Source organism: Mobula hypostoma, chromosome 9, assembly GCF_963921235.1.
Source record: "Mobula hypostoma chromosome 9, sMobHyp1.1, whole genome shotgun sequence".
In the NCBI taxonomy this organism is placed as follows: domain Eukaryota; kingdom Metazoa; phylum Chordata; class Chondrichthyes; order Myliobatiformes; family Myliobatidae; genus Mobula; species Mobula hypostoma.
Genome location: NC_086105.1, coordinates 41,381,793 through 41,525,971, shown reverse-complemented (window position 1 = coordinate 41,525,971; position 144,179 = coordinate 41,381,793). Strand labels below are relative to the sequence as shown.

Here is a 144,179-nt window from a genome sequence, read left to right as displayed (position 1 = left end):
TATGGCTGAGGGTAAACCTAATTTAAGTGCATAAAGTGTTGTGAATATTTTATAGGATGAGTATACTTCCTAGAACAATGTTGAGCTAGGTTATTTTCCTCACTGGGCCAGAAACTCTTCTCCCTCATTTCCTTTCATTCGTGCTATCTCTGCTATCCATTTGGATAATTACGATTCTCATTTTCCTAACTCCTTCATTTATGCACATAGCTGAAATTTATCTACAAATTATGCTGTTCCCACTAGGTGGCAGTAACAGTATAGCTGCATTAGAGTAATCTCATTTTCCCTATAACAATAGATTTGAGGATTTGCAGGGACTGCTGGTAATATCTCTCCAGTGTCTTGAGGTGTCCATTGTGGATAGTCCAATCAGATACATTATGTTCTTGATTGTTTTAGGTCATGTGATGTCCTCATTTATTCTATAAATCTCTCTCCTTTGTTTCTAATCCTATCCTTATTTATTTTTCTAACCAGGTCTTGTTTAATATACTTGTTTTATTTAAAATTCCTAAACCTGGGATTCAATATCTTTCTCTGCAACTGGATGCTTGACTTCTTGACCAACAGTCCACAATTAGTAAGGTTAGGCAGAGAAACCTCCACCATGATTATTCTCCGTACTGGCGCCTCATAAGTTTGCATCCTCAGTCCCCTTCTCTATTCCCTCTACACTCACAACTGTGTGGCCAGATTCTGTCCTAACTCCATCAACAAGTATTCAGATGCCAACGCTGTTGTGGGCTGTATCTCAAAGAACAAGTCAGAGTACAGGAAGGAGATAGAGAGCCAAGTGTGACATGGACTTGTGACAAAAACTTTTCCCTCAAGTTAGCAAAACAAAAGAGACGATTGTTGACTTCAGGAAGAGGAGGGAGCATTGCACATGCTTCTGTTTGCATCAGTGGTGCTGTGCTCAAGAGAGTTGAGAGCTTTATTAAGTTCTAGGAGTGAATATCTTGATCCTTTATTACCCTTCTCACTCGTGTCTCCAACCAACCTATTGAACCACCTCGCTGCAAGTTGTTCGCTCCAAATCTTGTCAGCCTTAAGATCCACCTCCACCTCATGTGATCTGTTCCCACCTTCCTATCTCACAGTAACATTGTTCCCAAACTGTCTACAACTCCTCACCAGTTACTCTTCCTCTTGGAAGAGACCAACACCACGACTTCAAAATCCTTTTTCTCTCTTGATCATACTAATGTCCTCTATTTGCACTTTCTTTGCTCCTTTCCATTGGGCCTGCATCCCTCAGTAAACAAATATCTCACCTTGCTCAGCTCTGAGTTATTCCTCCAATTTAAGGTGCCAAACTATGTAGTGCATTTTGAGCCATCCCAGTTTATCCAAATGAATATTTTTATGTCACTTTCATATTTATATTGCTAAACAACAAATTTAGTGACATATGTCAGTGATAGTAAACCTAATTCTGATTCTGATGGTAACTTAAGGTTGTCATAGTCAAGGGAGTGGGCAATAGTGGGGATAAACTCCCATGACTCATTGAATGCTCCCAATGGCATGCGTCTCAAATAGCCCTCTGATAATGAAGTCTTGCTACTGACCTTCACATGTGGGTTGGCTAAGCCCAGCAGAACTGTTTCTACTGACGGGAGAAGGGGCAAAGCTGGGTTATTGGCACCTTAAAACTAATCACTTCAGGCAGATGGGGCTCATCAGCCAGTTCATTTAGGAGAAGGAAAACTCTGATCTCAAAGCTCCGATGTCCTTGCGGCTATACCCACTCATGGAGAAGGCTTCAGGAGCAAGCCCAGAGGAAAAGTCCAGAGCTGGAGTCCTTAAGGCAGCCCTACAATGAGTTCCACACTGACTGGAAACTCCTGCAGCACTGGTGGACCAAATTGTATCAGCCTCTGCCATTTCTTTGGATTCATCAGCTGCGTGGAGAGGGGGAGCCTGCAGTGTCAGCAACAGCTTGCTGGCTATCGTTCTGCAATGGCTTGCAAATTAAACCTAGACAGCTAGGACAAACATCCATTGTTGACCCCAACCAACAGAGGGCCTCTTTTTTTAAAAAAAGAATCTGATTCTGGTAGAATGATAATGTCGTGTGAATAACGTCACCGGAGAGGAGTACTGGTAACTATGAAGCAGTCTCTTTATTCAACAAAATGAGATACAGCAGGCTTCATATTGAGACCCCTTTTGGAGGAAAGAGGCCTGTTCGAACCAACACTACACGACATATTATCAAAGGATAATTCAGGCTAAAGTTCAAAGGACAATTCTGAAATTACAATGCTTCCTTTGGTCTACACCACCACACTCCCCCCCCCCCCCCCACGTACAACTAACAAATTTAATCAGCATTGTCTTGTCTTCTAATTAACTGTGTTCTCAGTCTTAGGAACCCATTGTTCAGAGCTGCATTTCAGATTTAATCCACAGTTCATATTAGTATCTGCAGACTGGCAGCTAGTTGGTTGCAGAAGTTATTTGCTATATGTGCTAACCCCAAAAACGCTCGAACAGTCCCTCCTCCTGGTGCTCCTGGGCAAAAATAAGTGTGTACCAGGAAAGGCCAACCTTAAGGAGGATCTACTCAAAAAGGACAGCAAAAATGCCCTGCCTTAGAATTCCTCCCAGTTACTCTGTGCATCTACACTTATCATCCTTAAAACCTACCTACAAGACACTAAGCAGAGATGCTGTTCCAGAAATTTGAACGGCAGTCTTTGAAAATGCAGCTTTGTTCATATGCCTGTTGCTTGCTTTCCTGCTGGCCCATTGCAGTTTAATCACATTCCTTATCTGTACCCCTTCATTCAGTGCAATGTTGCCATTTATTTAAAGAATATAAAAGCAAGGAGATAATGCTGAGGCTTTATAAGACACTAGTTAGTTGCACTTGAAGTATTGTCAACAGTTTTGGGCCCTATTTCTCAGAAAGGATACATTGACATTGAAGAGAATCCGGAGGAGGTTCACGAGGATGATTCTGAGAATGAAGGGGTTAACGTATGAGCAGCATTTCACAGCTTTGGGCTTGTACTCACTGCAATTTAGAAGAATCCGGGGGTGGCGGGGGAGTCTCATTGAAACCTACTGAATGTTGAAAGGACTAGATAAGGTGGATGTGGAGAGGATGTTCTCTATGGTGGAGGTATCCAGAACTAGAGAGCGCAGCCGCAAGACTGAGAGGTGACCTTTTAGAACAGAGGTAAGGATGATTTTTATCTTAGCCAGAGAGTAGTGAATGTGTGGAATGCTCTGCTACAAGCCAGGTCTGTGGGTTTATTTAAAATGGAAGCTAATAGTTTCCTGATCAGTCAGGGCATCAATAGATATGGAGAGAGGGCAGATATATCGGGTTGAGTAGGATCCAGGAATAGCCATGATGCAATAGCAGAGCAGACTCAATGGGCTGAATGGCCTAATTCTACTTCTATGTCTTATGGTCTATTCTCTGACAGCTAAAGCTCTCTCTTTCCAGGGGCACCAGAAAGGTAAATGTATCAGGCTCACAGGCCCTCTCATTGATGCACAGGAGTGATCTCTATTTGAATGACTGCAAGAACCTCTCCCCGGTGGCAACTGCTTCCAAACTGTCCAGTCGATGGCTGGCCCAGCCGATTGAGATGGCCCAGCTCATTTGTATTCACTCTCATTCAGGCTGGGGGGTGACCACCTTCAGATGCCACATGTAATTTCTTCTCTTTCTCTGCCATGCTGTCAAAGTTATGGAACCTGATGTCTCTACTGTAACTTGGATCCTTCCTTTTTATTTTCCTCAAGATCCTTTCTTATCCTATGCTATACAATTAATCACCTACCTTCGTTACAGAGTAGTATTACCATGTTATTCACAGTTCTGTGCCACGCGCTCTGTTTCCTCTGCCTTCTCATTTGCTGACAGTCTGCTTCCATCAACTGTGGTCAGGTCTGGGGCCAGCTGACGTTCATCTCTTATGTTCTCTGTAATTGCATGGTTACTGGTACACTTCATCTCCTGCTGTTTGTGGGGAAACAAGAAAGTGAGTTGTACAGTTTAATCATAGAGTCCAGTGTTTCCACTGCTTGCCTCGCTGAGTCTGCACATAGACACAAGTGTAATTTGTTAAAAGAACCATCTGTGGTCCTAGCCATCTGGAGCAAACCTTGCCTTTTCGGGCGGCATTGGCTTGTAATATATGGATCTATTTATTTTAGCGCAATAATTCTACGTCCCGTTGCCACACATTTTAATTCCATGTCCCATTCCATTCTGATATGTCTATCCACGGCCTCCTCTACTATAAAGATGAAGCCACACTCAGGTCCATCTGGGTAGCCTCCAACCAGATGGCATGAACATTGACTTCTCAAACTTCTGCTAATGCCCCACCTCCCCCTCATACCCCATCCGTTATTTATTTATATACACACATTCTTTTTCTCTCTCCTTTTTCTCCCTCTGTCACTCTCACTATACCCCTTGCCCATCCTCTGGGCTTTTCCCCTTTCCCCCTTTTCTTTCTCCCTAGGCCTCCTGTCCCATGATCTTCTCATATCCCTTTTGCCAATCACCTGTCCAGCTCTTGGCTCCATCCCTCCCCCTCCTGTCTTCTCCTATCATTTTGGATCTCCCCCTCCCCTTCCCACTTTCAAATCTCTTACTAGCTCTTCTTTCAGTTAGTCCTGACGAAGGGTCTCAGCCCAAAACGTCTACTGTACCTCTTCCTAGAGATGCTGCCAGGCCTGCTGCGTTCACCAGCAACTTCTATGTGTGTTGCTTGAAATTCCCCTTAGCACTACTTTTTGGACAGATAACTTATCCATGCACATTGATCTGTGGTTCTCTCCAGTTAAACTCACCTTCACATGCATGCCTTTTATTTAATTGATATGTAGGTTACAATTGCACTGACAGTTAGAAGACAACAGAATTTGGAGCAAGGGAGACAGCGAAAGGAAAGAATGAATCAGTATGGAGAAGGCCATCACGGACGCTAACAAAGGGATGCGTGAGCAACTGCATAGTACTCAATGAAAGATGCACAACTAGCAAACCTTAAGTAAAAATAACATGATAATGCCCTTAGTCAGGAAAGTTGATGAATTTGATAGTTCTCATGAGGACTGGGAACTGTATATCAAAAGGATTGAACTATATCATAATCCAAACGGTGTGGATGAGGAAAAGGAAGTCTCCACACTTCTTAGCTTAATGGATGCTAAAACGTACAGGCTCTTGTGCAACCTAGTTAACTCCTGAAAAGCCAGCAAACAAGACGTTTGCCGAAACTGTTGCAATTTCACAAAATCACTTGAACCTTAAACTGCTAGTAATAGCTGAGAGATTTATATTTCACAAAAGGAACCAGTCAAAGGATGAAAGCATTTCTGAATGCATTGCAGAACTGTACAAACTTTCCCAATACTATGACTTTGGAGATGGATTTCTGATGCATTAAGGGACAGGCTTGTAAATGGCATGCATAGGCAAAGCACTCAAAAGAGGCTGCTGCCAGAAAGAGACCTAACCTTAGAATGGGCATTGACCATTGCAATGTCATTAGAGACTGCTGCAAAGGATAAAGCAAAACTACAGAAAAAATGTTTAGAATGTGAAAAACACAAAATATACATGAATAGCGCGAAAAGCTAAAAATGTTACTGATGTGGCAAATCCTCCCATGATGCAAATGATTGTTGTTTTAAAGAACAAGTTTTCAGAAAGTGTTATAGACAGGGTCACACAGACAGTGGATGTAAATCAGGCGAAAATCACAAAGAAATAGAGAAATCACACAGTGAAAAATTTCAAATACAAAACTAAAATGCATAAAGTGACAATGTGGAACTGAGTCAGACAATAGAGTCTGACGAAGGTGAGCTGTCATACCTAGGGGAGCATTACTAAAGCAGATTGTGAAATCATATGGATCACAACAGACGTGCCTGGTGTAAAACTGAAAATGGAACTGGATGCAGGATCAGCTTTGCCTGTAATTTCTGAGGCTGACTACAACAGACTGTTTTCTAAGCTACCATTAGAAAAGACCTCAGTGATGCTAAAGACCTACACAGGTGAAAAGATGTCTCCAAAAGGCAACTGAAAGTAAATGTGACGTATGGAGGCAAACACAGTAGAGCTTTATCGGTTGAAAAGTGGAGGGCCAGCACTTTTTGGACACAAATGGTTGAGAAAAATCCAACTAGACTGGCACTCAGTCAAAGCTCTCAATGTGTCATCAACAGGCAACTGCAGCCCAAATGGTAGAACTAACCAGAGACTGTCACAGCTGCAAATGCGAATGAGATGGTGTTTGAGAAGGGTATTAGTAAACTCAAAGGCATGAAAGCAAAAATTGAACTGGATGAAGCAGCAATAACAAGATTCCATAAAGTGTGTCCAGTGCCTTATGCACTACATCCTAAAGTGGAGGCTGAACTTCAGAACTTGGAGGCATCTGGCATTCTGTCCCAGGTTGAAAGGAATGACTGGGCCATGACCATTGTCCTGGTGATCAAGAAAGGAAAGGCTGGAGCTGTTTGCATATGTGGGGACTTCAAAGAGAGCATTAATCTTGTGCTGCGTATCGTGTTGTGTCCCCTGCCATGAGTAGAAGACGTGCTTGGCAGGCAGGGAGAAGTTTTCAAAGATTGACTTGTCATAAGCCTATCTGCAAATGGCAATTGAAGAGTCAAGCAGGAAGTTCCTCACAATTAACACTCACAAGGGACTGTTCCAGTATAACTTTCTTGTCTTTGGCATCGCAGCATCCCCAGCAATTTGGTAAAGAGCAATGGACCAAGAGCTCCAAGATATCCCCAGAATACAATGTTACCTTGATGACATCATTGCAACTGGCAAGAATGATGGAAAGCACCTTCAGAACCTTGGTAATGTGCTTACTAGACTGAATGAATATGGCCAGTGCCATATTCATAGAGAGAGAAATATGTTTTTCAAGAATGAAATCTTATATTGTGGACATGTCATTGACGAGCAGGGCTTACATATGTCACAAGAGGAGACTGAAGCAGTGCTACAGGAACCCAAATTGGAAAATGTGTCACAACTCAGGTCATACTTGGGCCTTGTAGATGACTACCATTGGTTTCTCCCAGACATTGCTATTGTGCTACATCCATTGAACACACTGTTACAGACAGGGGCAAGTGGGAATAATCAGAAAGATGTGAAAGAGCATGCAAGAAAACAAAAAGACTAATAAAATCAGATGAACTGCTCACCAATTATGACCCATTTCTGCCTATCAGACTGGTGTGCAGGACATCCCCTGATGCCATTGCTGATGTTTGTCACAGACTATGAAAGATGGATCTGAACACCCGATTGTGTTTGCTTCAAGATCACTGACAAGTGCATATCGCAACTATGCACAGATCTACCAAGAAGCCTTAGTCTAGTATGGTGAGTAAAGAAGTTCTACCCCTACCTCTACGGACAAAAGTTTACTCAAGTGACAGACCGCCAGCCCTTTCACTCCTAGGAAGTGAATCCCAGTGATGCCTGCTGCCCAGTTGCAATGTTGGGCACTTTTCGAAGAACCCTCCCTTATGACATACAGTTCAAGGGTACCAAGCAACACAGCAATGCTAACAGTTTGTCACATCTTCCACTGTTGACAACTGAGAAAGAAAAGTCTTCATTCTGTGACCCAGCAGAGGTGTTCCACACAGCATTGGTGGACCACTTGCTGATGAATTCTGAAATGCAAAGAGAAAGAAGGAATGATCCAACATTGTCAAAAGTCTATGACATCACCATGCGTGGATGGCCAGCTCATAGTAATCCTATGTTTCCAGAATTCTCAGTGAGACAAAACCAACTGTTTGTATGTCAAATAACCCTGATGTATGGATCTTGTGTTGTGGTTCCCTCTAAACTGCACATCAGAGTGTTAGAAAATCTGCATGAAGGACATCTGGGTACAGTCAAGATGAGGAGTCTTGCCTGGAGCTCTGTGTGGTGGCCGGGAATAGATAGACAGATTGAAGACTTGACCGAAAGCTGTTTGGGATGCCACGAAGTTCAAAATGCACCACCATGGGCATCATTACACCTGGGGGAGTGGTTGTCTTCACCATAAGGCCATATTGACTTTGCTGGGCCATTCATGGACTCCAGGTTTCTGATTGCTGTGGATCCTCAATCAGAGTGGCAATGGCAGTGGCAAGTGGAGTCACACCAACGAAGTCAACCACATCAGAAAAGACTGTTTCCACCCTGAGGACTATCTTCTCCAGAAATGGCTTACCAGACAAATTGTGAGTGACAACGGACCACAATACACTTCAGAAGAATTCAGACTATTCATGAAGAAAAAAGGTATCAAACATTTCAAGTCAGCTCCTCACCACCCAGCAACAAATGGGTTAACTGAAAGGATTGTCCAAACCTTCAAAAAGTCCATTAAAGCTGTAGACAATGAGGACATTTCCCTGCAGCACAAGGTGGATAACTTCATTTTTGTGTATTGGAACTCTGTTCATGCGACAACAAATCAAACACTCACAATGCTGTTTGTGAGTAGAACCTGAGATCTTGCATAGACCTCCTGAAATCAGACCTATGGAGGGAAGTGTAGAATAAATAGTTCAACCAATTGCCAAGTGAAGCAGCAAAGAGGTTTGAGGTTGGACTGGAAGTCCTAGCGCACGATTACCAAGAGGACAACTGGACAGTAGGATAGCTACAAGTACACAGTGGATGTTAGAGATCATACATAGAGATGTGATATGGACCAGATACTGGATGCTCAGCCGAAGAACACACCTGACTCGACTGTATCCAACAAGACAGACACATTACAGCCGCTGGACCTACTTCTCAGTGATGATCATGCCACTATCATGTCACTAATAGCAATGCGACACCTAAAACAGAGAAAGTTGTCTTTGCCAAGACACCTGTAAAACCTGACGTCACTCCACCTGACGACACTATCCTGAAAGAGACAGAGCACCACCAAAATGACAGAATCTTTAGTATAGTGAAGTTAGTTATGGTCTGGGAAAGGCTTCACTGCTAATGTAATGATTTTTCTGTAGAAGCAGTGTTTGGGTTATGGTTCGAGATAACAGATGCTTTGGAATGTGAGTTGGATCTTTTGTTCTGCGTGAGGTGGAGAGAGGAGGCTGGAGAGAACAGGTTGGAGGATACGACCCAGTGGGGAGATCATGATTCGATGGAGCCGGACGGTGAGATTGACTGAGGATGACTGAATTAAGCTCCAACTGGTGCATATTTGACCGTTTAATTATAATGGGCCCTTTTTGTTTAATCGTTGTGTGAAGCACACTGTCTGTTGTTTCTCGGCTCTGAGTTGTAACAGTGCTGCAAATTGCACAGCATCCACACAAATCAGGGTTTGGTGTAGGAGAGCCATCTCGATCTCACCGGTTTGCTGGGACCAGACTGTGTCTTCCCTAGACATATGCAGCCAAGGAAACCATCAGATTTCGTGTACATATACAGTCTTGTATTGTCTTAATCTAAAGGTGGAGGGTAATATATGGATCTATTTCTTTTAGCGCAATGACTCCCCTTAGTACTACTATTTGGACTGATAATTTATCCATGCACATTCATCTGTGGTTCTCTCTCTTTGCAAAGTGAATACACCAGTCAACCTCATGGCCACAAGTGTGTGTTTTGTTTAATTGGTATGTAGTTGTACAGACACAACACAGCTGTGGGAGGACTATCTCCTTTCCCTCCAGCTCTCTCTGATCAGCAATGTGCTGCTGTTGTTTTGCTCGGTCCTTCAGTACTGTACCCTGGTTACAGTGGCCCATCGCCTCTCCATATAATCTTACTAAATTTGGCAGTTGTTTCTTTCCATACATTTGCAATTTCTGTTGCTTCTTGTTCTTCTGCAGCCCTCCTCACACTCATTCCCTTTCTACTCCTCACTATCCCCTTTCTGGTGAACCTTTACTGTAATCACCTCAGGCTGCTGCGTTATTTTGAACAGCTCCTGACTGTGCTTGGCCCCCTCCCCTTGGATGTGATTCCCGCACATCACCCTGTTTCCCCTCCCTGCTTGGGGCTGCTGTCTCTCTGTGGACCACGTTAGCTGCTTTGTCGGTCACACATGTTCACTGTCCCTGCATGTCCATGTTACTTCTCCTTCTCCTGAGTTGATGATTGCACCTGCTTTCTCAGTGTCTATCCCCAGGCTAGTGCCTTCATTGTTTGGGCGCACCCAAAAATCTACAGGAAGCTGCACTTCCTCAATCTCAAGTACCTGGGGCTGAATTCTTTCCACTCTCATTGTTTCGCCTCTGGCAATGGTAATGTAAATCAACTCTTCAGTCATGGGCAAGAGTAGATCAGTTAACGATACTGACGTGATTCCATGTCCACTAATATTTTGCATTGCTGGCCCCTTAAAAAAAACCTCTTGTGTACATCCATGGATGGCTACCACTGGCAGCAGAGGCTGCCGTTCGTTGTTCGTCTGAATTCACCAGCTCTATAATCTGGTCAACAGCCAAATCGGAAAGAAAGTGTGCTGCTGTGGATTCTGCCTGCTTTGGTGAGTGATTTTCATGCTTCACTCTGTTCTTAGGACACTGCCTCCAACCATAGTTGTAACAAATCCTCTCCTTTACCCTCCCACATCTATTCCAGCAGATCCTTGCTACGTGCTCTGACCACTGGCACACAAAACAAGTTCTCAATGCCATCACAGCGGCTATATTCACTACAGCCACTTTATGACTTTCCCTCTCCCTCCTCTGGTCTCTCTAGACCATGACACTATTGTGGAGTAGGTCGATCCCACCACAATCCCCAAATCTAAAACTTCCTGGTGGGCTGAGCTGAGGTCTTCCTTCCACGCTTTCAGGAAGACTGGGTCATCCCTCCTTGGATTATCCAACCCTGAATATACTTGAAATTTACATTCTGCATTTTCCATGGTTGGCTTTTCAGCTCTCTAATCACTGCCCTATTATCGTTCCCCAGTTACTCTCACCTCACCCCATTCAGTGCCTTACTTCTGTTTTAAAGAAGTGGTATCTCTCTTCATTGCTGGCATTCCTTGTAGTTTCCCATGTACCATCCTGCACTCCCTGCGCCACATTGTCACACATATCTCTTAGGCACTTTGCTTTTACCTAACACATGTACAGTATATCGTTAGGGTGCATCTGGTGAATTTCAACCATTTCTTTGAGCTTGCACTAGAATTATACATTCCTGCAGGCAACATTAAGTGAGGGCGGCTCTGACAAAATGCTCTACCTCTCCCCAGGGGTGAAGGGCTTATGGATGGTTGTAATCGAGATCAAGGGGTGGCTCAGGTCATCAGGGCTGCCAACCTGACATTACTTAACCTCAAAAGGTGCCATCCTAACAGATATATCTGGGTAAAACCTCTCCGGAAATATCTCCATATGAATTCCCACACTACACAAAACACACAGAGCCTATAAAGAATATTCATCCCCTCCCCCCCTTGGAAGTTTTCATGTTTTATTGTTTTACGATATTGAATCACAGTGGATTTAATTCTGTTTTTTTGACACTGATCAACAGAAAAGGACTCTTTCATGTCAAAGCAAAAACAGATCTCTACGAAGTGATCTAAGTTAATTACAAATATAAAACACAAAAATTGACTGGACAGCTATTCCACCCCCCCCACCCCCCGCCCCGCAACTAAATTCAGTATTTAGTAGATGCACCTTTGACAGCAATTACAGCCTTGAGTCTGTGTGGATAGGTCTCTATCAGCTTTGCACATCTGGACACTGCAATTTTTCCCCATTCTTCTTTAGAAGACTGCTCGGGTTCTATTAGATTGCACGGGGATCACGAGTGAACAGCCCTTTTCAAGTCCAGCTACAAATTCTCAGTTGGATTGAGGTCTGGACCCTGATTTGGCCACTCCAGGACATTAACTTTGTTCTTAAGCCATTCCTGTGTAGCTTTGGCTTTATACTTGGGGTCATTGTCTTACCTGAAAACAAATCTTCTCCCAAGTGGCAGTTCTCTTGCAGACTGCATCAGGTTTTCCTCCAGGATTTCCCTGTATTTTTCTGCATTCATATTACCTTCTACCTTCACTAGCCTTCCAGGGCCTGCTGCAGTGAAGCATCTGCACAGAATGATATAGCTACCACCATGCCTCATGGTAGGAATAGTGTATTTTTGATGATGTGAGGTGTTTGACTTTTGCCAAACATAACATACAGTCCGATGGCCAAAAAGCTCAATTTTGATTTCATCAAAACAAAAACCCTTCTTCCAGCTGACTTCAGAGTCTCCCACATGCCTTCTGACAAACTCCAGCTGAGATTTCATGTGAGTTTTTTCCAACAATAACTTTCTCTTTGCCACTCTCCCATAAAGCTGTGACTGATGAAGCACCTGGGCAACAGTTGTTGTATGTGCAGTCTCTCCCATCTCAGTCACTGAAGCTTGTAACTCCTCCGGAGTTGTCATAGGTCTCTTGGTGTCCTCCCTCACTAGTCCCCTTCCTGCACAGTCACTCAGTTTTTGAGGACAGCCTGCTGTAGGTAGGTTTACAACTGTGTCATATTCTTTCCATTTATTGATGATTGACTTAACTGTACTCCAAAGGATATTCACTGACTCGGAAATTTTCTTGTATCCATCTCCTGACTTGTGTTTCTCAATAACCTTTTCACAGAGTTGCTTGGAGTGTTGTTTTGTCTTCATGGTATAGTTTTTGCCAGAATACTAACTCACCGGCAGTTGGACCTTCCAGACACAGGTGTATTTTTACTATAATCAATTGAAACACCTTGACCTCACACAGGTAATCTCCATCTGACTAATTATGTGTCTTCTAAAACCAAGTGACTACACCAGAGATGATTTGGTCTGTCATATTAATGGGGGTGAATACGTGCAATCAATTATTTTGTGTTTTATATTTGTAACTAATTGAGATCACTTTGTAGAAATACGTTTTCAGTGACATGAAAGAGTCTTTTTCTGTTGATGAATGTCAAAAAAGCCAAATTAAATCCGTATGATTCAATGTTGTGAAACAATAAAACATGAAAATTTCCAAGGGGGTTGAATACCTTTTTATAGGCACTGTAAATGATGGATACAAGTTAAACGTTACCCACTTAAAACTGCAGAGCATGTATTCCACTATCTGTCATGTGTCTAAGCTCATGATCTCTGCTTTATTCCTTTGCATCTGTTACACCAAGGTGCACACACTCACAGCGCTTATTCTAAAATACAGTTCCCAGAATGAGTATACATGCCCCTACTGGAGTCCTGAATCATCAATGACCACTCTTCGCAACTGGTGGCCCCATCACACCAAATTAATATAAAGTTTAGTCTCTCATGTAATGCCCTGGGAAAGGTTTCACTGTTAATGTAATGGCTTCTCTGTAGCTGCAGTGTTTGACAACAGGAGCTTTGGAATGTGCACTGTCCAATGAGGGGAGTGTTTTTCTTTCTTGTGTGTGTGCCCAAGAGTGAGGGATTCGTGGGCTCTTGTTCGGCAGAAGATTGAGAGAGAAGATGCCAGAATGGAGAGGTCGTAGACTGCAGGACGGAGTGGACATGGAATGAGGCCGTGAGTCGACGACACCCAGGGGAAATCAATGGAGAAGGAATGGACAGGAAAACCATGAGCTCCAATATGCACATTAGACTGTTTCATTAGATTGGGCCCTTTTCTTTACTAACCCTCTAGTCAAATTAAGAATCATAAAGCTAAATTGTTTAATTGCATATGGTGTACTGTTTGTTATTTCATGGTACTGATTTGTAACAAGGGAAAACATCATGCAGCATCCACACAAATGACATTTCACAGGTTTGGCGGGGCCGGAGACTGTCTTCCCCTAGACTAACGCCACCAGCCGAACCTGAGGCAATTGTGGTGGTTTCGTTCCGGGATTGATTTCGTTGGATACTATGTGACTGCCCGGAGCATTGAACCAGTGGGTTGTGTGTTTTAAGTCTGTGCTGGTATGGATGCTGCCGGGGTGGAGTGGTGGTGTTCATCCATGGGGTTACCGGTAACTAATTCGTGCGTGTTGATTGGGATAGGTATTCGTACTCAGGATGAAATGTTAATTCGCCTGTTAAGTACTGTTAAAGTTGTCGGCAAAGTTATGATTGCGGGATGGAGGTTTGATAAAATGGCGGGCACAGACCTCTTTTTACTGCAGACTAGCGCTGACGTTAAATGGCAGTGGAACTGTCTGGTACTATTGGTGTCCCAGGTGAGGTGAGGCCGTGGACTGTCCATACACTCAGGGAGGAGGAGAGTGTAGTGGAGCAGGCCGAATCACAAATCAAGTTTCCCGTAGCTGGGGGCGGAGACTTCAAAGACAGGGTTCTATCGTTTCTAAGGAGTGGTCGGATTTGGAATGTGTAATTAGTCCCCGTCCCCCAGGGAAGAGTGAGAATTTTGAGTTAGTATCCGCCCTTACCTCTGTGGTGAATAAATGGAAAAATGCCCAGGTCCAAATTCCCAGCTATGGTAGGCTCCACCTATTCTCAGGAACGACGCCCACCCCTAAAGGGGAAGAGGAGCATGAGACTTGGGAGGAGCAGTTGTTAGATGAGTGGCAGTGCTCTGATGACATAAAGCGACAGAGATTGGTTGACAGTTTGAGGGGGCGGGCTGCTGACATTGTGCGAGCCGTAAAGTTCCGGTACCCTCTAACCAAGGCTGTCCATTACATGGGAGCACTGGAAAATGCATTTGGCATGACAAGAAGCCCAATGGAGCTTACGGCAGGGTTTCAGATCATGCGTCAGGAGAAGGGGTCGAAGCTTTCTGCCTACATATTTCAGCAAGAGAGGCAGCTAAATTGCTTGCAGCGCAGAGGGGCCATTCAGGCGGCTGAGGTGGATCAGTTAAGAATGGACCAGATAGCAAAGGGCGCCCAGTCCCAGGACCTGATCGTTTGGGGTCTCCAAATGGCTCGTAAGACACACACCCCTCCCTCATTTGTTGAGCTAATCAGAGAAGTACGAGAGGAGGAGAATGCATTAGAGGCGCAAGAGGCCTCTGTCGCAGGGTACAGTCCTTGGTAGTGGTCCCCTGCGGTGAAGTGACCACAGATAGCCTGCACTGGGGAGTGGTAGAGGAGATTGTGGCAGAGTTGAGAACTGAGATATCCCAGTTGTTATCAGTGGGTGTGACTCCCCCCCCCATATGATAGAGCTGACAGGGAGGCAGGTCCTCTACGGGGACAGACTATGCAGAGGGCTGCTAGCAGCTGGTGTCACGCGAGAAGGGGAGCAGCCGGTATTGTCTGTTATAAATGTGGTGAGGAGGGACAGTTCAGGCGGGAGTGTGAACAATGGGAAACCGATCGGAGAGTGAGCCCCTGGGTACCTAAGCAGAAAGAGCCATTGGGAAAACTTAAAACCCAGTGAGAGGATGGCCTGGCGTATCAGGAGGGAACACATTCCCAGCAATATATCGAGGAACACCCTAAAGCAAAGAACCATATTCCTGAAGGCTTGGTGGGGCCAAGCTCCAGTGTATTGCTACAGATAGAGGGTATTTATGCTAGAGCCATACTTGACACAGGGTCGCAGGTCACTTTACTGTACCGTTCATTTTACAATCAGTATTAGACGCATTTACCATTGACGCCATTCAGTGCACTAGAGATCTGGTGTCTTAGCGTGGGTGATTATCCATATGATGGTTATTTGTCAGTGAAGCTGGAGTTTTTAGAGACAGATGTGGGAGTGGCTGAGGTCCTTGATACATTAGCACTGGTTTGTCTGGACCCCGTTGAGAAGGGCAGTGTTTCAGTTCTTGTGGGGGTCAACACTCCTATTGTGAGAAGGCTCATGGGGTCCTGCAAGGAGCAGGCTGGGGAGAGCTTCCTGAGAACATGATCCCTTCACCTGGTGTTTTGAGTTGCTTTTGAGGAAGTGCATAGCTGCTTTGGGTTGGATAACAATTTTAGATGAGGGATTGTGTGGTTCACCCTGTTCAAGCCAGTTGTGTTATGGCCTGGGGAAGTAGCGAGAGTAATGGGAAACCCCAAATTTCCTGGAATGCCCTAGGGGAGGCCATCTTGGTGGATGTTCCAGAAGACCATGAAGAGGAGTCGGGAATGCCTGTTGGGGTACTGGTGAGGCCCGAACTGCAGAAGTCCTCAGTTGTACAGGTGAACAGGATGGCAGTGATTGTCAGAAACACCATGAAGAGGGAGCTCACCTTCAAGTGAGGGATGCCCCTGGCACATCTTTTCCTGGTGATAATGTCTGGTGTCCCTGTTAGACAAGCCGGGGAGAAACTATTGAAAAAAAGGGGGAAAGTTGACTGCTGAGTCACTCCCCGGTACCTATGGGTTGGAAGAGGTGGTTGGTAGAGAAGATATGGAAGCTGGAAGGTGTCCTTTCCACTGACGAGTTTGATGTGGGCTGTTCCAAGAGCAGTCGTCACACTATCCGGATGACCAAGGACACCCCGTTCAGAGAGAGGTCGCAGCGACTGGCCCCTGCAGAGGTGGAAGATGTTCAGCAGTATTTGTATAAGTTGAAGTATTTGGGATCATCATGAAGTCCCGAAGCCCCTATCCATCCTGAATAGTAGTGTCAAGAAAGAAGAATGGGAAGGTATACATGTGTGTGGACTATAGTACTCTGAACAGGCGCACCGTCCCTGACCAGTATACGGTCCCAAGGATCGAAGACGCGCTGGCGTGCCTGAGTGGTGCAAAGTGGTTCAGTGTGCTGGACTTGAGGAGTGGGTATTACCAGATCCCCATGAGTGAGGCTGACAAAGAGGAGACGACATTTATATGTTCACTGGGATTCTTCAAGTTCGAAAGGATGCCCCAGGGCATCCTGGGAGCCCCTGCAACCTTCCAGCGGGTCATGGAGAAGACGGTGGTGGATATGAACTTGCTTGAGGTATTGGTGTATCTGGATGACCTCATAGTGTTTGGAACCACCTTGGAAGAACATGAAGCGAGGCTGCTGAAGGCGCTGGGCCGCCTGAAAGCTGAAGGGTTAAAACTTTCCATCGATAAGTGCCAGTTCTGCAAGACGTCTGTTAGCTACGTTGGGCACATAGTCTCACGGGATGGTGAAACTACAGGTCCGTCTAAGATAGAGGCAGTGACCACCTGGCCAAGATCCCAGACTGTGAGTGCTTTGCGCACATTCCTCGGGTTTTATGGTTACTATTAGAGGTTTGTGAAGGGCTACGCAAAAGTGAATCACCTGTTGGATCAGCTTCTGTGTGGTTACCCTCACTTGGGGAAGAAAGGGAAGAGGACAAAAGGAGAGGATGGTAAAGAGTACCTTAGCCCTTCGGAGCCTTTTGGACCGCGGTGGGATGCAAAATGTGAGGAGGTCTTTCAGTTGCTGAAGGAGATGCTGACGCAGGCACCTGTGCTGGCTTTTGCAGACTCCCAATTGCCATATGTACTGCATACGGCTGCCAGCAGATAGCGCTTAGGGGGTGTCATGTATCAGGATCAGGGCACCAGGTTCAGACCTGTTGTGATTGTCAGCTGGAGTCTGTCACCCTCTAAGAAAAAGCTATCCTACGCACTTTGGAGTTTCTGGCGTTGAAATGGGCTGTGGTGGATAAGATGAGTGAATACCTCTATGGTGCCAAGTTTGTGGTGAGGACGGACAACAATCCCCTAACTTGAATCCTGACCTTGGCGAAATTGGATGCTACAGGCCATCGGTGGTTGGTGGCATTGTCTGCCTATGATTTCATCCTGAAGTACCGGCTGGGAAGCAGGAACATTGATGCTGATGCTTTGTCCCTATGTGCGCATGAGGGGCTGGACAGGGATGAGGAGTAGGAGAGTGCGTCTGCCCTGGGGGTGAAAGCCATATGTCAGTTTGCCATCATGGTGAAGGCAGATGGAAGGCAAGGGCAGGATCGAGCAGTAGATCAATTGGGAGCTTCTGATGATGCCGTTCCACAGGTTTACTGTAACCTGACTGCTCTGAAGACAAACCAGTTACCGGAATTGAGTCCTGGGGAAGTGACAGCTACTCAGCGAGATGACCTGGGCATTGGTACCATTTGGTCAGCGGTCGAAAAGGAGGACATGGCTCAGGCAGAGAAGATGACACGTTGCGGTGCCTCCATTACTGAAGGAATGGCCCAGGTTGGAGTTGAGGAACCGGATCCCATACCGGGCCACGACACCTCTGGACTGGCCTTGGCGTTCTCAGCTAGTTTTGCCCAAGAAGTATCAGACGATTGTGTTGAAGTCACTTCATGATGATTCTGAACATTTGGCGGTTGAAAAGACCTACGGATTGCTCAGAGACCGGTTCTACGAGCCCCGAATGAAACTGGAGATTGAAGAGTACTGCAAGTTGTGCATTCGATGTATACATAGGAAGACGCTGTCCCACTTGCAGAGTGCGGGGCCCCTGGACCTGGTGTGTATGGATTTCCTGTCAATAGAGCCAGATGCCAGCAACATGGCAAATGTCTCAGTCATCATAGATCGCTACACCAGATATACGCAGACTTTCCCTACAAAGGACCAGAGGGTGTCCACGGTGGCCAAAGTGTTATGGGAGAAGCATTTCATTGATTATGGCCTCCCCAGTCGGATACATAGTGATCAGGTATGGGATTTTGAGAGTAGGCTCATCCATGAGTTACTGAACACACTTGGAGTTGAGAAGTCAAGGATTACTCCTTCTCATCCACAGGGTGACTCCCCGGCCCAAGAGATTTAATTGGACCTTGCTAGACATGCTTGGGACCTTGGAGATTAGCAAGAAGAGCAGGTGGAGTCAACATATTGGATATCTGGTCCACTGTTACAAGTGTACCCGAAATGAAGCTACCGGGTACTTGCCATATTATCTGATGTTTGGGCACGAGGCGAGGTTGCCCATTGACCTTTACTTTGGGACTGACGAGGGTGACCTACCACTGAAGATTTATCTGAAGTATGTGTCTGATATGAGAAGGGAGCTGAAAAAGGCATATGAATTGGCTGGGGTCGCGGCTGCCAAGCAGGATCAAGGAAATAAGAAACAGTATGATCAAAAGGTGAGGTTCTCCCAACCCCTGCTGGGAGACCGAGTCCTCATAAGGAACTTGAGGCTACCAGGGAAGCCTAAGTTGGCCGACCGCTGGGCAGCTACACCCTATGTAGTGGCGAGTCAGATGCCAAATGTACCAGTTTTCTGGGTGAAAAAAGAGGATGGAAATGGGCCTGTCAAGATTCTCCATTGGAACTACCTTCTGCCTCTGGGACAAGAGGTGCAGGTTGACACAGAGCCCGATCTGGAGCCTACACCTAGTAAGAGTATTCTGTGGTGACGTGGGGTGACTGCAGGACGAACAGCAGGTGAGATTAGGCTGGGCCCTGCCTCTGAGTGGCATACTGATTCAGAGGATGAAGACATGGAGATGTGCTATATGCTGCCTTTTGCTAACTCCCCACTGATTGAGGAAGAGACTCACAACCCTTCTCATGCTGAGTCAGGTAAAATCGGCGGGGGGGGGGCTATCTGGGGACAGCATGGGTTGCAGTGGGACACTGTAAGGGATGAAGCGGGACTCAGCCAAGGGACAGGGGTCCGAGTTGCAGGTGGGCATGAGTGGTAGGCCGGGGGGGGGGGCCTTGCCAGGTAGGCCAGAAGTATCCCCAGTAGTCTTGGAACATGAAGAGGTAGATGAGGGGGAATGGAGGTCTCAGAGAATTAGGAGACCACCGGATAGGCTAGCCTAGGTGGCACCAGGGAAACAGAGTGTGGCCCCTACCATTGTGAGGAGCTATGTCACTGCCTTTTACACCCGGGTTGGACTTTGTGCTTTGCAGGAAGATTTAGCGAATTATCTCAAAATCATGAAGACAGGACTAAATTTGCTGTGGGGAGAATGTAACGCCCTGGGAAAGGTTTCACCGCTAATATAATGATTTCTCTGTAGCTGCAGTGTTTAGGTTACAACTAGAGATAACAGGAATTTTGGAATGTGCGCTGTCCAATGAGGGGAGTGTTTTTCTTTCTTGTGTGTGTGCCCAAGAGCAAGGGATTCATGGGCTTTTGTTCGGCAGAAGATGGAGAGAGAAGATGCCAGAACGGAGAGGTCGTAGACTTCAGGACGGAGTGGACTTGGAATGGGGCCATGAGTCAACGACACCCGGATGGGGGGGGGAGGGGGAGTCGATGAAGAATGAACAGATGGGAAACCATGAGCTCCAATATGCACATTAGACTATTTCATTAAAATGGGCCCTTTTCTTTTTGTTTTTCTTTACTAATGCTCTAGTCAAATTAAGAATTATAAAGCTAAATTGTTTAATTGCATATGGTGTGCTGTTTGTAATTTCATGGCACTGATTTGTAATGGGGAAACATCACGCAGCATCCACACAAACGAGATTTCACAAATTTGGTGGGGCCAGAGACTGTCTTTCCCTAGACTAACGCTGCCGGTCAAACACACACGCGCACACGCGCGTGCGCACACATACACACACCTTTTGTATTTAACAGTTCAACTCTCCTCAGTGTTCATGATACCTAGCGATCCCGTAGCCACTGACCCAAGCAGGTTCAAGTGTAAGTGCTCATTTTAAAAATAGTCACTCAATTAGACTACTGAGATCACACAATGGGTCGCAAAGGTGTCCTGGACGAGCCCCCAAAAATGTTGTTACTGGAGAGAAGTAATGGTAGATATGAAAGTCTCTTTCAGAGGAAAGAGGCCCTTTCGAACCCACACTACAAGACATTTTATGTGCTGAAGATCAAAGGACAATTCAAGCTAAAGGTCAAAGGATAATTCCGTATTTACACAGCTCCCTTTGGACTACACAACACCCTCATGCTTCCCTCTTTGCACCCACACGGCAGACACCCAAATAATGTATTTAATCAGCTTTGACTGCTGTTCTGATTAACTGTGGTTCATGGTCTTAGGAACTCCTTGTTCAGAGCTGCATTTTAGATTTAATCCACAGTTCATGTTCCCATCTAAAGACTGGAGGCTGAATTTATTTGCTATATATTCTAACCACAAAAAACACTCGAACAGGTAGTTTGAGTGTTTCCTTGGCACTTGTACCAGGAAATCCTGATACCGAACTTGGATCAAGATTAAACCCAAAATAAAACCAAAAATAATGAAAACACTCAGAAAGTCAGTCATCTTATATTTTAAAAAAAATATTTAAACCTTCAGGTCAATGATCTACTATCAAAATTTGAGAGCAATTTAAAACTAACATGTCTGAAGTTGCAGACAAGAAGAGGTCAAGAGAATACAGAGAATGTCTGTGATGACGGGGAGACCTAGGTCAAAAATTAATTTCAATAATCTGGTAAAGTCGCGGCACATTCAGATGCAGCGGCCTCTTGAGGACCAATAAAAGTTGTTCTCGTCTTTTTTAAACATCTTTTTTACAATCACAGGAAAATGCTGGACCGTAAGGACTTGTGGTACTGCAGGTCTACCCCATCAACAAGTTACTTCCTGGCATAGGTGCTGAACTTGGTGCAGACCATCTGGCTGCCTGCTACTGGAAGGCATCGGAGTTGGTGTGTAAAGGTGGTGTGCAGCCCAACTGTGAGTGATTGCCTTGGATGCTTGTCTTGTGATCGTATTTAATGTAAAGTGCTGCATGTCCATTTCCTTTAAAAAGTGGCGAGACAAATGTAGGGGGAGCTGCGTGGCCTGAAGCCATGGGCTTGCCTGTTGCAGCAGTCCAGGAGAGGAGACGCCAGAGATGTTGCAGCGTGTAGCCCCCCTGGCCAGCCTCAGGGTCGCTCGGCTCACTGTTGTCTAGGGAAACAGCCCTTGGCCCCGCCAAACTGGGTAATCAGTCTGTGTGGATGCTGTGTGATGTACCCCACCCCGCCCAAATAACAGACAATACACCAGATATGATTAAATGATTTACAGTTTATAGATATTACTGGAACTATATAATTAATAGAGAATAAAATATAAAAGGAAAATAAAAGGCGCCACACTTAACAAAGTTCAATCTCTTCGTGCACAAACAGTTGGAGCTCAGGACCCTTCTTCTTCACCCTGCGACCCCTCGGGCCACCCCGACCGGCTGCCTGGGACCAACAATGGTGGTCGACCAGACGCTCCACACGAGTCCATCTCCGTCTCCTCTCCTCGCCGAATGCCCCGCTCGGGGTCCAACCCCGTTAGTGGACTCACAGCACCTGGTCCATCCTCTGTCTCTCTCTCCCGCATTCTGCTCCAAAACCCCGCGCATACAATATCTTACAGACACACCAAAGCATAACAACTATCCCAATTGGTTCGTAACATCTTCTTATCAGTAACGTGATCCAAACAAACTGCTGGCGGGAGGACTTTCTCAGCAGTTAATATAACAAAGAAGCCCTTTCAATTATAACATAACAAAGAAGCCATTTTAATTAAACTACGCAGTGACAAAAAAAAAGAAACCCCTTAAAGTGCAACATCCATGCTGGCCCCTCTTGTCTGAGCTGCCCTCCAGTTTTTGATCAGTTCAATGACAAGCTGGATTACGTGTGAGTGTTCATCGGCGGATCGCTGTGCACTGGTTGTTCTTGCCAATAGCACCCATGCACCATTAATTTAAAGGACACGTCATGCAGGAACTTGAGCTATAGATATGCTTTTTCATGTGACTGTAAGTTTATTGGCTATCTTACATGTGTGTGTATATATATGCTTTGTGCTGTGTATGACTGTTTTATACCTTGGTCCCAGAGGAATGTTTTTAGTTGGCTGTATTCACAGATATTCATATAGGATTGAATGATAATTAAATTTTAATCTGAACAATACATGTACTTGGAGAGGGAAGATCAAAACAAATGTGTATGTTGGAACTATGAGATGCAGAATATAGTGGTTGTTGAAAATCTGAAATGGCAGAGGACATTGGAGGTACTACTCCACATGACAGGCAGCATCTGTGACGAAAGAAAAATCTGAGTTAATGTTGCTGAAACATTGTCTTATATCAATGCTGTCCAGTTGTGACACAAAGAGCAAAGACTGGCCATCTGAAATTGAATATTGAATTCAGTCTCGAAAATACTACTGAAGAGTAGAGATGTGCACCTAAACTTGGTTGGAATTCATTTGTAATACTCTGCATTTGAATTGAAGGGGGATGAAGATTATGATTATACAGTTACATGAGAAAGAATGGGAGAAAGTTTGAATGTAGTAGAAATTGCTGGATTATGACTACTCTCACTCATACATAAATGCTGCAGGCAAATATGGACATGGTAGCAATAAGCCTAGGTGCATTGCAATTTATTAATGTAGCCCAGACAGAATTGGGTCAAGAGGGCTGTATGCGCCGTTAACATGTCCAAAGGTCACAAGGACTGCAAAGAAGCCTAAGCAAACAAATATTAACACATAGCCAAAGGCAAATTTGGAATAGATCACTAAAGCCTTGGCTGCAGTGGCATGTAATTTGGAACAAAAATGCACTTTGAATAGTAAATATAATCAAGTAAAACAGGAAAAATGAATGATTGAAAAAGCGAAGTTCAAAGCAGAAGCTTAACAAAAATTCTTCCTTTCACTACAATAAAACAGAACAAGATACTCAACTTTGAGTCAACTTCCCTGAACTTGTTTTTGATGGTATTAGGTTTGCTGTCCATGACATTCTGAACTCAAATGAAGATGTTAAGCCCTATCTGCTATAGATAGCTTGGGTACCCTCAATATAGGGAGGTTATACTGTAACTATGTACTCTTCAAAGGCTAGATCCCTTCCCTATTTATCCTCCATGGCAAGTTTAGCTGCCAACATCCACTATTTGAGCAGTGAGTTCCCTCTCCCTACTAAGAGGATGCTTCCAGTTAACAAAGAAGTTTAAACACCGTTCATTTATTTTTATTTGTGGATGAATGAATTGTCTCTCGCAGAAATTGAAGGCAAAGGTAGGGATTCTAGTCGTGCAATCTTTCTGTCATTCTTAAAACACATTTAAAACTCACAAAGTTTACTATCTTATAAAAGGTTCCCAAATTACAAATGATATCTAAAACACAAAGGATTTCTAAAACACGGGTACAATTCCTATAAGCTAAGAAGACAAACCAATAAGTTGCAGACAGGCAAATCACCTGTCACAGAGATCAAAGACTGAGGAATAGATTCTAGTCACTCCATCTTTCTGTCATTCTTCTTATCATTCCTTGACCATTCCTGACTGATGTCTTCCATTTGTACTGTGTTTTACTACTTGGTGATTTAACATGCATGTGATATTTTTCAGCTACTTTTAGACACAGATGGTCTAAAAACTTCTGGTTATAGAGATCTTGGGCAACAAAAATTAAAGCTGTGAAGATTGACTCTCAGAGTATACAAATCTTCCAACTAATGATAAATCATCTATTTAATGTGCTAAGTGATAGTATCATCCTGGTCTGTAAGCTTCCTTGAACTAAATAACTTAGCCATTGTTTTTTGGTTTGATGCAGGTCCAATTAACGTACTGTACTCCTGTTGTATTACTCTATATCTCATGAGCAGCCAGTACCATGCTGTGGTCCTGCAACCTTGCTCTATAGACAATGCTGTTTGTCGCAAAGCTGTTCTTTTAACTTCAAGTTGATTACTGCTTGCAATTTACATTAAGAACTTAAGACTGGTTCTTGCTTATGATAGGAAGCTGAGCAAGGAATATTCGTTGGGCCTTTAACTTACTCAGAAATGGCTCTTTGATCCCTGGAAGTGGCAACTGCTGTGTCAGAAAGATGAACTTGGCAAAAAGGTCAACTCCCACCCCCTGCCCCTGGACAGTGAATATCTATCACATATTAAAATTGCTGATATTCTTATGAACAACTGTCTGATGTTTAATATCATAACTAATAAGTTATAAATTATCCAGAGTGCACACGCGTACACACACACACACACACACACAAATCTGATATTAACTGCACTACAGCAAAAATTTATTTCTTAATGAATAAGACTTCTATCATTCACAAATCTATTAGCATCTGGCACAAGAAAAAAAAACAGTGCAGATCAGTCCCTTTGGCCCATGTTATTGTGCCAACCATTTAACCGACTCCAAGATCAATCTAATGCTTCCCTCTTGTATAGCCCTCTATTTTTCTTTCATCTATATGCCAATCTAAGAGACTCATAAATTTATCTGATGTATCTGCCTCTACCAACAACCCTGGCAGCATGTTCCGTACACCCACCATTTTCCATGTTTAAAAAAAAAACTACCTCTGATGTACCCCCTTATAATTTCCTCTAATTACCGTGAAATTATGCCCTCTCATATTCGTCATTTCCACCATAGGAAAAGGGTGTTGGTGTCCACTCTATGAACGCCTCTTATCTCATTACCTCATTACTTAATGGGAGGGTGCTGAATGGGAACGTAAATGCCAGAAGGGACAAGCAGAGCCAAATATCTTCTTCCTGTGTAAACCCATGAACATACACTCCACAGTCAGATCATAATGAAATAGCTGATCCCTGCTTATGTCTCCTACTAACCAATGCCTCGCTCACACAAGGTTCCCACAGATCCAAAGTTTACCTCTACCATAGAAGGCCATCAGCCCACTCAGTTCACACTAGCTTGTAGCAGCCCCATTCTCCCTTTCCTTAATTCCCTGTGCTTCTGCAACTTATTCAATCGTGCATGCCATCTACTCCTCATTGAGACACAAGAGAATGCAGATGCTGGAATCTGGAGCAGCAAACACCCTACTTGTGGAACACAGTGGGTCGAGCAGCACTATGGAGGGGGAAGCAACTATTTGTGTTTTGTGGCAAAACCCTTGCTTCTATTTTGGCATAAATCTCCACACTCAGGAAAATTCACCAACCAACCCACACATCAGAGTACATAGAATGTAGATGGGAACAGGCCCTTCAGTCTACAATGTCTATGTCAACTATGATACCAAATTAAATGAAACCTAGTCACACTCCCTCTTTGGAATGTGGGAGAAAGCAAGAACTGGAGAACATGTGTACTCATATCATATGAACAGCATATTACTTGATCAAAGATTCCTTCTCCTTTACAGATTCCACCTTGTGAAAACTAAATTAATGATGGGAGAACAATGTGATACAGGTAAAAAGAAAACTCACTATTTTAAATGGTCTTGATTCATGTGAAAGACATATTGTGCTTTATCTCATCTTGATCAAGGTCAATAAGGCAAGCCAGAAAATTAATCTGTCATAAGAAAAACATTTGACATAATAAACTACCTGCTGGAGGAACATCATGGGTCAAGCAGCATCTGCGGGAGGAACAAACTTGTTAATGCTTTGAGTCAAAACCCCACATCAAGCATCCTGATGTAGTGCTTTGACCCGTAATGTCAACAACTTCTTTCATCCCACAGATGTTGCTTGATCTGCTAAGTTCCTCTAACATGTTTCTGATTGCTCTAGGTTCCAGCATTTGTAGTCTCTTATAGCTCTAACCATTTAGACAGATATAGGGGACCTTGAGCGATGTATGCTAGAGGAATAAATGGAATTTTAATACAAAAGACTCACAAGAATCAGCAATTTTCACAAGACAAAATGAGCAAAATAGGTAGAAAGCCAATATGCTAAAAAAAAAGCTCAATGAAATGTCATATTTATAATACTGAAACTAAAAAAAAAAATCAGTGTTGACCAAACACAGAAAAGAACATTATTTAAAGAATTATGGCAGTAGCTGCTGCGGATTCATCTCTTCGTAAAGTGGAATATGTACTAAAGGAGGAGGGCTGTTATATTTGTGTTGAAATGATTTAATCCTGGTAACATTTAATTGACTGTTAAGAATACAGTCATTTGCAGGTCACCGTGATGTGCCAGTTTAGTTAGATCATCATGATTTCAATAAGTTTTGCAGGAATGAGGAATGATCATATTTGTATATGCAAATGTTATTGGAAATTACTTACTACTGCAATAGAGTAGGCCACAGCATTTTGTAAATAATGCAAAACTCCAGCATCCAAAGCACAACAGGGTTATATCAGGCTTCAATCCCATCCTTCCTATTCTAACAGTGTTTCCAATAAATGGTGAGCTATACCAAATCAGAGATCAATGTTAAACAAGACTCCAACACCTCCCAAAACATTTTTTATAATCTTTTCACTGCATTGATAAGGATCATAAAGCTCTTCCCGTGGGTGTGCAGATAATCTTTAGAACTAGAGGGAAATTGTTCAATCTAAAGCAACTGTAGCTCAGAAGTAAATTCACCTGAGCCTTCTATGGTACAGAGAAGACACTGTGCTTGCTTGGAGGCAAGCTACACACTATTGTCAACATTTCCACTGATACATACAAGAGAATGAGCCTTACATATGGTCACAACACCAAGCCTCTCTAGCGACCTGTTCCCACTTCACCATATTACTTACTAACAATAAAGGCTAACAGGAAGACCCTGGAAAAAAATAGATTACTTCCCACATCTCAGGAGCCAATTCTTGTTGAATATATACATTGATAATAAAATTTACCATCACTATCAATGCCAACACAGACATTAGCTAATTAAGAAAACTGGTAGTTGCAAGGTCAATAGTTCAGACCTGGCACAAAACTCTCGATCCACTGGGTACTATGATCATATCTCCTCAGATGCTTCTGAGACCAAGAGAACCAGCAGAAGACCCCTCAATATACTAGTAGGATATTACCAACACCATCTCTGCAAAATGCCAGAAATGCGAAAGTGCTGAGCGCAGAAGTGAGTGTCATTGCTATTACTAAGGAGAAGGTGCTTGGAAACGGAAAAGTCTGAAAGGTGGAACAGATGGACTATACCAATGGATTCTGAAAGAGGTATCTGAAGAGATTGTTCCGGCATTAGTAATGATCTTTCAAGAATCACTAGTACTGGACTGGAAAATTGCAAATGTCACTCGACTCTTTAAGAAGTGAGGAAGGCAAAAGAAACTATAGGCCAGTTAGCCTGACTTCAGTGGTTGGAAAGATGTTAGAGTCTACTATTAAGGTTGAGTTTCCAGGGTACTTAGAGGGACATGACCATACAGGCCATAGTCAGGGTGGTTTCCTTAAGGGGAAATCTTGTCTGACAGATCTGTTGGAATTCTTTGAGTAAATATCAGGCAGGATAGACAAAGGAGAGTCAGTGGATGTTGTTTATTTGGATTTTCAGAACACCTTTGACAAGGTGCTGCACATGAGGCTGCTTAACAAGATAAGGGCCCATAGTGTGATCAGAATGATACTAACATAGATAGAAGATTGGCTGACTGGAAGGATGGGAATAATGGTGCCCTTTTCTGTTTGCCAGTGATTAGCGGCGTTCCATAGGGGTTGGTATTGGGTCCGCTTCTTTTCACCTTATATAGTACGTCAATGACGTGGATGGAGGAATTAATGACGCTGTAGACAAGTTTGTAGAAGATACGAAGAAAGGTGGAGGGATAGATAGTGTTGAAGAAGCAGGGTATCTGCAGAAGGACTTATACAGAATGACAGAATGAGTGAAGTGGTAGATGGAATATAATGTAGGGAAGTGCATGGTCATGCACTTTGGTAGAAAGAATAAAGTCATGGTCTATTTTCTAAATGGGGAGAAAATTCAGAAATAAAAGATGCAAAGGAATTTGGGAATCCTCCTGCAGGATTCCCTAAAGGTTGGCTTCAGGTTGAGTCGGTGGTGAGGAAGGGAAATGCAATATTAGCATTCTTTTCGGGAGGACTGGAATACAAAGCAAAGTTGTCATGCTGAAGCTTTACAAGGCATTGGTTAGACCGTACTTGGGCCTTATCAAAGAAAAGATGTGCTGGTATTGGAGAGAGTCCAGAGGAGGTTTATGAGCAATATCCCAGGAAAGAAAGGGTTGACATATGAGGAGCATTTGATGGGTCTGGGTCTGAACTTGCTGGAGTTTATATGAATGAGGGGGGATCTCATAGAAACCTTTCAAATATTGAAAGGCCTAGGGACAGTGGACATGGAGAGGCTGATGCCTATAGTGAGGGAGTCTAGTATCAGAGGGCATGGTCTCAGAATAGAGAGACATCCATTTAGAACAGAGATGAGCAAAAATTTCTTTGACCAGGGGGTGGTGAATTTGTGGAATTTTTTGCTACAGAAAACTGTGCAGGGCAAGCCATTGGGAATATTTATGGTGAAGGTTGTTAGGTTCTTAATTAATCAGAGCATCAAAGGTTACGAGGAGAAGGTAGGAGAATGGGATTGAGAAGGAGAGTAAATCAGCCATGAAGGAATTGTGGACCAGATTTAATGGGCCAAATTGCCTAATTCTGCTCCTATGTCTTGTCCTCTTAAAATTATTTTAATTCATCAGGATAAGAAAGTCAGGGAAAAAGTTCTCTCTTAAGCTGAGCTTCCTTACACTGAAGCTCTAGATATACTACTCCAGTTATGTTGCCCAGGCCAGGTTGAATGCATGTCTGACTCCACTCTCAAAACTAATTCTCCATTCCAAACTTTGTAATGAAAGACATTACAAAGGGACCAAAGAACAGATTCAAAAATGTGCTCAAAGGCCTTCATGATTAGTGGAACATCCTTAGATTCCTGAGAATTTCTGCACCTAGACCACTTAGGTTTCGTATGCTCTTTCACTACTAACGTCCATGCATTAACAATGTACAGAAACCCTGTGTAAGTGATGGAAGGAGAACACCCCCTCACAAACCACCCACCCACCAGTCTACTCTGTGAAAGAGTCCTTAGCTTTCATATTGGCCTCATCAGCTGCCTCAGAACCAACTAAATTAGAGTTATAGCAAGTTCTATTCTATGCCAAGAGACCGCCTTAGAAGAAAATCCTCTTAATTTATCTCTGCATGAACTCACTTAATATTTACTTTACAGGTGCAACTCTTCGTTGATCCTTGTGTGAACACATTTCGCATTCACAAAGAATGATTACAGTACAACGCTTTGGCAGAACATTTTTACATTGTTAAGTAAGATTTTCAGTGTTACTCATCTGATTATGGATTGCCAATATTTAACATTTCCTGATTATGCAATATTGAAATTGATTACAGGAATATATGTTGGGGAACTTCCATGTTTTATCAAGAATAAGGATTCAAAGCCCATCAAATGACACAAGGTTTGCTTTCCCAACATTTCTGCCATTGTAGAATAGGTAATGCATTAAAAAAGTGACCTATGTTTCTGAGCCAGTTGCTGAAATTAACCAAATTGTACAGGGTGACATAGTAACATAGCAGGTAGTACCAGCTCCTCATGACTCCAGACACCAAGGTTCAATTCAGACTCCGGTGAGAACCCTGTGACCATGTGAATTGCTAAAAGATTTCCAGTATATTGATAGAACATAGAACAGTACAGCACAGTAGAGCACTTCAGCCCATAGTGTTGTGCCAACCTGTATAATTCTAATCCATGATCAATCTAACCTTTCTATCCTACACTGCCCATAACCTTCCATTGTTTTTCATCCATGTGGCTACTTAAGAGTCTCCCAAATCCCCCTATTGTACCATCCTATGGTACCAACCCTGGCAGTGCATTTCACTTCTTTTGTCAATCATGGTTTCTTCATCCTACAATCCTTTCCATGTCTCAGTGAGACAAACTTATCCAGAATCCATATTTCTGCTGTGCATTTCTCTGAGAGCATCTGTTCCCAATTTATGCTCCCAAGTTTTAGCACAAGTAGTCCTACCCTAATTAAATATTTTCCTATAATGTCTGTTCATATCCTTGTCCATGGTTATGCTAAAGGTCAGAGAGTTGTGGTTACTATCTTCGAATCTCTCCTATGTCACATTATCTACTAGATCCAATATGGCCTCTCCTCTAGTCGGCCTGTCCACATACTGTGACAGAAATTCTTCCTGGACACCTCAAACAAATTCTGCCCACCTAAACCTTTTGCTCTAGGGGAAGTGCCAATCAATATTAGGAAAGCTGAAGTCACCCATGACAACAACACTGTTATCTTTGCACTTTCCCAAATATACCTACTTATCAGCTCCTCGGTGTCCCTGTTGCTATTGACTGTTTGCTCCTTCCTGTTTCTGCTTTCACCCACACTGACTCAGTTAATGATCCCACCATGATGTCCTCCATTTTTGCAACAATGATACTGTCCTTGATTAGTAATGTTATCTCAATATCTGTATTTTGCATGATGTATTTATTTTTGTAAATCTTATAGTAATTTTATACCTTACACAGTACTGCTTCTGCAAAACAAATTTCTTAACATACATCAGTGATAATAATTATGACTGTGACTCAGAGTACTTTGTTTCTGTTTCATATGAGAAAAAGTCCAAAGTTTTGATTTATTATCAAAGTACATGTGTCACCATATATAACCCTGAGATTCATTTTCTTGCAGGCATACTCAATAAATCCAACAACAATAATAGCATCAATGAAAGACCACACCAATAGGGTAGACAACCAGTGTGGAAAAGATATATGTATGAAATAAATGAAAAAATTAATAACCTGTTCAGAATGAAAATACTACATGAATATTATTCCAATGCCTTCCTCCACATTCTCCATTCCCCACACTGGTGGCCAATCATGGAGGGAAGATCTACCTAATAAACTGTCATAAGGTAATATATCCTCTGATGTTGCTTTGCATCATTTCAGATATTATGTCCACACACTGGACAGCTAGTTTCAGAACTGAACATGCAGCCAACTAAACCTACACTTAACTGATCATCATATGTATAAACACTCCAGTATGTTATAATATATTTTATTATAATTAAAGATATATAATATATTTCATTATGAACAATTCATGGGTGATATCAACTGCTCACATCATAAGGGTGTTAGCTACCTGGATTGTCACAAAGGGCAATGCGATATTCTTGTAATTAAAAACTGTTCTCTCCCTACTTTGACAACATCATATCATAATTAGTTATCTCGCTGACATAAGACTGTTTATCAAGAATTCCAATAATTACAGCTAATATAATTTGAAGTTATTTATTTATTTTTTTTATAATTAGTAACAAAAGCATTAATAAGCAGAGCATAAAGGGTATACTAAAAGTGATTAAAAATAGAAATGAGAACATACTTGGCATCAGGGAGTTTGTTTGTGTGTAGGGGTGTCTATCGAGTGGGCATATATATGCAGGACAACCTTTCTTTAAAGAGGATTAGCTTTATCTGCCATATGTACATCAAAAGTTCAAAGTTCAAAGTACTTTTTATTATCTAAATACATATATGTTACCATATACAACCCTGAGATTAATTTTCTTTTAGGCCTACTCAGCAAATCTATAGAATAGTAACTATTACAGGATCAATGAAAGATCAACCATAGTGCAGAAGGCAACAAACTGTGCAAATGTGAATACAAATAAATAGCAATTAATAATGAGAACATGAGGTAATGAGCTAAAGTGTCCTTGAAAGTGAGATCATTGGTTGTGGGAACATTTCAAAGATGGGGTAAGTGAAGTTGAGTGTAGTTATCCCCTTTTTATTCAAGAGCCTGGTGGTTAAGGGGTAGTAACTGTTCTTGAACCTCTGAGTGTGAGTCTTGAGGCTCTTGTGCCTTCTACCTGATGGCAGCAGCGAGAAGAGAGTATGACCTGGGTGGTGGAGAACTCTAATGGTAGATGCTATTTTCTTACGACAGCATTTCATTTAGATGTGGTCAACGGTTGGGAGGGTGGTTTACCCATAATATACTAGGCTGAATCCACTACTTTTTGTAGGATTTTCTATTCAAAGGCATTGGTATTTCCATACCAGGCTGTGATACAGCCAGTCAATATACTCTCCACCACGCATCTATAGAAGTTTGTCAGTGTTTTAGATGTCATACCGAATCTCCGCAAACTTCTAAGGAAATAGAGGTGCTGCTGTGCTTTCTTCACATTTGCACTTACGTGCTGGGCCCAGGACAGGTCCTCCGATATAGTAACACCCAGGATTTTAAAGTTATTAACACTGTCCACCTCTTATCCTCCAATGAGGACTGTCTCATGGACCCCTGGTTTCCCTCTCCTAAACTCTATAATCACTTCCTTGGTCCTGCACATATTGACTGAGAGGTTGTTGTTAGGACACCACTCAGCCATATTTTCAGTCTTCCTCCTATATGCTGATTCATCACCAGCTTTGTTTTGGCCTATGACAATGGTGTTGTCAGCAAACTTGAATATGGCATTGGAGCTGTGCTTAGCCTCACGGTTATGTTTAAAGAGAGTAGCGCAGGGGACTAAGCACACAGCCTTGTGGTGCACCTGTGCTAATGGAGATAGTGGAAAAGATGCTGTTGCCAGTCTGAACTGACTGCGGTCTACAAGTGAGAAAATCCAGGATCCTATTTTACAAGGAGGTATTGAGGACAAGGTCTTGGGTGCTTATTGAAACATCAAAACATAAGAGTGAAATGTGTCATTTATGTCAATGACCAACACTGTCTGAGGGTGTGCTGGGGAAAGACCACAAGTGCTGCCGTAATTCTGGCATCAACATAGCATGCGCAAAACTTACGAACCCTAACCCATACATTTTTGGAATGCGGAAGAACGCTGGAGCACCCAGAGAAACCCATACAATCACAGGGAGTACATACAAACTCATTCCAGACAACGGCAGGAATTGAACCCAGATCACTGGCTCTGTAAAGCATTACACTCATGCAGTCACTATATTTATAACAGCTTATAGATCCGTTAGGCTGAATGGTATCATTTTGCCTTGCATTTGCTAAGAGGCCAATTAGTCTCACCCCTATGTACTGCATATTCTCTTTGAGTATTTCTCCAATTCTCCTTTAAAAATTATCATTGACTGCCAATATCCATTTTAGCAGTGCATTCCAGATAATATCTCACTTTTGTTTCTTTTGCAAATCATCAACAATGTAAATCTGTAACCTGAATAACTCGCAGAGTCTCTTTATGTATTTTCATAATCTTTATTAATTCCCTGATTATGTTTCTTCACTCCAAGAACAACCTTACTTTCTATTCTGTCTCCATTGCTCAAAACTGGCATAACTTTTGTAAATCTCCTGCATTCTAAGGACTTTCACACAACTAGGATGCATTAGTAAAGGTTAATAACATTTACCCTACTGTTATTCACTATGCCTTTATTTTTCATGCTACGAACCTTATATGATTTGAAACCACAATATTAAGTTGTCCTCCATGTTCAAAACTTTGTTTATGTGAATGCCCTTGTCCCCATATTTCTGCTTCAAAATTGTAAACCTCAATGTATTTTTGTTTTACCTTTTTTTTCTACTGCATCTTATTCAGTTTTTTTGTTCTCCGTTAGAGTTGAACCCACATTCTAATTAGCATACTTGTGGCTTCACCTACATCTTTAAAGAAGCTTTTGTAGTATTTCTCTGTAGTTCAGTGTGCAGTAATTTTTAATGGCCTTGGCAAGCATTGAAGGTTTAATCGTAGGCCAGCATTCTGCTGCGCAACAGAAGAATTTAATACATTAGATTCATTGATTTTGATTAGACTTGTCAACAGAAGTACCATTGTTCAACACATCTATTTCCATTGAGTTACTAATCTTGTTTTACTATACATGACTTAATTCCATCTTTTGCAGAATTTTGAATATTTGTACACTACATTATTCTTCATGCTCCTCTAACTGACTGTCATCATTCATTGATCACCAGCCTTAGTCTAGAATTAGCAAATAAACATACTACTTTTTGTTACAAGCATTTTTAATTGGCATGTTTGTTATTAGATGCGAGATCTCTGTAATTATTTAAGGTAGCAATTAGTTTGCATGGTTTCCTAATTTTGAATACCTCCAAAGTCTGTATAGGGTAAATCTGGATTACTAATTCCGATAAAATAAGACAAGATATAAATGAAAGCTAATAAAAAGAAAAATATCAATAAACATACTTCCATTTTGAGTGAAGTTTGAAATGATGTATTAAGGTTTTACTCCTTCATGTCAGTTCCCTTTCTTGAATAGAACAGAAATTGCTGGAAATAATTTGTAGGCCAGGCAGCATCTCTGAAGAAAAATATAGTTATCATTTCAAACTGATTACCTTTCATCGGAATTATTTAAACATTGAGATAAATTGGTTTTAAGAAGCAAGAAACAGAGAAAGAAAGCAGAAAACAACAACATAAAAAACAATCTGTGATTCTATGGAAGGTGGGAGAAAGTGTCAAAAAGAATGTAATTTATGTCAAAGCAGTGATTATGGGACAGGAAAAACAAAATATTTGGATCTAGAGAACAGAATTACATAGAAGAGAAACAGAATCACCATTTGAAAATTTGATAGAAAAACAGAGAATACTGGAAAACAAAATATTATAAATGCCCTCCATTTAAAATCGTTGAACACAACATTGAGACTGGAAGCTGCATGGTTGCTAGATAACAAGTCAGCTGATAAGGTGTGGTTCTTTAAACAGCATAATGCTAAGTGGTAGTGGCCTGAATGATCAAAATATAAACCGAAAACAAGGAGATGCTTGGGATCATACATCTTGTTGATGCAAGGATCCTATATTAGAGTTGGGGTCAATGTCAAATAAACATCCTCTCCATTTGCTGAAATGTCATGACCTTCCCTTACTTTCTGCACAGATGCCTTTTGAGGTCAGGGGTATTTTATATTATTTTTGTTTTAAATCATTTATTCATTTCTGCTTGGTCTTCATTGCAAGTTATGATGCCTATATTGAGAAAAGCATAGAAATTTTGAAGGACATCAATCATTAATCAAAATGGTTTGCTTTGTAATTCCTACAATTATTCTTATAGTTTTCTAATATATTTATAATATTCTAAGACAACTGTGCTGCTTCAAAGAGTGCTATATGAATTCATTCTCACCCTCAGCCATAAGGCTCTATAATGAGTCAACCTATAGCTGGGGAAGTGATGACCTCCTCCTATTAAGACTGTTTAAGGTAACTTATATTTTAATTATTCTTCTTACTTTTCTTCTAATATTGTATATCTGTGCATTTGTAATTCTACTGTAACACTGTAATTTCCTTTGGGATCAATAGAAGTACAGTATCTGTCTATCTGTCTTATGGTTATTGGTTTCAGATCATGTCCGGGAGTTTTCACACAAGAAACAGAAGAGACTGTTAAGTGTCAGGCATCTTCTCTGATCCCTTGACTCCTCTAGTTTTTCAAAGCACTTTTCTCACTCCTTTGCTTTCCACCCACCAGATTCATCAGCTCTGGCTCAGATTTGCCTGAATTCAGACATCTCACCCTGCAAAAACTCATTTCAGGGAGGTATCACCACCATTTCAGGGAGGTAGCACCCCCCCCCCCCCGCAATCCCATATCGCCACCCCCCCTGTCGACCTCCAAGGGTGTATGTAATACTTTGTTTAGTGATTTTGTCTAATCTGTAAACCAAGTTGGGTATATGCAGCAAATGTGACATTAAAATATGTACTTATATTATATTATCATGTTTATACTATTATAACTTTAAGCAAGTCTACAGGGAGTTTGGCCTCATCACGTAGGACATCAATAGCGTAGCTCCTTAGCAGCTAGCCAGCTAGTTTAAATAATGTTAGCTGTGCTAATGAATGAATGGCACCTGTTAAACTCACCCCAACATGTCTTTTACATTTTAATCCACCATGGGCAATAGAAAAGTCACTGTTGCAAACAGTGCAGCGAGCAACACTGTCATTATTTTTGAGGTCGACTGTAAAGCCTGCCCACAGAGAAGACTGATAGGTCTACTTAGCAGGGGTCCCCAACATTTTTTGCACTGCAGACCGGTTAATATTGACAATATTCTTGCGGACCGGCCAACCGGGCGGGGGGGGGGGGGGTGTTGATCACGACCGGAATATAGGTGATAAGTCAATAGCATCATAACATTTTAAGTAACGTTTGGATATTAAATACACAGCGCATATTTTCCTCATATGAACATATAAAATCATTGCAACACACCAATATCGCTGAATCAGTGGGAGCCCTGGGCTTGTTTCCCTGCAACAACACGGTCCCATCGAGGGGTGATGGGAGACAGCGATACTCGAATGGGGTTCCTTATGTCCAGTCTATTCCGCAATTTAGTTTTCGTTGCATTCATTGCAGAAAACTCCGCTTCGCAGCGACATGATTTTGGAAATGGAAGCAACATTTTCAGTGCTTTCATGGCTATCTCAGGATATTAAGCCTTGCCTTTGATCCAGTATGCCGGCAGAGATGTTATGCCAAACATACTTTTCAGCCCGCCGTCATTTGCAAGGAGTTGATCTTCCCGCGCTGACATGGATGACGCTCGGGTAATGAGTTCACGTGCGTTCAAGCTCAACAGTGCATGACAGGGAATGAGGAAAGGTGCAGCTGACTCATATCGCCAAATCATATCGTTTCCTCGTGGCCCGGTGGTTGGGGACCAATCTTAGCACGAAGAGAGACCAATCAGGATGCTCGCTCTCCCTCTCAAAAAAATCTATTTCCAGGAACACACATAAAAGTTGCTGGTGAACGCAGCAGGCCAGGCAGCATCTCTAGGAAGAGGTGCAGTCGACATTTCAGGCCGAGACCCTTCGTCAGGGCCTGACGATCAAAGACAAGTCCTGACAAAGGGTCTCGGCCTGAAACGTCGACTGCACCTCTTCCTAGAGATGCTGCCTGGCCTGCTGCGTTCACCAGCAACTTTTATGTGTGTTGCTTGAATTTCCAGCATCTGCAGAATTCCTGTTGTTTGCTATTTCCAGGATATTGTATATAATTTCCGGGCGTCAGGGAGCCACTATCGATATCCGGGAGAGGTGGGATGTCTGCTGAATTCTACATCTTTGCTAAAGTAGGGAAAAGAGGGGGGCAGAGATGTGTGGACTGAGGGTTATGGGAAAGAGGCATGGAGAGGAGCAAGACAGATGAAGAAGGGTTTGTGAAATGGAACGGAAGGGGAGAAATAAACATTGAAGAATAATTGGGAAAAGAGGGAGGAAATGTAAAAGTGCAGAGGGTGGACGGGACTCTCTGACCAATCTCCCCGACAACCCAAAGCATAACTCTTCCCTCCACTCCCTATTCTCTCTTTGTTCCAACTCCTCACTCCATCATTCCTTCACCAGCCTTCATTCTTCTCCCCTCCCTCACACCCAGATAACTTCCCCTCCATCCCAACTCAAATTCTCACCTTTCTTCCACATCCCTACTAACTGCCTCTGATCTACCCCTCACTCTCCCAGCCAATTTCCATCCCTCCCTCTACCTTAATCCGTCCCTCCATCCATCTGCCACAACTCCCTCCATCCCGTCTGCCCAATGTTCAGTTCCTCCCCTCTGCCCCATTTCCCAGCCCTTCCCCTCCCCTCCGTCTTCTGTCCCATTCTTCAGTTCTCTACCTCCAACTCCTACCGCAATTTCAACCCGTGCTCCCATTCCCTCCATCCGTGTTATTTTCCGGGGAAAGAAATGTTTGCAGGAGGTAAAAATAGCCGCACCGCCTCCAGGGTGGGCTTTCTCCACCGAGGACGTTGACCAAGTTCGAAACTGACGCGAGCAGCGACCGTGAGCGCGCACGCGCGCGCGCAGGGGTGGGTGACCGTCGCCGGGTTCGGGAGAGAAAACGCTCTCGTGCACACGCGGAGGGTGACCGTCACCGGGCTGGTGGCGAAAGGAACGCGCTGCCGCTATGGACTCGAGCGGCGGCCGTCGCTGAAGGAGTGGGCTGGGAGGCCGATGCGGGCTCTTGCCTTGTTGGGCGTAGAGTGTGTCCTTGCCCAGCCATGATTTCCAATCAGCAAAGCGGTGGGAGCCGGCCGCGGGTCACGAATGTCGGCTCAATTCTCCTTACGCAGCAGGAGAACGAGTGCCTCTTCAACTGCCTGGGCAGGAAGTGTCTGGTGAGTGTGCAATCCATGCACCGACCTAGGGGGGCAGAAAGGGAGGGGAACTCGGCTTGGGCCGCGTTCAGAGTTTGGCGTGGGCCTGGCGATACCTGAAGAAAGCCCAAGCCGGGCCCTTGCTAGGCCTGAGTAAAGCCCGCAGGAGAGTAGGGTGCAATCCAGCCTTTGGTGGTTGGTGTTTGTTGTGGTAGGGTGGCTGCGGCTTTGCAAATACGCTTCTTAGTGTTTTGAGCCAGGCTTCTCCCTGTGATGTCTTCGTATGCAGTTAGCTAGCCGAACCCCTACATAAGTCTCCCCGGCAGATTTCAACAGAAACTTCCTACCCTTGTTATTTTACTGCGCAATAAAAGGCTTCACTAAAGTAACACCTTTACAACCGAGTTCGTTCATCTTTTGTCAGCTACAGAATTAACTTTGCTCTGAGTTGTTTTGCTTAAAAATAAATTGCCCTCATGAAATTCCCTTTACGGGTTATGTTTTCTTGAATTCCAAAGATATAAAGTTGCCATCTTCCTGTTGACTTACTGATTGTGGTTTCGTTTGTGTTGACTGATTATCAAACTTACGAAATGAAATCTTGGATTTTGTTTAAAAACGAAACAGTCACTTAAAGCATTAGTCGGGGTTTACTTGTGTATTGTCTTTTTTGGAGGATTAACTTTAATTTGCCTTTGACATACTCCGTGTTTGCATCGACAGTAAGGACTATCCCATTGATTATCTTTCATAAAATGTTGCAAAGGAGGAAGGGATTTTTTTTTCTGTTCCGTATATTTATTTTCCATTCATAGCTAAAAGTAGTCATGGAATCCAGCTCCTTGAATTCTAGAATAAGGCCCTAAATATATTTTAATTTCCTGTATTTTTGCCAAAGATCCTTTGGACCATTGAGTTCTCAAGAGACTCCTATTACCCCACTTCTGTATAACCTTGTATCTCTCAGGTGCTCTGCAGCCATCTCCTGATACTCCTACCACTTGCCTCTACAACATATATTAACAACATAACATCTTCCAGCTAGTTAACACATCTTTGGGAAGTGGAAAGAAACTCGTGAGAAAGTGTAAACATTAAACAACATCTGTACCCCTTAGTTTTCTCATCCTTCTATCAGGGATTTGGTTAAAGGGGTGTTTTATCACCTGTTTTTTCACTTATGAGCCTATTTTGATTGGTTTATGTTTCAAGTTTCATTTATGTTTCATGTCTGTGGCTCTAAAATTTGAGAGAGGAGACAAGTGGAGAGATGGTGTTGACAATTACCTTTGAAGGAAAATTGCAGGATGCTCTGGAAATGGTGATAAAGTAAAGCAAAAGATGTCAATTGATGTATATCAAAAAGTTTAGCTAGAAGGATGTAAAAAAGATTAGTTTTGAAGAGAAGCATATTGATGTGAAGTAATTTTGAGGGGGCAGAGTTGCTATGCATGAGCCTCATGGCAGGGAGTTGCTAAGAATTATAGGAATAGATGCTGCTTTCAAATGCTAAAAAAATGTTAAAGTTGAGTAAGGTGAGGTTGTGGAGGAGATTCAAAGTGGAAATGAATTTGCAGTTTATTTGACACTCAGAAGTCAATAAAACAAAATAAAAATCTCTAGCAAAATATCTTTTATGGAAAGTAAATGCGGCATTAATTAATATGGATATGGCTGCAATCATTATGTATCCTGGTTGTTTGGAAAATGAGGAGGTGGATAGCCCTCTGAAAGCTTGTGGTGATGGCCCTGCAGTGATAATGTTTGGCATATTACCGAATTCTTATTCACATTCACGTGTGGAAAATATACTAACTCGAGTAGAACTTCATGAAGATTTGTGGTTTGTAGAATCAGAATCAGATTTAATATCACCGTCATAAGTCGTAAAATTTGTTGTCTTTGCAGCAGCAGTACAATGTAATACATAATATAAAGAAAAAGTGAATTATAGTAAGTTAAGTTGGATTAAATTAGTGCAAAAATAAAAAAAGTAGTGAGATAGTGTTACTGGATTCAATGTCCTTTCAGAAATCGGATGGCCAGAGAGGAAGAAGCTGTTCCTGAATCATTGGGTGTATGCCTTCAGGCTTATTTACCTCTTTCTCATTTTCACTCTTTGTCACCTTCAGGAAAAAAACGTGGGAAATGTTAATCAAAGCAACCTCTGAGTTGCAACAGTATGTTATACAATGTCAAATGCATTGACTTTTTAAAAATCTGAATGTTGGGCTGTAAGTATCATCACCACAGCTGTCCAGCTGGTGGTGTATGTTTCAACAGACAGGTAACTGCCATGTTTGTGGGAAGGGCAGGGGACTGGTGGGAAGGGTGGTTTGCATTCCTAGAAAACACTGTTCTTCATATCACAAAGTCATGTCAAGAAACACTAGTTGGAAAAAAATGTAGTTATGTTTTCTGACATTGGTAATTGGTTTATTACTGCCACATGTACCGAGGTACAGTGGAAAACTGTTTTGCATGCCATCTATACAGATCATTTCACTGAATTAAGGTGGGATAGGCAAAAGCAAATAACAACACAGAATATTCTGTTGCAAGAAAAAGTTTGTAACCCTTTGCAATTATCTGGATTTCTGCATTAGTTACTCATGAAATGTCGTCTGATCTTCATCGAAGTCACAATAATAGACACGCACAATCTACCTAAACTAATAACACACAGACCATTGTACTTTTCATGTCTTTGTTGATCATTGTTTGATTATTCACAGTCCAGACTGAAAAAAGTATGTGAATCCTTGTATTTAATAACTGGTAGAACCTCCTTTAGCAGCAATAACCTCCCCTAAACATTTCCTGTAGCTGGTGATCAGACTTGCATAGTGGCGAGGAGCAATTTTAGGCCATTCCTCTATACAAAACAGTTTCAATTCATTAATGTTTCTGGGATACCTTGTGTGAACGGCCCTCTTCAGGTCATGCCACAGCATCTCAATTTGATTAAGATCTGGACTCAGACTTGGCCATTCGAAACTACAATTTTTCTTCTTTTTAAACCATTCTGTTGTCCACTTACTCTTGTGTTTCGGATCATTGTCTTGCTGCATCATCCAACTTCTATTAAGCTTCAGGTGAATACCCTGATATTCTCCTGTAAAATGTCTTGATACAATTTTGAATTCATTGTTTCCTCAATAATTGCGAGCTGTCCAGGCCTTGAGGAAAGAAAGCAGACCCAAACCATGATGCTCCTTCCACCATGCTTCACAGTTAGGATGAGGTTTAGGTGTAGGTGTGCAGTGCCCTTTTTTTCTCCAAACAGTTCTACCAAAAAGTTCAACTTTGTCTCAACTGGCCACAGAACATTGTCCCAGAAGCATTGTGGGAACATCCAGGTGTGTTTTTTTTTGCAAACTTGAGGTGTGCAGCAGCTTGTTTTTGGAGAACAATGGTTTCCTCCATGATGTCCTTCCATGAACACATTCTTGTTCAGTGTTTCCCTTGTAATGGACTAATGAAAAGATACTTTATCAAGTTCTAGAGATCTTTACAGGTCTTTTGCTGTTACCCTTTGGTTCTTTTTCACCTCCTCCGGCATTGCACATTACGCTCTTTGTGTGATCTTTGCAGGACACCTACTTTAGAGAGAGTAGCAATTGTACTGCATTTCCTCCGTTTGCAGACAATTTCTCTTAGTGTGGACTGATGAACACCTAGTTCTTTAGAAATGCTTTTATAGCCTTTTCAACTTAATGCATCTCTGCAATTCTAAGGTCCTCTGAAAGTTGTTTTGATCGAGGCCTGGTGCACATAAATAGAAATTTCACGAGAAGAGCAGGACATCTCTACAACCCACACTTCCAATTTCATCTCATTGGTTGGAGCACCTGACTCCAAATAGGTTTTGTAGAAGGCAGTACCCTAGAGGTTCGCATACTTTTCTGAACCTTGACTGATTGTTTAAATGGTAAACTCAGTATCAACAAGAAGAACAATTGTTTGTATGTTGTTAGTTTAGGCAGATTGTGTTTGTCTACTATTGTGACTTGGATGAAGATCAGACCACATTTTGAGTATGGGTAGTTAATGCAGAAAGCCAGGTAATTGCAAAGTGTTCACAAACTTTTGTCACAACTGTAGTGTTACAGTTACAGAGACTGTGTGGTACAGGCAGACAATACGATGAAAGGCCACAGTAAGGTAGATTGTGAAGTCAGTTGTCCATCTTATCATACAATAGATCCATTCAGTAGTCTTATAACAATGGGGTAGAAGTTAATATTGAACCTAGTAGTATTTTAATTTCAGGCTTTTGTATCTTCTGCCTAATGGGAAGGAGGAGAAGAGAGAATGTTTGTGGTAGAAGGGGTCTTTAATGTTGGCTGCTTTTCCAAAGTAGTGAGAACTTTAGACAGAGTCCATGGAGGGGAGGTTGGTTTTCATGCTATACTGAACTACGTCCTCAACTCTGCACTTTCTAATGATCTTGGCGAGCATTTGCCATAATAAGCTGTGATGCTTCTGTGTAGGATGTTTTCTGTAGAGCTTTTACAGTATAAGAATTGGTAAGAGTGAAATTATTCCATAACTCAAACTTTTGGATAGTGACTTGTGAATTCTGTGAGAGTGAATGTCCAATAACACTGAGGATTATTGGTACTGAGGATTAGAGCTTGTGGATAAAAGTTTGAAAAGACAAGTGGTAAAATGCTGCTTGTTTTGTCTTGCCTTCAAGCCACACCATCCCAGCAACCCCCAACAACCCAGATTTAACCCTAACTTAATGATGGGACTATTTACAATGACCAGTTAACCTACCTGGTACATTTTGGACTATGGGAGGAAACCAGAGCACCGGGGGGAAACCCACGCATTCCACGGGGAGAATGTGCAGACTCCTTACAGGAGGGTGCCAGAATTGAACTCTGAACTCTAGAACGCTCCGAGTGGAGTAGGGTTGTGGTAACTGCAACAAGATCTCTGATCAATTGTTTGAAAAGGTTGCTTGATGACAAAAAAAAGTCATACTATTGACCTGAGTTTAGAAGGTTGTTTTTTCTGTAGTTTGGCATGAACCAGTTCAGTGGAATTGCTGAGAAAGTTTTGTGATTGGTTTAGCAGGATTAGTTTTCAGTCAAGAATCCACGAAGCTGCAGTGTCCTTCTAGGTCGTGGGTCAGATTTAGTTGTTTTTTTTAAGGTTCATAAGGATTATTTTTGGGGACAGTAGGGTAAGTTGTGGGTCCGATTACAATTTAGGAACAGGGATGAGAAGAGTTACAGGTCAGTGTTCAAAATGATATCTCAAAAATGTGGCATCCATCATGAAGGACCCCCACCACATGTCATCTTCTCATTACTACCATCAGAGAGAAGGTACAAGAGACTGAAGACAGACTCAATGTTTTAGGACCAGCTTCTTTCCCTCGACCATGAGGTCTCTGAACGGGCAATGAACCAACCAATGAACACTACCTCACTATTTTTGCCCTTTCTGCATTATTTATTTTAATTTACTTTTATATATTATTGTTATTTTTTATGTATTGCACTGTACTGCTGCCACAAAACAAATTTCACAACATATGTCAGTGACGTTAAGCTTGTTTCTGTTACTGTATATTTCAATGTGCATGTGATAATTAATCTGAATGCGATCTAACAATGTCATCGAAGCAGTTCAGTATGGGTAGGCTGAGGATATCTTGTTCAGGAATTAATTCCCTAACCAATGCAAGATGCTGGATGAATTCAGTGGGACAGGTAGTGTTCATGGAGAGAAATCCTACTGCTTGTTATACAGCTGGTGTTTAGGGCAGCGGGGAAGGTCCTCCATCTCTGGCAATGTTCAAGGCCTCCTTCATCATGTCAGTAGCTTAGTTTTCACTACTGTCTGTCATGTACGTTCTGGGTGGAGACTTAGGAATACTGTTGCACTCAAATGTAGAAGGATTCTTCATTGCTGTTTCCTTAACAGTTTTGTTTACCAGTCAGAATTGTTAATCCAGAGCTGAAACCCAGAACCTGGAGGACTGGTGGACCACTCTTAGTCTGGCTTCTACCATTTGATCTGTTTTGCATGGGTGACCCTACCAAGAGTCAAAGCATAAAGCCCTCACTCCAGCCAACATAGCTGTCTCAGTTCTTGAGGCTCGCAGCCTCCAAACCATGACAAGGTTGTGGTCCTCTTGAATGGGGGGAAATGGACTTCCCTAAACCATGGTCTTTCTATTTTTTTTCTTTAAAGCCTTTACCCGAAGTATTAGCTACTGTTCTTTTCCATAGGCACTATCTGTCATGCTAAGCTACACCTTGCCTTTACTTCAACAACTGGAAAGGCAAAGCATAGAAGGATATAGACTGAAAGTTGGCAAATGGGATTAGGGTAGATGGGCAGAAAGGTCAGGGTGGGTATGTTGAACCATTTTTATGCTGTACAACTCCGACTCTAACTCCTGTTGTATTCTTTTCATCTGTCCTTTAGAATAGAGAAAGGAGAATCAGTGGATGTTATGTACTTGGATTTTTTGAAAGCCTTTGAAAAGGTGCCACATATGAGGCTGCTTAGCAAGATAAGAGCCCATGATATTACAGGAAAGATACCAGCATGGATATAGCATTAGCTGATTTGCAGGAGTCAAAGAATGGGAAGGAAAGGAGCCTTTTCTGGTTAGCTGCCTGCCTGTGACAACTGGTGTTCCACAGGGGCCTGTGTTGGGACCAATTCTTTTTATGTTACTTGTCAATCATTTGGATGATAGAGTTGATGCCTTTGTGGCCAAGTTTGCAGACAATACAAAGGTAGGTGCAAGGACAGGTAGTTTTGAGGAAGTAGAGAGGTTACAGAAGGATTTGGACAGGTTAGAAGAATGGACAAATAAGTGGCTGATGGAATACAGTACAGGTTTCCCCCGCCATCCGAAGGTAGAGAGTTCCTATGAAACGGTTTGTAAGCTGAAATGTCGTAAAGCGAAGAAGTAATTACCATTTATTTATATGGGAAAATTTTGTGAGCATTCGCAGACCCAAAAATAATCTACCAAATCATGCCAAATAATACATAGAACTTAAAATAAGAGTAACATATAGTAAAAGCAGGAATGATATGATAAATACACAGCCTATATAAAGTAGAAATACTTCTCTACAACGATTGCCTGCACAGATCTCCGTAGCGAAAATCCCACGCAAGCGCACTTGGCAGAAAATCTCATGCAAGCGCTGTTGGCATAAACACGCTCTCCAGTAACCTTTAAACTATGAAGCTGCCAAATCTACCAAATAACACGTAAAAATACACAGCCTATATAAAGTAGAAATAATGTATGTACAGTGTAGTATCACTTACCGGAATTGGGAAGACATCGAGCACACTGATGATGGTGTGTTTAGACGTCGCAGGCTGGGTGGTGCAGTGACCCCCACCCTCCAGGCCGCTGACCCAATACATTGCCGCGAAGAACACAGCAGTAGCTGGGAGGCACACAGCATATCTTTAAGAAAAAAGCCGAAATAAACATGCTAATTAATTAGGTGCTGCCCGGTATGTAATTAATTAGCATGTTTATTTCGGCTTTTTTCTTAAAGATGTGCTGTGTGTCTCCCGGCTACTGCTGCATTCTCCGCAGATCGGTACAGTATCTGTCCGGGGCCTGGGGGTTGGGGTGGTGGGACACGAGGGTGTCATCTCATCGTCGATCAGGGCAGGCAGCTCATCTTCTCCTATAATTGCCCGCCTCGATGTCGAAGGTCAAGGTTCGTCGTCTGCTGTGGCTGATGTGGAAGGCTTGCTTGACTGCTGAGCCTCGCGCATTTTTCTATCATACAGTTGTTTGTAAGCATTCAAACCATCCTGCAGATATCCCCTAAACCTACGTACCCTTTCAAAATTAAAGTCGTACTTTATTATTGCAGCGAAAATCTCACGCAGTTGCTTCTTGTTCATTTTGCTACTGCATTCGGTTTCGATTGTTATCCTTTCCTCTTCTAATTGCATCAGCTCTTCATCTATCAGTTCTTGGTCATGGGATGCCAAAACCTCTTCAACATCATCTTCGTCAACTTCCACAAGCCAAACTCACTTTGTCCTTGCTTCGTTCACCACGATCGAAATGCTTAATTATGTCTAGTTTTATACTAAGTGTAACACCCTTACTCTTTCAGGCTTTTCCGACACCTTAAATCTCATCTTGCTAACGGCTGCTCAATGCAACGTGTTTAAGCAATGCCGTTCCGAATCCAGGGCAGAGCGGCTGCTCAGGGTGCTCGCTGCCTTTCTTCGTAATAGTGAAAACACCATCTGAAAGTGAAAACAGGGTACTAATGTAGGTCTTCCGTAACAGTGAGGTTTCGTAAAGCGACTGTTCGAAAAGCGGGGGACACCTGTATCAGGAAGTGTATGGTCATGCACTTTGGTGGAAGAAATAAAAGCACAGCCTCTTTTCTAAATGGAGAGAAAATTCAAAAATCTGCCATGCAAAGGTTCTTGGGTGTCTTCGTGCAGGATTTTCTAAAGGTTACTTTGTGGGTTAATTTGATGGTGAGAGGAATAGAAGATAAAAGCAAGGATGTAATTTTGAGACTAAAGCACTGCTGAGACCCCACTTGGAGTATTGTGGGCGGCTTCAGGCCCATTACCTAAGAAAGGATGTGCTGACATTGGAGAGGGTTCAAAGGGAGTTCATGAAAATGATTCCAGGATTGAAAGGCTTGTCATATGAGGAGCGCTTAATAGCTCTGGGCCTCTACTCACTGGAATTCAGAAGAATGAAGGGTGATCTCACTGAAACCTGTCGGATTTTGAAAGGCCTTGATAAAGTGGATGATTTTGGGAGGGGGAAAGAGTCTAAGACCAGAGGACATAGCTTCAGAATAGGGGAGTGCCCTTCTATAACAGAGATGAGGTATTCCTTTAGCCAGAGAGTGGTGAATCTGGAATTCATTGCCATGGGCTGCTGTGGAGGCTGTCATTGGGCATATTTAATGCAGAGGTTGATAGGTTCTTTGATAGGTCAGGGCATGAAGGGATGGGAGAAGGCGGGAGATTGGGGCTTAAAGGGAAAATGGATCAGCTATGATGAAATGGAACAGACTTGATGTGCCAAATGGCCTAATTCTTCTGTATCTTACAGTCTAATGATCTTTTGATTTCTCCACCTAATGTTGCTCATTGCATGCTCCCATCCACTGTTATGCAGCTTGGAATGTTATAAGAAATTTAAGTATTAAATGTTATCTTTGCCAGCCAGGCGAGTTTACGCAGAATCTCTTGTGATTACAATAAGGAATTTTACTATTTATTAGAGTTATTGCATTGTGCTATCCGCAAATTATTAGTTTCTGCAATGTACTGTTTATGATATTTTAAAAATACCAAATTTATTGTGATACCAAGACCAAATGGAATAATACTAGAATTGGTGGAATAATTACATTTGCAGAAATGTGGCAAAGGTGATGAGATGGTCTGGATTATGGATCCTTTGATTCTTCTCTGAATTTTTACCAAATGGGCATGCTGAATATCCTTATCCTTGTCTAGCCTCTGATTGAATTTTTGTGAGGTGGAGATGGCCTTCTCCAACTATACCCAAAATTTCCACTGATTCAAGGTCTGGTCAACCAATTTAGATTTTCTGTAATTTAGATTTGTTCAGCAGGTGTTCATATCTTAAAAGTAGAAATGTTTTGAAATGATACAGATTCTGGGAGGTCAGAATTACTATTTGGAGTGTTGGAGAGGAAATTGAGCTTCCAGCAAAGAGAAAGAAATGCATCTTTGCCATGTCAGGATGTTTGCTGTGTTCAGTCAGTGAGCAGTCACAGTAAAATCTCTTATTAGCTTCTGGTTTATGTAATGTTTAAAAATGGATTGACAATTTCATCTCTACTTAGAGGTGTGACTGTTGTTGCTAATACATGCTGACAGTATTTATTTTACCACACACCAATGATAGAAATCTTATCTTGCTATCATTTTAAACTCACTTTAGTGCCAACATTTCTAGCTTTTAAACTGTTGTTTCAATAGACAATAGGTGCAGGAGTAGGCCATTTGGCCCTTCGAGCCAGCACCGCCATTCACTGTGATCATGGCTGATCATCCACAATCAGTATCCAGTTCCTGCCCCATCCCCATAACCTTTGATTCCGCTATCTTTAATCCATCTCTTTTTTGAAAGCATCCAGAGACTTGGCCTCCACAGCCTTCTGGGGCAGAGCATTCCATATATCCACCACTCTCTGGGTGAAAAAGTTTTTCCTCAACTCCATTCTAAATGGCCTACCCTTAATTCCTAAACTGTGGCCTCTGGTTCTGGACTCACCCATCAGCGGGAACATGCTTCCTGCCTGCAGCGTGTCCAATCCCTTAATAATCTTATATGTTTCAATAAGATCCCCTCTCAGCCTTCTAAATTCCAGAGTATGCAAGCCCAGTTGCTCCAATCTTTCGATATATGACAGTCCCACCATTCCAGGAATTAACCTTGTGAACCTACGCTGCACTCCCTCAATAGCAAGAATGTCCTTCCTCAAATTTGGAGACCAAAACTGAACACAGTACTCCAGGTGTGGTCTCACCAGGGCCCTGTACAGCTGCAGGAGGACCTCTTTGCTCTTATACTCAATTCCCCTTGTTATGAAGGCCAGCATGCCATTAGCTTTCTTCACTGCCTGCTGTACTTGCATGCTTGTTTTCAGTGACTGATGTACAAGAACACCTAGATCTCGTTGTGCTTCCCCTTTTCCTAACTTGACTCCATTTAGATAATAAGCTGCCTGCCCGTTCTTACCACCAAAGTGGAGAACCTCACATTTATCCACATTAAACTGCATCTGCCATGCATCTGTCCAAGTCACCCTGCATTCTCATAACATCCTCCTCACATTTCACACTGCTACCCAGCTTTGTGTCATCAGCAAATTTTAATACCCTCATCTAAATCATTAATATATATTGTAAACAGCTGCGGTCTCAGCACTGAACCCTGCGGTACCCCACTGGTCACCGCCTGCCATTCCGAAAGGGACCCGTTAATCGCTACTCTTTGTTTTCTGTCAGCCAGCCAATTTTCAATCCATGTCAGTACTCTGCCCCCAATACCATGTGCCTTAATTTTGCCCACTAATCTCTTATGTGGGACTTTATCAAAGGCTTTTTGAAAGTCCAGGTACACCACATCCACTGGCTCTCCCTGGTCCATTTTCATAGTTACATCCTCAAAAAATTCCAGAAGATTAGTCAAGCAGGATTTCCCCTTCGTAAATCCATGATGACTCGGTCCAATCCTGTTACTACTATCCAGATGTGTCATAATTTCATCTTTTATAATTGACTCCAGAATCTTTCCCGTCAGGCTAACCCGTCTATAATTCCCTGTTTTTTCTCTTCCTCCCTTCTTGAAGAGAGGGACAACATTAGCCACCCTCCAATCCACAGGAGCTGATCCTGAATCTATAGAACATTGGAAAATGATTACCAATGCGTCCACGATTTCTAAAGCCACCTCCTTAAGTACCCTGGGATGCAGACCATCAGGTCCCGGGGACTTATCAGCCTTCAGACCCAATAGCCTATCCAACACCATTTCCTGTCTAATATAAATTTCCTTCAATTCATCCATTACCCTAGGTCCTTTGGCCACTATTACATCTGGGAGATTGTTTGTGTCTTCCCTAGTGAAGACAGATCCAAAGTACCTGTTCAACTCATCTGCCATTTCCTTGTTCCCCATAATAAATTCACCCGGTTCTGTCTTCAAGGGCCCAATTTTGGTCTTAACTATTTTTTTCCTTTTCACATACCTAAAGAAGCTTTTACTATCTTCCTTTATATTCTTGGCTAGTTTACCTTCATACCTCATTTTTTCTCCGCATATTGCTTTTTTAGTTACCTTCTGTTGCTCTTTAAAAGTTTGCCAATCCTCCGGCTTCCCACTCGTCTTTGCTATGTTATACTTCTTCTCTTTCATTTTTATACTGTCCATTACTTCCCTTGTCAGCGACGGCCTCCCCTTACTCCCCTTAGGATCTTTCTTCCTCTTTGGAACGAACTGATCCTGCACCTTCCACATTATTCCCAGAAACACTTGCCATTGCTGTTCCGCTGTCATCCCTGCTAGGGTATTGTTCCATTGAACTTTAGCCATCTCCTCCCTCATAGCACCATAGTTCCCTTTGTTCAACTGTAATACTGACACTTCCGAGTTTCCCTTCTCCCTCTCAAATTGTAGATTAAAACTTATCATATTATGGTCACTACCTCCTAATGGCTCCTTTACCTCGAGGTCCCTGATCAAATCTGGTTCATTGCACAACACTAAATCTAGAATTGCGTTCTCTCTGGTAGGCTCCAGTACAAGCTGTTCTAAGAATCCATCTTGGAGGGACTCCACAAATTCCCTTTCTTGGGGTCCAGTACCAACCTGATTCTTCCAGTCTACCTGCATGTTGAAGTCCCCCATAACAACTGTAGCATTACCTTTGCGACATGCCAATTTTAACTCTTGATTCAACTTGCACCCTACATCCAGACTACTGTTTGGGGGCCTGTAGATAACTCCCATTAGGGTCTTTCTACCCTTAGGAATTTCTCAGTTCAATCCATACTGACTCTATGTCTCCTGATTCTATGTCACCCCTCGCAAGGGACTGAATATCATTCCTCACCAACAGAGCCACCCCACCCTCTCTGCCCATCAGTCTGTCCTTTCGATAGGACGTATACTCTTGAATATTCATTTCCCAGGCCCTGTCCACTTGAAGTTTCATTATCTCCTTTGTCAACAGTTAGTTGGCATTTTCTGCAGTATTTTGTGTCTTTTTCAGCTCTATTTCTGGTGACCTATTGTGCTACTTCCACTGCCTACACTCGTGTTTTGCTGTTTTCTAGGCCATCATAAATACTGCTGTTTTAACTACTGCCTTAACATACAACATGAAGGTTATTTTAACGAAGTCTGCTGCATCTTTCTCAGATGTTATGTCAATGCAATGGCTACATCAGCTGTGAGGAACTTATTTGATGCAGCATGTTGTGATGTTTATTTAGCAATGCAGCGCAGAGTAAGCCCTTCCAGCTCTTTGAGTCACGCTGCCCCCGCAGCCCCCAACAGCCCTGATTAACCTTAACCTAATCACGGGACAATTTGCAATGACCATTTAACCTACCTGATACATCTTTGGACTGTGGGAAGAAACCGGGTCACCTGGAAAAAAACCCACCCATTCCATGAGGAACACATACAGACGGTACCGGAATTGAACTCCAGCCTCTGCCATAAGCTGTAATAGCATTGCGCTAATTGCTGCTCTACTGTTGTGCCAGTCATCTTGTTTGTATGATTTTACAAAAACCCTGGCTGCCAGAGTTAATTGAGCATGATTTTAATACTGCATTGTAGAATGTTATGGATATATTTTTGTTTGGAATTATTTTACTGGCATTAGCAAATCCTTTATTATACCACTTTACGTCTCTGCTGCACTTTTAAGCAAGCACAAGAATATTATTTGTTACATTTTTCAGCATCTGGTCTATGCTGGCAAACTTAGTATTCATTGTTTATCATCAATTTTCCCTGAGAAAATGATAAGCAGCTTCTTAAGTGCCTGCTGAAGAAGTACCCCCAAGTACTGTTGGGTCAGGAGTTTTAGGATTTGATAATATTGAATGAATGACCAGCAGTGGGTCTTCAGTTCACAATGTGGCAGGTACTGCTGTTCCCTTACTACCCTTAGCAGTAGAGATTGTGGATTTGGGAGCTCTGTTTTGAGTAACTTGCATGAAAAAGACTGGAGCACTTTTAGATGATTCGTATTACAGCCAAGATGCAGTGGTTCTGTCTGGAATAAGGCTTTTGGATTGTGGATGGTGTGCCACTAAGGCAATGTGTTTTGAAGGGGATGAGATAGGTAACATGAAAACTCCAGTAGCTCTGGAGAGGGTTGCAGAAGTGAAGTTTATATTAAAAGGGTATTCTCAAAAAGCTAGAGAGGATGAAATCACTGGGAACAGTACAAAATTCACCCAGAAACTAGCTCCAGCTGGAGACTGAACAGAACAATGGGATATTCCAGTTGTTTAAATAGCATTGGGTTGAATCTGAAGTTGAATTAGAAGTAGCTAACACTAGAATAACACTTCAGTAACATACTCTGTACTGGAGCTTTATGGTTGATCTTAATGGCTTTTAGACCAAAAGACATAGGAGCAGAAGCAGGCCATTCGGCCCATCGAGTCTGCTCCGCCATTCAATCTGAGCTGATCCAATTCTTCCAGTCATCCTCACTCCCCTGCCTTCTCCCCATACCCTTTGACGACCTTGCTAATCAAGAACCTATCTATCTCTGCCTTAAATGCACCCATTAATTTGACTTCTACAGCCGCTCGTGGTAACAAATTCCACAGATTTATCACCCACTGACTAAAGTGATTTCTCCGCATCTCTGTTCTAAATGGATGTCCTTCAATCCTGAAGTTGTGCCCTCTTGTCCTAGACTCCCTCACCTTGGAAAATAACTTTGCCATATCTAATCTGTTCAGGCCTTTTAACAGTTAGAATGTTTCTATGAGGTTCCCCCCTCATTCTCCTGAACTTCAGGGAATACAGCCCAAAAGCTGCCAGACCTTCCTCCTACGGTAACCCTTTCATTCCTGGAATCATTCTCATAAATATTCTCTAAACCCCCTCCAATGTCAGTATATCCTTTCTAAAATAAGGAGCCCAAAACTGCACACAATACAGTACTCCCATGTGATCTCACGAGTGCCTTATCGAACCTCAACATCGCAACCCTGCTCTTATATTCTATCCCTCTTGAAATGAATGCCAACATTGCATTTGCCTTCTTCACCACGAACTCAGCCTGGAGGTTAACCTTTTGGGTATCCTGCGCAAGGACTCCCAAGTCCCTTTGACACAATGCATCTCTGCATTTTGAATTCTCTTCCCATCTAAATAATAGTCTGCCCGTTTATTTCTTCCACCAAAGTGCATGACCATACTCTTTCCAACATTGTATTTCATTTGCCACTTCTTTGTCCATTCCCCTAAACTATCTAAGTCTCTCTGCAGGCTCTCTGTTTCCTTAGCACTACCCACTCCTCCACCTATCTTTGTATCATTGGCAAATTTAGCCACAAATCCGTTATCCCATAGTCCAAATCATTGACATACATCGTAAAAAGCAGCGGTCCCAACACCGTACCCTGTGGAACTCCACTGGTAACCGGCAGCCAGCCAGAATAGGATCCCTTTATTCCCACTCTCTTGTTTTCTGCCAGTCAGCCATGCTCCACCCATGCTAGTAAATCCCCTGTAATTCCATGGGCTCTTATCTTGCTAAGCAGCCTCATGGGCGGCACCTTGTCAAAGATCTTTTGAAAATCCAAGTACAGCACATCTAATGCATCTCCTTTGTCTACCCTGCTTGTAATTTCCTCAAAAAATTGCAGTAGGTTTGTCAGGCAGGATTTTCCTTTCAGGAAATCATGTTGGCTTTGGCCGATCTTGTGCCTCCAGGTATTCCATAATCTCATCCCTAACAATCAATTCCAACAACTTCCCAACCACTGATGTCAGGCTAACAGGTCTATAGTTTCCTTTCTGCTGCCTCTCACCCTTCTTAAATAGCAGGGTAACATTTGCAGTTTTCCAGTCATCCAGTACAATGCGAGAAGATCATCATTAACGCCTCTGCAATCTCTCCAGCTACTTCCTTAAGAACCGAGGGTGCATTCCATCTGTTCCAGGAGATTTATCTACCCTCAGACCATTAAGCTTCCTGAGCACCTTCTCAGTCGTAAATTTCACTGCACATACTTCACTTCCCTGACATTCTTGAATGTCCGGTATACTGCAGACGTCTTCCACTGTGAAGACTGATGCAAAATACGCATTCAGTTCCTCTGCCATCTCTACATCTCTCATTATAGTATCTCCAGCGTCATTTTCTATTGGTCCTATATCTACCCTCAACTCTCTTTTACCCTTTATATAGTTTAAAAATAAACTTTTAGTATCTTCTTTGATATTAGTCGCCAGCTTCCTTTCATAATTCATCTTTTCCTTCTTAATGACCTTCTTAGTTTCCTTCTGCAAGTTTTTAAAAGCTTCCTAATCCTCTTATCTTCCCACTAACTTTGGCTTCCTTGTATGTCCTCTTTTGCTTTTACTTTGGCTCTGATTTCACTGGTCAGCCACGGTAGTATCCTTCTTCCATTCAAAATTTTTTTTTATTTGGAATATATCTGTCTTGCACTACCCTCATTTTTCGCAGAAACTCCAGCCATTGTTGCCCCGCTGTCCTTCCTGCTAGTGTCCCTTTCCAGTCAACCTTGGCCAGTTCCCCTCTAATGCCAGTGTAATTTCCTTTATTCCACTGAAATACCGACACATTGGAATTTAGTTTCTCCTCAGATTTCAAAGTGAACTCGATCATATTGTGATCACTGTTCCCCAAGAGTTCCTTAACCTTAAACTCTCTTATCACCTCTGGATTATTGCACAAAACCCAATCCAACACAGTCGATCCCCTAGTGGGCTCAACAACAAGCTGTTCTAAAAAGGCATCCCTTGGACATTCTACAAATTCTCTCGAGGTTCAGTACTGGCCTGGTTTTCCCAATCCACTTTCATGTTAAAATCCCCAACGATTACCATGACTTTGCCCTTCTGACACGCCTTTTCTGTCTCCTGCTGTAATTTGTAATCCATATCCTGGCTGCTGTTTGGAGGACTGTATACAACTGCCATTAGGGTCCTTTTACCCTTGCCATTCCTTAACTCAATCCATAGAGACTCTACATCTTCCAATCCTCTCATTCCTTTCTAGTTTAATATTATTTCTTATACACAGGCCCACACCACCCCGTCTGACTACTAACCTATCTTTTTGATACACCGTATATCCTTTGACATTCAACTCCCAATGGCAGCCATCTTATAGCCAAGTTTCAGAGATGGCCACAACGTCATTCTTGCCAGTCTGTAGCTGATTTTCAAGATTGTCCATTTTATTTCTTATGCTGTGTGCATTCAAATACAACACTTTCAGTGCAATATTTGTACATTCTAAATTCAATTCGCAAGCTCAGGAATAATAAATTCTTGGAACTAAGTTTTGTCTTAGGGTATTATGATAGCAGCTATTATGGGTTATAATGTAGGCTCTTAATGAAACACTGATTGTGAGCCAGTTTTAGCTCTGTGGTCTCCACAATGAAGGTAATCCCACAGTGCAGTTGAGTTATGTGTTCCAAGACGCCGAGAGGGTGCTTGGTTTAGCATGCTGCTGCTTGACCCGCAGCTCCCTGAACCCAGATATATCCCCCCCCCACCCCCACCAATCTAGCATCTGCAGACGTCCCATAAAGGGGAGTTGTCCAAGAGTTGTGAGTATGCCTTAGGCATGGTGGGTTTTTGAGAACTTATTACTTACATAATAGAAAATAAAAAATGTTATAATGAAAAAAAAATCTTACCCACACTAAACCTTTTAATCGCTTACATAGAACATAGAATAGTACGGCACAGTACAGGCCCTTTGGCCCACAATGTTATGCCGACCCTCAAACCCTGCCTCCCATAGAACCACCCCCCCCCTTAAATTCCGCCATATACCTGCTAGCAGTCTCTTAGGCTACGCCGGATAATTTTGAAAACAAAGCTTTTTCTCTTTGTTTTGACTCTCTGTCCACACTAAAACTGCGTTTTCATCCCCCCAAAATGGAGATTTTCAGAAACGGTTTCCAGAGTGAATAAATCTGAAAACACCTAATATCCGTTGCAGTGTGTACGGGGTAACCGGAGCTTTTTAAAACCGCTGTCGTGATGTGCCAGAACAGATGGCGGCAGCCCGGCATTTCATTGTTTTCTTCTTATTATTATTATTATTATTACTACTATTTCATTGTCGCCAAACAATTGATACTAGAGCGTACAATCATCACAACAACACACATCAAAGTTGCTGGTGAACGCAGCAGGCCAGGCAGCATCTCTAGGAAGAGGTACAGTCGACGTTTCAGGCCAAGATCCTTCGTCAGGACAACAATATTTGATTCTGCGCTTCGCAGAACTTAACAATTTCAGAACAGACGGCAACGAGACTGAAGCCAGAAGAGTTAGAAATGTACTCACCAAATACTTTGACCCATAGCTTAATGAATAAATAAGTATACTCACTTTGCCCTGTTTTCTGTCCTTGCTTGTATGAAGGTGGTTTACCTATTTATGTAAGTACTTCTCTGACAATAGATGTGTGTAACAGCCTAATGTAACATTGTATGGAAATACAAGATGACACTGATGCAGACATGTTTTATACATTTAACAAGGTGCTTTATTAATGCAACAGAGTTTGTCAGTTTTTCAATGTTCGTTGTCAGCCGGGTCATACTGTCCATGAACTCTGTCGGTTGCCTCCGTACGCTCCAGTATTTGTTTTTTTTGTTTTAAGTCCTCCTGCGCAAGAGCCAAGAGCAATTCCTTTTAAGTTTTTTTTTGTTACGAGAATACACATAAAATTAAGATGTTTGCTGGCCTGGGCTAGCATCAGTGGCATCAGCAATTGGTCTGCCACCTGCCCTCAGGGGAAGGAGAGATAAGGAACAATGGAGCAGCGTCTGGAGATGTGTAATGAAGGGACGTGGGAGAGAGAGCTGTCTGGAGCGGCTCCCCCTTTGAACCCTGAACTGTTTGAAGTGATGGACAGGCGATACCCCAGCAGGGGGATAAAAAGGGACAGGTTCGCTAAGACAGACACACACGCCACCCGAGATAACGAGACCCTGGAAGCGGTGCGCCTCTCACGAGTGGGTGAGAAGTGCCAGACAACGACAAGGGTGGAAAGGTACGATCAGCGGGAACCCGGTGTGTGTCCGCCCTTGCCTGGGTGCCGGGTTCACTGCAGAGGATCGACCGCATCTGGAGGAGGGGTCACAGTCGGTGACCTCAGGTGACATCACCAAGGACCCGCCCAAAAGCTGTTTGTGAGCCATCTCGCTGGTCTGTGAGCCATCTCGCTGATCTGTGAGTGAAGCTGTGCTGAATGATGAGTTGTTCCTGTTCTCTCTGTCTCTCTTCCCCCACGTTGTCCATCGCCATGGCAACGATTACTGCAAACTACTAACTGGACTGAACTTTGAGTCATTTTGAAATTGGTCATTTACCCCTAGACAACGATAGAGCTTGATTGATGCTGTTATCTTAATTCTGTGCACATGTGCGTTTATCATCGCTGAACTGTTGCATTTATTATCCTTTCGATTAATGTGTTGCTTGTTTCTTTAATAAAACTTTCTTAGTTCTAGTACTCCAGACTCCAACTGAGTGATCCATTTCTGCTGGTTTGGCAACCCAGTTACGGGGTACGTAACATTTACTCTAACTGGACAAACGCGCACTAAGTATACCGATCCCTCTTCGCTTGTTTTCTGTGTGTTCTGCTCGTGCCCAGTAGAGGAGATTCGCCCAAATATTCGTGTTAGTGTGGACAGAGATATTTTGAAAGACGCTTAGTGTGTATTCCTGTCGTTTTTACTTGAAACCTGCGTTTTCAAAATTATCCGGCGTAGTGTGGATGTAGCCTTAAATTTCACTGGTGTATTTGCCTTCACCACTGACTCAGGCAGTGCATTCCATGCACCAACCACTCTCTGAGTAAAAAACCTTCCTCTAATATCCCCCTTGAACTTCCCACCCCTTACCTTAAAGCCATGTCCTCTTATACTGAGCAGTGGTGTGCTGGGGAAGAGGCGCTGGCTGTCGACGCTATCTATTCCTCTTAATATCTTGTATACCTCTATCATGTCTCCTCTCATCCTCCTCTCTCCAGAGAGTAAAGCCCTAGCTCCCTTAATCTCTGATCATAATGCATACTCTCTAAACCACGCAGCATCCTGGTAAATCTCCTCTGTACCTTTTCCAATGCTTCCACATCCTTCCTATAGTGAGGCGACCAGAACTGGACACAGTACTCCAAGTGTGGCCTAAACAGAGTTTTATAGAGCTGCATCATTACCCTGCAACTCTTAAACTCTATCCCTCGACTTATGAAAGCTAACATTCCAAAAGCTATCTTAACTACCCTATCTACCTGTGAGGCAACTTTCAGGGATCTGTGGACATGTACCCCCAGATCCCTCTGCTCCTCCACACTACCAAGTATCCTGCCATTTACTTTGTACTCTGCCCTGGAGTTTGTCCTTCCAAAGTGTACCACCTCACATTCTCCGGGTTGAACTCCATCTACCACTTCTCAGCCCACTTCTGCATCCTATCAATGTCTCTCTGCAATCTTTGACAGTCCTCTACACTATCTACAACACCACCAACCTTTGTGTTGTCTGTAAACTTGCCAACCCACCCTTCTACCCCCACATCCAGGTCTTTAATAAAAATCACAAAAAGTAGAGATCCCAGAACAGATCCTTGTGGGACACCACTAGTCGCAATCCTCCAATCTGAATGTACTCCCTCCACCACCACCCTCTACCTTCTGCAGGCAAGCCAATTCTGAATCCATCTGGGCCAAACTTCCCTGGATCCCATGCCTTCTGACTTTCTGAATAAGCCTACCGTGTGGAACCTTGTCAAATGCCTTACTAAAATCGATATAGATCACATCCACTGCACTACCCTCATCTATACGCCTGGTCACCTCCTCAAAGAACTCTATTAGGCCCGTTAGACACGATCTGCCCATCACAAAGCCATGCTGACTGTCCCTGATCAGACCATGATTCTCTAAGTGCCCATAGATCCTATCTCTAAGAATTTTTTCCAACAGCTTTCCCACCACAGATGTAAGGCTCACTGGTCTCTAATTACGCGGACTATCCCTACTACCTTTTTTTGAACAAGGGGACAACATTTGCCTCCCTCCAATCCTCCGGTACCATTCCCGTGGACAACGAGGACATGAAGATCCTAGCCAGAGGCTCAGCAATCTCTTCCCTCGCCTCCTGGAGCAGCCTGGGGAATATTCAGTCAGGCCCCAGGAACTTATCCGTCCTAATGTGTTTTAACAACTCCAACACCTCCTCTCCCTTCATATCAATATGCTCCAGAACATCAACCTCACTCATATTGTCCTCACCTTCATCAAGTTCCCTCTCATTGATGAATACTGAAGAGAAGTATTCATTGAGGACCTTGCTCACTTCCACAGCCTCCAGGCACATCTTCCCTCCTCTATCTCTAATTGGTCCTACCTTCACTCCTGTCATCATTTTGTCCTTCTCATAATTGAAGAATACCTTGGGATTTTCCTTTACCCTACTCGCCAAGGCCTTCTCATGCCCCCTTCTTGCTCTCCTCAGCCCCTTCTTAAGCTTCTTTCTTGCTATCCTAAATTCCTCAATAGTCCCATCTGATCCTTGCTTCCTAAACCTCATGTATGCTGCCTTCATCCACCTGACTAGATTTTCCACCTCACTAGTCACCCATGGTTCCTTCACCCTACCATTCTTTCTCTTACAGGAGTCTTATTCAACTTGTTGGAGTTGCAATTTTATATGTCAGCCATGATTGCGTAAAAAACTGAGGAGCTCCTCAGCTCAATGCATTCGCTATCCCCTTGGAAAGTCCAACTTTAGTGTTAGTTCAGATCTTCCCTTCCCTTTTGGAAAGCTCAGTTGTGCACGTGAGCTGATCCATAATTGAGATTTCCAGCAGAACCACCAGCACAAGGTAAGTACATTTCAGAGCAGTATTTCGGAACAGTGATATATGTTTTCAGATTAAGATTATTTGTGACTTAATGGTGTTTTTACAGATATTCATGGTTCGAAATTGCTGGTGTTAAAGATACTGTCGAAGAAGCTTTATTGATTGCTGCTGTGGATTTTCTAGATAGTTCATAGCACAGCTACAATTTATTGGTGCTAGGAGGGACTAAATGTTTAGGGTAAAATATTAGAGGCAATTCAAAGCTAATGTGTCAATCTTTTTGAGGTACTGTATTGGAACTGAACTGACAAGGCCAGTGCATGGTATTTCAGCATGTCCTGAGTTATGAATTGCAGGAAGGTGCTTGGTAGTTAGCTGTGTTGCTTGCCCTTTCAGATCTAATCTTTGCACTTTCCAGTTTTGACTGCATTACTCAGTAACCATTCTTCATTCAATTAAAGGGATCCTCTGCTTGCAGTGTGTACACTGGTCTAAGATCTAAGAAGTCAGCAATCAAAATAGTATCTATATCTGAAAAGGATTTGTAAATGTAATCATAGCTAATGTTTTTCACTGTTAGTTGCAAATTCCAGTGGACTGTTTTTAAAGAATGTGGAATCATGGATGATGTATAAAAAAAAAGTGGTGTTCAGTGTTGTAGGTTGGAGGGAAAAAATAGGACAACTTTATTGTATGGATCAGAGAAACAGAAAACAAAGGGTACCAATAAAACGTGATTGACCTTGTTATTGCAACCTGTAATAATTGAATAATTGGGTGGAAGTTGGACTGTTATGGTTGTTACTAATTAGTTACATTCAATAAGTATTTTCAATAATAAATGCATATCTCTTTTAGTGTTAAGAATGCTCAGACTGCATGTGTTTCCTTGATTGAAATGTTAAGACAAGTTTCAAAACTTTATATAATTCACTGCATTTGATTTGGTTTTGGAGTTTGCATCTTGGGCACATTGTTCCTGTTTCCTCTCTTCTACCCTAGTGCTAAATTTGGAAACATTCAGAAGTATATCACTTGTTATCTAAAAGCTTAATTTAGGTTTAGTTTGTTACACATGTTGTCCATTGATTTTTGTTTTTTAAAGATAAAATTTGAATTGCTTATTTATTGTGGGCATGGTGGTAGGAAGAGAGTCTAGTTTTTTTTCTTTCAACTAAATTAGTTCTTTCTTGAAATCATTGACTTCCTGACATGCAATTCTGTAACCATTCCCAGTCCTGAACAAAGAGTTTTTTTGAATGAGAAGAGATTTTGCATAAAGTGCAACTTGACCATCAAGGACACTGTATTTTACAATGAAAGATTTTCAGTGCAGTTTACTCTTAATTGATTTAAAGGCTTTCTTTAGGAAAATATTCTGAGACGGTCTTGGGAGGAACTGCTGGACTTTTGTTCTTCAATTTGAAATAAATTTCTTGAAGCAACTGTATATACAAAATGAATCATTAGTAAATCAGTTTGATTTTCTAATACTAGATGCATCCCTAGATAAGAATGAATTAACATTGATGTTATAAGCTGTATAAATCTTAGAAATTTCAGGATAGATAGGCAGTTGAATCATCAAGCATTCAAGACTAAGGGATAAATGAGGGTTAATGAGCTAATATGGATAAATACATGACCAGCATGGACATGGTTTGCTGAAGAGTCAGTTTTTTTGGTATTTTCTCTCCATAAGAATCATACAATAACAGAAAGCTCAAAAAACAGAGGCGCAAAGGTACTTGGGAGTACTTGTTCAGGGTTCCCTAAACATTAATTTGCAGGTTGAGTCTGTGCTGAGGAAGGTAGATGCAATGTCAGCATTAATTTCAAGAGGACTAGAAAATAAAAGCAAGGATGTAATGTTAAGAATTTATAAAGCACTGGTGAGGCCTCATTTGGAGTATTGTGAGTAGTTTTGCGCCCCTTACCATAGAAAGGATGTGCTGAAACTGGAGAGGGTTCAAAGGAACTTCATGAAAATGATTCCAGGATTTCAGTGGAATTTAGAAGAATGAGGGTGACCTAATTGAAACCTATCAAATAGTGAAAGGTCTTGATAGAGTGGATGTGGAGAGGATGTTTTCTATGATGGGAGTGTCTTAAGACCAGAAGGCACAGCTTCAAAATTGAAGGGTGCCCTTTTAGAACAGAAGTGGGGAATTTCTTTAGCCAGAGAGCTGTGAATCTGTGGAATTCTTTGCCACAGGCAGCCGTGGAGGCCAAGTCTTTATGTATATTCAAGGCAAAGGTTGATAGATTCTTAATTGGTCAGGACATGAAGGGATACATGGAGAAGGCAGGAGATTGGGATCACCCATGATGAAATTGTGGAGCAGACTCGATGGGCCAAATGGCCTAATTCTTCTATATCTTATGATCTCGTAAATCTATCTCACACCTTTTCTAGTCAAGAGATTTCACTTATATGTGGCTGCCAATTGATTTGTTGTGTGTTTCAGTTCCTGCTTTTCTGACCACAGAAACATAACGCCGAAACCAATTAATGTTCTGCTCATTACTTTCGTCTTATAGAAGAGTATATTGGAACCCAGTACATGTATTGTACTTTGTGGTTATGAAAAAGGAAGTTAAAGATTTATCTTATGATCGTCATTGCAGTACGAGAGCTGATTTCTTGTGTGTTTCAAACTGTAAGATTATAATTGAAAACTATCTCCCTTTTATTTCAGTACAACACCTAATCAGAAATAATAGGAAAGCCTAATGGTGAATATAAAACTCTAGGTGTGATATTCTCTAGGACGAGGTACAGTCGACGTTTCAGGCCGAGACCCTTCATCAGGACTAACTGAAGGAAGAGCTAGTAAGAGATTTGAAAGTGGGAGGGGGAGATCTAAAATGATAGGAGAAGACAGGAGGGGGAGGGATAGAGCCAAGAGCTGGACAGTTGATTGGCAAAAGGGATATGAGAGGATCATGGGACAGGAGGCCCAGGGAGAAGGAAAAGGGGTAGGTGGGGGGGGGAACCCAGAGGATGGGCAAGGGGTATAGTCAGAGGGACAGAGGGAGAAAAAGGAGAGTGAGAGAAAGAATATGTGTATATAAATAAATAATGGATGGATTACGAGGAAGAGGTGGGGCATTAGCGGAAGTTAGGGAAGTCAGTGTTCATTCCATCAGTTTGGAGGCTACCCAGACGGAATATAAGGTGTTGTTCCTCCAACCTGAGTGTAGCTTCATCTTTACAGTAGAGGAGGCTGTGGATAGACATGTCAGAATGGGAATGGGATGTGGAATTAAAATGTGTGGCCACTGGGAGATCCTACTTTCTCTGGCGGACAGAGCGTAGGTGTTCAGCAAAACAATCTCCCAGTCTGCGTCGGGTCTCGCCAATATATAGAAGGCCACATCGGGAGCACCGGACGCAGTATATCACCCCAGCCGACTCACAGGTGAAGTGTCGCCTCACCAGGAAGGACTGTCTGGGGCCCTAATGGTGGTAAGGGCGAAGTGTAAGGTCATGTGTAGCACTTGTTCCGCTTACACGGATAAGTGCCAGGAGGGAGATCAGTGGGGAGGGATGGGGGGGGGACGAATGGACGCGGGAGCTGTGTAAGGGCATGTGTAGCACTTGTTCCGCTTACAAGGGTAAGTGCCAGGAGGGAGATCAGTGGGGAGGGATGGGGACGAATGGACACTCCCTTGTCCATTTGTCCCCCCCATCCCTCCCCACTGATCTCTCTCCTGGCACTTATCCTTGTAAGTGGAAAAAGTGCTACATATGCCCTTATACTTCCTCCCTTACCACCATTCAGGGCCCCAGACAGTCCTTCCAGGTGAGGCAACACTTCACCTGTGAGTCGGCTGGGGTGATATACTGCGTCCGGTGCTCCCGATGTAGCCTTCTATATATTGGTGAGACCCGACGCAGACTGGGAGATCGTTTTGCTGAACACCTACGCTCTGTCCACCAGAGAAAGCAGGATCTCCCAGTGGCCACACATTTTAATTCCACATCCCATTCCCATTCTGACATGTCTATCCACGGCCTCCTCTACTGTAAAGATGAAGCCACACTCAGGAACAACACCTTATATTCTGTCTGGGTAGCCTCCAACCTGATGGCATGAACATTGACGACTTTAACTTCCGTTATTGCCCCACCTCCCCCTCGTACCCCATCCGTTCTTTATATACACACCTTCTTTCTCTGTCTCTCTCTCCTTTTTCTCCCTCTGTCCATCTGACTATACCCCTTGCCCATCTGCTGGGTTTCCCCCCCACCCCCCCAACCCCTTTTCCTTCTCCCTGGGCCTCCTGTCCCATGATCCTCTCGTATCCCCTTTGCCAATCACCTGTCCAGCTCTTGGCTCCATCCCTTCCCCCTCCTGTCTTCGCCTATCATTTTGGATCTCCCCCTCCCCCTCCCACTTCCAAATCTCTTACTAGCTCTTCCTTCAGTTAGTCCTGACGAAGGGTCTCAGCCCGAAACGTCGACTGTACCTCTTCCTAGAGATGCTGCCTGGCCTACTGCGTTCACCAGCAATTTTGATGTGTGTTGCTTGAATTTCCAGCATTTGCAGAATTCCTCGTGTGTGATATTCTGATGAGGCTGCCATCCGTGTCTGAAGCAGACATTGTGTTTGTCTGGATTAGTCATTCTGCTTTGCGAGATTGGCCTATTATTTTACATGGCTGCAAAACTACTTATTGCAGCAATTTAGGAAAGTAATGACAAAAAAATCTTATTTCATGGAATGCAAACACTTCGCTCTGCATGCCTAGGAAATTATTTCATATGAGTTTTACTATAGATTTTGAATGAGCAGTTCAGTATCAACAACATTTGAATTGAGCTAATATTGTACTAACAATAATGAAAATAGATAACCTTCAAATGCCTTTGATTTTTTTCATAAATACAATTCTTGTAAATTTCAAAGTAATTCACACAGAGTTTTATATTCCCTTCTGAATTCATTTACCTTGCCTCACTAATTGAAATGTTGTCAAAACTTAACAGGTTTGCGACATATGATCTGACAGTTGTGCAAAAAGATTGCTGGATTTTCTCCTTATTTGACATTATTACAAGGCATTTGTATGATGTGAATGTTATTTTATACTTCTCTACCTGAACCTGGATGTTATTCAGATTTGGTACAGGCTTGTATGTGTTTCTGCTGTTTAGTGTTTACTATGTTACAGAAGAAAAGTTAACTGAATAGTTTTGAGATGATCAGCCTAATAATTTTTTTGGAGAAATACTTTTGGATTTGTACTGGGGTTGAGGTGTTTGGCTTCTCAAAATCAAAACCAACCCTTTCTGTCACGGTGGATCCACGAAGGCTTGCATATTAGCTCCAAAGGTCAGAAAAGCTCTTCCAAGGAAGTAACCATAGAGCATACAGGTACAAACTGTACTTGCATATCACAAACCAGAGAACAGTCTTTAAGAAATGAGTAATGAATGTAGAGGCCATACTGAATCTCAGAAAACAAGAGGAAATAAACCATTTTTCAGGGAAAAAATTTATAAATATCTGGATTGAACAGTCTACTGAAAGAAAGTGAAGTCAAGTAGGGAGAGTGCTGTTGTAAATATTTAGATGAGTGGTCTCGAGATAAAAGGATAGCAAGGGACAAAATTGGTCCTCTTGAAGATCAGAGTGGCCATCTATGCATGGAGCCCATAGAGATGGGCTTTTTTGCATCTGTATTTACTTGGGAGACAGTTTAAAGAAGTGGGGCAAAACAGCTGTGAGATCATGGGTTGTATATCGATTATAGTGGAGGTGTTTGCTGTCTTGTGGCAAATTAAGGTGGATAACTCCCTCGGACCTGTCAAGATGGTCCCATGGACCTTGTGGGAGGCTAGTGTAGAAATTGTAGGGGCACAAGAAGAGATATTTAAAAGGTCCCTGGCAGCAGTTAAGGTGCAAGAGGATTGAAGGACAGCTGAAGTTGTTCCACTGTTTAAGAAAGGCCCTAAGAATAAACCAGGAACTTACTGACCTATGATCCTGATATTAGTAGTGGGTAATTGGAGGGTGAAGGGGGCAGATATATAAGTATTTGGATAGATAGGGACTGATCAGGGATAGTCAACATAGATTTGTGTGTAGTAGGTCATGTCTAATCAATCTTGTACAGTATTTTGAGGAAGTGACCAGGAAAGTTGATGAAGTTAAGGCTGTGGATGTTGCCTGTATGGACTTCAGCAAGGCATTTGACAAGGTCCCACATGGGAGGTTGACAAGAAGGTTCAGTCCCTTGGCATTCAGGATAAGGTAGTCAATTGGATTGGACATTGGCTTTGTGGGATAATCCAAAGGGTGCTAGTAGATGGTTGCCTCTCTGACTGGAGGGCTGTGACTAGTGGTGTGCTGCTGGATCTATTGTTGTTTGTCATCTATATCAGCGATCTGGATGATAATGTAATAGACTGATCAGCAACTTTGCGGATGGCAGCATCCTATGTCAGGATGCTGTTCATCGACTATAGCTCAGCATTTAATATCATTATCACAATCCTGATTGAGAAGTTACAGAGCCTGGGCCTTTGTACCTCCCTCTGTAATTGGATCCTCAACTTCCTAACCGGAAGACTACAATCTGTGCGGATTGGTAATAATATCTCCTCCTCTCTGAAGATCATCTCTGATGCACCTCAGGGGTGTGTGCTTAGCCCACTGCTCTACACTCTTTATACCCCTGACCGTGTGGCTAGACATAGCTCAAATACCATCTATAAATTTATTGATGAGACAACCATTGTTGGTAGAATCTCAAGTGGAGACGAGAGGGCGTGCAGGAACAAGATATGCCAACTAGTGGAGTGGTGTCGCAGCAGCAAGCTTGCACTCCATGTCAGTAAGACGAAAGAGCTGATTGTGGACTTGAGGAAGGGGAACAGGAAGGAAAACATCCAATCCTCATAGAGGGAACAGAAGTGGAGAGAGTGAGCAGCTTCTAGTTCCTCGGTATCAAGATCTCTGAGGACCTAATCTGGTCCCAACATATCGATGCGGTTATAAAGAAAGCAAGACAGCGGCTATACTTCATTAGGAGTTTGAAGTGATTTGATATCTCAACAAATACACTCAAAACCTTCTATAGATGTACCGTGGAGAGCATTCTGACAGGCTGCATCACTGTCTGGTATAGGGGTGGGTGGGGGGAAGCTACTGCACAGAACTCCATGTTGGGTACTAGCCTACAATGTGCCCAGGACATCTCCAAGGAGCGGTGTCTCAGAAAGGCAGCATCCAATGCTAAGGACCTCCAGTACCCAGGGCATGCCCTTTTAGAAACATAGAAAACGTACAGCACAATACAGGCCCTTTGGCCCACAAAGCTATGCCGAACATGTCCTTACCTTAGAAAGTACCCATAGCCCTCTATTTTTCTGAACTGCATGTACCTGTCCAGGAGTCTCTTAAAAGACCCTGTCGTATCCACCTCCACCACCGTTGGCAGCAGCTCATTCCACGCATTCACCACTCTGCGTATATAAAAATAAAACTTACCCTGACATCTCCTCTGTAACAAATTCCAAGCACCTTAAAACTGTGCCCTCTCACGCTAGCCATTTCAACCATGGAAGAAAGTCTCTGATTATCCACGTAATCAATGCCTCTCATCATCTTATACACCTCTATCAGGTCACCTCTCATCCTCCGCCGTTTCAAAGAAAAAAAGGCCGAGTTCACTCAACCTATACTCATAAGACGTGCTCCCCAATCCAGGCAACATCCATGTAAATCTCCTCTGCACCCTTTCAATGATTTCCACTTCCATCCTGTAGTGAGGCGACCAGAACTGAGCACAGTGCAAGTGGGGTCTGACCAGGATCCTATATAGCTGCAACATTACCTCTTTCCCACAATTGATGGACGCCAATTTGTCTTTTTAACCACAGAGTCAACCTGCTTTGAGCATCCTATGGACTCGGACCCCAAGATTCCTCTGATCCTCCATACTGCCAAGAGTCTTACCATTAATGCTATGTTCTGCCATCATATTTGACCTACCAAAATGAACCACCTCACACTTACCTGGGTTGAACTCCATTTGCCACTTCTCAGACCAGTTTTGCATCCTATCAGTGTCCTGCTGTAACCTCTGACAGCCCTCCACACTATCCATAACACCCCCAACCTTTGTGTCATCAGCAAATTTACCAACCCATCCCTCCACTTCCTCATCCAGGTCATTTATAAAAATCACGAAGAGTAGGGGTCCCAGAACAGATCCTTGAGGCACACCACTGGTCACCGACCTCCATGCAGAATATGACCCATCTACAACAACTCTTTGCCTTCTGTGAACAAGTCAATTCTTGATCCACGAAGCAATGTCACATTGGATCCTATGCTTCCTTACTTTCTCAATAAGCCTTGCATGGGGTACCTTGTCAAATGCCATGCTGAAATCCATGTACACTACATCTACTGCTCTACCATCATCATTGTGTTTAGTCACATCCTCAAAAAATTCAGTCAGGCTCGTAAGGCACGACCTGCCTTTGACAAAGCCGTGGTGACTGTTCTTAATCATATTATGCCTCCGCAAATGTTCATAAATCCTGCCTCTCAGGATCTTCTCCATCAACTTACCAACCACTGAAGTAATACTCACCGGTCTATAATTTCCTGGGCTATCTCTACTCCCTTTCTTGAATAATGGAACAACATCTGCAACCCTCCAATCCTCTGGAACCTCTCCCGTCCTCATTGATGATGCAATCTCCTTCCTCGCTTCCCACAGTAGCCTGGGGTGCATCTGGTGCCGGTGACTTATCCAGCTTGATGCTTTTCAAAAGCTCCAGCACATACTCTTTCTTAATATCTACATGCTCAAGCTTTTCAGTCCACTGTAAGTCATCCCAGCAATCGCCAAGATCCTTTTCTGTAGTGAATACTGAAGCAAAATACTTATTAAGTACCTCTGCTGTCTTCTCCAGTTCAATATACACTTTTCCACCGTCACATGTGATTGGTCCTATTGTCTCACGACTTATCCTCTTGCTCTTCATATAATTATAGATTGCCTTGGGGTTTTCCTTAATCCTGTCCGCCAAGGCCTTTTCATGGCCCCCTTCTGGCTCTCCTAATTTCTTTCTTAAACTCCTTCCTGCTAGCCTTATAATCTTCCAGATCTCTATCATCACCTAGTTTTTTAAACCTTTTGTAAGCTCTTTTTTTCTTTTCTCACTGGTACCATCAGGTAGGAGGTACAGAGCCTGAAGGCACACACTCAACAATTCAGAAACAGCTTCTTCCCCTCTGCCATCAAATTCCTAAATGGGCATTGAACCCATGAGCACTACCTCACTTTTTTAATATGTTCTTCCTGGTTTTTTTGCAAGATTTTTAATCTATGTACACTAATTGATTTATTATTATTTCTTCAATAGTATTGCATTGAACTGCTGCTAAATTAAATTTCATGTCACATGTCAGTGATAATAAACCTGATTCTGAAAAAGATTGGGGGTTTAGTGGACAATGAGGAAGGCTATCAGAGCTTGCAAGAGGATCTGGTCCAGCTGGAAAAATGGACTGAAAAATTGCAAATGGAATTTCATGTAGACAAGTGTGAGGTGCTGCACTTTGGGAAGACAAACCAGGGTGGGACTTGCACAGTGAGCAGTAGTGCACCGAGTGATCTGGGAATACAGATCCAAAACTCCTTGAAAGTGGCAACACAGGTTGGTAGGGTTGTAAATAAAGCTTTTGGCACATTGGCCTTCATAAATCAAAGTATTACATACAGGAAATGGGGTGTTATTTTGAGGTTGTATAAGATATGGATGAGGCCTAATTTGGAGTACTGTGTGCATTTCTGGCCACCCATGTATAGGAAAGATATTAATAAGATTGAAAGAGTGCTGAGAAAATTTACAAAGATTTACTAGGACTGGAGAACCTGAGTTAACAGGAAAGGTTCATTAGGTTAGGACAGGGAGAGTGAAGGGAGATTTGAGAGGGGCATATAAAGTTATGAGGGGTAGAGCTAGGGTAAAATTTTTGTTCCTCTTTTTGCCTTGTGGTGCATCAGGAATAACCTTGCTGTTTCTTTAGCCTTTCTTTGTTTTTTATGAGGCCAAGTTGATACCTCGATGCTCAACCCAGAAGGGATGGAAAGCGTTCAAGGAACCGGCCAAATTTGAAGCCAGGGACCACTCATCTTGAAGTCCTGCATGGATGCCACAATACTACCGGCTGACTATAGATAGGGTTAATGCAAGCGGGCCTTTTCCATTGAGTTTGGGTATGTCCAAAACTGGAAGTCATGGGTTAAGCATGAAAGTTAATGTTTAAGGGAAACAAGAACAGAAAGTTCTTCATTCAGAAAGTGGTGAGAATGTGGAATGAGCTACCAGTGCAGGTGGAGGATGCGGGTTCAGTTTCAACATTTAAGAGAATTTTGAACAGGTACACGGATGGGAGGAACATTTAAGGCTATAATCTGGATGCAGGTCAATGGGACTAGGCAGGTTAATAGTTTGGCACAGAATAGATGGGCTTATGATTACAACGATTTGGATTATGGAATAGATGGCTTTGTGGCTACGTTTGCTAACGATACAAAGATAGGTGGAGGGGCCGGTAGTGCTGAGGAAACGGAGAGTCTGCAGAGAGACTTGGATAGATTGGAAGAATGGGCAGAGAAGTGGCAAATGAAGTACAATGTTGGAAAGTGTATGGTTATGCACTTTGGCAGAAAAAATAAACGGGCAGACTATTATTTAAATGGGGAAAGAATTCAAAGTTCTGAGATGCAACGGGACTTGGGAGTCCTCGTACAGGATTCCCTTAAAGTTAACCTCCAGGTTGAGTCGGTAGTGAAGAAGGCGAATGCAATGTTGGCATTTATTTCTAGAGGAATAGAGTATAGGAGCAGGGTTGTGATGTTGAGGCTCTATAAGGCGCTGGTGAGACCACACTTGGAGTACTATGGGCAGTTTTGGTCTCCTTATTTAAGAAAGGATGTGCTGACGTTGGAGAGGGTACAGAGAAGATTCACTAGAATGATGCCAGGAATGAGAGGGTTAACATATGAGGAACGTTTGTCCGCTCTTGGACTTTATTCCTTGGGGTTTAGAAGAATGAGGGGAGACCTCATAGAAACATTCTGTATGTTAAAAGGCATGGACAGAGTGGATGTGGCAAAGTTGTTTCCCATGATGGGGGAGTCTAGTACGAGAGGGCATGACTTCAGGATTGAAGGGTGCCCTTTCAGAACAGAAATGCGAAAAAAAATTTTTAGTCAGAGGGTGGTGAATCTATGGAATTTGTTGCCACGGGCAGCAGTGGAGGCCAAGTCATTGGGTGTATTTAAGGCAGAGATTGATAGGTATCTGAGTAGCCAGGGCATCAAAGGTTATGGTGAGAAGGCGGGGCAGTGGGACTAAATAGGATAAAATGGATCAGCTCATGATAAAATGGTGGAGCAGGTTCGATGGGCCAAATGGCCTACTTCTGCTCCTTTGTCTTATGGTCTTAAGGGTCTGTTTCTGTACTGTAGTGTTCTACAATTCTAAGGTGCAGCACCAGTTTTGAAATATAATCCAACAGGGCAAGACAATTAGAGTTTGCAGGACTGTGAGAAATAAAATTTGCCTTGAGTTCCAGTATAATAAATTCCAGTATGAACAGCATCAGATAAGCAGTGTATTCTGCACACAAGTTGTGTGTATGAGTGCTATATATGCATCAGAAGTCTAAATTAATTGCATTATCCTCTCCCGTAGGTTATAACTATAAAGTGTTACATTAAGACTTGCGTGACTGCAAACCAGCAATAGTTTATTTTACTTGGAGTGAATAAATGAATAGTTTTCCAGTATTGAAAGTTGGCAGTGAGAAAATCATCTGTCAGTGTTCATTTGATTGAATTTGCAGTGCTCGCTGGAATGAATTGGCCAAACTATTAAAGGTAGCAAGAATCTTGATGTGGATTAGAGAAAAATTAAACAAAACTTTCTATATTATACAAACCCCAATTCCAGAAAAGTTGGAATATTTTCCAATATGCAATAAAAACAAAAATCTGTGATATGTTAATTCACGTGAACCTTTATTTAACTGACAAAAGTCCAAAGAAAAGATTTTCAATAGTTTTACTGACCAACTTAATTGTATTTTGTAAACATACACAAATTTAGAATTTGATGGCTGCAACACACTCAACAAAAGTTGGGACAGAGGCATGTTTACCATTGTGTTACATCACCTTTCCTTTTAATAACACTTTTTAATTGTTTTGGAACTGAGGATCCTAATTGTAGTAGATTTGCAATTGGAAATTTTGTCCATTCTTGCTTGATATAAGACTTCAGCTGCTCAACAGTCCGTGGTCACTGTTGTCTGATTCTCCTCTTCATGATGCGCCATACATTTTCCATAGGAGATAGATCTGGACTGGCAGCAGGCCAGTCAAGCACATGCACTCTGTGTCTACAAAGTCACGGTGTTGTAGCCCGTGCAGAATGTGGTCTGGCATTGTCCTGCTGAAATAAGCATGGACGTCCCGGAAAGAGACATCGCCTTGATGGCAACATATGTCTCTCTAAAATCCTAATATACGCCTCAGAGTCAATGGTACCTTCACATACATGCAACTCACCCATGCCGTGGGCACTGATGCACCCCCATACCATCACATATGCTGGCTTTTGCACCTTTCGCTGATAACAATCTGGATGGTCGTTTTCATCTTTGGCACGGAGAACTCGTTGCCCGTTTTTTCCGAAAACTAGCTGAAATGTGGACTCATCTGACCACAGCACATGGTTCCAGTCTTTCGGTCCATCTGAGATGAGCTTGGGCCCAGAGAACTCGCCGGCGTTTCTGCATAGAGTTGATGTATGGCTTCCTCCTTGCGTAATACAGTTTCAAGTTGCATTTCTGGATGCAGCGACGGACTGTGTTGAGTGACGATGGTTTTTCGAAGTACGCCCGAGCCCAGGTGGCTATAATTGTCACAGTAGCATGACAGTTTCTTAGGCAGTGCCGCCTGAGGGCTCGAAGATCACGCGCATTCAACAGTGGTTTCTGACCTTGCCCTTTATGCACTGAGATGTCTCTGAATCTTTTCACAATATTATGTACTGTAGATGTTGAAAGACCTAAATTCTCTGCAATCTTGCTTTGAGAAATGTTCCTTTTGAACTGACTAACAATTCTTTCACGAATTTTGGCACAAAGGGGTGAGCCACGACCCATCTTTGCTTGCAAAGATTGAGCCTTTGATGGACGCTACTTTTATACCCAGACATGATACCTCACCTGCTACCAATTAGCCTGCTTAATTTGGAGGCTTCCAAACCGGTGTTGCTTGAATATTCTGTGCACTTTTCAATCTTATTTTAACTCTGTCCCAACTTTTGTTGAGTGTGTTGCAGCCATCAAATTCTAAATTTGTGTATATTTACAAAATACAATTAAGTTGGTCAGTAAAACTATTGAAAATATTTTCTTTGTACTTTCGTCAGTTAAATAAAGGTTCACGTGAATTAACATATCACAGATTTTTGTTTTTATTGCATATTGGAAAATATCCCAACTTTTCTGGAAGTGGGGTTTGTACAAACAGCAAAAGTTAAGGAAACAGAATCTAAACCAGGACTGAATCAAGGTGAAGTGCAATAGCTCTTCTGCTTGGCACTTGTCTTGCTTCTAAATAAAGTACACTCGTTCAGGTAGTGGAAGGATAACATTGAAACAAAGTTCACAATTGCTACTTGAATTTTGCAGCATGGAATCATAAAATGGTCACTCACAAGATCAATAATGAAAAATTTGGGCTTAAAATGTATACAGTAAATGTGAGACATAGAATTACTTTGGGAAAATTTGTTTTAATAGAGGATATGGTTGAACAGTTACATAGACAAAATGTTTGATATGGTTTGTTCTGAAATATTGCTGTTGAGTATAGAGGAGAACTGGGCTTTTACAGAGATTTGAAATGCAAGTTTAGGGATGTTTATCCACTTTTTCCACAGAAGTCAGTTAGAATCAGATTTGAAGAATTGACATGATAATGACAATCTATCATTAATTTGCCTCCATAGGTGCTGTCTGATCTAAATATTTCCAGTATTTTCTGGTTTTTTTTGTGAAGAAACGCAGTAGTCTAGAGAAGGAAGAACAAAGTCAGAGTCTTTGTTGTGCATAGCTGCACATGTCACTTATAACCAGAGGACCCATTAGGACTCTCAGAACCAGCTGACTTCTGCATTCCTTTTGTCATAGTTTAGAATATGATTTTAATTTATAAACAACTCAATTATAGAAATATCTTCAGTCTGTTTATCTGAAAATTTGAGAGGCTTTCAAATTTGTCATCCCAGGACATTTTTTGGTATTAACTATACGCTGGTGCTCCAGATGGCTTTTCATATTGTCCAGAGTCACATATAGGCCAAATTGTGGAGCATTACTCTTGAGCACTTGGTTGATAATTCAAAGTGCTCCCTATCTCTGGCAGTAAGCGCTTTGGAAGATTATATTGTGTTAACTTTAAGATGTGTGGGTTAATAGAAGCTATTTTGAAAGGTTTTCTTCCTTCTGTAATTTTTGTGGGAGCTATTCTAATCAAGCATAGTAGGCTTTCTAAATTGAAATACAGATTTCAAATTGGTATAGTTCCTTGAATTTCCTTGAAATTTGAATAAATATCAAGCATGTTTCTTATGACTGAAAATCAAAAAAAGACTGTAGATGCTAGAAGAAAAGAATATAACAGTATTATATTCTCAGCATGTCATGTAGTAACTGTGGTGAGAGAGAAACAAAAATGAATCAGTCAGGTTAATGCTTATTGTTCATTGATGTGAATTGCTAATTCACTCTACAGAATGCTCCCTGACTTCAATATTTTCAATAACTGTTGTTTGAAATATTAATCATTTATAATTAAATATCAGTTATTCAAAAGGGACTTACCTCCTCCTTCACAGCTTGAACACTGGTGAAGTATTAAATTTCAGTTTCAGGCGGCGCAGCTGAAACACAGCGATGCCTTACTGGCAGCAAACAAAGCTACTAACTACAGTATTAATCCTACTTTTTCTAGGCAATGATCACTGCAGTCAATCACTCCAAACTTTCCTTTCGGAATTGAGCTTTTGAACTGCCTGTATGATGGGCAGTTTTGCTGTGTGAACTGAAATCTTGAAGGTCCAGGACGGTTGTGGCGTGGTATATTGGGACTGAATTGATGCAACGAGGCCCAGCCCCGAGAGTAAAGAACGAGCCAGTGTTTGGCTATTTTTGGAGCAAACTTGAAGCCAATCAAAGTGGCAGATCCAGGATGAGGCAAAGTTGAGGGAGCAGGGCCTGGGCCAGAATGTGAGGATCAATTTATGTTTGACTGATTTAAGCGCCAGGCCAGATTGACCTACAGTCATTGATCTAGATTTGCCAGCACATAGGCACTGAAAACATTGCCTGCCAGGCAACTCCCCCTTCCCTGGCACTTAATCCAAGGAAGAGGTATAACCATGAAATATACAAAATTGTGTAATTGAAGGGAAAATATTTCTTCTAGCTAAGGTGATTAGATCTTATCAATTTACTATCTTGCCATAAGGCGTGGTCTATGTTATAGCGAAATGAGAAATTTCTTCATTTAGTTAGCAGTGAACTTTTGGGATTGTGGATTATTATATCTTGATTCCACTGCAAGCACATTGAACGATTTTCAGGTATTAAAGGAATCATGGGACACGGGAATAGGCAAAGAAAGGTAATTTGAAGTAGAAAAGTAGCCATGCTTTGGTTGAATGATGCATCAGATTCACGTCATGACTTTTTTCTGCTCCTGTTTTCATATCTTTTCATTTTCTTGACTTGACTTGACTTGACTTGACTTGAAAAGAGTGGGTCATGTTTTATCTCATCTACATAGCATGTGAAATAAAAACTCCACTACCTTCCTTAGAGACTTCAGAATACAGAAATTTCTTGTACATGATAGTTGTGAACTTGACTGCATTCTAAAGTTAAAAATGCTTGAGCCCTTGCCTGTGCAGACTAAGATAATGACTAGATTTCAAAACATACTTTTGAGACCTTTGATCACTAGTCTATCAATCAGTGTGAGCTACAATCAATTAGTATTGTCTACACTTCACAGCCAAATTTTCAAAACCAGTTTGCAGCCTGAATCTGATATCATGAGACTACATTTGGAATTGTTTTGAAGCAAGAGCCATGTTGTACACACCAGTGTTAAATATCTTGGTGGTAGTGGACAAGCTATCCTTTTTCTTATTCACTTCATTCATCATAATCATTATGTGTCATGTCTTGTGACATAGGTGATCATGGTCTTATGGCTATGATTGTTCTTGGCAAATTTTTCTATAGAAATGGTTTGCCATTGCTGCCTTCTGAGCAGAGTCTTTACAAGACGGGTGACCCCGGACATTATCAATAGCTTCAGAAATTGTCTGCCTGGCATCGGTGGTTGCATAACCAGGACTTGTGATATGCCGCAGCTGCTCATACGGCCATCCACCCTTGCTGCCATGATTTCATGTGACCATGATCGGGGGGGTGGGGGTGGGGGAGTGTTGCTAAGCAGGTGCTGCACCTTGCCCAAGGGTGACCTAAAGGCTGGTGGAGAGAAGAGCACCTTGCACCTCCTTTGGTAGAGACACATCTCCACCCTGTCACCATATTCAATTCATTACTAAATTTAAATGTCTGCACTTGACCTCATATGACAGAACATACTTTTTCCTCATAGGCCATTCCTTGAAGCCTTTTGTTTTAAATAATTACACTGTTTTTCAAGGTGGACCCAGATCCAGTGTTGACAATGCTTTAAAAAAACTTCATGCTGATGCAAGGTTCATTTTCTGCACTGGTCTTTTCAAAAAGTAAGAGATTATATTTTTGTTTTTATTTCCTAGAAATATTTGCTGCTTCTCTGCGGGAATCTCTTCCCATTTTTACGTTAGAAAAGAAATGCCATAACACTTCTAGAGTAGCTGCTCTGTAAAAAAAAATGTCTGTACAGTATAAGTAGTGAATTAAGTTTGATTAAACACATAGTTTACTAAAAATTGTCCAATGTCAGGAATTTGATTCTTGCACTATTTCAGGATCTTGTTGTACTGTCTGTGACACTGTGGTCTTTTCCAATGAAATGTTGGCAAGGTTATTTTCCTGTTTTAATAGAAACAGATATAATACCTTCTTTTGCAGTTTTTTAAAGCTAACGTAGGACATCTTGACTGTCATTCCTTAGTACTAGCTCTACTGTTACAGTTTATTTTGTCAGATTTTTCTGTGCACAAATTGGACATAGCATTTCCCATTGTAACAAGAGTGATAAATTTCTGTGATATTTTTCAAATGTGAAGTACTTCAACAAATTCTTGAAATTGGATTGAAGTTTCAAAAAATATTAATAATTCCTTTTATCTTAAATGCTTCCTGGCAGTAAGATTGCATCAGTAAAAGACCTTTGGAGTTTCTTTAATATCATATTTTCAGCTGTCCAGACTTTGTTTATTCAAGAGTTGATTCATATCAACACCATCTATGTTGTACTGATATAAATGGTTGAAAGATTTTTCTCATTTATATTAATTCTTAAACTCCAAGAGAGTGTTTGACATCATTTTGCTTAAATAGCATGATTACTTTCAGAAAGAATTTTCACTCTCTAAAAGCCATTAGTCTATAGTTAATATCAACTTCACAAGATTTCAACAAGGATGTTATTGTATTTTTTAACTGTATGTCTCAGTTACCTTGGGTTTCTTCAAAGTTCTTGCCACAGCACTTTGCAAAAGTTTTTATAGATGCAGTAACTTTCCTGTGGTGATTTGGGTACAAGTAACAGGATAAAAGTCTTTGGCATTCATTCTTTCTCAGCAATATTAGTTGAATCTGGGCATCAGGCCAGAGCACACAAGACAGACTTCAGTAATCTGCATTCCTATTACTTCACTGATCAGCAGTCTTTATGCAGGAAGTGCTGAGGGTTGGGTTTTTCTTTAAGCAGAAATCAGTACTCTTGCTGGATGCAAAAGTCAATTTATTAAGGATATAACAGTTATTGTTATATTTATATGATTTTAGAGACCTATTGATTCTGTACATTCCTTTAGCTTCAGGTTCAATTTCCAGTGAATGTCAAACAAAAATATATGGGAACCTTTCAGAGTTTTTTCACAGGAGACAGGTAGAGCATTAATATTTTACGGGAAAATATCTCTACTTTTGGGAATGATCATTGGAGTTCAAAAATGGCATAACTTTTAATATTAGTGGATAAAAATAATTTTGTCAACCATCCTGTACAATGGTTACATCTCTTTCATGTTCTGGGAAAGATGCTAAGCCTGTCACTATAGCAACTGTCGTGTAAAGGGTTTGGCTTCTATGCTGGAAATACACTATATTGTGCAAATCATGGATTATCCTTTATGTTGTTCACTATATTTTGTGAATCCTGTTTTAATTATGCAAACTTTTAAAGGAAGTACAGAAAAGCACAGATAATCTGACATAAACAACAGGAATTCTGCAGATGCTGGAAATTCAAGCAACACACATCAAAGTTGCTGGTGAACGCAGCAGGCCAGGCAGCATCTGTAGGAAGAGGTGCAGTCGACGTTTCAGGCCGAGACCCTTCGTCAGGACTAACTGAAGGAAGAGTGAGTAAGGGATTTGAAAGTTGGAGGGGGAGGGGGAGATCCAAAATGATAGGAGAAGACAGGAGGGGGAGGGATAGAGCCAAGAGCTGGACAGGTGATAGGCAAAAGGGGATACGAGAAGATCATGGGACAGGAGGTCCGGGAAGAAAGACGGGGGGGGGGGTTGACCCAGAGGATGGGCAAGAGGTATATTCAGAGGGACAGAGGGAGAAAAAGGAGAGTGAGAGAAAGAATGTGTGCATAAAAATAAGTAACAGATGGGGTACGAGGGGGAGGTGGGGCCTTAGCGGAAGTTAGAGAAGTCGATGTTCATGCCATCAGGTTGGAGGCTACCCAGACGGAATATAAGGTGTTGTTCCTCCAACCGATAATCTGACATATGATTGTTTAGAAATCCCAATGATCTGGCATGTGGCTCACCCTGGTATGTGAGCTGACGTCTGCACAAGTGGGGTGTGCAGCCAGAGCCAGGGATCAAGACTGCAGCTGAGGTCAGAGTTTAGAATGTGGGCTGATGGTGTGTGTGGGGTCTGGAACACCAGAAGTCAGCAACTCAGGCAGGTTTGTGACTGGAAAAAGTGTCTGGGGTACTTGTGTATTTCCTGCTCTTTTCAATTTGAGTGTGTTCACTAGAAATTTTAGACTGGTGCTGAATGTGTTTTTTTTTTAAATGAAATAATTGTGTATTTGGGTGTAAGCAAATACTCTAAGAACAACATGGTAACCTGCTTCATTAACTATCATCCAGTAGTATTATATCCACTGTGATGAAATACTTTGAGAGGTTCGTATACCATCTCCTGCCTGAGAAGCGACTTGGATCCACTCCAACCAGATCCGCTACTGGTAGGAACTTCCAGTCAAGACGGTGCCTGTGAACAACGCTTCTTCGTTCAACATCTTTTGGATAGATCATGGAACCATATATCCCCTTTCTTTTATGTCTTTTACAATTGCTTTTTGTCTGAGATGTGATTCTGGAACTGTTGGAGCCTTTGATTTGCTGTTTGGAGATCATTTGGGTGTTCCAGTGCTCTGCAGTCTGAGAGGTTTCTGGGAGGCAGAGGCAGCGTGTGCAAGCCTCATGGTGGGAAGGCTGTGGGACAGCAACAGGGCGCAAGTCGATGTTCAACTCTATTTCACCAATTAAAGCTTCCATTGTGCTGCCATTTGATCACTGGGCAATTGCTCTACAGCCAGGAAGGGAGAGCAGGCTGCTGTGTCTGGAGAATGTTCCCCAGGCTTTCTGCGTCTTGGATATCGACTTGATCTATCTATATCTATATATATGTATGTGTGTGTGTGTGTGTATATATATATATAAAATATATGTGTATGTATATATGTGTATGTATGTGTATGTATATGTATGTATATGTGTATATATGTGTGTGTGTATATGTGTATATATGTGTGTGTGTGTGTATATGTGTATATATATTTGTGTGTATAGATATATATATGTGTGTGTGTATATATATTTTTTATTTATCAGTCTTATAGCTTTTTTTAATATTGTGTTTTGCCCAGTCTTTTTTTTTTGTGTGGAGGATAGGGATTTGGGGGTTGATGTACCTGATCTGTCTTACTTCGTTTTTTTGTGCAGGGAAGAGGGATTTGGGGTTTGATGATTATGCTGCCTACTTCTCTTTTCTTGGTTTCCTAGTTACCTGGAGAAGAACAATTTCAAAGTTGTATACTTTGTTAATAAATGAACCTTTGAACCGGTTCATTTATTATCAAAGTATACAACTTTGAAATTGTTCTTCTCCAGATAGCTAGGAAACCAAGAAACCAAGTGTTGCTTACTGCCACACAGGTCCACAGCAGATACCATGTCATTGGCTTGTCACTCAACTCTGGAACACCTAGACAGCAAAGATGCATACAGTTGTAAGAAAACGTTTGTGATCCCTTTGCAATTACCTGGTTTTCTGCATTAAGTACTCATAAAATGTGGTCTGATCTTCATCTAAGTCACACAATAATAGACAAAGACAATCTGCCTAAACTAATAACATACAGTTGTACTACTTCTCGTCAATACTGAGTATACCATTTTAAAAAAATACATTCTAGATTCAAAAAAACAAGTGAACCTCTGGGAGTTGGAGTCAGGTGTTCCAATCAATGAGATAAGATTGGAGGTGTGGGTTGTCAAGCCCTGCCCTATATATTAAAAAAAGGACAAATAAAGTCAGATTACTGATAGAACCTGCACTTCTCAAGAAAGATCTGTTTATGTTCATCATGCCTCAATCAAAACAACTTTTAAGAGAACCTGAGAAGAAGAATTGTAGAGATGCACAAAGCTGGAAAAGGTAACAAATGCATTTATAAAGACCTGAGTTCAATAGTCCACACTAAGAGAAATTGTTTATAAATGGAGGGAATTCAGTATTGTTTCTACTCTCCTTAGGAGTGGATGTCCTGCAAAGATCACACCAAGAGCACAATGTGAAGTACTACAGGGGGTGGAAAAGGACCCAAAGTTAACAGAAAAAGACCTTCAGAAATCTCTAGAACTCGCTAAAGTCTCTGTTCATGTGTCCACTATAAGAAAAACACTGAACAAGAATGGTGTTCATGGAAGGACATGGCAGAAGGAACTACTGTTCTCCAAAATAAAACATAGTTGCACTTCTCAAGTTTGCAAAATACCACCTGGATGTTCCACAGTGCTTCTGGGACATTGTTCTGTGGGCAAATGAGACAAATGTTGGTAGAAATGCACACTCTTATGTTTGGAGGAAAAGGGGCACTGCACACCAGCATAGTTTCATTTCTTCTACCAAAGTGCAAGACCATACACTTCCTGATACTGTACTGATTCTATCATTTCTTTGCCCATTCTCTTACTCTGTTTAAATCCATTTTTAGCTTCTCTTGAAACTACTTGCTCCTCCACCTATCTTTGTAGCGTCTGCAGTCTTTGCAACAAAGCAATCAATTCCATCATCCAGATTAGTAACGTTTAATGTATAAAGAATTGGTCCCAACACAGATCTCTGAACACCACTAGTCACCAGCAGCCAACCAGAAAAGGTCCACTTTATTCCCACTCTTTGCCTCCTGCAGTCAGCCACTGCTTTATCCATGCTAGAATCCCTGTAATACCATAGGCTCATAGCTTGTTAAGCAGCATCATCTTTGGTACCTTGTCAAAGGCCTTTTGAAAATCCAAGTACACAACATCAACTAATTCTGCTCTGACTAAACTGTTTTTCACTACTTCAAAGAATTCCAACAAATTTGGTAGGCAAGATTTTCCCTCGAAAAAGCCATGCTGTCTTCGGCCTATTTTATCATATACCCTGAAACCACATCATTAACAACTGACTCCCAAGTCTTCCCAACCACTGAGGTCAGACTAACTCAGCCATAGTTTCTTTTCTTCTGCCCCTCTCCTTTCTTGAAGAGTGGATTGACATTTGTGATTTTCCATTCTTTCAGAACCATTCCAGGATCTCATGGTTCTTGAAAGATCATTAGTAATGCCTCCACTATCTCTTCAGCTACCTCTTTCAGAACTCTGGGGTGAAGATCATCTAGTGCAGGTGAGTTATCTACCTTCAGACCTTTCAGTTTCCCAAGAACGTTCTCCCAAGTAATGGCAGCTTCTCTCATTACACCTGGAACTTCCACCATACTGCTAGCGATTTCCACAATGAAGACTAATGTAAAATACTTATTCAGTTTGTCTGCTATTTCCTTGTCCCTCGTTACTACCTCTATTGTTATCCAATGTTCCAATATCCATTCTTGCCTCTCTTTTACACTTTATTTATCTCAAGAAACTTCTGGTATCCTCTTTAATATTATTGGCTAGCTTACTTTTGTATTTCATCTTTACCTTAATGACTTTCTTAGTTGCCTTCTGTTAGTATTTGAAAGCTTCCCAATCCTTAACCTTCCCACGAATCTTTGCACTGTTACATGCCCTCTCTTGCTTTTATTTTGGTTTTGATTTCTCTTGTTAGCCATGGTTGTGTCATCTTTTCTGTAGAATACTTTTTCCTCTTTGGGATGTATGCATCCATGCCTTTGAATTGCTTCCAGAAATTCCGGCCATTGTTGCTCTATCATCAAACCTGCCAGTGTTCTTTTCCAATCAATTCTGGCCAATTCATCTCTCATGCCTCTGTAATTCCCTTTACTGCACTGTAATACTGATACATCTGACTTTAGCTTCTCCTTCTCAAAACTTCAAGGTGAATTCGATCATGTTATGATCACTTGTCCTGAAGAGTTCTTTTACCTTAAGCTCTCTAATCAATTCTGGTTCATTACACAATACCCAATCCAGAATAGCTGATCCCCTAGTGCACTCGGCCAGGAGCTGCTCTAAAAAGCCATCTCGTAGGCATTCTAGAAATTCCTTCTGTTGGAATCCAGCACCAAGCTGATTTTTCCCAATCTACCTGCATATTGAAATTCTGCATGACTATGTCAGGGTACCACCAATAACGTCAAGGTAGTGGTCTGTCACTTGAAGTTAAATAGAAGCTGGATGATGCAACAAGACAGTGATCTGAAACACAAGAGTAGATTAACAACAGAATGGTTTAAAAATACAATTAATGTTTTGGAAAGGCCAAGTCAGAGTCCAGACCTTAACCCCTTTGAGTTTCTGTGTTATGACCTGAAAAGGGCTGTTCATGCAAGGTATTCCTGAATAATTGATAAATTGAAACAGTTTTGCATGGAGGAGTGGTCTAAAATTCCCCCTTACCATTGTGCAAGTCTGATCAGCAACTACAGGAAATGTTTGGAGGTTATTGCTACTATAGGAGGTTTTACCAGTTGTTAAATACAAGAGTTCACATATATTTTCCAGCCTGGACTGTGAATGATTAAACAATGTGTTCAATAAAGACACAAAAAGTACAATGGTTTGTGTGTTGTTAGTTTAGGCAGATTGTGTTTGTCTATTGAGTTAGATGAAGATCAGACCACATTTTGAGTAATTAATGCAGAAAACTAGGTAATTGCAAAGGATACAAACTTTTTTCTTGCAATAGGATTCTCTTCGTAGACTATAGTTTACCATCCTATTAAAACTTATCAATAAGCTCAAGACCTTGCCTCAATACCTCCTCATGCAAATGGAACCCATATTTCCTCACTTGCAAACCACAGTCAGTTCACATTAGCAACAACATCTCCTCCACAATCTCCTTTAGTACAGGTGTACCACGAGGCTGTGTGCTTAGCCCCCTGTTCTATATACTTTGTACTTGTGCCTGGAGGCTAAGCACAGCTCCAATGCTATATTTAAGTTTACTGACTTTAGCTGATGACCACTGTTTTTGACTGAATTATTGGTGGTGGCAAATCAGCATATAGGAGGGAGATTGAAAATCTGGCTGAAAGGTGCCACAGCAACAACCTCTCGCTCAACTACACAGCGCTGTTGCAGGAAAGCAGCATCCTTCATCAAAGACCCCCACCAAGGAGGACATGCTCCCTTCTTCCTGCTGCCATCAGGAAGAAGGTACTCAAGCCTCAACTTCCACATCACCAGGTTCAAGAACAGTTATTACCCCTCAACCATCAGGCTCTTGAACGAGTGGGGATAACTTCACTCAACTTCACCCCATCATTGAGCTGTTCCCACATCCTACGGACTCCCTTTCAAAGACTCTTAATATCATGTTCTCTATTGTGTATTTATTTATTTTCATTATCTTTTTTCTTTTTGTATTTGCAGAGTTTGTTGTCATTTGCATATTGGTTAATTGTCCATCCTGTTGGGTGTGGCATTTCATTGTTTCTATTAAGTTTCTTGAATTTACTGAAAATGCCCATAAGAAAATTAATCTCGGGTAGTATATGGTGACATATGTGTATTTTGATAATAAATTTACTTTGAATTTTGAACTTGAATAGGAGCAACTTCCAATCATTGAAAATCTGATGGCATGACGTTTTCAAAGTCATTATTGGAGATAATTGGAGTATTTATATTTGTGTGATTATTGGAGTATTTCTGTATTATTTATAATAACTTATTAAAAAGCTGGTCGGAGAAGTAGGACTTAAGCAATGTATCCAGTATGTATATGAGTGAGTATGTATGTATGTGTGTATATATTTTTATATATATATATATATATATATAAATTTAAAAGTAATAAGTAGTTTAACTGGATCTCTTTGTAGATCAGAGCAGAACATACCTGAGAGAGTTGGTTCTTTTTTTTTGGCATGTGCCTGGTGCGTGCGTGTCTGTGCATGCGTCCATGATGATGTCTTTTTTCATGGCTTTTTACAAGGCGCGGAGCGAGAGAGAGAGACTGTGAGGCACGCCACTCCTCACACAGACATTTTCGCATATTTTTCCCTATATTTTATGAAGTCGAGTTGCGATCTCGACACTCAACTTGGCACGGATGGAAAGCGTACTCGGGAGCAGACCCGACTGGTTTCGAACCCGGGAACCTCCGCTTCTGGGTCCGGCACCGATGTCGTTGCGCCACCAGCCGGCCCGAGAGAGTTCATTCTTAACACTGGGTCAATTTTGATGCCATTTTCAACTAGTTCTGCCTGCGTATGGTCTTTATCCCTCCATTCCCTGCCTGTCCTTGTGTCTTATCTAGTATTTGGTATTTCCACCATGGGGGGGGGGGGAAGCTCCACTATCTGCCCGATCTATGCCTCTCATAATTTTATATATTTCTATCAAGTACTTCTACCTCTTCAACTTCTGATAATCCAGAGGAAGTGATCTGAGAGTCCAACCTCTCGAAGCTAAAACTGTCCAATTTACTAGGAGATACATTTTAATGATTTTGAAGTTGACTTCGGAATATTTCAGTACTTATCACAAAGCCATTTTTAAAAAAAGTAAAGTCCCAAACTTATTAAATAATTTTTGAGATCACAATTCAGTATCCTTCAATTAGATCAGGGTTCCATTTATCAGGGAGTCATCACTGGAAATGCTGTACCCATAAAGTCACATGAAATCAAACTGAAGTTTATCTAACTCATAACACTTTTTGTTAACTTTAATAAGCTGCAATATTATTCAAGTATTTCAAAATGTACTAGCCTTAAAAGGCACTGGTTTTATTTTTATTTTTCCAGACTCTCTCATCAGCTGTTGTTCAAGTATTTGCAGCAGAGCGGAGTTCTCACTGGGCGAAAAAATGTTGTGGAGTTGCCTGCCTTATCAAAGACAACCCACAAAGGTCTTACTTTATTCGAATATATGATATAAAGGTAAGATTCAAATCCCAGTCTTTTTCCGATGATTTTTCATTTCATCAAGTGATATAATAGTATGTACTTTTGACTTCAACTTTGAGTTGGAAGACCTTGATCCTGATCTCTCTGATACTATTTCCACATATCAAGAGATCAATTTGTATCTCGTCTTTCCTGACTCTCAAGTTAATTGATACTGTTAGCAGTGTTTTATTCACTAGTCATAACATCATCAGCCTTTCCATATTGGGTAATTTGTTCAGTCTTGGTCCTTAAACTATTATCAATCATGTCTTTCCTTGCAAAGCTACTGTTGCCCTTCACCTTCATCCTGCCTGTAGCCTTTAGTCTTGTTTTCTCATCCTCCTTGGGAATATAGCTTTGTATGGGTAATAGGAAAAAAGATCAGAAGGGAAGAAAAATTACTTAATTTCCTTCGTAAATAGGATCTGCTCCCACTCCTCTGATATATTGCTTTGTCTTTACTCTTCTGTCAAAACAGTAAACTGTGCCTTGTTAACTGTGCTTTCTTCTGTCATCCTTTACTAGCAAGCTTCCTGCCCATAAGTTTTTGGCAACAAAAGTCTTCCCTTGTGTTGAGTTACAGAGTGATGCACATTACCTGAACAGTTCTTTTAAAATAAGGTTAAAAACATTTTGGTTATTTGTATCAGAGTTCTCTTCACATGGGCTACCAATGTGAAATAATACTGGAAAGAGGGAAGGGAGAAAGGAAGTAGCCATATAGTGATGGACGTTAACTTACAATGTTGGCAAGTGTCAGCAGGGTAGATTTGCGAAAACAGTGGTGAGAAAGCCTACTAACCTTCTTTGTTAACTTTGCCTCTTTCTTCACAAGTGCTGCCGGATCTATAGCATCCACTGTGTTTTATGTTGTTAACTTTTACAATGTGACCAGTATTTTTATTTTATTATAATTGTTGAAATTGGAGCATCAAATTTGAGTATTTTGTCTGATCATGTGATATTTCTTTACTCCGAATTTTTTTATTTTGTTAACTTTTGTTTTTGTTGTAGGATGGGAGACAAATTTGGGAACAAGAAATTTACAACAGTTTTGTTTACAATCAGCCTCGACTATATTTCCATACGTTTATTGGTGATGTAAGTACTTCTATTATTTTTCTGTTTAATTTTGTGTTTCTCTCAAGTATCATCAATAAATAAGTAGTTGTAGTTTTGAACTAACAAATTGACTTACGACAGGAATGTTAGTAGTATGCAGAAGTTGACATTTCTTGTTGATCACTCAAAAGTTTCCTCACTGAGAATGAAATTTGTCTCTTCCTGTGCTGGTTTAATAACCATTCACTGTATTTACTTTCATTTTTCAGTATTTTCTGTATTTTTTTTTCTGCTTTGTTTTAACTTTGTATTTCCCTGAGCTGACATTATGTAAGAACTAGAATTTGCCATCAGATGTGGAACCATTTACTGCATTGATTTTAAACAATGATCTATAATATCTGCGAGACCTTAGGCTTTTCTGATTCATTGTTTCAGCATACCTTCCAAGTGGAACCCAGGTATGCAGTTGCCAATATTAGTGAACTGACTATACAGCCAATCACTGTTGAAGTAACACGAGGATAAAATGATTAAACTAATCAGAGACATGAGAGTCCACCATGGTACTTAGGGAATTATGTGGAATAAATAAATAGTTATGATTAGTAATGGCGATCATGAAATGACATGATAGTTCTAAAAATCCATCTGATTCAGAAAAATAATTGTCCTTTGTCCTTCAGAAAAATAAGGCAGCTCATGTATAGCTCCAGATCTAGCAATATGACACTTAACTGCTATCTCAGTCCAATAAGCCACTTCAAAAAAAAATTAAAGCAAACTGCACTCCAAAAACTGTCAAATATATTGTGAAAAACACAATACAATGCAGCGTTCTGTTACTCATTCATAAAGAGCTAATCACAAGAGTAATTCCTAGTATTCGACGTAATACAATAAAGGAGGTCCAGATTGTTCTGATGGTTCTGATCTTAACCAAAAGACTAGAATGAGAAAATTTCATGAGATTACTTGGAGTTATAGAAATGGTTCTGTCATTTTTTAAAAATTAAAACAAGGATTAAACATACAAACCAAGAGCAGGATAGGCTTCTCAAGATCACTGTTCCATTTAGTATGATCATGGCTGATCTAATTCTAACAAAGTCATGTTCGGTAACCTTTCACCTTCATTACTTATCTGTAATGAAGATAAGTTTGTCCCTATCCTTAAAAATATTCAAAGACTGTTTCCACCAACCTTCGAGCAAGAATTCCAATAGCACATTCTTCTGACCGTCTCAAATGGCCACCCTCTTGTATTTGAACAATGGCTCCTCGGTATCCTCTCAATATCTGTACTGTCAAGACCAGTGGTCCCCTACCACTGGGCCACAAAGCATGTGCTACTGGACCATGAGGGAATGATAGGATTTGGTGATATGAAACAATACGAGTCAGCTGCACCTTTCCTCATTCCCGGTCATGCACTGTTGAACTTGATGCTAACTGTCCCGTATCAGCTGGGACATCCCGTATATTGGGCTAAATTGGTTTGTCCCATGCGGGACCGCCCTTGTCCCATATTTCCCCTGCTAAGGTAGAGCGTTCCTATGAAACTCTTCATAAGCCAAAATGGCGTGAAGCGAAGAAGCAATTACCATTAATTTATATGGGAAAATTTTTGAGCGTTCCCAGACCCAAAAAAAACCTACCAAATCGTACCAAATAACACATAAAACCTAAAATAACACTAACATACAGTAAAAGCAGGAATGATATGATAAATACACAGCCTATAAAAAGTAGAAATAATGTATGTACAGTGTAGTTTCACTTTAACAGAATCAGGAAGATTAAGCCAAAATGGATTTGTAGAAAAAAATCAGCACGTACACGTAGGCGCACGTCACGTATGCGCACACAGGTGCCCGCGCAAGGCTGCATGGTCATGGTAGTTTTTCTCGGGGTAAACACAAGTGTCCCGTATTTGTCTGCTACTTTTGTACTTTTGTCCCTTATTTGGGAGTGAGAAAGTTGGCAACCCTACTTCCCTACTTTCTATCTACCACCTCCGCCCCCCCCACCCCGTTCAGCTGGTCCGCAAGAATATTGTCAATATTGAACCGGTCCGCGGAGCAAAAATGGTTGGGGACCCCTGGTTAAGACCTTTAGGGACTTGTATCTTTCAGTTTATTTCCTTTCTCATTTTTAACTTCAGTGGGTGGACTGTTCATTCTTACCTCAGGATAATCTACATATTCTAATTATTGGTATGTTTCTTTTAAGTAAGGAGATCAATATTGTATCCAATAATCCGGATGTGGTTTTATCAATTATCCATATATAAAGCATTAACTTACTATTGTACTGTATTCCTATAACAGTGGTATTTATTATTTTTCCTAATTACTTGCTTTACTACAACGGGCCTTTATTGAATATTCACCAGGGTGCTCAGAACTCTGCAATTTTTCACCATTTAGATGAGATTTATTTTTTGTCCCAAAATGAACAATTCCATATTTCTCACATTATATTCTGCTAAATTTTTGGCCACTCACTTGACCTCGATCTATCTTTGGAGTTGTCCTGATACCTTCACAATTCAATTCCCTATATGGTATTACTGTAAACTTTAACAGCACCTTTATCCAAGTCCTTTCAAGAAATTGTAAAAAAAAATTAAGCCTGAGAAGCATTCCCTGTGGCTTATCATTCAATACATCTTTGCAACCAGAAAAAAAAGATCTATTTGTTCCTAGTCTTTTACCTGTTAGTCAGTCAATCTTCTGTCCATACCTAAAACTAGGTTACTGCTGCAGTTCCCTGTCCTTCGTCATTCATTTCACAGAGACCTAGAAAATATCATCGTTACTTATGTTCTTAACATCATTACTTATGTTTTGTAACCTCTTTTCAGACAAGTCAAATTGGGCTTAATTTTGCAAATGAAGAAGAGGCAAGAAGATTTAGATTTGCAGTAAATGACATAATTGGAAGACGACAAAGGAGAACTGGTATGCTAATTGAATTTTAAGTGTATTTTTTAAAATGGCCCGTTGTAGTTCCAATTCAGAGTTTCAACAGAGTGAGCTGTTTAAATACCTTTTATCGCTGAATTTCACTACGTGCTTTTCATTAGAATTAATGACTATTAACACCTTTAGCCACTATATTACTATATTTGTGTTATCCTGAAAAATTAATAAGTTAAATTTGTGTTTTAGTGAGATAACCAAATAATGCTATATTGACTTAATGTACTCAGTATTTAAGTTAAAAGTGGGTTCAAATTTCATTTATTTTTTGATTTCAATATATCTTCAATTTGTTTGTTTCAACAGAGAAAAGACGAGATCCACCACCTTTAAATGGTATGTAATTGACCTTGATGTTAATTAGGTTAATTTCAGCTAAAGCAAAATGTTGCAGATGTTGGAAATTGAACTAAAAGTAGAAAATATTGAAGAGAGAAGCAAAACAGGCATTTCAGATTTCTGATGTTTCCTCAGAATTGAAAGACATTGTAGCAGAAAATGCAAAAGTGATGGATCTAGGAGAGAGTGCAACTTAAAACTGATTAGTGATCAAGTAAAGCTGTCAGACAAAATGATCTATCATTATAGTTTTCAGAGTTAACACTTGGGTTTACCAACTTAATAATTGTCATAATCACTGTCACTGTATTTTTCCAGGCAATAAAATATGTTGGTAAATTCTGTTTCCATTTCTCCAAATCTATTTCCGTTTTTGTCTCATTGCTATTATTTTGTGCCTTGTATTGTTAACAATTTTATTTTCTTAATCTTTTCTTCCTTCAATATTGATGCTTCCCTACTGCCCTGCCACTGTCACTAACTTCCTACAGTTCTGATGAAAGTTTGTCGATCTGAAATGTAATGTTGCCTTACTTATTACTCATTCTGCCTTACTTGACTACTTCAAACATCAACTGTGTTTTGCCTTCGAAGAGAAGAAGACAGATGGTGTTCACAGTATGTGGAAATGGAAGATGCATTGCATTTTTTTGATGCAAAATATTCTGCACCAATTTGCTCAGGCCTGTTTCAACTGCACCTCCCAAATGACCACAAGAAGACAAGAGTACCATGGGAACCTCTCCAACTGAAGGATCTCCTTCGAGGTCACTCACCAACATGGTTTTAAAGTATCACACATAAAAATTGCTAGTGAACGCAGCAGTCCAGGCAGCATCTATAGGAAGGGGAACAGTTAAGGTTTCGTTCCTGACGAAGGGTCTCGGCCCAAAACGTTGACAGTACCTCTTACTATAGATGCTGCCTGGCCTGCTGCGTTCACCAGCAATTTTTATGTGTGTTGCTTGAAATACCAGCATCTGCACTCTTTTCTCGTGTGTGGTTTTAAAGTATATTGCTTGTCCTTCATCGTCTAATTCCTGGAACACCTTACCTTCAACATTGTGGAAGTATCCTGACTGGAAATCAGACTGTCACACCACTTTCTGAAGCACAGTTAAAGACACCTGGGTCCTGGACAATCAATCAATCAATCAATAAATAAATAAATAACTGCTACAACCTGGAAGAAGGCTATTTGTCCCATCATCTGTAACTGGCAATATCTAAGAGCAGTCTCACAACCTTGTCTTGTCTCCCAAATCTCGAATTTTTTCTTTTGCCTTTCAGGTACTTGGCTAAGTCAGTGTTGATCTTTACAATAGATTCTTCCCTACCCCTGTCGATGTATTACAGACCTTAACCACTTGTGGCATTAGTTTTCCTTCATGTGATTTCTGGCTCTTTTGCTTGTCACCCTCATGTATCCTGGTTCTCGACCTTTTTTTTAACCACTGAAGTTACTTTTTCCTATATCTCCTTTCATAATTTTAATTGCCTTCATCAGATCCCACAGTAAATGATTCTTCATGACATCCTTGAATCTTGTGTTTCTCTTTATAAATCTCAAGGTCCTATATGTTTTTCAGTTTTTCTAATCCTTTTAGAATAGTGCTCTTCAGTTTACACCATCTCCTTTTGTTATTCCTACAAAAGTGTAACACCTTTTTTCAACATTAAGTTTCCTTCTTGCTCCTTCTCTGCCCATCCAGCCTGTTTATTATCTCCTTGAAGTCATTCACTACCCACCTCATTGTTCTGATGGAAACCAGAGCACCAAAGTAGATGGTGGAGAGATGGTGAGAAAAGATATTAAGCCTACACAGCACAAAGGCAGGAATCAAAAGGATGAGCATGTTGGGAATAATGTTCTGAGCTATATTTATTTCAGTGTAAAAAGTATTGTATGAGCTTAGAGCATGGATTGGCATGGGAAATTATGACTTTGTAGCCATTAGTGGGACTTGGTTACGGGTGTGGCAGGACTGGTAGCTCAATGTTCTGAGGTTCTGCTGTTTTAGACACAACTAGACAACGGGGTGACCCGTTGGACCCTTTGAGAGAAGGGTAGTGCAGTCTGATGCGACCAGAATGAACATTAAATTTTCCTGAATGCTATTGGTATCGCTTTGCTTTGGAAACTGAAATAGAAAATGTCAGTTTATTAAAGAAGAACGACGCATAGCAAAGCAAATATAGCTGCTCTTCATTTAACGAAGGACACTTTTGATGGCATTATTTCTGGTTTATCTGCCACCCTTGTGCCTCTCATTGTCATTCTGGAGACATGTAGCCCCTTCATCCCCTGTCTCTTCATCTCTTCTGCTGTTTGTCGTTTGTTTCTGATCCCGGAGACGTGCATGCCTCTCCTTCTCTGTCTCTTCTTCTCTCATCCTTTTTTGTCCTGGAGTCCCACGCGGCCCTGGCCTCATCCGATTCTTGTTCTCTCCCTCGCCTTGCCGCTTCCCGACGATGTTTGGCATCATCTCGACAATAATGTCCCCCTTTCCTTTCCATGTGGCATAATTATGCTGACCATTTTTTTTACCCTATGCTGGATAGAAGATATGAAGCAGTAACATCAAAGGATGCTGATTATTTTTGATGATGTGATTGGCGCTCTCCTAAATGGACATGATATAGTCACCGCTGTCTTTTGACTGTAGCAAAGAGTTTTATGGGTGTCTCGAAGTACGTCACTACAATAAGACTTAATTATCTCTTATTGATGGATGGCAGTTAGATCTGTCCCAATCCTGCACATGCTGATGGTGGTGATTAGCTGAATGTGACCCCTCGAAATAGAACTGCCCTGTCCTTTTGCTCCGGTAGGTATGGCTGCTGCGACTGGCCATGCGCATGCGTCGGGCTGTTGCGTCCCGATTTCCATGATGGCTGATTGGGTCTTGGGTTAAAAGGGAGCTTGTTTATTTTGGCGAATGAGCAATTTTATACAAATATATAACCCTGACCTTTGCCTGCATTCTGTAAGTTAGGGCATTTTAATTCGACTTAGCCAAAAAAAATGCCGCTGTAATGCACCGTTTGCGCTAATTGGAGGTCACAAACAGAGTATGAAAGTTTTAGTAGTATATAGATAGAGAGGAATTAAAGGGGGAGAAGTGGTATTACTAGGCAGGGAAAATGTCACTGCAGTACTTAGACAGGACAGGCTTGGAGAACTTACCTACTGAGGCTAGATGGGTGAAACAGGAATAAGAAAGGGATGACCACATTAATGGGATTATATTATAGATCACCCAGTACTCAGGAACAAATTTGTAGAAAGATCAGACTTGCAAGAAACATAAGGTTGTGATAGTATGTGATTTTAACTTTCCACATTTTGATTGAAACTCCCATACTATAAAAGGGCTGATGGATAGAGTTTGCCAAATGTGTTCAGGAAAGTTTCCTTAACGTATAGAGGTCCTAACTAGAGAGAATGTGTTGCTGGATCCCCTATCAGGGAATGAAACAGGACACATCGCAGGGTTATGTGTAGGGGAACACTTTGGAACTGGCCTTTAGTTTCAAGGTAATTATGAAGAAGAATAGCTGTGGTTCTCTGGTTGAAATTCTAAACTGAAGAAAGGCCAATTTTGATGTTTTCAGAAAGGATCTGGCAAGTGTGGATTGGGATAGGTTATTTTCTGGTGGGAGGCTATCTAAAGAGAAATTTTGAGAGTTCAGTGTTTGTATGTTCCTGTCAGAATAAAAAGCAATAAAAAAACAAAATTAGGGAACCTTGGTTTTCAGGAGATATTGAGGCCTTGGTTAAGAAGAAAAAGGTGCATAGCAGGTATAGCCAGTAAGGAACAAATGGGGTACTTAAGCATAAAACTTCAAGAGAACTCTTAAGAATCAGAATCAGGTTTATTATCACCGGCATGTGACATGAAATTCGTTAACTTAGCAGCGGTAGTTCAATGCAATACATAATCTAGCAGAGAGAGAATAAAATAAATAAAATAAAACATAATAAATAAACAAGTAAATCAATTATGTACATTGAATAATTAAAAAATGTGCAAAAACAGAAATACTGTATATTAAAAAAGTGAGGCAGTGACCAAAGCTTCAAAGTCCATTTAGGAATCGGATGGCAGAGGGGAAGAAGCTGTTCCTGAATCGCTGAGTGTGTGCCTTCAGGCTTCTGTATCTCCTACCTGATGGTAACTGAGAAAGGTGCATGCCCTGGGTGCTAGAGGTCTTTAATAATGGGCGCTGCCTTTCTGAGACACCGCTTCTTAAAGGTGTCCTGGGTACTTTGTAGGCTAGTGCCCAAGATGGAGCTGACTAGATTTACAACCTTCTGCAGCTTCTTTCGGTCCTGTGCAGTAGCCCCTCCATATCAGACAATGATGCAGCCTGACAGAATGATCTCCACGGTACAACTATAGAATTTTTTGAGTATATTTGTTGACATGCCATCAAGGGAGCTAAAAGAAGACATGAGGCTGCACTAGCAAGCAGGGTGAAGGAGAATTCCAAGGGTTTCTACAGATATATTAAAAGCAAAGAATAGCTATGAAGAAAAAGGTGCATAGCAGGTATAGCTAGTAAGGAACAAATGAGGTAATTAAGCACAAGAATGCAAGAGTACACTTAAAAAAGAAATCAGGAGGATTAAAAGAAGCCTCTTCCTATAGATGCTGCTTGGCCTGCTGCGTTCACCAGCAACTTTGATGTATGTTGCTTGAATTTCCAGCATCTGCAGAATTCCTGTTGTTTGGGATTAAAAGAAGAAATGACTTTCTAGCAAACAAGGTGAAGGAGAATTCCAAGAGCTTTTATAGATATATTAAGAGGCAAAAGGAGAGAAAGGGTTAAAATCACTCTTCTTGAAGGTCAGATTGGTCATCTGTACATGGAGCTGAAAGAAATGGGGGAGATCTTGAACTGATTTTTTGCATCTGTATTTTTTCAGTCACAGTGTCCATAGAAGTGTGGTAAAACAGCTGTGAGGTCATGGACTGTATATGGATCACAGAGGAGCAGGTGTGTGCTGTATTGAGGCAAATTGGTGGATAAATCCCCAGGACCTGGCAAGGTGTTCCTTCGGACCTTGTAGGTAATAAGCTGGGAAATTATAGGCCAGTGAGCTTGCTATCAGTAGTGGGTAAGTTTTTGAAAAATAATAGTCCATAAGGCATAGGAGCAGAATCAGGCCATCTGGCCCATCGAATCTGGTCTGTCATTCAATCATGGCTGATCCTTTTCTCAATATCCTCCTCAATCCCAGTTCCCGGCCTTTTCCCTGTAACCTTTGTGCCATGTCCAATCAAGAACCTATCAATTACTGCCTTAAATACACCCAACGACCTGGTATCCACAGCTGCATTGTGGCAAAAATTCACCACCCTTTCTCTGCATCTCTGTTTTAAAAGGGCACCCTTCTATCCTGAGGATGTGCCTCTTGTCCAAGACTCTCCCATCATTGGAAACATCCTTTCCACATCTGCTCTGTGTAGGCCTCTCAACATTCGAAAAGTTTCAATGAGATCCCCCATCGTCCTTCTGAATTCCAGCGAGTACAGACCCAGAGCCATCAAACGTTCCGCATATGATAACCTTTTCATTCCTGGAAACTCCTAGATATTCTAAGGTACTGGGTATCTATAGGTGTTGGGTAGACAGGGACTGATTAGGGATAGTCAACGTGGCTTTGTGTGTGTTAGGTCGTGTTTAATCAATGTTAAAGTTTTTTTGAGGAAATTACTGAAGAAGTTAATAAAGGAAGGACAGTGGATGTTGTTTACATGGACTTTAGCAAGGCCTTTGACAAGGTGTAGCATAAGAGGTTGGTCAAGAAGGTTTGGTCAAATTTGCGGTTGACACTGACATTGTGGTATAATGTTCCACTCGTTACTGTGCCTGTGTTATTGACTGATTGTAGGGAACTGCCTCAGAGAGGATGGCTTATCACACTCTGAACAGCTTTGACAATGTTTTTTTTAAACTTGTAAAGCACTGGATGATAGTCACACACTATTAAAAAGCTCAAAATAAATAAATTAAAAAAAATACTTCCCAGCACGCAATTTCTCCTTTTCAATGAATCAAGACTGTTCTGCTTATATCAGTTCCAGAGGATGTTTGTCAGGTAACCTTCCTGGTTCTGAAACTTGGAAGCCTTTATAAGTTTATGCTGTTGCATAGGACTCCATGGACAGCGTAATTGATGGTGTGGCACAACATACCATTACCCATGCTCGATACTGAGACTTCTTTGGGGGAAACACAGATAAATTCATTTCTTTGTGCTGGCAGCAGGGTGACTGCTTTCCTCATTAAATGCAGCACCATCAAGGAACAAGTAGTTCAATTAAACCAGAAGCAAATGGGGTGCTATCTTGTGGTTTGGATCGATCAGAAAATAGATAAGCTAGTATATATCAGATATGCTGAAATTTTACACGTTTCTCGTGGAGGTGTAAATGCAAGTCATAATGGGGAAATTATCAGGGTGTTAGAAAAGTGTAATCATTTAAGCGCATGTTCATAGACTACAGAACAGTCCAAAATTTCCCAAGAAAAGTAATTAGAAGATCCAAAACTCCCGTAATGTCACTACACAAATTATTATTTATTAGTGAAGGTATTAGTTCTTTTAGGTAATGATCTAGCTAGATTGCAGTCAGCTGAAGCTCCATAAGCATGTGATGAGGAACTGCTGGGTACTTATTCTTGCAGATTTGTGACTCCAGGTCAATATCCCATGCACTGTCAATATTTAGGCCGTGCCACTCGGGCTGTGTACGTATAACTGTTGGTACTGTGTTTTGTACCTTGGTCCTGGAGGAATGCTGTTTTGTTTGGCAGTATCATGTGTATGTTTGACAATTCGACTTGAACTTGAAAGTGCATTGCTTTTTATTTTAAGGTTAGCTTTGTGGAATCACTGAATCAAATCAGCAAACCTCAAGTTTGTCAGTACAAACTTGTAAATATTATGTGATTATACTGTCAGTGGCCACTTTATTAGATACATCTGCTCGTTAATGCAAATACCTATCAATCTATCTCGTGTGGCAGCAACTCACTGCATAAGAGCATGCATACGTGGTCAAGAGGTTCAGTTGTTCAGCCCAAACATCAGAATAGGGAAGAATTGTGATCTCAGTGACTTTGACTGTGGAATGATTGTTGGTGCCAGATGGAGTGATTTAAGTATTTCAGAAACAGCTAATCTTCTGGGATTTACACACACAACAGTCTCTGGACTTCACAGAGAGTGGTGTGAAAAGCAAAGTAATATCTAGTGAATGGCAATTCCGTGGGCTAAAAAGCCTCGTTAATGAGCGATTTCAGAGGAGAATGGCCAGATTGCTTCAAGCTTATAGGAAGGCGACCATAATTCAAATTCCCCAATGTTACAACAGTGGTTTGTAGAGGAGCATCTCTGAACGCAAAAAAAATTTGAACCTTGAAGAGGTCGGGTTATAGCAGCAGAAGAGCATAACTGCATTCTGGCCACTTTATTTGATACAAAAGATAACCAATAAAGTGACCACTGGATGTAGATTTATTTTTAATGACAGCTAAACAATAATACTTGAATTGCTTAAATGTGATTTGTCAGAATATTTTGAGCATGATGGTTGCGAACCCAACATTTCTGGATTTCACAGTCAATATTTTTCATAAATGCTTGATAGGTGTTGAGCCTTCTTGCCCCTAGTGCTTCAGAAATTACTTCTGGAGTTATTTTATTAATTGAGGTCCCATCTTTTAATTGATTGCAGTCCCAGGGTCACATTGGAACATTTTGTAATTTCAGTGACATGGACCAGAAAAGCTGCTTTCAGAGTGGAATCATCTGATAATTTTAAAATAGTAGTTAGTAAAGTAATGTGGGCCATGTACTATAGTGGCATTTCTTTGGTTCGGATGCCAACAAAATATTCTTTTTTTCAACAAAGACATATTTTAATTTTGGTGTAACTAAGTGTTTCACATTTTCTTTTTCCAATTTATAATCTATCACGACCTTGTCTGAAGGCTCTGATGTTTTTTTTCCATTTTATTTGCTGAATAAAGGCATTGGTTAATGATTGGGGAAAATTCATTACTTAAATTTCTATTGCTTTGTTTGAGGCAAATAGTGAATTAAAATATGACTTCTATCTCACATATGCAGAAGAACAGATCTAAGTTGAAAGGTATGTTTTAAGTCCAGTGTTTTCAGTGTAATTATACATTTTTACCTCCTCTTCACCAATTGTGAAGAAATTTCTCGTGCAATTTGTTTGTATTGGAAAACATTTTTGTATGATCTGTACTGAATTTGAATTGTCACTGTTGTATTACTAACCAAAAGTTCTGAAAAGTTGTGGCATATAAATGCTTGACCTCTTTAAGAGGAAAAAAATGAATAGTTCTGATTTAAAAGAAAACCTCTATAGAGTTAAAATTGTTATATGTAGAAAGGTTAGTTATTGATAAACTTCCCTTTTGGCACCTTCCTTTGCAAGCAACCGCTACCCCTTTACTACCTCCCTTTCCACTGTCGCAGTCGTTAGAGACTGGCGATTAAAACAACAGTATAATATACTGAACATTTGTTCACAATAGTCTTCCTTATATTAAGGAGATCATGCACAGATTACAGACTTCTATGCAGGTCAAGCCAAAGCAATGTGGTTCAGGTGGTAAACCAAGACACTAGAATTGAAAAATGAATCACCAAGAAGAAAAATTAGAATCTAGGAAGAATGAATTTGATCAGTGGACTATTAGTCAACAAAGGAAGTATGAGCATGGAAACTAGGAATTAGTGTGCAAATGAGTAATTTTTGTCTCATTTTTTTCTTAGGGCCTTCTCTTCCTATGGCTACAGTAGATATTAAGAATCCAGAAATTACCAATGTTCGATATAATCCACAAATTAATAATTTTACATATAACAAAGATAAGAAGAAAACAAAAGGTAAAAAGAAGAAATTGACTAAGGCGGACATTGGCACACCAAGTAACTTCCAGTAAGCGTTCTTGATAGTTCATTACAAACAAATGACTTATTAAAAATTCATTTGTGTGTTACTCTCATTTTTTCCAATTGCTCTCTGTGAACTAATGGTTTATCAGTTAAAATCTTAAGTTTTCTAACTGAACATTTCAGACTTGTAAAACTGGAAAGTGATTCTGTGATTCATACACTGAATAGTTTGTTTTGTATAATTCTCCATTTTTACCTCAATTTTTCTGCTTCCAAAATACTTGCAGCACATTAAACATATGTGAGCATCTTGTTGGTAGTTCCTTAAAAGAATGGTTGATTTATAAAGTTTAAGTTCTTAATATGTATACATGTGAGAGAATTAACAGCATTGTTGTGGATGGCCTTTAAGTCCCTTTCAAACTCATTATTCTCCCTCCCAACATTAAAAATTAGCTATGTTGTGTACACAATAATGAGTTGTATTTCTTTCTATTTTCGCTACTTTTATGTACAACAGTTATATCACTAGATACTGGTACAAGATATCTGCTTCCTTAATGATAACGTGCCACCTTACATTATTTTTAAGAGAAAATTAAAATTAATAATAGTGTAACAAATGACGTACAAATCTCTTGGGCTGTTCATAACTAAGTTCTTTATGTAATTTTTGACTATGGCTTCTCTGGTTAATGGCTGCGGAACACAAAATTATGTCATCTCCAATACTTTAATTTTTTCTTTATATTAAAAGCACAGTTACTTAATCATCTGTGTGGAAATCTCAGTAAAAACAAACCCTTCTTGCAACTTTTATAATTTGTTGTATAATGAATTATTCCATGGTTTTCTTCTATAATGAGACCCTGGGAAATCTATTAATAAAGTATTTGTAACTGTTTTCTTTAGACATTTGAATAAGGTAAATGTATAATTCTTGATACTTGCAAGTCTTTTAAATGTTATAAAGGAACACAATCATCACACTTAAATCTGAAAATTCGTTGCATTGAAGTTAAGGAAAAGGTGTTATATCTAAATGCTTTGATTGAAACCAATACAAAATAATCCTGTAATTTTTTTAATTGAAATTTGGATAAGATCTATATTTGTTTTATTTATAGGCATATAGGACATGTTGGCTGGGACCCAAACACGGGTTTTGATGTAAGTAAAAATAGTCTTATTTTGAGGTCACTAGTAGAATAATGAAGGTATTCGACTCTACTTTCAAATAGAAAAAGCATTGTTTTATAAATTTGGTGTGTGCTTCATTGCCAATGTGTACACAAATAGCTGTAAAGGTGCTTATCCCTTCCATCCATGAAGTAGTTCATATGGGAAGGATGTTTTGGAAAATGAGATCTGTTGTTACCTGCCATCTGCCTCCATTGCAAGAATTGCAGAATCATCCTTTAGATCAGGGTTCCCCAACCTTTTTATGCTATGGACCCTTACCATTAACTGAGGGGTCTGTAGACCCCAGGTTAAAAAATATTATTGTGCATATATATGAATGTCCTTAAGTTGGGCATTAGTAATCAGGGACAGCTTATACTACTTTGCTTTATTAGTTTTAAATTTCAATTACGAATAAAGCATTACATTTTTATAAAGCTTACTTTCCTATTTATTTGGTTCCTATGGTCCTATCCATATTGCTAATTGTATAGACAGTTACAGGGTGTGATATGTGCATTGAACACGAATATTGTTTGGAATTACATGCTCAGACTGGGGAAAGAATGAGAATGAAACCAAGTGACATTGCCAGATTGGAATACTTCATATAAAAATCAATCATTGCAAAACCCATCCAAGAATTGGATGAAGAGTTCTAATTATAACTGAGTGAATGCTTCTTGATGATGATCATGCAGTGTAGTTGACCAGAACTTTTTTTTTAATCCATATAGCATGTGTTCAGACACTGCCTTCATTGGGACTTGAAATTTATTTCCCTTTATATGCAGTTTCTAACTTTAACTGATGCTGAAGTATTTATGTTGGTTTTGCTTACAGCTGAATAATCTGGATCCGGAATTAAAACATCTGTTTGACATGTGTGGCATTTCTGAGTCACAGCTGAAGGACAAAGAAACATCAAAAATTATATATGATTTTATAGAGAAAAAGGGAGGAGTTGAAGCTGTGAAAAATGAGCTGCGTAGACAGGGTAGGTGAATTTCCACATTTCTTATTCTTTGAGTAAAACTTTGCTTGACATTGAAATTAGTGATGATGAAATCCAAAAGATTAGTTTATTCTTTGAGCTATTTTTAAATTTTTCTTGTGACCTTTGCATTTTTGGGTGCAGAATGATCAAGCAATTTCTTCCAATTCATCTTCAACCTGGGGGGAAAAATTCCCTTCTATTATTGAAGGGAGGAAATTGTTTTCCTACATTCATCATTTTAAACTATTCATTATACATACTGATAGACCTTAATATTTTGGAAATGGTCCAAAGATTTCTGCTTCTAATAACTAGATTTCCATCCTTGATAAAATCCACCATGTATTCTTTAACACTTTAATTCCCTCTTTATAGGATACTGAAATCAAAACAGTAATCTGTGGCCAAACAATTGCTTTTTCAAAATTTATCATGATCTCTCCGCATCTGAATTGAGATTTTTATCATCTTTCCAAATTGTACGTAAATGCCTTTACTTGGAATTCTAAACTCAGGTAATTTCTTTCTTCGCACCCAGAGAGTGTCATCTGTCAGTATTAAGTCACGTCTGCTACCATTTTGTTCAGTTTATTAATCCTTTGTCATCACTTTGTGGCATTCTTGGCCATCTTTACAATTTGTTAAATTCTGTAAATGAATATTTCTTCAAACAAAGTCATCTATGTTATGTTTTATGTTGCACTCATAATGTGGTGCAATAACCTATAGAGTTCCTAGAAAGACTAGCCTTTGTTTCTGAGCCTCAAGTGGTATTAGGATGGGTAACTAAATTGGTGATAGTTTTTAGACAGTGTGTTAAATGAACGACAAAGTGACAGAACAGTAAAAACTCAGTTAACAGTTAATTAACCTTGAATGCACAAGAGGTCAGATTGGAATAGCTCAGAGGAGTTACAGCAAAAGGCAAGAACAGGCCCATGAAAGGATTTGAAGACCAGGATTAGAATTTTTAGAAATAAGATGTTGCTTTACTGTGAAGTAGACCTGATGAGAGACTACAGGGATAATACTTGAAAGGTACTGCCACAAATTGAGTTTTGAAGTTCGAGGTGAGAAACTGTCCTAGAATTTTGGGGGTCCAGATAGTCAAATATCTAATTGGAGCCGTTGTAGATTAATGAAGTACATAACCTCTGATCCTACAATCTATCCGACATGCCTCTGATATGTTTTCCTTCACTGAGGATTGAAATATTTATGCATTTCACTCTCATTGATCTTTCAATTATGAGTGCAGTTGCTTTTCTGCACCAACTTTATCTGTATAATTTTCTCATATCTCTCCTTGAGATGCAAATTATTTCATTTATTATGCCAAGCCTTTATTCACACCAAGCAGTTTCCCTTTTTATATGCTAGTAATCCTTAATTCTCCTTACAAAGGCCACCCTATTTCTTTGACATTTGCTAATTCCCTTTTATTATCTTCTGTTCATTGCACTTAATGTATCTTTACTGATAGTCCTTTGCTCATAATGGGCCGTGAAGAAGTATAGCTTAAGAATAACTGAGCAAGAAGAGTTAGTTAACTCCCATTAGAAATAAAAAGTCACAATAGAAAAAATATAATTAAATGAATGCTGGCATTACATTTTTAACATACATTATCTATTCATTTTGCACTTTCATGCCATGTCATTTATATCCTACCTCTGCTTAGCTTTCTAAGAATATTACTTGGAAAACAGAGAAGCTTGGTTTGAAATGCTTCCGCTTGTTGCTTTTTAATGTACCTTCCTTTAATCTGCTGTTTGAATCAATGGTAGTTTCTGACAGGATATTCACCTTTTTTCTCCGTGAAATATACTTAATTTTGCCTATAAATGAGAAAATGAATTACTGTAACCTTAGTTCTTTAGAACTAAGTTTATCCATTTGATTATTAACTGATGATTAGCCAACCAGTAGAAGTGTACATTTAATAATTTTGAATTGCAAGTTGGCTGTTATAATGAAAAAAGCTTTTTCGTATATTTAATATTAATGAATATTTATTATAACTTTACTTTAGCTGTAACAGTCACCGAACTTCTTATAACAATGACCAAATTTCATATCCTCAGTGATGAGTGTCATACATAGCTTATAGAATTGGTGTCATTCTGTCTTTGACCCACAGTCAGGGGAAGAGGGTTTCTTTTTCTAATTGGAGCAATATGCTATACAAAAATGTGGTAACTTTTTAAGTTTGGTCCAGTTTTTATAAATCTCAATGTTTTATTATTTGTCTCCACGTACTCCTTCCATTTTAAAGATTAATATTTGTGCAACCTTGGAGTTCTTGACCACATCCTTCACTTCATTTCATTTTTCAAGATGGTCATATGTCACTCTCTATCCTTGGGGTATAATTCTACATTTAGAGAAATATAATGAATGATATTATCATTTCCTTGTCTTGTCAAGAAAACAACTTTGATCGTACTTGCTTTTTAAAGCTTTCTTGAATGCTTGCCTTTATTTGCTGTTACCACAAAATAAGTTACATCTTTTCCCTTTTATAGGTTCACAACAGTGGTATGGTATGTAATTGAGCAAAGGGTGCACTTGCAGGTTCCTTTCTGAAACATTGCTGTGTGAACAGAATGCACTAACCATTGAAGTTAATTTTGAAGATGCCTGTTTTCCATACCTACTATACATAAATGTAAAATCTTGCAATTTTGCCAGAATTAAGCATTCTTCATCTTCCTCCCCCTCCTCCCCCCATTATGCAGAAATTATCTTCAACTCATGACTTACCAATGCCTTGTTGATGGCGTGTAAGTCTTTAATATGTTGCTCTTGATATACAGTGATAAGCAACATAGTAAAATAGTTTCAAAATGGTCCCTAATTTATACGCCAAAATTGATTTGGATTTTACAATTTTCAAAACTTTCCATGAATTCACTCGATTCTGGAAATTGCAAATGTCACTTCACTCTTTAAGGACGAAGGGAGATAGAAGAAAGAAAATTATAAGCCAGTTAGCCTGACCTCTGTGGCTGGGAAGTTGTTGGAGCCAATTATTAAGGGTGTGGTTTCAGGGTACTAGGAGACACATGATAAAAATAGGCCAAAGTCAGTATGGTATCCTTAAGGGAAAATCTTGCCCAACAAATCTTTTGGAGTTCTTTCAGGAAATAACAGGCAGAATTGACAAAGGAGAATCAATGATATTGTTGAATTGGATTTTCAGAAGGCCTTTGACAAGCTGCTGCACATGACGCTGCTTAACAAGATAAAAGCCCATGGTATTACAGAAAAGATACTATCATGGATAGAAGATAGGCTGGCTGGCAAAAGGCAAAGAGTGGAATTGATGAATTTGTGTCCAAGTTTGTGGATGATACAAAGATCGGTGGAGGGGCAGATTGTGTTGAGAAAACAGGGAATCTGCAGAATGACTTGGACAGATTGGGAGAATGGGCAAAGAAATGGCAGATGGAATGTAGTCTAGGGAAGTGTATGGTCCTGTACTTTGGTAGAAGGAGTAAAGGCATAGACTGTTTTGTAAGTGGGCAGAAAATTCAAAAAAATCAGAAGTACAAAGGGACTTGGAAGTCATTGTGCAGGATTCCCTATAGGTTAACTTACAGATAGGGTGGGTGTTACTGAAGGCAAACGCAATATTAGTATTCATTTCAAGAGGGCTAGAATACAAGAGCAAGGATGTGATGCTGAGGGTTTATAATGCATTAGTTAGACTGTACTTGGAGTATTGTGAGCAATTTTGAGCCCTTTAAGAAAAGATAAAAGATAAAGATTTTTAAAGTACATTTTAAAAACTCTAAATTACAGTAAGAATACTATATGTGTATCACTCAAAAAGAAAAGAGGAAAAAAAATACTAAGGTAGTGTTCATGGGTTAATTGTCCATTCAGAAATCTGATAGCAGAGAGGAAGAAGCTTTTTCTGAAGTGTTGAGCGTGTGCCCTCAGGCTCCTGTATATCCTCATTGGCATCAATGAAATGAGGGCATGTTCTAGTTGATGGGGGTCCTTAATGATGGATGACACCTTTTTGGGGCATCACCTTTTGAAGGTGTTCTGGATGTTGGGGATGCTAGTGCCCTTGATGGAGTTAGCTAAGTTTTTAATACCTTTCTGCAGCTTTTTTCAATCCTATGCAGTGGCTACTCCATACCAGACGGTGATGCTAACAGTTAGAATACGCTCCACAGTACATATGTAGAAATTTCCTCATTAACATAACGAGGAATGTTTGATGGCTCTGGGCCTATACTCACTGGAGTTTAGAAGAATGAGGAGGGATCTCATTGAAACCCATCGAATATTGAAAGATAAGATAGGGTGAACGTAGAGAGAATGTTTCTTATGGTAGCTGAGTCCAGGACCAGAGGGCACAGCCACAGAATAAAGGGACACCCATTTAGAACAGAGGAGGAATTTCTTTAGAAAGAGGGTTGTGAATCTGTGGAATTTATTGCCATAATAGCTGTGGAGGCCAAGTTATTGAGATTTAAAGTGGAGGTTGATATCTTCATGATTATTACTATGGGAGAAGGCAGGAGAATGGGGTTGAGAGGGATAATAAGTCAGCCATGACTGAATGGCAGAGCAGACTCAATTGGTCAAATGCTGCAATTCTGCTCATATGTCTTATAGTCTTAATGGATTTTTTTTTAATGTTCTTCCCCGTAACAGGAATTTGGAGTACCACCTGCTAACTTAAATTAGTATTTCACCACCATTCAATAATCCACATCTTTGCAACAATTCTGTATTAAAATACATTAGAGATGTGAAAGCAACTGAAACTGAGTAAACTTTGCTCTTTGGTGATCTGCTGATGTGGCTGATTTTATTACAACTTCATCTCAATGGGAACAACTTGTTCAAATGTGAAGATAAAGATTGCAGAAATTGTTCTGGGTGTTGAGTGACTTTTACATCTTTTACATCATGTTTAGTCATGGATTAGGTGTATTTCCTCCTTCTAAATACAGGAAAAACATGGTGATATGTTAAACCCTGCTGTTGCCGTATCATGTCACCTTCAGGCTGAATTAAAGCATAAACTGTAAATGGAACAAGACGTATTTGATTGCCTTCTGATGTAGCTAACAGTCTTGCTTCCTTCATTTTTTTCATTAGTGCTAGTTCAGGGATCCTGTTAGGGAGCTAAGACAATATTTAGTACTATGCATAGGATCTACAGGGATTAAGACTTACAGTTTGTTAGTGTCTAGATTTTCTTTTATATTTTGAGACTTGATTTAAGAACAATTTCAGTTGTGCTGACTTCTATTGATGATAATACTTTTCGAATTGTTAGACTAGGCCTAGAAAGTTCACTATATTTTGAATTTTGCATGCTCAATTTCATTCTCATGTAGACAGCAGTTTAGTCAACACCTTTGGTTCATAAGGTTTAAGTATCTTTTTTAATTTATTTTCCACAACTTGCAGTGATGTTATATCCAAATTGCTGTACTTAGGAGCTCTAATTTGTTGGTTCAAAGTGGAACATGGCCTTATTAATACCTTTTATTTTCAACCTACATGACATCAAGATTGCTGACTTTAATTGTGTGAATAGAATAATAAGTGGATTAATACTAATACCAGTGGTTCATTTGAGTCAGGAGGTACAGCACCCTCTGCTCCAAATTCTGGCATTGTTGTACGTTTCACTCAAAGTTAAAAGAGTGTTTTTGTTAGTTTGACCATCTTGGTAATATGAAACATAACAAGGCAAATGAAATATTCTCTCTATTGTGTCATTTAATATGAAACAAGGTCCAGTTGAAGGCTATTTTTACATTTTTCTGTTTTTCCTTTGCTCCATTTGTGAGGTTTCCTCCGATTAAAAATGTCTGTTGTGCAGTCAACATTGTCTACATTCTGTCAACACTTTAAACTAGTGGACACCAACCTCTTTAAGCCCAAGATCCCCTACCTCGACCTTAGTGAAAGGCAAGATCTACCTACTAAATCGTTTAGAGAAAAAACAGCTCAGATTGTACTGCCAATTTGAGGCATTTTATTTGGGCTAATTGTATTTGAATTACACGAAATACTTTTGTCAAACTTTCAAATTAATTCAAACAAGAAAGCACTGTAACTAGCATATTTTTCTTTAAGAATATTACAATACTTCACACCTTTAATTCTAAGTTTCATTATTTAATTTTATTTCAACAGGAAAAATAAATGAATAAAAATTGACTCTTGCACTCAGTGTGATGACTGGGGCTGAATACTTATTGCTAGTTCCCTGAAATTTGGCTCATAACAACAGGCAGTCTGAGACAGTCTGTGAGGTGTCTGTCAGTAAGACAGCTCCTGTACTTAGATTTAATAATTTTTCATCTGTGAAAATGTAATTTCACATAGATAAGTTGACCCGAAGTGGGCACTGACTTTTAGTGCTATAAAACCAACGCGTACGCTGCGCATTGCTGGGGCCCCATCAGTAGTAATTGCCACCAGTTTATGAATGGGGTTGTCATTTTCACAGACATTTTTTAAACTCATTGTAAATATCCTCACCTCTCGTTCTCTCCTTTAATTGCAAAAGAGTGAGGAAGTCCTCCTTTGTTGTAAAATTCTGGAAAGCCATTCTGACAAATACAACAAGCTGAGCTGTTTGCATTACATCCAGGGATTCATCGAACTGTAGTGAAAAATATCCACGTCCTCTGACAGTGATTCTACCCTCCTTGTCACTGTTGCAGGGCCAAGTAGTATGTTATGTATTGTGGTTGTGATGTCATTTTTGTTTTTAAAGTCATGAAAAACAGTCTCTGCGGTAATGGCCATTGCTTCCTTGAATAAATCGCCATCTGTAAACGGCTTCTTGTGTTTAGCCAAAAAGTGACTTACACGAAATGATGCTTCAAATACCAGCCTTATTTTGAGCAGCGTGTTCTGTGAAAAACGATTGCTGGGCCTTTAACCCTGGTTTCAGCTCCTCAACTTTCCTGGCACGAATTGCACTCTTTTGCGGGGGGCGGGGGGGGTAGGTGTCTTTAAATCTCTGGTGTTTGGTGTTGTGGTGCCACTCCAGATCCCCTCTCTTAGTGCTTGTGTTTGGTGGCACAACATACATACACACTTGTCTTTCACCAAGGTAAATAGAAATTCCTCTTTCCATTCTGGATGGAATTTGTACGTTTTCGCCTTCTTTTGGGGAGCCTCTGCCATGCTATCAGAATATCACGAGCGAGTGTTTGCGACAGTCTGTACTCTTATCCAGTGGTCCCCAACCTCTGGGTTGCGAAGAATGCAGCGGTACAGCGGTGGTCAGAACGCACCCAGCACATTTTTAAGAAAAAAAGCTGAAATAAACAAGCTAATTAATTAGGTGCTGCCTGGCACGTAAATGTTGGCCCAGATCAGAGGCGATTGCCGATTGTGTCGCCTCTGATCTGGGCCGACATTTACATGCCAGGCGGCACCTAATTAATTAACTTCAAACAACAGGAATTCTGCAGATGCTGGAAATTCAAGCAACACACATCAAAGTTGCTGGTGAACGCAGCAGGCCAGGCAGCATCTATAGGAAGAGGCGCAGTTGACGTTTCAGGCCGAGACCCTTCGTCAGGACTAACTGAAGGAAGAGTGAGTAAGGGATTTGAAAGCTGGAGGGGGAGGGGGAGATGCAAAATGATAGGAGAAGACAGGAGGGGGAGGGATGGAGCCGAGAGCTGGACAGGTGATAGGCAGAAGGGGATACGAGAGAATCATGGGACAGGAGGTCCGGGAATAAAGATGGGGGTGGGGGGGTGACCCAGAGGATGGGCAAGAGGTATATTCAGAGGGACAGAGGGAGAAAAAGGAGAGTGAGAGAAAGAATGTGTGCATAAAAAAGAGTAACAGATGGGGTACGAGGGGGAGGTGGGGCCTAGCGGAAGTTAGAGAAGTCAATGTTCATGCCATCAGGTTGGAGGCTACCCATACGGAATATAAGGTGTTGTTCCTCCAACCTGAGTGTGGCTTCATCTTTACAGTAGAGGAGGCCGTGGATAGACATGTCAGAATGGGAATGGGATGTGGAATTAAAATGTGTGGCCACTGGGAGATCCTGCTTTCTCTGGCAGACAGAGCGTAGATGTTCAGCGAAGCGGTCTCCCAGTCTGCGTCGGGTCTCACCAATATATAAAAGGCCACATCGGGAGCACCGGACGCAGTATATCACCCCAGTCGACTCACAGGTGAAGTGATGCCTCACCTGGAAGGACTGTTTGGGACCCTGAATGGTGGTAAGGGAGGAAGTGTAAGGGCATGTGTAGCACTTGTTCCGCTTACACGGATAAGTGCCAGGAGGGAGATCAGTGGGGAGGGATGGGGGGGGCGAATGGACAAGGGAGTTGTGTAGGGAGCGATCCCTGCGGAATGCAGAGGGGGGGGGAGGGAAAGATATACTTAGTGGTGGGATCCCGTTGGAGGTGGCGGAAGTTACGGAGAATAATATGTTGGACCCGGAGGCTGGTGGGGTGGTAGGTGAGGACCAGGGGAACCCTATTCCTAGTGGGGTGGTGGGAGGATGGAGTGAGAGCAGATGTACGTGAAATGGGGGAGATGCGTTTAAGTGCAGAGTTGATAGTGGAGGAAGGGAAGCCCCTTTCTTTAAAAAATGAAGACATCTCCCTCGTCCTAGAATGAAAAGCCTCATCCTGAGAGCAGATGCGGCGGAGACGGAGGAATTGCGAGAAGGGGATGGCGTTTTTGCAAGAGACAGGGTGAGAAGAGGAATAGTCCAGATAGCTGTGAGAGTCAGTAGGCTTATAGTAGACATCAGTGGATAAGCTGTCTCCAGAGACAGAGACAGAAAGATCTAGAAAGGGGAGGAAGGTGTCGGAAATGGACCAGGTAAACTTGAGGGCAGGGTGAAAGTTGGAGGCAAAGTTAATGAAGTCAACGAGTTCTGCATGCGTGCAGGAAGCAGCGCCAATGCAGTCGTCGATGTAGCGAAGGAAAAGTGGGGGACAGATACCAGAATAGGCACGGAACATAGATTGTTCCACAAACCCAACAAAAAGGCAGGCATAGCTAGGACCCATACGGGTGCCCATAGCTACACCTTTAGTTTGGAGGAAATGGGAGGAGCAAAAGGAGAAATTATTAAGAGTAAGGACTAATTCTGCTAGACGGAGCAGAGTGGTGGTAGAGGGGAACTGATTAGGTCTGGAATCCAAAAAGAAGCGTAGAGCTTTGAGACCTTCCTGATGGGGGATGGAAGTATATAGGGACTGGACATACATGGTGAAAATAAAGCGGTGGGGCCCAGGGAACTTAAAATCATCGAAAAGTTTAAGAGCGTGCGAAGTGTCACGAACTTAGGTCGGAAGGGATTGAACAAGGGGTGATAAAACAGTGTCGAGGTATGCAGAAACGAGTTCGGTGGGGCAGGAGCAAGCTGAGACAATAGGTCGGCCAGGACAGGCAGGTTTGTGGATCTTGGGTAGGAGGTAGAAACGGGAAGTGCGGGGTGTGGGAACTATAAGGTTGGTAGCAGTGGATGGGAGATCCCCTGAGCGGATAAAGTCGTTGATAGTGTGGGAGACAATGGCCTGGTGCTCCTTAGTGGGGTCACGATCGAGGGGTAAATAAGAGGAGGTATCCGCGAGTTGTCGCTGTGCCTCGGCAAGGTAGAGGTCAGTACGCCAGACTACAACAGCACCCCCTTTATCAGCGGGTTTAATAATAATGTTAGGATTAGTGCGGAGGGAGTGGAGAGCAGAGCATTCCGAAGGAGTGAGGTTGGAATGGGGACAAGGTACGATGAAGTCGAGACGGTTGATGTCCCGTCGGCAGTTGGCAATAAAGAGATCCAGAGCAGGCAGAAGACCAGAGCGGGGTGTCCATGAAGAAGAGGAGGGTTGAAGACAAGAGAAGGGGTCATCGGTGGGGGTGGAAGAGTCCTTGCCGAAGAAGTAGGCTCGGAGACGGAGACGGCGGAAGAAAAGTTCCGCATCGTGGCGAACACGGAACTCGCTGAGGTGTGGGCGAAGGGGGACAAACGTGAGGCCCTTACTGAGAACAGAGCGTTCTGCCTCCGACAGTTGAAGGTCGGAGGGGATGGTAAAGACCCGGCACGGATGAGAGCTGGGATCAGAGGGGGGAGGGGGGAGGCTGGGGGTGTCAATGGAGAGGGGAGGGTTGGGGTGAGAGGAAGATGGAGCCTCTGAGGGCCCAGGAGTTGACGGTGGGATCTGAGGAAGACGGGGCTGCGGAGTGGTGGTGGGGGAAGGGGAGACGGGAGTCACAACAGCAGCACATAAAGACCCGGCCTGGAGTTCAAGGCTGGAGTCGCAGTTGGTGGTTGCGCGATCGCCTTGAATGTCTCCATGGTCGTTGCTGGAGTCCGGGTCTTGAATATGTCCTGAGGTGTTGGAGCCGCCGAGATCAACGGCAAGGGCCGCAACCGAAAGTTCATGCCTGCTAGCGTCGGGGCCACTAGCAGGCATCTTTACAGTAGAGGAGGCCGTGGAAAACATTCCCATTCCCATTCTGACATGTCTATCCACGGCCTCCTCTACTGTACCCATTCCCATTCTGACATGTCTATCCACGGCCTCCTCTACTGTAAAGATGAAGCCACACTCAGGTTGGAGGAACAACACCTTATATTCCGTATGGGTAGCCTCCAACCTGATGGCATGAACATTGACTTCTCTAACTTCCGCTAGGCCCCACCTCCCCCTCGTACCCCATCTGTTACTCTTTTTTATGCACACATTCTTTCTCTCACTCTCCTTTTTCTCCCTCTGTCCCTCTGAATATACCTCTTGCCCATCCTCTGGGTCACCCCCCCACCCCCGTCTTTATTCCCGGACCTCCTGTCCCATGATTCTCTCGTATCCCCTTCTGCCTATCACCTGTCCAGCTCTCGGCTCCATCCCTCCCCCTCCTGTCTTCTCCTATCATTTTGCATCTCCCCCTCCCCCTCCAGCTTTCAAATCCCTTACTCACTCTTCCTTCAGTTAGTCCTGGCGAAGGGTCTCGGCCTGAAACGTCGACTGCGCCTCTTCCTATAGATGCTGCCTGGCCTGCTGCGTTCACCAGCAACTTTGATGTGTGTTGTTAATTAATTAACTTGTTTATTTTGGCTTTTTTCTTAAAGATATGCTGGGTGCGTTCCGACTACCGCTGCATTCTAAGTGGCCCGGTGGTTGGGAACCACTGTGTATCTAATTTAATTAGTCACTTTGATGCAGCATAAGCTACGCTGAAAACGCAGTTCATGGCGGGGAGCTACACACATGCGCGCTGGGCAGAAAGAACGGAACTAAAACCTGCAACCCGGAAACAGTTTCTCTTTACAAACAGCTTTGTAGCAAAAGTATTGCTATATAACCATTATCCTAATTAGTATTACTTATTTTTATAATGCTCACATTACAACAGTATTTGTGTATTCATTTTTGATTTTTTTCGGGATCTACTGGGAAAGTCTCAAAGATAGACTGGTCGATCGCGATCGACGGGTTGGCGACCCCTACTTTAAGCTATACACAGATCTGTTTTAACATTAATAATAGAATGTCCCACGTAGGATTTCTTTCACACCAAAAGGATACTGTTGGAAGTGACTTGCTACAGACTTTTTAAAAAAAATGATGCAGTTGTAATTGGATTGAATCGATTAGTTAGTCGTTTTCTTAAATAAATTTCTTTAAAAAAAAATACATGCAATGTGGAGAAATAGACTGTCATGTATTTCCTTAGCCTTTGTGCAGCAAAAGCTGAAGGATGGCAAGAAACATTTTTGTCATCAAAGAACAAGATTAAATTCCCTTGATGCATAGGATTTGCCAACCCTTATTATTTTTTAATGTGAATTCCCTGGGTGCTTCTGATTTGCATAATTGGTTGGTACAGAGACAATTTGTATTTTAATCTATAAACTTGTTTATTAGGTATCATCAGATTTAAACTTTATTTTAATATATCTTGATAAAAAGTGTTCATGTACCAAGTGTGAATATTATCATGGTCTTGCGCATGCTCTATCACCTTGTAATCCTTATCTACTATGAACAGTGCTGATGTTGTCTGCCACACACTGAACATTGGTGCTGAATCTTACAATTAAACATTCTATAGTTAATGTGAATGTTAGATCTTCAATATTTGTAGAAATATCTCAAACTAGGGTTTTTATACTTTGTGGAGTTAATGGGGTTGTGAATTAACTTCAGTTGTAACTGCTTGCAATAGTTGTAAATAAAACTGCATTGCATGCTCTTTGCCAATTAAATTTCATTTTGTCTTGAAGTTGGTAATAACCTCAGGAGATTCCAAAGCATGTTGACCTTTGCCAATGGTGGTTCTTGGGGACGAAAGTTCCTTTATTAATTTACTGGGTTCACATTGATTTTAATTTTAAAAATAATCCTGGTATCCAGACGAAAAGATGAAAACAACAATTGCTGGGGCATCTGAATAGGTTAGGTGCTAAAATATTAACCGTGGCCTCTTGCCTCTTCTTACCTGCTTATCACCTCCCCCTGGTGCCCCTCTTCTTCCACTCTCCTCTCTTATCAGACTCTTTCGTCTTCAGCCCTTCACCTTCTCAGCCCACCTGGCTTTACCTGCCACCGTCTAGCTATCCTCCTTCCCCTCCACCACCCTTTTATTCTGATGTCTTCTCCTTTCCTTGCCAGTCTTGAAGAAGTGTCTTGGCCTGAGATGTCAGCTGTTTATTCATTACCATACATACTGCCTGACCTGCTGAGTTTCTCCAGCATTTTGTGTGTGTGTGTGTGTGTGTGTGTGTGTGTGTGTTGCTTTGGATTTTCAGCATCTGCAGTTTCTTGTGTTTCAAATGTTAACTGTGTTTCAATTCAGTGACCTCATTAGAATATGAAACACTATGATAAAATAAGTTTTAAGATGAAAGAAAGAAGGAAGGTAAGATGAAAAGCAGGAAGATCTCTGATAGGATAAAAGGCTGGAGAAATTATATGACAAAATGGGTGCTATTATTACAATAATTGAACAATTTTAAAATAAAGGAGTGATAAATGGGGACACCAAAGTCATTGCATAAAATTGTTGAACTTGATAGTCTGAAGACTCTTCTTGATGTGCATGCCCAAACAATGTGGTGTCATTATTTCAAGAGAAATTGACAAATTGCCTATTGGTAGGATTCGTGGCAGACAATCTAGTAAGAAACAAAAAGTGTGTGGCATTATAATTGATTTTCTCAAAATGCACTAAATAATCAACTTGAAGTTAAGGAAAGATTGTCAGTGTTTAACTCTGAGGTGTATTTGAGAAAGACCAGTAAGGTAAAGCATTTGGTGTGGTCTGCCTGGATCTTAGCAAAGTGTTGTCACGGACCTGTGTACCCAAGTGTTTACAATTATAAAAGCTCATCATATACAAAGGAGAACAGCAAGTTTTATCCAGAACTGTCACAGTGGTAGAAAGCAAAAGTTAATGAGCCTGTCTGCTGTGCTTAGTGCTGGCTACCTTTTTGACGTTTATTTCCATGACTAAGATGTTTACAGCTGATACAAAAAGAAAAACTGGTCACCTGGAGAGATAACAAAGTAATTGCTGAATGACAAGTATAACATGGGATAGCAAACAAGACAAGAGAACACATAATACATGATTAGAACACATATAGAAACAGACCAGAATATAAATCTCCAAAGTTTCTGAAGGTAGCAGAATGTTTATGATAAAGTGGTTACAGTAGTTTTGGATAAAACATGAATATAAGAAATCTGAGGCTGTATAAAACAATGGACTAGAATGCACCAATGGTAACTATTGTACAAAAAGGACAGAATCATCCTAAAAAGCGCCTGGAGGATACTTAAAAGAATGTTGCCAGGGCTGGAGAAGATCATTATGCTCAATTGGCTTTGCTATTTCCTTTTGAACAATGGAGGCTGAGGAAGATTGAATACACATAAGTCACTGCAATAGGCCTTAATAGTGAATAGGTAAGAACACCTGATTTGTATGAGTAGTACAGTTGTGTGAAATCAGGTTAGTGGGTTCAGTGAGTGGGGACAGAAGAGACTCACTACTGGTAAGTAGGTTAACAATTTATAGGACAAGACAGACACTAAACATTGAGTAAACCCTATGCGTTATACTTGGTTACAGATACTTATCTAAACCAAGCACCTGAAATGGCAGGACAAAACAGACACCAAACGTACACACAGTGGCTAATAGTTTTCTAAAGTATGTACTTGGGTCCTCTTTACTGCAGCACAATCCCACTGTTTATTGTATTCGTGGCACCTTCAACTACCTGGTCCACGACAATGCAGAGACCAAAAATTGGGTTCCTCAAGGTTGTCATAACTGGCCCGGGTGGGGATAAGCTCCCACTACCTATTAATTTCTCCCAATGGCGTGCATCTCAACTAGTGTCTGACAACCAAGTCCAGCTCCTGGCCTTCACATGTGGCTTAGCTACTAATCCCAGCAGAATCATTTCTACTGACAGGACAGGGAGCAAAGGCAGGTTATTGGTGCCTTTAAGCTAGTTGCTTGAAGCAGATGGGGCTCAGTTGCCACAGTTGGCAGCTGATCAAGGAAAATTTGATTTCAAACCTCTGCTGTCTTGCAGGAAAAATTTGGAGCTTGAGTCTTTAAGGGCATTCTGTGCTGGGTTCAACACTAACTGATAACTCCTGTGATGCCACTGGTGCCAAACTGTTGGTCTTTGCCGGTCCTTTGGATTCATCAGCTGTGTGTAGAGAGGGAGTCTGGGGAAACAGCTTGCCTGTACTTCTGTGGCTCACAGTACTGGCAGTGCTGCACCAACAATGTAGATAGCTGGGATGCAATATGCATGGCTAACCACAACCATCTGAAGGCCTCTGGAGCACGAATTCAGACACACAGAATTCAGATTATGAAAAGGATTAGAGGGGTTGTGAAGAAACTTTAACATTACATCCTGAAAGTGAAGTGAGAGCAGAGAAGTGGTCTAAATCTGAATGGCACACTTTTATTTATTGTGGACCTGTTGGGATGTACAAAATGTACAGTAAGTTTTCATAAAGACTAGGGAGAGTTGGTGGTGATTGAGGAGTAAACTAGGATATCACAAGTGTGGCCAACGCTCCTGGAAAATAAAAGTGGGGAGATGTGTCTGGTAGAGGTGTTGGGAATTATAAGCAACATGGTGAAGAAGATGGAGGTACTGTACTTTTACACGCAAAATGTATATTTAAAAAATTCAAGACATAAATTAGTTTTAAAGTTGTTAATACTGAGATGTCTTTGGGGTTCTTTGTTTCCTTGCTGGTAACTATGTTCCAATGTAGTTCAATGAATACTTACAATTTTCTTGGTTCATTTCAGCTCCGCCACCACCTCCGCCTTCCAGAGGAGGCCCACCACCACCACCACCTCCACATAGTTCAGGACCCCCTCCTCCACCACCAGTTCGTGGCAGAGGTGCACCACCTCCCCCACCCCCTTCAAGAGCCCCATCAGTAGCTCCATCTACGGCTCCCCCACCTCCACCACCTTTAAGACCAGGGGTAGGAGCACCACCACCACCACCACCTCCCAGTAGATTATATCCACCCCCTCCACCAATACCATCAGGTCCCCCACCACCACCTCCACCTCCTCATCCTGCATCTGGAGGTGCAGGAGTTCCTGGTCCTCCACCACCACCGCCACCACCACCACCTCCACCACCTGGCCCCCCACCCCTCCCTATAACACTCGAGAGTGATGCTGTCCCTTCATCTACTGGAAACAAATCTGCTCTTCTGGATCAAATCAGAGAAGGCACTCAATTAAAAAAAGTTGAGCAAAGCAATCGACCAGTTTCTTGCACAGGCAGGGATGCACTGTTAGACCAAATACGACAGGGTATACAACTCAAGACTGTAAGTAAATATTCTGTGTGATCATTGTAACTCCATTATTATTTTGATAAGTACACAAATAAAACATAAAATATTTGTAAAGCTTTGTAAATAGAAAAAGACAACTGGAGTGTTTTGCTAATTGATGTTAAATGATTGAATCGGGTTTGAGGGGCTGTTTCACAACACCTGTATTCTTGATAGAAGTTGTGTTCATTTGACTCAAAGTCTTGAATCTTTCTGTTTCAAGATCACCTGGTGTGGTTTGAAAATGTTAGAAACATAGAAAACATACAGCACAACACAGGCTCTTCGGCCCACAAAGCTGTGCCAAACATGTCCCTACCTTAGAACTACCTAGGCTTTACCCATGGCCCTATCGTTTCCGCTGCCGCCAGCAGCCCATTCCACGCATTCACCACTCTCTGCGTTTTAAAAAAATAAAAAAAAAACTTACCCCTGACATCTCCTCTGTACCTGCTTCCAAGCATTTAGTCATTTCAGCCCTCGGGAAAAGCCTCTGACTATTCACACAATCAGTGCCTCTCATTATCTTGTACACCTCTATCAGGTCACCTCTCATCTTCCGTCGCTCCAAGGAGAAAAGGCCGAGTTCACTCAACCTATTCTCATAAGACATGCTCCCCAATCCAGGCAACATCCTTGTAAATCTCCTCTGCACCCTTTCTATGGTTTCCACGTCCTTCTGATACTGAGGCACCCAGAATTGAGCACAGTACTCCAAGTGGGGTCTGACCAAGGTTCTATATAGCTGCAACATTACCTCTCGGCTCTTAAACTCAGTCCCACGATTGATGAAGGCCAATGCACCGTATGCCTTCTTAACCACAGAGTCAACCTGCATAGCAGCTTTGAGTGTCCTCTGGATTTGGACCCCAAGATCCCTCTGATCCTCCGCACTGCCAAGAGTCTTACCATTAATGCCATATTTTGGCATCATATTTGACCTACCAAAATGAACCACCTCACACTTATCTGGGTTGAACTCCATCTGCCACTTCTTAGCCCAGGTTTGCATCCTATTAATGTCCCACTGTAACCTCTGACAGCCCTCCACACTATCCACAACACCCCCAACCTTTGTGTCATCAGCAAATTTACTAACCCATCCCTCCACTTCCTCATCCAGGTCATTTATAAAAATCACAAAGAGTAGAGGTCCCAGAACAGATCCCTGAGGTACACCACTGGTCACTGGCCTCCAGGCAGAATATAATCCATCTAAAACTACTCTTTGCCTTCTGTGGGCAAGCCAGTTCTGGATCCATAAAGCAATATCCTTTTGGATCCCATGCCTCCTTACTTTCTCAATAAGCCTTGCATGGGTTACCTTATCAAATGCCTTGCTGAAATCCATGTACACTACATCTACTGCTCTACCTTCAATGTGTTTAGTCACATCCTCAATAAATTCAATCAGGCTTGTAAGGCATGACTTACCTTTGACAAAGCCGTGCTGACTATTCCTAATCATATTATGCCTCTCCAAATGTTCATAAATCCTGCCTCTCAGGATCTTCTCCATCAACTTACCAACCACTGACGTAAGACCTCACTTACTATCCCTTCTCCCTTCCTTGAATAAGGGAGCAAGATCTGCAATCCTCCAGAACCTCTCCCATCCTCATTGATGAAGCAAAGATCATTGCCAGAAGCTCAGTAATCTCCTCCCTTGCTTCCCACAGTAGCCTGGGGTACATCCCATCTGGTCCTGGTGACTTATCCAACTTGATGCTTTCCAAAAGCTCCAGCACATCCTATTTCTTAATATCTACATTCTCAAGCTTTTCAGTCCACTGCAGTCATCCCTACAATCGCTAAGATCCTTTTCCGTAGTGAATACTGAAGCAAAATGCTCATTTAGTACCTCCGCTATTTCCTCCGGTTTCATACACACTTTTCCATTGTCACACTTGATTGGTCCTATTCTCTCACGCCATATCCTCTTGCTCTTCACATACTTGTAGAATGCCTTGGGGTTTTCCTTAATCCAGTCCGCCAGGGCCTTCTCATGGCCCCTTCTGGCTCTCCTAATTTCATTCTTAAGCTCCTTCCTGCTAGCTGTATAATTTTCTAGGTTCATATCATTACCTAGTTTTTTGAACCTTTCGTAAGCTCTTCTTTTCTTGACTAGATTACAACAGCCTTTGTACACCACGGATCTTTATACCCTACCATCCTTTCCATGTCTTATTGGAACGTACCTACTCAGAACCCCACGCAAATATCCCCTGAACATTTGCCACATTTCTTCCGTACGTTTCCCTGAGAATATCTGTTTCCAATTTATGCTTAAGTTCCTGCCTGATAGCCTCATATTTCCCCTTACCCCATTTAAACGTTTCCCTAACTTGTTTGTTCCTATTCCTCTCCAGTGCTGTGGTGAAGGAGATAGAATTGTGATCACCATCTCCAAAATGCACTCCCACTAAGAGACCTGACTCCTGACCAGGTTCATTTCTCAATACCAGATCAAGTACAGTCGGCCCTCCTTATCCACGAGGGATTGGTTCCGGGACCCCTCGCGAATACCAAAAAACGTAGATGCTCAAGTTCCTTATTCAACCTGTCTAAATGTGGTGGACCTTAGGACACAGTGGAACCCCGGACCTTATTTAACCTGTCTCAGTGCGGTAGGCATTAGGACCCGACGGCGGAGCTCTGAATCTGCAGTGTTTCTGTTCACGAAAATAATCACCATCACGATTTAAAATAAAGTGGAAATAATAAAGCGATCAGAAAGAGGTGAAACGCCATCGGTCATTGGAAAAGCATTAGGCTACAGTCGATCAACGAGTGGAACAATTTTAAAGGATAAAATGAGAAAGGCCCTGCCCAATTAAAGCTACAATTATTACTAAGCAACGCAGTGGTTTAATTATTGAGTTTTGGGTTTTTGATCCTTCACATCAACCCGGCAGGGACGGAGAGCGCGCTCGGGAGCGATCTGTCACTGGATCAAACTCGGGAACTTCTGTTCCCGAGCCCGGGGCTGAAACATACGTTTCTTAAGTATTTTATATGCATAGAAAGGTAAAATATATACTAAGACAAGCGTTTGACTAACTGACGCTAAATAATACCAGATGTACCTGTTCCGACTTACTTAGTAAGAGAACTTCCGGTTTTTTTCCCATCCACGATAACCTATGCACATCCTCCCGTATACCTTAAATCATCTCTAGATTACTTATAATACCTAATACAATGTAAATGCTATGTAAAATAGTTGTTATACTGCATTGTTTAGGGAATAATGACAAGAAAAAAAAGTCTGTACATGCTCGAACAACAAGTGCTGGAAGAGCACTTCCGGGTTTTCTCGATTCGCGGTTGGTTGAATTCGCGTATGCAGAACTCGTGGATAAGGAGGGCCGACTGTACAGCCTCTCTTGTAGGCTTATCTACATATTGCGTCAAGAAACCTTCCTGAACACACTGAACAAACTCTACCCCATTTAAACCCCTCACTCTAGGGAGATGCCAATCAATATTTGGGAAATTAAAAGCTCCCACCACAACAACCCTGTTATTATTACTCCTTTCCAGAATCTTGTCTCCCTATCTGCTCCTGGATGTCCCTGTTACTATTGGGTGGTCTATAAAAAACACCCAGTAGAGTTATTGACCCCTTCCTATTCCTAATTTCCACCCACAGAGACTCTGTAGACAACCATGACTTCCTCCTTTTTTGCAGCCATGACACTATCTCTGATCAACAGTGCCATACCCCCACCTCTTTTGCCTTCCTCCCTGTCCTTTCTGAAAAATCTAAAGCCTGGCACTTGAAGTAGCCATTCCGGCCCCTGCACCATCCAAGTCTCTATCATGGCCAGAACATCATAGCTCCAATTGCTGATCCATGTTCTAAGCTCATCCGCTTTATTCATGATACTCCTCGCATTAAAATAGACACATCTCAAACCATCGGACTGAGCGCGTCCCTTCTCTATCAACTGCCTATCCTCCCTCTCTCACTGTCTCCAAGCTTTCTCTATTTGTGAGCCAACCTCCCTTTCCTCTGCCACTTCAGTTCGATTCCCACCCCCCAGCAATTCTAGTTTAAGTTCTCCCCAATAGCTGAAGCAAACCTTCCCACTAGGATATTGGTCCCCCTCAGATTCAAATGCAACCCGTCCTTTTTGTACAGGTTCACACCTGCTCCAGAAGAGGTCCCAATGATCCAGAAATCTGAATCCCTGCCCCCTGCTCCAATCCCTCAGCCACGCATTTATCCTCCACCTCATTCTATTCCTATAACTCACTGTCACGTGGCACAGGCAGTAATCCCGAGATTACTGCCTTCAAGGTCCTGCTTCTCAACTTCTTTCCTAACTCCCTGTAGTCTTTTTTCAGGACTTCCTCCCTTTTCCTACCCATATCATTGGTACCAATATGTACCACGACTTCTGGCTGTTCTCCTTCCTACTTCAAGATATCGTGAACGCGATCAGAAGCATCCCAGACCCTGGCACCTGGGAGGCAAACTACCATCCGCATTTCTTTCCTGTGTCCACAGAATTGCCTATCTGACCCCCTAACTATAGAGTCCCCTATCACTGCTGCCATCTTCTTCCTTTCCCTACCCATCTGTGCCAGAGGCGTGACCACTGTTGCTTCCCCCAGGTAGACCATTTCCCCCCCCCCCAACAGCACGCAAGCAGGAATACTTATTGTTAAGGGGGACAGCCACTGGGGTACTCTCTAGTACCTGCTTCTTGCCCTTCCCTCACCTGACTGTTACCCACTTCTCTGTCTCTTGTGGTCCCAGGGTGACTACCTGCCTATAACTCCTCTCTATCACCTCCTCACTCTTCCTGACCAGATGAAGGTCATCGAGCTGCATCTCCAGTTCCCTAACGTGGTCCCTAAGGAGCTACAGCTCGACACACCTGGTGCAGATGTGGTCGTCTGGGAGGCCGGGTGTGTCCAGGACCTCTCACATCTGACACTGAGCTCAGAACACCGGCCTCACACACATACTTTGTCTTTATTTTAAACAGATAACCTACTTGGCCTTGACCCGTTATCTCCGAAGCCCCGTTGAGCCAAAGCCTTTCCTACTCTGTCTCCCACTACTCCGTCGCCCACTCTGTAAATCTGTCTTCCTCTTAAACTCTTCCCACTGTTCTCACTGGCTGATCTCCACACGCTTGCGCAGTCTTGTCCCATTCAAACTGCTGAAGAAATAACGGTCACCTTTTCAACTCTGCTCGCTTTTAAACTCTCCCTGCTGTTCTCACTGGCCGACCTCCACACGCTTGCACAGTCGTGCCCCGTTCAAACCGCTGAAGAAATAAATTTAATGGTGAGCTTACTTAAATGAGCCTGATAAATAGGATAAATATTGGAACTTCTGAAAAAGTGCTTTTCTCCCATGAATTGCAAACATAATATTTAGGTCAAAGGTTTGCACAATTCACAAAAGTTGCTGCTGGGACCTCAACTACAGTTCATCCCAGTTTGCAAGTTACCGTTTAAACAGAATTGCTAACGTGTTTCATATCCAGTATCTGCAGATGTTCTGTTGTTCATATTTTAGACTTCAGCAAATGTTGCACTCTTTCATTTTGTAGGTAAATGACCAGGATTCTTCTTCTCCTTCAACGCCTACAGCAGGGATTGTAGGAGCATTAATGGAGGTGATGCAGAAAAGGAGTAAAGCCATTCACTCTTCAGGTGGGATTTTTAAATTCAGGATGGTCATCTCGATCCCAGTGATGAAGCCTGACTTTTGAATTCTAATTTTAAAAATAAGCATCCCCTATACAGTGGCTAAAAGTAGTGTTTGTTGCTGCTAGAGAGAAAAATAATACCTCACTACTGCAGACAAATAACAAAATATCTTCTAGAATATCTGCCTAATATTTATTAATCTTATTTATGACAGCAGTCTGAGGAACTCTGCCCAGCCTGTAAACTAGCAGTGAATAATGTTACTGCAGGTGTCAGGATTTGTGAGCATCTTTTTAAGAATGTACAACTGTTCAATGATCCTTGTATAAAGTACCCCTATGCACACCAAATATGGTAAAAAAAAATAATTTTGACAATGGGCTTGCCCTTTGTCTATTATTTGCCTTGCTCTGCACTCACTTGCTCTTTTAAACCATGAACATTATTTCATTACATTCTTCCATTTAAAATCCTCTTGCCCATAGACCAATCTTAACATGTTCTTTTTGAGCTGTGGATTATGCTTCAACCAAGTTGTCATTCTCAAACAGAATTCTTCCTCCCCGCACCAAAGTTCAAAGTAAATTTATTATCAAAGTACATAGGTATATATCACCATATACAACCCTGAGATTTATTTTCTTGCCGGCATACTCAATAAATCCATAGAATAATAACCATAACAGAATAAATAAAAGACTGCGCCAACTTGTGTGTTTAACCAGTGTACAAAATACTATAAAGTGAGCAAATATGAAAAGGAAGAATTAATAATGAATAAATAAGCAGTAAATATCAAGAACATGGGATGAACTGTCCTTGAAAGTCAGTTCATAGCTTGAAAGAAAACTTCATTGATGGGGCAAGTGAAATTGAATGAAGTTATCCCCTTTGGTTCAAGAGCCTAATGCTTGAGGGGATAATAACTGTTTCTGAACCTGGTGGTGGGGGATCCCTGATGATGGATGTTACTTTCCTGTGACAGTGTTTCATGTAGATGTGCTCATTGGTGGGGAGGGCTTTACGTGAGATAGACTGGGCTATATCCATTACTTTTTGTAGGATTTTCCATTCAAGGCATTGGTGTTTCCTTACCAGGCTGCGATGTAGCTAGTCAATGTACTCTCCACTACAGATCTGTAGAAGTATGCCAAAGTTTTAAATTTCATACTAAATCTTTGCTAACTTCTAAGCAAGCAAAAGCACTGCCGTGCTTTCTTTGTAATTGCACCTAGATGTTGGTCCCAGGACAGGTCTTCAGAAATAATAACACTAAGGAAGTTAAAGCGGACTCTCCACCTCTGATCATCTGATAAGGACTGGCTCATTGACTACAGTTTCCCCGTCTTGAAGTATTAATCAGCTCCTTGGTCTTGCTGACATTGTAATTGTTATGGCACCACTCGGCCAGATTTTCAATATATGCTATATGCTGATTCATCACCACCTTTGATTCAGCCTAAGTCAGTGGTGTCGTCAGCAATCTTGAATATGGCATTGGAGCTGTGCTTAGGCACACAGTCGTGTGGTGCACCTTTGCTGATGGAGACTGTGGGAGGCATGTTGTTGCCAATCCAAAGTGACTGGGATCTGCAAGTGAGGAAATTGAGGATCCAATTCTACAAGAAGGTATTGAGTCCAAGGGGATGATGGTATTGAATGCTGAGCTATGTCAATAAAGAGCATCCTGATGTATACATCTTTGCTGTCCAGATGTTCCAAGGTTGAGAGAAGCGTCAATGAAATGGCATTTGCTGTGGATCGGTTGCTCAGTAGGCAAATTGGAGAGGATCTAAGTGGCTTCTCAGACATGTTGATATAGTTGATCACCAACCCCTCAAAGCACTTCATCACTGTGGATGTAAGTGCTACTGGATAGTAATCATTGAGGCAGGTCACCACGTTCTTCTTAGGCACCGGTGTAATTGAAGCCTGCTTGTAGCCAGTGGGTACCTCAGACTGCTAAAGCAAGAGGTTAAAGGTATCAGTGAACATTCCAGCCAGTTGATCAGCACAGGTCTTTAGTACTTGGCCAGATACCCCATCTGGGCTGGAGGTTTTTCGTGGGTTTACCCTCCTGAAGACTGCTTGCACATTGGCCCCAGATCCTGAAATCACAGGATCATCGAGAACTGTGGAAGTTCGTGATAGTCAAAGCAAGCAAAGAAGGTATTATGCTTGTCTGGAAGCAAAACCCTGCTGTTGCTTATGTTTGATTTAACTTTATAAGAGATGATGGTATTCGAGCCTTGCCATAACTGTCAAGCATCCTTTGTTGTTTCAAGTTTAGTCCAGATTGCCACGTCACCTGTGAGATGGCTTTCCAGAGTTTGTACCAGGACCTCTTGTAACTTTCTTGGTCACCAAACTTGAATGCCTCTGATCTGGCCCACAGCAGATTGCGAATTTCATGGTTCATTCAGGACTTCTGATTGGAGAAGACTGAATGATTTTGCAGGGACACACTCATTTACCGTTGTTTCAGTAAAGTCCGTGACAGCCATGGTGTTTTCATTCCACAGCTGAGTGCTTAAACATGGACTTGAAGCAATTCCTTAGCTGCTCTGCTGCCTCCCGCAGCCACCTCTTTGTTGTCCTAATCTCTGGAGCTTTGCTCTTCAGCCCCTTCCTGTGTGCAGGTTGGAAAAGGACAGCCAAGTGAAACGATATACCAAAATACAGTCTGGGCATGGAATGATAGGCGTTCTTTATGTTAGTATATAATCGTGGTCTCGTATGTTGGGACCTCTGCTACAGGTTATTTGCTGGTGGTAATTGGGCAGAGTTTACTTCAAACAAGCCTGATCGAAGTCCCCGACCATGATTTGAAATGTGTCGAGGTGGACTTTTTCTTGTTTGGAGACAGCATCGTGCAGTATCTCAAGCTCTTAATTGTAGACAGCTGCTGGTAGTATGTAAACTGTGGTCAGGATTGTGAAGGAGAACTCGCTTGGTATGTAGAATGGATGGCATTTGATTGCTGGGTGCTCAAGATCAGAGGAACAGAAGTTTGACAAAACTGCCGAATCAGAGTGCCACTGAGAGTTTATCATGAAACACGTACCTCCACATTTTGCCTTTTCCAAATCAGCAGTTTGGTCCATACTGTAAATCAACAAGCTTTTTGGTTTCACACACAAAATGCTGGTGGAATGCAGCAGGCCAGGCAGCATCTATGGGAACCAGCATTTTGTGTGTGTTGCTTGAATTTCCAGCATCTGCAGATTTTCTTGTGTTTGAAGCTTTCTGGTTTGATCGCTGCAGCAGGCTTGTCTGGAGAAAGCCATGTCTCGCTCAAACATTGTCTCTCCGCTACAGCAAGTCTTCAATTTTGTTCTCCAATGACTGACACATTTGCTAACAAATGTGTCAATCATTGAGTAAATGTGGCCGTATCCCCCCTGCCTCGCTTCTGGCCAAGGCAAAGAACCTTCATCCATTTAAAGATGCCATACCTACTTGGTTGGACGAATTCTCCTAAAGATTGTGAAATCTGTAGATCATGAAGTTGATTTAAATCACCATCAAAGTAATTTTCTGTGTTCTCTTGTCCTGAAACATAAAACTTAGACGATTTATATGATCATTCTTTATACTATGCAATTTCACATGGCAGCTCAACTTCACAGGTGTTAATTTTAGATCGGATTTTTATTTGGATTAATCAACTCTGCCTTCTTTGACATTAAACCTGAGAGCAAAGCAAAAGCTCTTCATATTTTTCACAAGCTTTTCCAAAAATCACCTGATTCTACTTCAGAGTTCAACCAGGATATTATCAATCTTGGTCAAATTTGTCGTGTCAATCTACTTCTGATCCCATATTCACTGCAGCAGAAAGCATTTCAACTGAAGTAGTGCTAACTTCAACCCTTCTGCCAATTAGACTTACACTTGCATCTTAGTCAGCTCTAATCCCAATGGTGTTATCAGTTCCTTTCTATCTCTACCCTTCATGGACTTGTACTCATCTTAACCCTGTTTTATCATATACTATTATTCTTGTTTTTACAGAATCACTGTGAAAGATTGGAGAAAAAAAAATCAGGTTTTAAAAATTTTTATCCCATTATGGAACTATTTGAATTGAGCTCTTCCACTGCCCTATTGCTTTGTGGAGTAATTGACCAATTACTCCACCTTTGTCATAATAATTGTTCTTCCTTTTTATGGATGGGAAGCACCTTGTCTTCATCTGTTCAAGATGCTGTATAAATTAAAGTTTCAGAATCCTGAAGGGTTTTTAGCCCAAAATGTCAATTGTTTATTCATTTCCATAGATGATGCCTAACCTGAGTTCCTCAAGCTTTTTATGTGCATTGCTTTGGATTTCCAACATTTGCAGCATCTGTACAGCTAAGAAAGTAAAAGGAAATACAGTGGATTCCAGTTAATTGGGACACATCAGGACAAACACATTTCGGCCCAATTAAGCAGCTATCCCAATTAGCTGAAGTTCATGGAAATAGTTAAAAAAAAGGTATTTAAAAAAAAGACAAACTACCATTTAACTGAGTACAAATCATGTATTTTAAAAAAATACGGAACAGATTAGAACAGTACCAAAGCTACTAAAGTACTATAAAACTGTATTAGCTGCTAATAGTTATCAACGAAGGAATTAATCCAGTGTATGCTGCCATGTTCTGTTGGTTTAAATTAACAAACACCTAGTGGAGATGGTAGTCTGCTTTTGACGATGGCATCCTCCAAATCTTTGTTGGCAATCCAAATCAAGATGGTTGTCAATACCTTCAAATTCTTCGTAGCTCATAACACGTTAAAGTAGTTAAATCATTTAATTTTCACTCCCAAAAGTTTCTGGCAACTCCAGGCCAGAATGCTTGAAACCACATTGAGCAAAACAGTTCTGATTTGTCTGCCTACTGAACAGCTTATTACTCACCAACTGTCAGTGAATAAAATCACTGTTGTTCAAACAGTAAACACACACAAGTGTTGCTATTTAAAAACCACTCAGCAACAATCTCCCGTCCCGGTTTAGCAGTATAGTGTCCCAAATAAAGGGAATCCCGGCTATTTTCTCAATTTGATTTTGTTCTTTAATAGTGTACCAAATAAATGGCCGCCTTGATTAGCCAAGGGCCCAATTAACCGGAATCCACTATCTTAAAATGTTATTGCTGTCTGAACTAATTGCAACAATATATTTTCAGATGAAGATGAGGATGAAGATGAAGAGGAAGATTTTGATGATGATGATGAATGGGAAGATTAGTTTTTCCCTTGCAAAACTATAATCCTTCCTGTCTTTCTGATTTTCTGTAAAATTGTCCTGTAAATGTTCTGCAGATTTTGCTGTATATTTTTGTTGCCTTTTACTCTTTTTCATAATCTGTGCAATACCTCATTTAATAATTCATTTGATAAAGTATTGTGGGTAAAGCTACACCCTATGCAAGATGGTGTTGGGACAAATAAGGAACTACATATTTATGTGTTCATTCCAGCAACAAAAGAAATTGGGTGATGGAATAGAATTGAATTGAACTTTAATTATGCTTGTTAAAAGCGAGAATAGTAACACTATTTTTTCAAAACCCTGCATTTTCTGTACCTAAGAAGAAGCAACACTTATTAAAACTGCATAGCACTATGAACTTTTCAAATATGGCTGTTCTGTTTGGATTCTTCAATGCTTTATTGTTGCTGAAGCTGGCAGAACTTTGCATCCTCCTAAAGTAATTCACTACAAGAATGCACAGCTTACTGGCAACTCATTTGTGTTCTACTATTCAGTAATACTTTATCTTGAAGGATTCAATACAAAGATGTAACCAACGTATCTGTGATGAATGTCTTATACTATTTTCAGCAATACAGTTTTGTCAACTATATTTTTCAGTTGAAATGCCCTTACTTATCTCTCCATTGGGTAAATGTTTGTACTTCCAACTGCTTCCATGTCTGGAATTAGGTTATATTTCAAATAGGAATCTAAGCTCTCATGTGAAAAGACTAAACACATTTGTGGGAAGAAAGTTTATCCCCTAAGATACAAAGTAAAAGCATTTCTTCTAATCTTTGCACAGTGCATATTTAGCAACGTAAGGGTTAATGGAAAATAGTCAAATGAACAGCTTTCTGAGGATGAAGGCTGTGATTAGGAATTTGTTTAATATTCATAAAGGGCTGTGCTTAATGCTTGTTAAACTGCAACTTTGGGAATATTTGGAAGTGGACTCTTATAATAATCAATGTTGACATCAACATCTTTATGTTATAGACCTTTTGAAGACCTTGCATCCGAATCAGAGTAAACTCAATACAAATTACAATTATGGAATGGAACTTTTAACTGAAAAGTATACCTAAAATAAATATTTTAAATTACCAAAATCTACATATGTCTTTTAAAATTTATTACAATTGTGATGGTATTATTGTTGATAACAGATGCTGTGTTGTTGCTGTCTTTTATGTCTTTGAATTTGGAGCTCATTATTTTCACCACCAATGGGTTTTTCCTTGTGTTATATGCCGTGTCTCCTCCATTTGTTCTTGGGTAGTGTGTGCATTGGATTATGTGCTATTTTAATTTCTAGAATTCTGGTAAACATTCATTTACAATTCTTTATACATGGCTCAACACATTGTGACTGATTTCTCTTTAGTTCTGGAAACCAAAGCCATTCCCTTTGAGAAGTTCCTTTATTCTGTCAATTGTTTAATTCTTCCAAGAGCAGAACATCCCAAAACTAGAATCTTCGTTATTTTCCTTATTTTTATTTGTGCCTCACATTCTTAGAAGTTATCTGTGATTGAGACGTTTATAAAGTTTTAAAATAACATCAGGGCTAACTGTTACAACATAGTTAAACATGCTCTGTATTAAAAATGTACAGTATATCCAGCCATTCTACGAGAAGGAGAGAGAGAAAACCTGTTGTTAATTGCTTCTATCTTTTCATGGTGCAGAACATAGTACTTAGAATATAGAACCTAAGCTGTTGACAACAGCAATACAGTTTAACATTTTCATTTTGGCCACAATTTATTCATACAAACATATACCACCTAATTTTATTGTACATTATTTACAAGCATATAAAGAGCATTTTTTCATATTTCCGTGTATGCTATTTGGGTGTTTCCGTTAGTATTGTTTTCGTAATTTTCATCAGACTAGTGTGATAACTTTAAGCTTAAAATTCTTGACAATGCTATAGCACTTTATGAATACTGCAGAGTAATGAAAAATTAATATGATAGCAGTGTCTTACATGAAGGATAATGATATTTGGGCTTTTCTTACCTAAGTATCTATTTTAAACTCCCCTCCTTTCAGCACTTGGACTTCATTTAGAAATGTTATTCTTCACCTACTCTTGTCATTCACCTCCCTCTACCGGGTAGGGTAGACAAACGAGAGTCAGTGTTGTTTGCCAGAATTTTCAGGAAGACTTGGACAAGGTGCTGCACATGAGAATGCTGAACAAGATAAGAGCCCATGGTATTACAGGAAAGATACTAGCATGGATAGAAAATTAGCTGACCGGCAGGAGGTAGCGAGTGGGAATAAAGGTGGCCTATCCTGGTTGGCTGTCGGTGACTAGTGGTGTGTTGCAAGGGTTGGTGTTGGGACAGCTTTTTTCCATGTTATATAATGGTTTGGATGATGGCTTTGTGGCCAAACTTGCAGACAATACAAAGGTAGGTTGAGGGACAGGTAGCGCTGAAGCAGAGAGGTTGCAGAAGGACTTGGGTAGATTGAGTAAATGGGCAAAGAAGTGGCAGATGGAAAATAGCATAGTGAAGTGTGTGGTGATTGCCTTTGGTAGAAGTAATAAATGCATAGACTTATTTTCTAAATAGGTTGAAATCTCAAAAATCAGAATTGCAATGGGATCTGGGAGTCCTTGCAGGATTCCCTAAAGGTTATCTTGCAGGTTGAGTCAGTGGCATGGAAGGTAAATGCAATGTTAGCATTCATTTCAAGAAAACTAGAATCTAAAAGTAATGCTTTATAAGTCATTAGTCAGACCACACATGGAGTATTGTGAGCAGTTTTGGGCCCCTTATCTAAGAAAGGATGTGTTAGCTTTGGAGCGGGTGTAGAGCTTCGTGAGAATGATTCCAGGAATGAAAGGGCTAATGAGTGAGGAGTGTTTGATGGCTTGGAGTTTGTACTCACTGGAGTTCAGAAGACTGAAGGGCGATCTCATTGAAGCCTATCGAATATTGAAAGGCTGAGACAGAGTGGATGTGGAGAGGATGTTTCCTATAGAGGGAAAGTTTAGGACCAGAAGCTACAGCCTCAGAACAGTAATGTCCTTTTAGAACAGAAATGATGAGGAATTTCGTTAGCCAGAGGGTGATGAATCTGGAATTCCTTGTTACAGATAGATGTGGAGACCAAGTAATTCGGCATATTTGAAGCAGAGGTTGATGGGTTCTTGATTAGTAAGGGCAGCAAAGGTTATGGGGAGAAGGCAGGGGAACGGGATTGAGAGGGATAATAAATCACCCATGATTGAATAGTGGAGCAGGCTCGATGGGCTGAATGGCCTAATGCTACTCCTATATCGTATGGTCTAATGTCAAGTGTCTTTGGATATAAATATTATTGATAATCTATTGAAGCAAAAACAAAATTTAATACAATTTGCACATCTCACCTCGGTAAAAGTCTCAATATTTTCAGATAATTTGTGTAATGTCACAACCTTCAAGGGGGAGAGAATATACAACAGCTTGTAGAAATAGAATGCCACATTTGTGTTCAGGTTAATTCAATTCAATTGAAGTGCAAAGTATTAAAAAATATATTCAAAGTATGGTCAAAAAATACTGATATTACTTCTGATTGTTTTGGCTTTCTTTTGATTAATTCTGCAGAAGGATAAGTAACTACAACAGCAATATGATTGTGTCCTTTACTGTGAATGTTCCTCATAGCTGCAGGAGATTGAAAGAAGCTCAGCTAACTAGATAGATTACATGAAATCTATTGATCTGAGTGACTTTTCAACCTGTGTTGATTTACACTATGGTGAGTAGTGCTCATATTTTGGGTCAATGTGTAAAGAGGAATTATCTGCAAAGAAATCTATACCAGTAATTTGCAGGATGTAACTTGGCTTGATGCCTGCTTCCTTTGTAAAATAAATGGGGGGTGGGGGGGCGCTATTTGATTCATCTTAAGTTTCTTCATGTAGAAATTCCATTCCCTGCAGCATCTGGCTGGTTCTGTAAATTTCTTTTTATCCTAAACACTATACCTAAACGACATGCAGGTATTGGTCACTCCACTCCTTCCTCCCCCATCCCCTTTAAGGTTTACTGATACGGGGTCCTACATTTACCTTGGAACATTTTTGTCCTGTTGCAGTTTACTTTGAAGTAATGCTAATTCAATTGGTGGAATTTGTCATTGTGCTCCACAACTACTTAGTTTCCATTCACCACCTCCAGAATGAAGATGTAGTTTTGGGAACTCCCATATATCCCAGTTATGCCTATCTTTTTGTTGGATATGTGGAAAGTGCTTGTTCCATGCTGATTTGGAAACACTCCCGTAAATCATTCTCTCATGCATTGATGACTGCATTGGTGCTGCTTTATTTATGTGGACTGTTTTGGACTTTCTCCTTCTGGATCTCTTTTTTCTATCTCAGGAGCTATATGAGACACTAATGTCTCTTACAATCCCTCAGACTCCCACAGCTACCTTGACTGAGCCATCCTTTCATCTTAAGGATGCTCTTCCTTTTTCCCAGTTTTTTCTTTTTGTCTCAGCGGCATTTGTTTTGTGATCTTCCACTCTGCTGCCTCTGAAATGTCCTTTCTGAAACATGGCTTCTCCTCAGTCAAGATGAATGGAGCTATCAAATATATTTCTCTTTTTCACGGATCTGCTCTGGCCTGCTCTCCTTGAGAAAGTGATGCTGGAACTCACTCACCAGAATCATAGAGAAGTACAGCACAGAAAAGGGCCTTTCAGCCCATCTAGTCCATGCTGAAACCATTTAGACTACTTCCATCAGACTGCACCAGGACCATAGCTCTCCATGCCCCTCCTATCTATGTACCTATTCGAACTCTTTTTAAATGTTGAAGTTGAGCTTGCATGCACCACTTGGGCTAACAGCTCATTCCGCACTCTCACAACCCTCTGAGTGAAGTTTTTCCTCATGTTCCTCAAACTTCTCACCTTTCACCCTTAAGCCATGACAAGTTGTAGACCCACCAAACCTCAGTGGAAAAAGCCTGCTTTCATTTACCTTATCTGTACCCCTCATAACTTTGTATACCTCTATCAAATCTCTCGATCTTCTACATTCTAAAGAATACAGTCCTAACCTTTCCTTATAACTCAGGTCCTCACCACCACACCAGTCTTCACATTCGATACATTATTTTCTGCCAGCTCCAACATGATCCCACTACCAGTCACATCTTAAGTTCTCTTCAACTTACTTATATGGTGACTGCTCGCCTTGTGACTCCCTGGTCCACTCTTCTGTACCTATCCACCAGCTCGTATAAAATTTTATCTCACTGTATTTGTCCTTCTTTCATTAGTCTGTCTGCTTGTGCTCTGTCTCAATTTTTCTTCAGCATCAATGAGTTCTTTAAGAATTTCATCCATCCTAACTCTTTGGCCGCCATCAGGTTTATTACCAATGTGTTCTCTTCACACTGGGCCAGGATTACTAAGAACACCACATTAGATATAAAGCAAGTAATTTTCAATCTTTACCATAGAGGATGTAAAATGTATTCTAAATATAGCAGGTAATTAAGGTTCTAATAAGTCAGGATCGTAAAATAGCTATATTGGTGAAAAAAAGAACGGGAAATTCATGAGTTGGCAAGGTGAGATTATGAACTTTATGGTTAGAGTTTTTAAAACACTGGCAAACTGCAGATTCATAGCTTGTGATTGATCAAAATCCCCTGCTCTTAAAATTAAAACTAATCCAGTAATGTCAAGAACAAAGAGAATGAAGGAATAGAAGGCTAGCTTGACAAAAAGATGCAGTTTTTCAAAGGAAGTGAAAGCAGCTAATTTAGAAAAGAGCCCCATGATAATGCCAAGTCATCAATAGCATTTGACAGTTTCTTTTTTGTTTGAATTAACATGGTGATCAAAACAGAACCAACAAATGTTTCATCTTCAGAGAATATTTCACCATTGTCAATGAAGTTTGGTTTAATGTATTGGCATAGAGAATTGTTAACAGAGTAAACAAGAATAAATGGGCCATTTCAGGTTGGAAAGCTGAATAGTGGGAAAGTAATCAACGTGAGATAGGAAAAGGATGCAGTCAGGTTGTGAGTGGATCAGAAGGCAAAGGAAGCAAAAAAAATTACTAAATCAAGCTTTCTTGAATTTTCTTTAAATAGATTTAACAAGCACTGAGAAAGTAATCACCATGTTGTCCATTAACACAAAAAAGAGGGAAACAGAATAGAGTAATATGACTTGTACAGCACACACACCCTTCAGCCCAACTCTTCCATGCAGACCAAGTTGTCTGCCTGAGCCAGTCTAAAGCAATACTGAACACACAAAATGCTGGAAGAAACTCAGCAGGTGGAGCTGCAGCTAGGGGAAGAATAAATAGTGGGCGTTTCTGGCGGAGACCCTCATCAGGATTGTTTATTCCCCTTCACAGATGCTGCCTGACCTGCTGAGTTCCTCCAGCATTTTCTGTATGTTACTCTAAATTTCCAGCATCTGCAGAATCTCTTGGCTTTATGAGCTAGTCCAATCTGCTTGCAATTGGCTCATATCTTTCTTAGCCTTTCCTCTTCATCTTACTGCCACTGGATTTTTTTTTATTAGGACACCCCTGGCAGGCTGCCCAATAGTTTGGGCTCCTTGTCTGGAGATACTGCATCTAGCCCATGTTTATGTGGGATTTAAATGTTGAAGTGTGATCTCACCAGGATGAAGCACAGAGTTCGGATTACTTGTAAAAGAAATCCTAAACCGAAATAACTTGCGAAGTTTTACAAATTTTAATACCGTTAAAACTTCATCAGCCTAAATATTCTGCAGAGCAAAAATGGACAGTAAAATCAGGCTTTAACAAGAGTCATGCATCAAATTCTTTGAAGCGGGTTTCCTGCATGGACTTGAGCCGTTTCCAGTTTTGCGATTGCTGCATGCCATAACACTTCGCTCATTGTTCCACATTTCAGTATGTGAGGCGGTGTTTTATTTTTGGTGTCTCTTCAAGTCGTTGTATCAGTTGGGAAGAGTAATAACACAACGTGGACCCAAACACCTAAATCAGTGTCAAATGCAGCGTATCTAATCCATTGTAACGGCCGATGGATTTTACTGTCATTGATATCACTTAATTGTTCTGCAACTCATCTCTGCCTCCAAATTCGGGGTTGATTTCTTTTTGCACCTTGCGAGAAATCAACCCTTGTTGCATTCAATACGCAGTTATTAACCACTTCTCCTAATTTTCCAGGCGCAACCTGATTTAGGACCCTTCGGTTTTGTTTGCTATTTGTGTGCTTATTTCGAGGGCGAGCGTAACTGTAATCTCCGCGAGAGAACGGCAGATTTCTGAGCAATAAAGCAACCAAGTTAAGGAAACCAAAAGGAAAACTGTGAGGTGGGGGTGAGTCAGCTTTGATCTTGTTGAATGACAGAGCACGCTCGACAGGGTGAACGGTCCACCCCTCCTAGTCAGTAAATGTACTGGGCGTTTCATTACATTAGATTTACTGTATTGTACTCATAGACAAGATTGTTAAACCTGAACATTCGGCTAAATATTAAAGCACAAAATCTAAAAATCGCTTGAACGTCTTACACTGAGCATCAGAATGTGCGGGCTTTTACGCACGAGAGCTATAGCGTGGATTGCAATGTACAACATCTGTAACTAATGAAACGTTTGAATGTCCCTATTGTCAGGTTCCTATTCTACAAGCTTGGTTCGTATTTTTTTATTCACGCTTCTCCCCACTTCATCGCACAGTGTTCTCTGGAAAAAGGAAATTCTTTTTTTAAAAAAAACATTTCATTCTTCATCAGTTCTAAATTTGGTGCCTCAGTTTTGTTTTCAAACATTTCAGTACAACTCTCCTCAAACCTGTGGAATTTAATTCGAAAATAGATGGTTCCTGTGGAGATGAGCCTCTTTTTGCTTTATAAGGACTGGAGTGAGGGCCAGCAGCGGGAATTGTATCTGGCCATGGACTGGCGGGCAATGCGAATACTCCGGTGCTGGCACCGTCAGTCTTCGAAACTTGACGGTCCGAATACGATGTCGTGTCTGCTCTCTTGGCTGAAGCGTTTCGGCTGACGTGTGTTGCTCAAAACGGAACATGCTTTCATACATTGTTATAGAGGAGCGAGCACATGATGATCTCAACCCACGAGGGTGCTTTAAAAGTTACCTGCAGCAAACGAGACGTCCATTCAGCCGCTTCGTGGGTATCTGAGCGCGACCGAAGTTGGTCAGTAAGAAACAAACTTCACCGGACACGTCTTCACGATGTCAGAGTTCGGTTACAGAAGAGAACTGTCGAAGTACGAGGACATAGACGAGGATGAAATCCTTGCTTCCCTGACTTCCGATGAGCTTAAGGAACTGGAGAGAGAGTTGGACAATATCGACCCCAATGAATTTATTCCCATTGGGCTTCGGCAGAAAGACCAGACAGACAAAACACCTCAGGGAACGTTCAGCAGAGAGGCATTGATGGCATACTGGGAACACGAAACTCAGAAACTGCTGGAGAACGAGCGACTTTGTGCTGAACCAAACCAGGTAAACTCTAAATCCAAACCTGACATAGGGACAGAGTTACGACTGCCCAGTGTTTATAATCCTAGAAATACAGAGGGAAGTTATTGGACCCATCTGCCTATATTAGCTCTTTGAAAGACTTATCCTATTGGTTCCACTCCTCGGCTTTCCTCCCATAACCCCTGCAGGTATTTCATTTCAAGTTTTTTTTTCTCCATTTCCTTTTGAAAGTTACAGTTAATCTTTTAAACTACGACAATTTAATTGGTCCAATAGTTAGAAAGTAACTCATTAATGGTCAGCTGGTCCTCCGGTGTAGTCTTAGAAGAACAGATGACCTCCATCACCAGGGTAATGTTCTGTGGTGGAGTATGTTACTGCCATCTTTTCATGTAGTAAAATTACAGATTATTGAAAACTTGCAAAAATACCTCTGGTTCTTAGAACACAGAACTTTACAGCACAGTACAGACCCTTTGGCCTACGATGTTGTGCCAACCTTTTAACATATACTAAAATCAATCTAACCCTTCCCTCCTACATAACTTTACATTTTTCTATCATCCATGTGCCTGTTTAAGAGTTTCTTAAATGTCCTTAATCTATTTGCTGTTACCACCACCGCTGGTAGGGTGTCCATGCACCACCACTCTCTATGCAAAAAAAATTACCTCTGACATCCCCCCCCTCCATACTTTCCTCCAATCACCTTAAAATTATGCTCCTTTATATTAGTCATTTCTGCCCTGAGAAAAAGTCTCTGGTTATCCAATCGATCTATGCCTCTTATCCTCTTGTACACCTCAAGTCACCTCTCATTCTCCTTCAGTCCAAAGAGAGAAACCCCTAGCTCGCTTAACCTATCTCGTAAGACATGCTCTCTAATCCAGGCAGCATCCTGGTGTATGCCTGCACCTTCTCTAAAGCTTTCACATCCTTCTGATAATATGCTGACCAGAACTAAACAGAATGTTCCAAGTGTGATCTAAGCTTGGGTAATAGTTATTGATCCCAACATTCTCATCTGCCAGTGGAAATAATCTCTCCTTATGCACTTCATCATAACTGGCAGTGCCATCTCATCACATGAGACAGAATCCCAATTAATTAATCATAAATAATATCAGGAAAATGTACAGCTTTTTCCTTAAATGTAAAAAGGAAACATCCTTCTATTTTAAATTATATCTGGCATGTAATAGTTACAGGAAGGTTTTCCATGTGACTTATACTATTGTACAGTAGTTCTGATATTGCCCATGAATTTCTGCCCATGAAAATCGCAGTGCACAGAATAGTACACGGTGTCCTCTGCTGTGTTTTCTTAGCACTGCTGCTTCTAGGAGATGGAGCACTATTTCTTTTGGGATCTAGGCATTGCGCACAAACCCAGCACTGAACGCCCATTTGTAGCTGATATTGAGAAGGTGATTATATGCTACTACTCGAACCTTTTACAGCACTCCAGGCTCTCGGCCTGAAACGTCGACTGCACCTCTTCCTACAGATGCTGCCTGGCCTGCTGCGTTCACCAGCAACTTTGATGTGTGTTGCTTGAATTTCCAGCATCTGCAGAATTCCTGTTGTTTGTTGCTCCCATAATACTTTTGGGTAGAGATCTTCAGTACTTAGACCCAGTGATGGTGAAGAATCATCAATATTACCTTATACACTGCAATCCATGTAAGAATCTTCTAAAACCTCAACTCATTTCACAACTTTAGGTTCTAGTCATAGCTGGTTTCATTATACCTTGCTTTTGTCACTCTATAAAGAGCCTTGGGCCATTCAGTATATAAATGAAGCTTTAGAAATGCATGTTTAGTTGTATTGATTCCATTAAATTCAATTGTCCCTGTGTAGAAAATGGTATAAAAAAAGTTGACTGGCTTTTGAGGTCTTAACTTCCAAAAGAAAAGTAGCAAACAGAAAACTATAGGTGTTGCTAACCAAAAATAAAAAAACAGAAGTGCTTGAAAACACTCAGCAGCTTCTCTGTGGAACGAGAAACAAAGGTTCTCAGACTTGAAACATTAAATCTATTTCTCTTTCCACAGAAGATCTCTGACCTGCTGCATTTTCTGTTTTTTGTCTTCAAAGGTCAGCATTGGCTATTGCAGGAATGCACATTTGACAATGTCAAAGTGACCTATAGTAACAAGTACTGAAGGATTGGTCAGACTAAAGCCCCCCTCTAGGAAATCCTCCCTTAGAAATCGAGGATGGAAGGGTCTGTATTTGGCTAACTGCTTTAAGGATATGAATTTGTCACTCATACTAACACAAGTTTGATAAACTGTGAATTCTGGGCAATCAGCTTACAAGATTTCATTGTATAAAGTTGAGGTTGCTTTTATCAAAACATCAAAATGTATCATTGAATAATAAATAGCTACGATAGCTTTTGATTCCATGACTTCGTCTTAATGTCAGCTGTAGTTGCTGTTATATGCACATACTACTTTCTACAATGTGATAGAGATTAATCTAAATTTGAAAGTCATGCTATTAATGGCATCTACTTTATTTATATACAGAGTGACCAGCCCAATGGGTAATGCACACACATGACAAGAAATCAGGGAAAGATATTACTGTTAAGCCATAACTTTCATATGTCATGATTCCTATCTCCCATCCTGCTTTCCATAAATAAACAGCTTGATTCAGAAGACAAAAACTGAGAAATTCTTTATTGAACCCAGATTTCCTTAACAAAATGCCAGGAAATCGCATTGACTGCAAAGCACAGTTCCATGTCCCATTCATTATGTATAAGTTAACTTAGCCACTGTGGGCATCTTGTTAGTTCCCTAATAAATGCTTGCAGTCAATATTCATTAATAAACAAGCTGTAATTCCCATAGTTAGTTGTCAGAAATTCACACTGAGGTTCCTAATAACCCTTTTTCATATCCTTTACAGGATCTAAGTATCCAGTGAATTTTCCAAGAACTAGGCAAAAGACATAAAGAGTACAGCATCTCCTTCTTTTGAGTATCCTTAGGCTAATGATAAAGGATAAGCAGCCCAATGTGGTAAGACCCAGAATTTGAGCCAAGGCTATATTTATAAACATTTGGATGATATCACTTTTAACAGCTGAGCTGCAATATATTAATTGGTAGCCCAGTAATTGAAGACTGATGCAAATCAGAAACAATCTATTCTGGGCGTCCACCCAGAATCCTTCAAGGGCCCAATACAGAACAAGTTATTCTTTTGACTATAAATAAAGCTTTAAAAAAAACCTTGGTATTATAACAAAATAGTTAAATACAATCACCTTCTCCAGAGACTTCTGGTTGCTGAGATAACAGCTTTCATTGCCTTTGGATGTGTCTGATTTTTGTCCCAGTTCTTAAGAGCCGTTCTATTTAGATCACTAATTTGTCCTTGGAAAAGAACATGTTCATCACTTTGACCTTATTTTACTATGTAACTTTCTCTAACTATAGTCACAGAGTGTTTCTTTCAAAAGATTTTTCATGTTACTAATTTTTCAGTTTGGTGGGACTTAAATCAACTAATCCACCAGTAGAATAAACATATTACCTACAATCCTTTACCATCTTCACAAATCTACCAGATTTCAAATCAGTGCTAGTATTAAACGTTTGGTTTATTTAATTATAATAATAAAGTCCAACCAAGGATGGCATTTTTATCAGGTAGCTTGCCTAGATTTTCTGTCTGAGAACATTTATGGTACAAGTCACAAGTCAGTTTCATATTACTGCACTTGAAAATGCTTCCTAGATTCTGGACTAAAATGGAGTGATGCTCACTCTGCGTTCATACACAATTGCCACATGGCTTACACTTCACACAAATATTGCTCAAAATATGCTATAAATTAGTTTTGTACAATTTATATTTTCAATTCCTTACCAGCTTTAGAATTGCAACGTGTTTAAAGAGAATGCATGGAAATTTGTGCTTGCCCTTCCTCCAAATTGTATCCCTTCATTTGGTTCATAGAAACCATCGTAATAGTATGAGACCCAATAAGCTAATGACTGAATAGAAAATTGATTAAAAATTGAAAGATGATTCAGACTGGAATTCCATCAAGTCATAGAATATCAAAGCAAGACGGTAGGAGGCAAATATAATTTTAAAAAATGTATGTCTTGGAAATTATTGTATTGATTATAACATGCTAAATAATTTTCATTTTAATTTCATGTTTCATAGGCATATAATCTAAAGGGATTTTGGGGAAATATAAATGACTCGAAGTTATCCATATTTAATAAACAGGGTCATCAGAGCCCTGAAGCTACCTCAGTCTCATTGCACTCCTTTTATTGAGGTCATCCTGGAATACCTTCTCACCACTGCATTGATGCTGTTTGTTCTCTCCCCACCAATTTCAGGGCAAGAACATTATGTGCTTCCTAATGTGTCCATGAAACTTGAGACAATAAAGCAGGATGAATTCATTCAGCCCCTGAACCGTCTCCACCGTTCAATGTCACAATCAGTCCTCTACCTCAAGTTCACTAGGTTGCTGAATTCCTAAGCCTCTGATTCTCTTAGACCAAGCATCCAAACTCATTAGAATATCTAAGTATCTGCAGCTAACTCGGAAAGGGAATTCCATCATTAATAAAATATCTCCTTATTTCAGTTCAAAATGGCCAGAGACAATATCCATTGTTAAGGTGGAGGAAACAATATCGTCAACCTGTTTCAGTATTTGATGTCTCAATGATACATAATCTGTGGCAGGTTCTAAACTAGAATCATTACCATTCTAGTAATGATTCTTGGTAGGACAATCCTAACTCCAGAAATTAATCTAGTGCATCTATGCTGCATTGTTTCCAATCAAGTATAAAATCCCAAACTGTTATAACTTTCCAAATGGAGAGTTATCAAAGAATTTACAATCTGAGCTTTTTTTTCCCTGTGTTGTTGAATACCAAGTTATTGCAATAAAAGCTTATGTGAAAATCATGTGACATGAGTGCTCCATGCACAGCCATGTGGTACATCTATTTAAAAAAAACACTATATTAATTGTTAAAAGATTAAAACAGTGCTTCTCACCTTTTTCTGCTTGTAGCCCTCTTTTGACTTTCATTTACCTCTGTGGCTTTCAATGTCCGTTGTTTCCGAGAGTTGCTGAAGTGTTTTTTGGTCTATTGTATTAATCATTTTAATTTACAGTCAATATTTATGTCTGAATATTATATGAAAAATAAAACAATTTCAAAGCTCTGAATAGAAACTGTGTCACAGAGAAATGGGAACTTCTGCGGAATACCTTCTACAGAAAAGACTTGGCTACCTTTGGGAAGATGACCTCAAAAACAACCGACTGGTTTGATGCCAAATCCAATGAGATGACCCTCTGTCATTGAAGCCACAGGTGCTGCCCTAGCCCAGCATAAATGTTTGCCAACTAGGAGGAACCTACAGATCCTCAGAGCTACTAGAAGTCAAGTTCAGCAGACTGCCAGGCGCTGTGCCAACTAGTACTGGATGTAGCTCAGTGAAGACATACAGACCCAACACTGACAGGTGAATATCAGGAGTCTGTGTGATGGCATCAAGAAAGCTCTCGTGATGGCTGCCCTCAAATCCATCAATGGGGAAGTGATCACAGACAGGATCAAACATAGTAAGCATTGTCACACCTCAGTCCTGGACACCACCAAGTGCCTGCCGCCTATGGAAGAATTGGATATCGAGCCGACTCTTGAGGAGCTCAGCAAGGCCATCGGCAGCTTGGCCTCAGGGAAACAACCAGGCAATGATAGGATTCCTCGAGACCTGATCAAGCACTGTATGACTATCCGGCTGCACCCACTGCCTGAAGTCCTCTGTCAGTGCTGGCAGGAAAAAGCTGTACCATGGGATATGATGAATGCCAAGATTGTTACCCACCACAAAACAAATGTGAGAGAAGCAACTGTAACAACTACAGGGGCCTCTCTTGAATATTGTGGCACAATCTTTGTCCAAGTCATCTTGTTTCGCCTGTAGAGGTTGGCTGAAGCTGTCTACCTAGTGTCACAAAATGGCTTCTCTGCTGGAAGGTCAACTGTGGGCCTGATTTTCTTTGTCCACCAACTCCAGGAGAAGTGCAGCAAACAAAGGAAGCCTTTCTGTGTTGCATTGATTAATCTCACCAAGGCATTTGACCTGGTCAGCAGAGATGGGCTCATTCAGATCCTCTCTAAGGTGGGCTCTCCACTGAGACTGCTGAGCATGATCAGATCCTTCCACAAAGGGGGTCTGTGCAGTACAATGACAGCTCTTCAGAGCCCTTTGACATAAGCAGCGGTGTTAAGCAAGGTTGTGTTCTTGTCCCAATGTTCTTTGAGGTGTGTAACAGAAGGGATCTACCTCCACACCAGATCAGATGGCAGGCATTTTATGCTCGCCTGCCTAAGAGCCAAAAGCAAAGTACAGGAGGCTATGATCAGAGACATACAGTTTGCTGACGATGCAGCAGTCGCAACCACACTTGGCAGCACCTTCTGAGCTTGATGGATCACCTCTCCCAGGCCTGCAAGGAATTTGGTCTGAATATCAGCCTGAAAAAGACAAATGTCTTGGGACAAGAAATGGAGGCACCACCAATCATTACCATTGTTAACTACAAACTGGATGTTGATCATCAGTTCACATACCTGGGGTCCATTATCAGTGACAACCCGTCCTCGGATACAGAAATTGACAAGCACATCAGAAGGCTGCAACAACTCTTACCTACCTCACCACACAGGTCTGGGAGAACTCCAAACTCTCAGTCAGAACAAAAATGGCAGTGTACAATGCTTGTGTCATCACCACACTGCTGGACAGCATATGCTAAGCAGGAATGAAGGCTCCAAACCTTACACTTAAGGTGCCTTTGTTGCACCTTGGGCAACTCCTGGAGAAACAGAGTACCCAATACTGAGGTTCTCTCATGCCAGCCCCCCTAGTGTATACACCTGCTCAGGCAGCGTAGGCTGGGCTGGCTGGATCATGACTGCCACATGCAGGATGGCTGCATCCCCAAAGACATCCTCTATGGTGAGTGGCTTCTGGCAAGAGAACCGCTGGCCACCCGCAACTGAACTACAAGGATGTC

The 144,179-nt window shown here is 41.2% G+C and overlaps 2 protein-coding genes across 3 annotated transcripts in view; both read left to right on the top strand.

The window, feature by feature from the left end:
- Positions 1–38,412: 38,412 nt before the first annotated feature.
- Positions 38,413–129,732, top strand: LOC134351674 (actin nucleation-promoting factor WASL-like). Of its 2 annotated transcripts, XM_063058156.1 has the most exons (12): positions 38,413–38,811; positions 86,172–86,306; positions 87,330–87,416; positions 90,244–90,340; positions 90,668–90,697; positions 99,519–99,684; positions 100,769–100,811; positions 101,667–101,820; positions 104,346–104,363; positions 117,133–117,671; positions 123,248–123,350; positions 128,525–129,732. In XM_063058156.1, the coding sequence occupies exons 1-12, from the start codon at positions 38,695–38,697 to the stop codon at positions 128,584–128,586; spliced, it is 1,551 nt and encodes a 516-aa protein (XP_062914226.1). In that variant the 5' UTR covers positions 38,413–38,694; the 3' UTR covers positions 128,587–129,732. The 2 variants fall into 2 exon arrangements, with proteins under 2 accessions (XP_062914226.1, XP_062914225.1); XM_063058155.1 differs by lacking the exon at positions 104,346–104,363 and having other exon boundaries at positions 38,493–38,811; positions 128,525–129,730.
- Positions 129,733–136,468: 6,736 nt separating this feature from the next.
- The window catches only part of LOC134351673 (leiomodin-2-like), a 14,262-nt gene continuing 6,551 nt past the window's right edge, over positions 136,469–144,179 (top strand). Inside the window, exon 1 of the mRNA XM_063058154.1 lies at positions 136,469–137,110. Coding sequence (XP_062914224.1) covers positions 136,835–137,110 — 276 coding nt within the window. The 5' untranslated portion in view covers positions 136,469–136,834. The remainder of the gene's footprint in view (positions 137,111–144,179) is intronic.

What these genes read in the sequence shown, in the direction of transcription:
- LOC134351674 (XM_063058156.1), top strand. Translation starts at nt 38,695, where the DNA reads ATGATTTCCAATCAGCAAAGCGGTGGGAGCCGGCCGCGGGTCACGAAT. An exon ending in TTCGAATATATGATATAAAG is followed by an intron (nt 86,307 to 87,329) that starts GTAAGATTCAAA and finishes TTTTTGTTGTAG; the next exon opens with GATGGGAGACAAATTTGGGA. An exon ending in AGATCCACCACCTTTAAATG is followed by an intron (nt 90,698 to 99,518) that starts GTATGTAATTGA and finishes TTTTTTTCTTAG; the next exon opens with GGCCTTCTCTTCCTATGGCT.